The sequence below is a fragment of the Microcaecilia unicolor genome, chromosome 3, assembly GCF_901765095.1.
Source record: "Microcaecilia unicolor chromosome 3, aMicUni1.1, whole genome shotgun sequence".
In the NCBI taxonomy this organism is placed as follows: Eukaryota; Metazoa; Chordata; class Amphibia; order Gymnophiona; family Siphonopidae; genus Microcaecilia; species Microcaecilia unicolor.
The window spans coordinates 108,303,794-108,436,867 of NC_044033.1; the positions used below are offsets into that span (position 1 = coordinate 108,303,794).

At 45.2% G+C, this 133,074-nt stretch overlaps 2 protein-coding genes across 3 annotated transcripts; both read left to right on the top strand.

Annotated features, from left to right (window-relative positions):
- Positions 1–1,440: 1,440 nt before the first annotated feature.
- Positions 1,441–82,177, top strand: LOC115465637 (cystatin-like). Of its 2 annotated transcripts, none has more exons than XM_030196265.1 (4): positions 1,441–1,540; positions 72,650–72,883; positions 74,873–74,989; positions 81,957–82,177. In XM_030196265.1, exons 2-4 carry the CDS (start codon positions 72,677–72,679, stop codon positions 82,050–82,052), a joined length of 420 nt encoding a protein of 139 aa, XP_030052125.1. In that variant the 5' UTR covers positions 1,441–1,540; positions 72,650–72,676; the 3' UTR covers positions 82,053–82,177. The 2 variants fall into 2 exon arrangements, with proteins under 2 accessions (XP_030052125.1, XP_030052126.1); XM_030196266.1 differs by having other exon boundaries at positions 1,445–1,540; positions 72,653–72,883.
- Positions 82,178–104,856: 22,679 nt separating this feature from the next.
- On the top strand, positions 104,857–119,727 carry LOC115465638 (cystatin-like). Its single transcript, XM_030196267.1, has 3 exons — positions 104,857–105,247; positions 110,360–110,473; positions 119,046–119,727. The coding sequence occupies exons 1-3, from the start codon at positions 105,014–105,016 to the stop codon at positions 119,121–119,123; spliced, it is 426 nt and encodes a 141-aa protein (XP_030052127.1). The 5' UTR covers positions 104,857–105,013; the 3' UTR covers positions 119,124–119,727.
- The last annotated feature ends 13,347 nt before the right edge of the window (positions 119,728–133,074 follow it).

Genomic DNA, 133,074 nt, shown 5'->3' on the forward strand with positions numbered 1-133,074 from the left:
TGCTAAAAAAATCATCTCGCACATTCCTTAATCTTCATTTCCCCAACTGTAAAGTTCTAAAATACAAATTAATGCACGCATCAACCTTTTCCTATATGAGTATGCAATTCTGGAACGCGTTGCCACGCAACCTAAAAGCGATCTATGAACTGACCAGCTTCCGCAAACTACAGAAGACCCATCTCTTTGACAAGATATACCACAAAGATCAACACATGTAAAGCTCCACACATATATCCTGAAATGTTTAATAATGCCTTCTGTCATACTACTATCATGTATTCTATTACCATGTAACCCAATATCCTTCTGTAACACCAAATGTCTATTCTCTTCTTATTTCCACTATCCACGATGTATTGTAAGCCACATTGAGCCTGCAAAGAGGTGGGAAATGTGGGGTACAATGCAATAAATAATAAATATGTTTTGAGTACCTTATAGAAAAGTTTATTTGATTATATTTTTTGAATCTGAACTGGATTATTGTTCCACAAATACACAAATATTGATACACAAATGTTCTTTCCCAAATATAGCCACATCTTATATTTTTCATTGATGGATAGTCAAGAGGTAGCGTCTGAGTACTTCTCAACTGTAATCTATTACTAAGGTGGGAAGATAGAGGCAAGGACAGAGGGGTGATGCTGGGTAGGATAGGGATGCAGAGAGAAGATGGATCTGGACATGAAGAGGAAAGAAGTGCCAAATGGACAAGAAGACAGAGAAAAGCAGAAACCAGAGACTGGGACCAAAATAATGACCAGACTACAAAGGTAGAAAAATAATGTTATTTTCTATTTATTAATTAGAATATATCAGTTTTTGGAATGTGTATCTGCCAGAGGCCTGCAAGAAAAACTGCTCAAAACTCCTCCACCCAGCCTTTACTTTCTGGATTTTCCAGTTTAGCAGCTTTCTAAAGCACATTACAAACCTCTCTCTTTTTCTTTAAGCCCTTTCCTATTCCAAAACTTACCTTTGTACTACTTTCTTTCCAGCCTCTCCCGGCTTAAGGCAACCCTTCTTGAACTAATTCAATTTACCTTACTTAGAAATTGGTCTTCCTTGTTTTGAGGCAATCCATGCTTCTTCCCCAGGGCCAGACTTCCCTAACCATTCCCTTCGCCTCTCAAAGGAATTGACCCAGTTATACATACTTTTCTAAAGACCTCTCATTCTTTGTGGCCCAAATGACCTAGCTTCAGAGTCTCTCCCATTTGTTTTAGGACAAACAGCTTCTACTTCAAAGAGAACACAGCCTGTTTTCAGTCTTCCACTTGCAGCCTAAGTAATTTGCCTCACCTCAGCCTCCAGGTTTTTAATATATAGTTTGCTCCCCTGCAATTGCGACAGCTGCCTCAGGAGTTAATCAGCCAAGCTGCTCCCTTCTACAAGTACACCTAGAACTACCTCTCCCAAAGCATCTGACTTTGTCCTTAGGTAAACCATTAGGTTGTGTGTCATCTTTCTCCTCCACAGCTTCTGCTCAGCCTAGTAGCACAGTATTCCAATCCTCAGAGCCTGAAGCTTTAAGGTAAGAAAGCTTTTCTACTTCACTTTCTGCACTTTTCTGGGAAGCTTGGTGTGTACTGGGTCTCCTTCAATGCTAACCCTCATCTTCTTCTGTCCCTGAGCCTTGACTGGCCTTGCTGGTCATAGTATTCATGGTATTAGATACTACTGTTGTTCCGGGATCAGTTTTCAAATTGCACAAAACTTAGTTTTTACACATTAACCCCCTGTTTACAAAGCTGTGCTGCATTGCCTACACAGCCCATTCACTGCCATTCGTTAACGTGGCATTGTAAACAGGGGCCTAACTTTTTAATTATTGTATCAAACCTACTTTCACAAGGTGCTTATTGCAACATGTTGTGCCACAAGTCCTCTGTATCTGTAAAATAAGGGTATTTTTTTTTCTTACTGGGGAAAGCAGATCTTGGGTTAAGCAGCTAATTTGTTCAAGGGTAATCTTATCCAGTCTGAAAGATTATGCAATCTCTTTATTATAAACTATCTATATTCCCTTTCAATTTAAATTTAATGATAATCTTGCTGTACTTAAAAAGTGCTGCAGGTAAAAATTCTGTACCATTTTTTTTCTTGGACTAACAAAATCAGAGAAAATATTTTTGTTAATGAAACATTTAAACTTTATGGAGTCCTTCAAAAATTAATAGAATTGTTACTTTTTTTTCATGTTCAATTTTAAATAACTATTAAGAGACTCTGGAGAGTTTAAAATTGAAAATTCTATATTAATTTCTACTTATGTATCTTATCCACTATATTTACAAGTGTGATACTTATTTTAAATGTATATTCCACCCAACCTACAATTTGTCTCCTAAAGACTCACCAGTTAGTATTCAGCCAGTGGCAGAATTAGGCCCCAATATTTAATGCCAAGCTGTGTCCAGGCACCAGCATTGAATATCAGCGGCTGATCTGAGTGTGTCAGGCTGCCAGCCCTTATGAATATCGACTGGTACATTTAATAAGTATTCAATTATTTATGTTTAAAATTCATCTTGTATAAATGACTTAAGTAAATCTTTATTATTAATACAGTTTGTATCTGTGTCTATACGTTCATATACTTTGTTACATGTTTTGATAATTAAAATGTATACTACAAAAAAATTCTGCTTTCAGGTTGCCTACTGCTTTTCTACTCCCCCTCCCCCCCCTGTTCCAGTGCAACAAATGACTCCTTGAGGCATTCCCTCATCTTGACAAAGTTGTTTTCCTAAAGTCTAGGACCCCGACCCTCATTTTTCAATGAACTATCTCCATCTGTCTTAATATTGAGCTTTTCTGTTGGCCAGTGCCCTGAGTACTGGGTCTGCTTCTGCTTTTCTGTTTCTCAACTTCCCTCTGTATCCAGTTGGCTCTGGTAAAACCTGTGCTTCCTTAGACTGTATGCTAACTCCTTATAACTTTCTCTGTAGCTCCCACAGCAGCACTGTAGAAAGCACCCCATGATTCAAACACTGCATGGATACAAGAGGACGTTAGGAGCAGGGATATAGCCACCAGGGGCCTTGGAGGTGGGTCCCCCAATTTAGGTTGAGTCCCCTGGCTGGCAGGAGTCCCGAAGCCTTGCCAGCAGAAGCACTCTTCTACCCACATCCTGCATATTTCTTTGCCGCCACACCTAGCCTCCACCTCCCTCTCACCTGCATAGGAGAGGCCCATCCCATGCACATGATTGGTTTCATGGAAACCGAGCATGCACTGGGGGCGGGGGGGGGGGGGGGGGAGGCCTAGCACAGCAACTGCTGCCCTGGGAACCAGGGGCGTAGCCACATACCCAATTTTGGGTGGGCCTGGGCCCAAGATGAGTGGGCAGAAGAACTCCACCCTGTCCCACAAGTGATTTGGTCTCTCTCTCTCTCTCGCCTGCATGCCATATGGTCTCTCAAACATCCCCCTCCCCCCATACCTTTTAAATAGCAGATTTTCACTGGCAGCGAGCAGCAACTAATACACACTGCTCATGTTGGCCCCACAGCCTTCCCTCTGATGCAACTTCCTTTTTCCGCATAGGCAGGAATACATTAGAGGGAAGGCTGGTATGCAGGAAGGACAGTTGTTGGGAATTTTCAGCTGGTGGGGCTTCGGGATCCCTGCCAGACACTTCATAGGTGTGCTGCTACTGGGTGGGCCTGAGCCCAAAGTGGGTTGGCCTGGGCCCACCCAGGCCCACCCTTGGCTACGCCACTGCTGGGAACATGTAAGCCATGGGTGGAGGAGTGATTCTGCTGGTGGGACTTGGGGGACCCCACCAGCTCAGGTGGTTGGGGGTGGGGCAAAGAGCATCAGTAGGGTGGAACAAAGTTTTGTGCCCCCCCCTTACCTTGTGATTAGGCCTCCCCAAGACCCAATGTCTGGCTATGCACCTGTTTAGGAGTATTCGGTGTATAGCCAAAAAAAAGCATTGTCTGGATTTTACTAGTACCAAATGGACATGGAGAGCTGAGGCAAAGAATGGTGCTGCCAGAGAGACCCAAACTCCACTGTAGAAACTGCATACCTCACATCTCTGAACCCAAACCTGCCAAATCTCTTGAATTTATGCCACTACTAGCCAACTTTTCTATGCCTGTGCTCTGGACAGCACAAAGAGTGCCTGCAAAATGTAGCTGAACATCCAAAACAAACTCTTCTAGAACTTCTCTGGTCTAAACTCCTCTTACTTCTCTTTCCTGGTTAGGCCAAGTCAGCCTGGGAGATCCTCTTTCTCTTTTTCAAGCCCTAGCTGGCCATGGCAGAAGTTCAGATTAAGAGCTTATAAGATAAATATCAGAAAAGAAGAATCCATGTCAGAAGATGTGGGGGGCATCTACGAGCCAGCCTCATTCTTTCCCAGGTCTCCCTGACCTGCAGGGGCTCATTGGGTTGAATTTATGCCACTACTAGCCAGCCATGCTGAGAGATTACTTACTACTGCTTCTCAGCAACCCCAAACCCCTTTAGCTATGGTTATGTGGCTGGACACTGCTGTTTGTACCATCAGCAGGCTATGCAGCTGTATACTTACTTCTGGAATCACTGGACTTTTGTATCACACCAGGGAGGTCAGGACTTTGCTCCACCACTTCCTCTTTTTCCATGGCTTTGTTGGAGGAGTGAAGTGTTCTTCTTCCTCTTACTTGAAGATCGACCCCCTCAGGTTTTCCAGTGAAATTGGTAAACAGTGTAGGGATATATACTGGGAATAGTTTTGTTAAAATTTTAATTAAAACTCTAGAGAAGAAAGCAAATTTGCGGTGTACAAAAAATCAAGGAAAAGAACTCCATTATAAATAGGACAGAATAAAACATTCGTACCAAGAACACAGAATAGTAACTCAGTTACTGTACTCTGGCCAGCTCTAGGTAGATGAAAATTTTAGCTAAAGGCCTGTTGATAGAATAGGTTTTGAGAAATAATTTAAACTGAGAAAAGATTCTTCACCACAGATGTGGCCTACTAAATACTGGGCTTCCAGGATCGGGATAATCAATGTCCTCCTTTATTAATTGATGACCCGACATGGGCCGTGTTTCGGTGCACAAGTGCCTGCTTCAGGGGTCTAACGTAAAATAACAATCAAATGTAAATTAAAATTGCATATATAAATCACCATACAGTTATAGTTTAGTACTTCAACATGAATAAAACATAAAATAATATATTCACATAAAATCATAAATACACATATATATGTAAAAAACTTAAATGTGCAGTAATATTTGAAAGTTACAAAATAAACAATACGTGTATTTATGTATGTATTATAGTCTTTGTCCGAACCGGTTGTCATTCATGAGTTTATAGTATTCAAATTGCACTCAAGAATCGCATAATCAATGCATTGGACTTTTATCCTAGGTAACTCGTGGGGTGTGGAATGAATCTCGGATTTACTTGGGTCATTAGTTATCAAAGTAGAAGATTTCAGGTTTCTTTTCTGAAAGTGGGCTAAGAGCGTTCCTGGCAGATTATGGTGGGCAGGGAGTTCTATTGAGGAATAACCTGGAACGAAAATAGAGCTGAAGCAGATCTTTTTTGCACTTGGAGAACAGAATATCAGAAGTTGTAATGGAGGGGCATAATCGAAAGGTACGCCCAAGTTTTCCTGAGGATGTCCTCGCAGGACGTCCTGCCAAAGGGGAGGGGAAACCTATATTATCAAAACAAGATGGGCGTCCATCTTTTGTTTCGATAATACGGTCGGGGACGCCCAAATCGCGAAATTTAGGTCAACCTTAGAGATGGTCATCCCCGATTTTCGGCAATAATGGAAACTGAGGACACCCATCTCAGAAACGACCAAATGCAAGGCAACATTCGTAGTGCACTAGTCCCCCTCACATGCCAGGACACCAACCGGGCACCCTAGGGGGCACTGCAGTGGAGTTCAGAAATTGCTCCCAGGTGCATAGCTCCCTTACCTTGTGTGCTGAGCCCCCCCCAAAACCCACTCCCCACAACTGTACACCACTACCATAGCCCTAAGGGGTGAAGGGGGGCATCTACATGTGGGTACAGTGGGTTTCTGGTGGAATTTGAAGGGCTCACATTTACCACCACAAGTGTAACAGGTAAGGGGGGATGGGCCCGGGTCCACCTGCCTGAAGTGCACTGCACCCACTAAAACTGCTCCAGGGACCTGCATACTGCTGTCATGGAGCTGGGTATGACATTTCAGGCTGGCATAGAGGCTGGCAAAATATATTAAACACAATTTTCTTTGAGGGTGGAAGGGGGTTGTGACCACTGGGAGCGTAAGGGGAGATCATCCCCAATTCCCTCCGGTGGTCATCTGGTCAGTTCGGGCACCTTTTTGAGGCTTGGTCGTAACAAAAAATGGACCAAGTAAAGTCGCCCAAGTGCTCGTCAGGGAAGCCCTTCTTTTTTACATTATCGCTCAAGGATGCTCATCTGTTAGGCCCCCCTCCCACCTTTGCTACGCTTCCGACACGCCCCTGTGAACTTTGGTCGTCCCCGAGACAGAAAGCTATTGAGGACGCCCAAAATCGGCTTTCAATTATGCCGATTTGGGCACCCCTGGGAGAAGGACGCCCATCTCCCGATTTGTGTCGAAAGATGGGCGCCCTTCTCTTTCAAAAATAAACCTGTTAGTCTTGTAGATTTACCAAACATGAAGTGTGGGAATATATTAATAAGCATTTGGAGGTTGATCCATATACAATTTGGAAGAGCAAGCAGGAAGTTTTGAATAGCATCCTATTCTGAACGGGAAACCAGTATAGTCATTTCAAGTAGGGGGTGATTCTGTTGAATTTTCGCAGTCTGAAGATCAGATAGGGAGACATGTTCTGTATGAGTTGGAGTTTGGACATAATTTTTATTGATAGGCCTAGATATAAGGAATTACAGTAGTCTGTGTGTGGGAGAGAATGAGAGTTTGGACAAGTAAGGTGAAGGAGGGTTGGTCGAAGTAGGTTCTGATCAGTCTTAGCTGTCTGAGTTTGTAAATTTGTTTTTTTTTTTTTGCCATAGACTGTTGATTTGTGGTTCAAAGGATAATGAGGAATCTAGGATCACTCCCAGTACCTTTCTCTACCATTATGGATAGGTTAGTAGATACAGACAGTGTGTCTGGAACGGAGTCTGAGTTAAGAACCCCAATAGTTTGGTTTTGTTTGTATTCAGCTTGAGATGGTTTTCAGTGGACCAATTTTGGATACATTCCATGCCGTTGGATACCCAATAAGTTATGTCTGATAGATTTCTATCCACCGGTGTCAGCAGAAAAATGTCATCTGAATGCAATAGTAGGAGTTTGTCATTCTGTATCTTGATGTTCTGGAGGGATGCCATGAATACGTTGAACAGGAGTGGAGATAGTGAGGAGCCTTGTGGTACTCCGCAGGGCAGCACCCAGAATTGTGACATTTTGTTTTTTGAAAACGCAGTAGCTCCTATTGATCAAAAAATAGCATATTTAAAACAAATGTGTTTTCCCCTCAACTAAAAATCAAGCTGTAAAATTTGTTGCCAGAGGATATGGTCAAGGAATCTAGCATAGCAGGGTTGAAAAGGGGTTTAGACAAATTCCTAGTGGAAAAATTAATATTCTTACAGAAGTACACCTCAAAGTTACTGTTCATCCCTGGGAAGGAGCTATGAGAAATGGATCTATTGTTTGGGATCCTACTGAGTACTTCCTATTAACCAGAGACAGGATGCCAGGCTTAATCGCCATTTGCAAGGCATTAGCTCTTTTTTGATTCAAAGTTTAGCGTCCAGGATGCGTTTTTGAGCAAGCTGCTATTTTTTTTTCCATTCTGGCCCCTTACTATGGTTATTAATTGAATTTAATAGAATTGGATGGTTTTTATTACTACTCTTTTTCCTTTTCTTCCAGAGTAGTTTTGATTTTATATTGTCTACTTGTGTTGGAGAGAATAGGTGCTGTGTTAGAGCACCCATACATGTGCTGTCCTATTAATAGAGTAACTTCTATAAACAAGTGTGAGCTAATAGAGTATCTCTAAGTCAGTCAACAACAAATCATATATGTAGATCTCTATTTTAAACTAATCAATGTGTTGTAACTAGATGTTCTCAAGTGATTTGGAGGAAAAGCCTCAAACACAGATAAGTACTCCTTTGTTGATACCAACTTAAGGGAGCACCATCCAATCATCACTGGCTGAAAAACCTCCCTTGTTGTGGCTATGACCCTTAACATATTCAAATTCTTGTAATGTTATTATAAGGATCACTTATCTTTTTTGCCCTTTCTTGCCGTTTTATAGTTATTCAGTCTTTTTAACCACGTTCACAGCCCAACTTCGGCCCGAGTTTCGCCTCCTGCATCAGGGTCCGCGGTGTTCTCAGACTGTTATCTGCAAAAAAGTGTTTTAGTTACTTCACAAAGTTTTATCCGATGGACCTTCCCCCTGTGGTCGAACTCTCTCTCACATTTAGCATTTCTTTCTCTTTCCTGCTGTCGTTGTCAAAATGGCGGTGGGTTTTAAAAGCCCTTGACATCAGACGCTGGGATACTAGTCCCTCCTCTTGCATTCAAATTTGGCCTGAATGCAAGAGGAGGGACTAGTATCCCAGCGTCTGACGTCAAGGGCTTTTAAAACCCACCGCCATTTTGACAACGACAGCAGGAAAGAGAAAGAAATGCTAAATGTGAGAGAGAGTTCGACCACAGGGGGAAGGTCCATCGGATAAAACATTGTGAAGTAACTAAAACACTTTTTTGCAGATAACAGTCTGAGAACACCGCGGACCCTGATGCAGGAGGCGAAACTCGGGCCGAAGTTGGGCTGTGAACGGGGTTAAAAAGACTGAATAACTATAAAACGGCAAGAGAGGGCAAAAAAGATAAGTGATCCTTATAATAACATTACATGAATTTGAATGTGTTAAGGGTCATAGCCACAACAAAGGAGGTTTTTCAGCCAGTGATGATTGGATGGTGCTCCCTTAAGTTGGTATCAACAAAGGAGTACTTATCTGTGTTTGAGGCTTTTCCTCCAAATCACTTGAGAACATCTAGTTACAACACATTGATTAGTTTAAAATAGAGATCTACATATATGATTTGTTGTTGACTGTCCTATTAATACACATAAAAGATGTACTTTCTTTGTTATTGTAATTTTAGTTGGTTTATAGCAAATATGTATCGTTCAGCCCCTTTTTTGGGTACTATTTAAAATTTGCAAGTTCTTCTGTGTACTCAAGCAGAAGCAGTCTTTACAGACTTGGGCCCTGTTTACTAAGCCGTGCTAGAGTTTGTAGCGCGCTAAACGCTAGAGACACTCATAGGAATATATGGGAATCTTTAGTGTTTAGAACGTGCTAATGTTTAGTGTTTTTCTAAAAACGCTAGCGTACCCTGTACTGCTATGGATTTACAACCTGTCTCACTGACACAGACTACTCAATTACTGTGGATTCTTTCGGATTCGTATTAGGTAAATGAGACCTTTATTAGAGGTGCTAAAATCTACAATGCTTAGTGTAGATATATACAGTGGGGGAAATAAGTATTTGATCCCTTGCTGATTTTGTAAGTTTGCCCACTGACAAAGACATGAGCAGCCCATAATTGAAGGGTAGGTTATTGGTAACAGTGAGAGATAGCACATCACAAATTAAATCCGGAAAATCACATTGTGGAAAGTATATGAATTTATTTGCATTCTGCAGAGGGAAATAAGTATTTGATCCCCCACCAACCAGTAAGAGATCTGGCCCCTACAGACCAGGTAGATGCTCCAAATCAACTCGTTACCTGCATGACAGACAGCTGTCGGCAATGGTCACCTGTATGAAAGACACCTGTCCACAGACTCAGTGAATCAGTCAGACTCTAACCTCTACAAAATGGCCAAGAGCAAGGAGCTGTCTAAGGATGTCAGGGACAAGATCATACACCTGCACAAGGCTGGAATGGGCTACAAAACCATCAGTAAGACGCTGGGCGAGAAGGAGACAACTGTTGGTGCCATAGTCAGAAAATGGAAGAAGTACAAAATGACTGTCAATCGACAAAGATCTGGGGCTCCACGCAAAATCTCACCTCGTGGGGTATCCTTGATCATGAGGAAGGTTAGAAATCAGCCTACAACTACAAGGGGGGAACTTGTCAATGATCTCAAGGCAGCTGGGACCACTGTCACCACGAAAACCATTGGTAACACATTACGACATAACGGATTGCAATCCTGCAGTGCCCGCAAGGTCCCCCTGCTCCGGAAGGCACATGTGACGGCCCGTCTGAAGTTTGCCAGTGAACACCTGGATGATGCCGAGAGTGATTGGGAGAAGGTGCTGTGGTCAGATGAGACAAAAATTGAGCTCTTTGGCATGAACTCAACTCGCCGTGTTTGGAGGAAGAGAAATGCTGCCTATGACCCAAAGAACACCATCCCCACTGTCAAGCATGGAGGTGGAAATGTTATGTTTTGGGGGTGTTTCTCTGCTAAGGGCACAGGACTACTTCACCGCATCAATGGGAGAATCGATGGGGCCATGTACCGTACAATTCTGAGTGACAACCTCCTTCCCTCCGCCAGGGCCTTAAAAATGGGTCGTGGCTGGGTCTTCCAGCACGACAATGACCCAAAACATACAGCCAAGGCAACAAAGGAGTGGCTCAGGAAGAAGCACATTAGGGTCATGGAGTGGCCTAGCCAGTCACCAGACCTTAATCCCATTGAAAACTTATGGAGGGAGCTGAAGCTGCGAGTTGCCAAGCGACAGCCCAGAACTCTTAATGATTTAGAGATGATCTGCAAAGAGGAGTGGACCAAAATTCCTCCTGACATGTGTGCAAACCTCATCATCAACTACAGAAGACGTCTGACCGCTGTGCTTGCCAACAAGGGTTTTGCCACCAAGTATTAGGTCTTGTTTGCCAGAGGGATTAAATACTTATTTCCCTCTGCAGAATGCAAATAAATTCATATACTTTCCACAATGTGATTTTCCGGATTTAATTTGTGATGTGCTATCTCTCACTGTTACCAATAACCTACCCTTCAATTATGGGCTGCTCATGTCTTTGTCAGTGGGCAAACTTACAAAATCAGAAAGGGATCAAATACTTATTTCCCCCACTGTATAATACAATGATTAAATCATCTAACTAAAAGAAAGCTATAAGACAGATATATACATATTATGCATACAACACTACTTGTCAGGAATTTCAGGCCCTTATCTCATCAGCTGGGAGGCCCGTTGTTGCGAAAGCCCGAAGTCTCCTTATGACCAGGAACAAGTCTTTTGCATGATACGTCTACCCACAGATGAGCCTCAAAACCCTGCTGCAACAAGCCCCTCTTTTTATAAGGCTTAGAACTCATGTTCAGAGCTAAGGAAAATTACAAGAATGTACATGAGGATGCAGTCACATGCTTCTGGCCCAAGTAAACAAACCACTGGCCAGGTGGCTCATCTCCTGAACTCCAAGCATATCCTGTTTCCCTCGGCCCAAGTAAACAAACCATTGGCCAGGTGGCTCATCTCCTGAACTCCAAGCATATTCTGTTTCCCTCCTGCACAAATTGAATTGGTCAGAAATGTGCCTTATTGTCCACGTTCCAACTTGTTTTTGTATTTACAAGGAAAGTTACTTTTGGTCAAAGACAGAAGGTTTCAAAGTGTATTGTCGGTCAAAGCAGGGTTGAGAAGCAATCCTTTACATCTTCCTTTAAACACCCTCAGCATTGCTTAGCAAAGAAGGACCTGAGTGTAGTGCAGTAGTATGTGTGTTGGACTATTTTTTAGTCTTTAGGGAAGTTAAAAAAAAAACATTTTTCAGGATGTCCTAGGGTATTGGTGTTCCACATTGTCATCTATTTAGAATCTATTATGTATTTTCATTTTTAGGATTGTGATTTTTATTAATATATTTGATCCACTTGCTTTTTTATGAAAGATCTTTTGTAGGAAAGTATTGGTAGTGATATTTGTTCATCTATTTTTTATTTATATTTTTATCTGTTATGTATTATTTATTTCTATGTGTATTTGCAGACCACTGATGAAGGCATAAGTGCTGAAACTTGGCCAAGTCGGGTCAATGATTAATACATTTATTTGAGGAGAATCCCGAGTCCCGCTTCTTCTCTGGACTACCTCTGCTTTGTGCTGTTGCTTGTATTGACCTGCAGAGTGTTTTGCTTCTGTTGTGCTGCTCCAGGCTTAATGAACCAAGGCAGCTTGGTATATATCTTATTTGCTTTATTGCACAACCTTTAATTCAGTGTTGAAGTTACAGTACTTTTCTCTGAATAAACAGTACAGTACTGTTCAGAGAGGTAAACAGTACAATATTTGTACTTCTTTCCTGATCTTAAAGTAAAGCAGTTGTTTCTTTCCTCTTAGAACTTCTCTACGCAATCGCAGTCACACTTATCCTCTCTCACACTCTTGGAATTCCTCTTTTTTGCATTTCTAGAAGTTATCATTTTTCCAGAGAGCTAACCTGTGTTAGTTTCCAAATGGGTACCACCTTCAGCTTGGCTCCAGTCTCATACCTCTGGGCTCCTCGTAGTGCTTCACACATCACTTTTTCTCTAACTGTTAAGTAACCCAAAGAACTATCAACATCTACCATATGGTACATAGCTGCCATGGAGACAGTGCTACATAACATGGAGGATTAATTACGTAATGGGGAACAGGTGGTTTGATATCAGCGATGCATCTTTAGCCCAGTGTTGCTATATAATGTGACTAGAATAATAATAATTCTAATAATAATATATAATAATAATAATTATTGTCTTCTTGAGCCAGTTGGTGCATAAAACAGACAGATGCATCTTCCACACTTGTTGGTCTTGTGTTCCAACTGCTTCTGACGAATGGATATCAAGCTCAGTGAAGTCCTCTTCAATTGTGTTTGACATCACATCTGTCTTGGCTTTCCTGGGACTCTTCCCATCTGGTTCATGGCTTGCCTTGGTATACGCTGTACATGCCCACACCATCTAAATATCTTATTAACTTGTAGCTGTTTATTGTCTCTCTTATTGCTTTGGTTTTAATCTTATCTTGCCAAATGAAATGAAGGATTCTTCTAAAGTTTGCACAAATCAAAAACTGTCTAGTGTATTTTGGAAAGTTTCTGTACCATATAATAGAGTGGGTATTGCAGTACTATTATACACTTGCACGTTCATTTGAGTTAGCTTTTTTATTGTCCCAGATCTTACCCAATTTGTTCACAACTGATATCAATTGACTAGTTCTAGGTTTTATTTTTTTTCAGTGTTTTTTGGTTGCCAGACTTCCTAAATAGGTGAATTCTGGGACACTATTTCTAGTTCAACTTTTTTTTCTCTGTCTTAAGTGCAATATACCATAGAAACAGAATTGTAGCCATGGTTTTATGTTTCACCTAGGCAACTACCTAGTATGTGCTTGAGATTAGAGTAACTCCTGTACATAAACTAGTACTTATTGGTTGGGAAGAGGGCCAGGACTGGCAGTTACTACACACTGCACTCCTCTGTCATAATTCAGATCACTCCAGTAGATGTGTTCTGAACCAACTTATTTTCTAAGGGGCCCTTTAACTAAAGTGCAGTAAAATCTGGGCTTAGCACTTTGGGTCCATCTAGAGCAAGCATAGGCCCTCGTCCTCTGGGGTCCTTCATGTGGTTACCTCACAAATATTGTCAGCTGCGTTGTGACCTGTGTCCCTCAACAATACTTTCTACTACTGGTATAGCTTATTTGGTTCTCAGGATCATATTCTGTCCTACCTTTCCCCCATAGCCTTATAATCCTTTGTTCCCCCCTGGGTCTTGCAACAGGTCCATTCACAAGGTGGCTTTCCAAGGGTCTCAAAACGTGGGGTCAACTGTATGATGATGACTCTTTGGTATCATTTCCCACTCTTTGTGAAAACTACAGTATCTCTGGGGGATTATTTTATCTTCAGTTGTCTCATTTCCTTTCCTCACACGCTATTTGTACATGGATTACACTAGATGACTCCCTTTTAGAAGACTTATGCGAGGACTCTAAAAGGGCTGTTCACCTGTGTTTATAAATATCTTTGCTCCCTAACGCCTGCTTATACCCTTCATCGGCTTAATTGGCAACATGAACTGAGGATAATATTGAACGAGAATGACAGGAATTTTCTGGAAAGAGCTCTGCTGGGGATCTTGGTATCTGTGCCACTTAAAGAAAATGTGGTGAAAGTCATGCATCATTGGTATCTCACTCCAGCTCGGTTACAACATATTTTTCCTAGTTCCTCCAACCTGTGCTGGAGAGGATGTGGTGAAGTTGGCAATATGGGCCATATTTGGCGGACACGTGTCAAAGCCCGGGCTTTCTGGAGGGTGATTCAATATAGACTTCAAAAGTGGTTATCGTGCACAATTCAATGGTCCTCGCTATATTGTTTGTTCCTTAAGAAAGTACCTGGACTTAAAAAGCCATAAGCTCTTCTTGTGAGACATGCTGTGTGTGGCAAGAGCCACTCTAACAGCTCACTGGAAGCAGAAAACAGTCCCTTCCTTGGTCAAATGGCTCACTAAATTGTGGTATATATGTGAAATGGAACGTTTATTGGCGATACGTCAACACTTTGCACAAGTGGGAAACCACCTGGGAACCATTTCTAACACATTGCTCAGCATGATTCTTAGCAGGGGTTGATCACTATTCACCTTACCTTTCCTAGACAATTGAATGTAGGGATGGGGGGTTGGTTGGGGGATATGGGATCTTTAGAAATATTATAAAAACTGTTAATGTGATGGAGCAGGGCAGTTCTTTTTCGGATCGAAGATGGCTGCACCCTACTAAGACGCTGTGAGTCTCGATTTTCCTGTGGAGAAAATGCCAAAACGTAGAGGGTGTCACGTATTCAAAGCAGGAACTAGGTCTGTGAGCCCTTGGGCCACTGCCGAGGAGTGGCAGCGGCAGGCAAAACCACCCTACACCCGAGACAGGGCAGAACTCTGACAAACAGGCTTCACCTGCACATGGCCACCTTTCACCGGAGTTGAGCCCCTGGCTGCAGGTGGTCGGCAGGACTTATAGGACAGGTCAGGAACAGGATCCCAACTAGGCTGAACAGGGACTGAGGGTCAGAGGGGAAAGAAATATACAGGGGCAGCAAGGCAGGGAAAGGATAAGCTAAAGGACAGGACTGAAAGCTGCAAGCAGCCACTAACACAGGGAACAAAACACTGATTAACAAGATACAGAACTGAAAGCTGCAGAGCAGCCACTAAGACACAAGCAGACAAGGACTAAACACAAAACTAACCCAGAGACAAGACTAGAAAACAAACCACAACCTAATCTAACTACACACAGACTAACTGAAAACAGACAAGAATTTCAGACAAGAACCCACACAAAGCAGAAGTGCAACAAGCACCAACAAACCAGGGCCTAAAGTGATGCAAAGGCAAAGCAGAAAGGTTTCAAAATGGCTAATAAGCCCAGCAGCAGCTGAGGCTCACTGCAGCAATCACCAGGCAACTACGGGTGCTGTGTAGGTTAAACAAAACAAGCAAGTCTGACAGCCCGGAAGATCCGGACTGGGCTGAAATCTGGAATGGGTGACAATAGCCAGACAGTCCATTGCAGCCACCAGGTCTGGCCACCAGGTGGCGAGAGGAAGAAGAAGAAGAGCATGAAACAAGGGCACAATCATAACAGAGGGAGACTAACGGTCAGAGCCTCCCTGCTACCTCCCTCCTTACCTGGACCTATGGACCGATTTGTGAGACCACAAGGAGCTGGTCAAGAAGGCGGGATGTCTCCAGTAGGGAACGCCGGTGAACGGGAGTTTTCAGCTTCCCCTGACTTGAAACTACCTTGAGTCCTGCAACACGCACTCCACCTCCCCAACCGATAGGCATGAGTTCCTTTCTCTCAGAGTCGACGGGGTCCTCGCCAGAGGGCATGATGGACCCCGAAGTAAGTCGAGGAGAGGCTTCGCTCCAACTTGAGAAGGGACTGGAGGTCTGTTTGCCCTCGGAACCGCTGCGGAATGAGGGGAGAGGAGCAGAGGGACAGAGTGAGATTCGAATGCAGTCTTCTGAAAGGTTCGAAATTCCTAAAGAGCTATTAGTAAAACCGAAAGAAGTAACTTTAGAAGCATTATGGGACTTGGTTTCCAACCTGGGACAAACGTTCTTAAAACAAATAAATGATGATTCACCAAAAATAAAGCTGTTAGAAATGGATTTACAAAAAAAGAAGAAGAGATTAAGGATATAAATGACAAAGTTGGAAAAATGGATCAGAGAATTTTGAAGATTGAAATGATACATCCTACAATGATAAGAGACTTGACAAATCTTAGGCTGAAAATGGAAATGTTCGATAATTATAAAAAAAATTATAACTTGAGATTTGTCAATTTTCCTAGAGTAAAGACTGTTGCTCCTCTTGAAATGTTAAAACGCTATATGCGGGAAGTTTTGGCTATACTTGAGCAGAATTTACCACCATTCACTCAGGCATATTATATCCCAGGAAAGGAACTGAATCAATTAAATGGAAATCCGATAGATGTTTCCCTTTTGCTTGAAACTTCTGATACTGAATTCGCAACAACCGCTACTTTGGTGGCGACTGTTGCATTGTTACCTGACAAACAATGGATTTTCCGTATGTTCTTTAGAAGCAAGGATAAACTTTTTATGGGCTTCAAAATATTGTTATTTCCTGATGCCTCGAAAGAGACACGGCGACGGTGGAAACAATTCTTGCTTCTTAAACCTGAAATTTTGCATTTGGGGGGGTACCTTTTTTTTTTTTAAGATACCCCTGCAAATGCATAATAAGATATAAGGAAAAGAAATATGTATTTACAGATCCTGCACACGTATCAGCACTCATAACCTCAGCGAAAATGGAGAAGCTATAAAGATATATCAACTCCGCTTAGTAGAGTTTTTGTTACCTTAAATTTTCTTTTTCCTTTTTTATTCTCCCTGATTTCTTAAATCTTGGATTCGTATTTATGGACTTGAGTATCATTTTTTCCTTATAGAAAATGTTATGTTTATGTTAGATATTTTGTTAAAGATACTTTGCCAGACAAGATTTGTTTCTTGTAATAAATTGAGTAAATGAATAAATAAAAAACTGTTAATGTGTTGAGGTTACATGTTTAATATTTCCTGTTTGAATAAGATGAGGACAGTTTGTTCTTTAAATATGTACAGAGAAGTTATCTTGGCTGTATTCTCAAAGTGCTAGTTTGGATAATGATAAAGACCTACCGAAAATTAAAAAAAAAAATCTGGGCTTAGCACATTCTAATGCAGGAGTTTCCCATGTGGTTAAGCTTCTAAATATACGCTCCTAAAACTACTTTAGCATACATTTAGGCACATAAATTTTGGAGTGTAAATTTAGGAGCATAACCTTTATAGGATTAGCATGCACTAAAGGCTTTATTGTATTGTGTTAGCTGGATAACATGGGAAGGCTCATTCTCTGCCTATGACACTCCCCTTACTGAAAATATATGTAACACATGGGTTACAGTGCGCTAACAGGCAAAATACTACACATGTTTTAACACATTTTGTGGTAGCCTGTTGGGGCATGCTAACCGTGTGTTTAGGGCTTAAAGACTTTTAGTAAAACGACCTCTAAAAGTCTTTGGGGCCCTTTTACTAGGCCGCGTAGGTGCTTACATGGGCCCAACGTGTGTATATTTTGATTTACCGCCTGGCTACCATGTGGCTCTTGCAGTAATTTCATTTTTTACGCATTTTCACTAGGTGCGCTGAAAAGTATATTTATTTTCTGGCATGCGGGCGGTAATCATTCTATGCACGTAGACCATTACCGCCCGGTTACTGCGTAAGACCTTACCACTAGGTCAATGGCTGGCAATAAGGTCTCAGACCTAAAAATGGATGCGTGGCAATTTTCATTTTGCCGCACATCCATTTATGGCAAAAATTATTTAAAATGGCATTTTTTTACAGGTGCGCTGAAAAATTATTCTGCGGGCACCCAAAACACGCATCTACACTGCCGCAGGGCATTTTTCAGAACGCCTTTGTAAAAGGGCCCCTTTAGTTAGAAAATAAATGGGAGACAACAGCAGTAGCAGTCACTCCGACAGAGGCTAGATGCAAACAGTATTTACAAAGTCCATTATCCCCCTTATGTCTGATACTCCTCCTTGTGAGCATATGTAGATATTGTCAGTAAAACTCTCCATAAAACAGTATATCAGTAGTGTCAAGCAGTATCAAATTGTCACTTATAATCTTTGTTAGCAGGGCTGAGAGACTTGGGGGCTTCTTCAGGTCCTAAAGCATAGTGGTTGGCAAGCTTGGTCCTGAGTGGCAGTGTTATTCTCAGGGCTTTGGAGATGGAGTCGGAAGCAATTTTGGGTGGCGTTGGAGTTGGTAAATATGTACTGACCATAGGCAGTCGGTGGCCCAACTGTTTGGGGAGGCTAAAGGGGGCAGGGTTAGGGGTGGTGCCAGGGGTGGGGTTTGTTGGATTATTTATGGTAAATACTTAGCAGATTTTACACACACACAGCTTCAGCTTTAGAAATGTTAATTTCTTATCTTCATCTCTCTCACACACACCCCAGAATAATCACAGCTCAGTCTCTTTAAAGATGAAGTAACAAAATATCTGTTTACTCACAGTTTGTAGTTAGAATGAAAAATACATCTTGCATGTATATGCAGGCAGGCTTATAACAATATATTTGGTTTATCAGCTCTTTCCATGTGCTCAGATGGTAATGGATTCTATCAAGCATAGATTCTCAGGTTAGGAGAGATCAAGACAGAGAGCTCATGTGTGTGGCAAGGTTGCCAGATTAAAAAAAAAAAACCCACACAAAACCGTCAAAAACCCGCCCAAAAACCACACACACCCCACCCCTTCCGTCATCACCCCCAGCCCAAAATGTCACAAACCCCGCCTCTGATGCCATTAGCCCCACCCCCGCCGGCCGAAAAACCGCCCCAAAACCCGCACAGAAAAAACAAAACGAGCCCAAAAACCGCAACCCGCCGCGGGCAAAAGTTTCCCGCGGCGGGTTGCGGAAAACCGCCCAATTGGGTGGGAAAACCGCCCATCTGGCAACCGTGGTGTGTGGTTAAGGGGTATTGTACTGTCCTTAACCACACCCACAGGAAATGCATGGGTGTGACCTCACCAGGCAATTGACATCAGAGGTCACAGAGTAATCATAGAGAAAATTGCTGGACAGATAATGCATGTAAAATACAAAACATATATTCTAACAGGGTTTACATCCATAATTGTTTGACAACACAGAAAAAAAAGGTAAAAGTAAAGTAGTCACAATACCTTTTTATTAAATTTAGATATTATGTATCGTATGTCACAGAAAACAAGTGGTTGCTTAAAGCATATATTAACCAATGTATACGATTCAAAAATGTTATCAATTATTAAACACTGCTATTTCCATCTATGGAAAATTCCAAAATGAAATGGTCACATTAGTGAAGTAATAACCGGCGACTAGACTTCACATCATAGGTGTGAAAGATTTGCTCAGTGTTAATATCTCCAACAAGATCACTTTCAATGTTCAGTAAACATAAAGCTGTCAGTCTTTCTTGACCCATTGTGGATCTCAGCCAGTTTCATACACATCTCATATGAAGGCAAAATACTGAACTGGAAAGTTACCTCAAGAAGTCAGACTCAGCATGCAGCAATACTAGATAAATTAAAACTTGCATGCAAAATATCACAGATACACATTTCCAAAAGCTGACATATTCCAATTAATAAATTCTGAATAAAATACTTTTTTCTACCTTTGTAGTCTAAGCATTTAATTTTTCTATTTGCTTTGGTCCCAGTGTCTTCTGTTTTATGCAGTGTCTTCTTTCCATTTGATATTTTTTTTTCTCTCACCATGTCCACCATCCTCCTGTGTCCTTATGCATCCTGTCTACCATCTGTAGCCCTATCCTTCAGTGTTCCGATCCAGCTCTTAAATACAGCAGTTTCCCCTCCATCCATGTCCAGCATTTCTCCTCTCTCCCTTCTCCTCCATCCGTGTGCATCTCCTTCCTTTGTCTTTCCTTCCCTCCATCCCTGTCCAACATTTCTCCTTTCTTCCCAGCCCTCCACTCCATCCATGTCCAGCAACTCTCCTCTCCGTTCCTGCCATGGCCGCCCAGTGTTTAAACCTTTTTATTTTAAAGTCGCAGCGACGGCTTACCTCTAACCTTTCCCTTCCCGCTCAATGTCCCGCCTTCCTCTGATGAGGTATTTCCTGTTTCCGCGAGGGCGGGAGACTGAGTGAGAAGGGAAAGACTGGAGGTGAGCTGTCGCTGTGACTTAAAATGAAAAGGTTTAAATGCTGGGCAGTCACAGCAGGAATGGAAAGGAGGGCTATCGAGGAGCTGAGGGGGGGGCTCAGTTGTGGGGGGGGCAGCGGAAGATACAATTTATTTGTTTTGGTGTATCGGGGCTACATTTGGAGGAGGAGGCAGGCGGGGAAGGTCATAGCTGAGCTAGGGAGGCTTAGCTTCCCCAAGCCTCTTATACGGTTCGCCTACATTACTGACTCTGATTCTAACTTCAGAATAAAAACTTACATTATAATATATTGTACATTTTATTTTGTACTTATATGTTTGCTCTGGATCTAAAGTAGTGCTAAATACTTATATTTACCTGTACTTTAGATCCAGAACAAAAAAATTAAACGTGCATATATTTTGATTTACCGCCTGGCTACCATGTGGCCCTTGCGGTAATTTCATTTTTGATGCATGTCCGCTAGGCAAGCCGGAAAATATTTTTAGTTTCTGGAATGCAGGCGGTAATCGTTCTACGCACATAGACCATTACCGCTCGGTTACTTCGTAAGACCTTATTGCTAGGTCAATGGCTGGCGATAAGGTCTCTGACCCAAAAATGGATGGTCGGCAATTTTCATCTTGCCGCAAGTCCATTTTCAGCAAAAAATTTTTAAAAAGGCATTTTTTATAGGTTCACTGAAAAATGGTTCTTTGTGTGCCCAATACACGCGTCTAAACTGCCGCAGGGCATTTTTTAGCACGCCTTTGTAAAACGGCCCCTTTAGTTAGAAAATAAATGGGAGACAATAACAGTAGTAGCAGTCACTCTGACAGTCCATTAAACCCCTTATGTCTGATACTCCTCCTTGTGAGCATATGTAGATATTCTCAGTACAACATTATAATACATTGTAAATGTTATTTTGTACTTGTATGTTTGCTCTGGATCTAAAGTACAGGTAAATATAAGTATTTACCAGTACATTAGATCCAGAGCAAACATATAAGTACATGAAATTTAAACCCTAATATAAGAATTGGAGACAGTCGGAGATTTGGTATACCAACTCCACTCACTGTCCAATTAGCTGAAATTACACAATAAGTCCAACTTCTGCTGTACTCCTTAGTTCAAGCTCTTAAGAGTAGATGTAGCAGGTTCCCCATTCCCACAGCACAGCAAATGTCTGTTTCCTATGCCTGTATGAAGTTGGCATTAGGGGCCATATTTGGTGGACAGGTGTGAAAGCCTGGGCTTTCTGGAGGGCGATTCAATATAGTCTTCAAAAGTGGTTATCGTACACAATTCAACGGTCCACGGTATATTGTTTGTGCTGTAAGAAAGTACCTTGACTTAAAAAGCCACAAGCTCTTCTTATGAGACATGCTATGTGTGCAGCAAGTCCATAGGCGGTCGGTGGCCCAACTGTTTGGGGAGGCTAAAGGGGGTGGGGTTAGGGGTGTGGCCAGGGACGGAGCTTACATCCATAATTGTCTGACAACTCAGAATAAAAAGTAAAAATAAGTCACAATACCTTTTATTAAATGTAGATATTAGATATGTATCTTATGTCAAAGAATAAAGTGGTTGCTCAAAGCATATACTAACCACAATCGCTCAACTGCAAAACATCAAGGTCAGGTATACATATAAAGTAGTGCATATGAGTTTATCTTGTTGGGCAGACTGGATGAACCGTACAGGTCTTTTTCTGCCGTCACCTACTATGTATGTTATGTTACTATGCACAAATTTGTGCAAAAACACACTCGGAACCTTACTGTAACATAAATATTACACTGGGCAGACCCTAATACACCAATATACCACCCATACGGAAAATGCAGACTGTCAACATGTATGTTTACCTGCAAATATATGCAAGAGAAATGAAGGTTTGTAAGGCATTTTTTGTGGATATCATGAAACCCTCTGTCTAGGTCATATTCCAAGACCTGCTTGAGAACCACTGCTATAGAAATATTTCCTCTGTAATTTTAAATAATTACTTTCACTTCCGTGAACATGGGAATGCTTTCAAACATATATATTTGGACATCCTGAACTTAATATTTGACTTGGACATGGCTGCTTTCAAACATATATATTTGGACATCCTGAACTTAATATTTGACTTGGACATGGCTAAGAAGCTAAGACTGCAACAAGGTCTGGAAAAAGTACAAATCCTTTACAAAGAACAATGTCTATGCTGAATCATTTATCTGTATGAACCTAAAGCAGGGTTCAGGGACAACATTGTGAAATGGTCGCGTCCATTCACAGAGGAGGCAATCCAAGGAAGAGAGAATAACTGAGTAGCTAAAATTTTCTCAACACGTTTCACTCAGTTCCTTCATGCAGTGACCTCGTTGCATAAAATCCAGACCAAACCTCTGCAGGAACCCCACAAAGTGTAAAAAAGAACACAAAAAGAGAAATTCATTGTGTGTGCCATCACCCAGGTCATTATCTGCTGCCTGGCACTGCAGCCAAGAAGCTCTCGGAAGTTTCCTCCGATCCTTCCCGCCCTCAGCTGAGCTTCCTGATGACAGCCCTCCTCTCTCTGTTCCCCCCCCCACCCCGGCGCGTGTTTACCTGTTTTACTTTTAGTGGCAGCGAGTGGTGACGGCAGTGATGAAAAAGAAAGCACTGCGGGCTCCTCCAGCTTCTCCCTTCCCTTACATGTCCCGCCTGGCTGCAGTGCCAGGCAGCCCCGCGTTTGGGGGGCGGGGGGGGGGGGGGGGGTAGCAGCAAGGGAAAGGTTACGGTTGGGCTAAGCCTCCCCAAGTCTCTTATACGGGGCGCCTATGAGCAAGTCACTCTCTGACAGCTCACTGAAAGCAGAAAACAGTGCCTTCTTTGGTTAAATGGCTCACTAAGTTGTGGTATGTGTGTGACATGGAATGTTTGTTGACAAACTTTGCACAAGACCAACTGGGTTACAGTGCGCTACCAGGGAAAATACTACAAATGTTTTAACACATTTTGTGGTAGCCTGTTGGCGCACGCTAACCGTGTGTTTAGGGCTTAAAGCCCTTCAGTAAAAGGGCCTCTGAAAGTCTTTGGGGCCCTTTTACTAGGCCGCATAGGCGCTTACATGTGCCCAACGTGCGTCAATTTTGAGTTACTGCCCAGCTACCGCGTGGCCCTTGCGGTAATTTCATTTTTGACGCTTCTGTGCTAGGTGAGCTGGAAAGTGTTTTTATTTTCTGGCGCGCGAGCGGTAATCATCATTCTACATGCGTAGACCATTACCATGCGAGACCTTCTTTTAGGAGACCGACCTTGACACAGCCTATGGCGAAACATGGATTCATGTCGGCGTAATATGTCTCCTGAGTGATTATGGAGTATATTATGTACAAACTCCTGCTGACAGTTAATGAAAGAAGAAAGTTACACTAAGCTAAGTACTCTATATATTCTTTTTTTCAAATAACTGATTTGCAATATAGATGAATTGAAATTAAAAAATAGCATAATGAAAAAATGTTACTGGGATCAATGATGATTACATGCCCACCCTGATCAATCTTTGGCTTAAGTGAATTTGCCAGTGTGGTGGTTGCATGCGCATCTGACAGATCCAATAGTAAAATTTACTTTGCATTTTGAAGTTTTTTGCAATTAAGAGAATGTGATAGGCGCTGTGCGTTATTATTTGAATACATTTTGCCTCCTTCTCTAAGAGTGTTTGTGGTGCCAAAGATATTGAGCATTTCTGGATTAGACCACATTCATTCTCTACCTGTTTTCTGGGTCACCTTTGTGAGCCTGAGGCCTAACTTTTATGATTTGAACCATGCTCTTAGCCATACTGTCAAGGCTTCTGCAAAATTCCCTGCCTTGAAGTTTTATGGATTATATGTTGTGCCATTAAGGACACTGCTTGCCTGAATACCGTCTTTGTCTATTGTTCACTGTGTGGATCTGGGGCGAGTGAGGTTCCCAGTAGTATATAGCTTGAAAAACCTTGGGAGCTAACATTGTATCTGTTCCAGTTAGAAACAATTCTGTCCAGAAGAAAGGAAGCAGTTGGACCCCAGAACAGGCTGGATGGATGGATTCGGACTCCGGAACGGGGAAGTGAATATTCAGAGTCACAGCTGGTCAGGGAAGCTGTTTCTGTCCCATTTATCATCAGATAGGTAATCTGAAGAGAAGCAAGAAGGAATTAGTGAATTTGCACCTGATGGACTCACTGGACTCTGTGCCCCATCAAGATAACTATGTTCTGAGCCTCTCTGAAAGACTTGTATGTACAGCCTCAGTGAAGATGCTGTAGGCACAAGAAGAGGAAATTTTTGGTGCTTGGGACCCCATATACCGATGAATTCTGACCTTCCTGGCTGAGAGGAGAAGCTTATCTTCCATTACTAGACCATCTTGTTTAGGCAGACTTGGCTTTCTGTTGAAAATCAGTTAGAGCTGAGAGAAGAGTGACCCACAGGGTGAATTGGGAACTCTTGTATGGTTTGGGTTATCTAGAAATATCTCTAAACAGGAAAAGGGAAGTTTAGTCCTGATTGGCATTGTGGGCTGTGTATTTTCACTTGTGCTGATATTTTGTGATTAAATGTTTCTTATGAAATACAATCATTGTATCTTTCAGGCGTTATTAGTGCATTTTACCAGATCAGATCTATATAGTGATTTATTTGTTGCCGGAGAAATGTTTTTGCACTACTCCTTATCAATAATAAAACAGATTTATTATCAGAGCTTGCACAGTCCAGTTATTGCATCCCAAATCCAGAAGCAGTAGAGAGAGCACACCCTAGACATTAGTGTGCTAATTGCTCTTGCAAAGTAATTATGCCACTCCTTTTTGTTATTCCTACACACCTGCAGCAATAAAGGCTAATCCATACAATAAACCCATGGGCTGCCCCAGATAATGCAAAGCCATGCAATTTGAGTTCCAAGAATCATGAGTTCCAGGAAATATGGGTTAAATTGCCAATCAATAGAGGAGGGTGAATAGTGGAGTGCCTCAAGGATCTGCACTGGGACTGGTGCTATTTAACATATTAATTAATGATCTGGGAACGAAACGAAGCAGTAGAGAGAGCACACCTTAGACATTAGTGTGCTAATTGCTCCTGCAAAGTAATTATGCCACTCCTTTGTGTTATTCCTACACACCTGCAGCATTAAAGGTAATCCATACAATAAACCCATGGCCTGCCCCCAGATAATGCAAAGCCATGCAATTTGAGTTCCTGGAAATATGGGTTAAATGGCCAATCAGTGGAGGAGGGTGAATAGTAGAGTGCCTCGAGGATCTGGAAATGGGAACGCCAAGTGAGGTGATAAACACAACACAAAACAATTCAGTTATCAGTTATTAGAACGATGTAGATTGTGAAAAATTGCAGGAAAACCTTAGGAATTTGGAAGACTGGGCATCCAAATGGCAGATGAAATTTAATGTGGACAAATGCAAAGTGATGCATTTGGAAGAATAATCCAAATCATGGTTACTTGATGCTAAGTTCCACCCTTGGAGTCAGCACCCAAGAAGAAGAGTGGCCTAGTGGTTAGTGTGGTGGACTTTGGTCCTGGGGAACTGGGTTCGATTCCCACTGCAGGCACAGGCAACTCCTTGTGACTCTGGGCAAGTCACTTAACCCTCCATTGCCCCAGGTACAAATAAGTACCTGTATATAATATGTAAGCCGTATTGAACCTGGTATGAATGGGAAAGCGCCGGGTACAAATGTAACAAAAATTTTAAAAAAATCTAGGTGTTATTATAGACAATATGCTGAAATCTTCTGCCCAGTATGTGGTGGTGGCCAAAACGGCAAACAGAATGCTAGGAATTATTTGGAAAAGGATAGAAAATAAGACAATATTATAAAACCTCTATATTGCTCCATGGTGTAACCACAGCTTGAGTATTGTGTGCAGTTCTGGTCACCGTATCTTAAAGAAGATGTAGCATAATTAGAAAAGGTTCAAAATAGGGTGACTAAAATGATTAAAGGGATGGATCTCTCATATGAGGAAACACTTAAGAGGTTAGGACTCTTCAGCTTGGAAAAGACATGGCTGAGAGGGAATGTGATAGAGGTCTACAACTTAGTGGTATAGAATGTGTAAATGTACTTTTTTATGCTTTCAAGAAGTACAAAGATGATCAAGGAAGTTGCATGATACTAGTTTTAAAATGAAGAGGAGGAAATGAGCTGTGGAACTCGTTGCCAGCAGATGTGGTATAAGTGGTTAGTGTATCTAGGTTTAAAAAAGGTTTGGACAAGCTCCTGGAGGAAAGGTCCATAGTCTGCTGTTGAGATGGGGAAAACCATTGCTTGTCCCTGGGATCAGTAGCATGAATCTTGCTACTATTTAGGATTCTGTCAGGTACCAGTGACCTGAATTGGCCACTGTTGGAAGGACTAGATGGACCATTGATTTGACCCAGTATGGCTATTCTTATGACAATGAGCGGCAGATGAAGAAGTCCTCTTACCCCCTTCCCCCCACCCACACACAAACAGGAGCCATTGGATCAGCAAGAGGTGTGCCTTTTCAATGAACACATAACGAAGGTCCCAAAAAATAAAGAGGCAAATGATCTGCAAGATCCAGAACAGAAAAAAAAAAGCGCAGACCACGTAAAAAGTAAAACAACAAACAATTTCTTTTAATCACCCAACATGGCCATGTTTCACCCTACAATGGCTGCATCAGGGGCTAAATAAATAAATACATAAAAGGCCAATAGATAATGTCATTTATCAAAACACCTACAATTTAAAAAGAAACTAAATATAAGACATATCTCATACAAATAAAGGAAGAACTACATACCCAGCAGGAGCAGTCAAATGTTGTCCCTGTCTGGTTAGTGCTAATAAATATATATATATATATATATGAATTAATTAAACAAAAAAACAGTCTCAAAATAGCTCAGATGCATAAGGAGAATGCCACCTCGGAAGAAAGGGCCAGGGGCCAGCACTTTGGACGGAAGTGTGTGTGTGTATGTGACACAGAGATAGTGTGAAACTCTCTCTCTCTCTCTCTCTCTCACACTCACTGTGTCTCACACACACACACACACACACACTCTCTCTCTCTCACAGACACACTCGCACCCAGTCTCACTCTCTTTCTGTCACACACACACACTCGCACAGTCACTCTCTCTCTCACACACAGTCACACACACACTCTCTAAAACATACACACTCTGAGGAAAACCTTGCTAGCGCCCGTTTCATTTGTGTCAGAAACGGGCCTTTTTTTACTAGTTATGTGTATAAACTGTAAGGCGATCAAGCAGATAACTCATAAAAAACACAGGGAATGCTAAAGAAATATAAAAAAATTACAATAAAATATGAATCAATTCAAAAACAGAACACCATAAGGATAAATACAAGATGCGAATACATTTGCCATAAGGACTAAACTATAAGTCACCATTTTGTAAAATAATACGTACTCAAAACATATGATAGAAATAGCATAAGATCATTTATAATAATCTTAAAGCCATAAATACATACATATTTCAAAAGTAAACTAATGCATTTAAATAAAAACCTATACTTTAACAGAAAGCAAATCTTATTCATAATAAAAATCATAGAAATGCAATAAAATAAATTAAAGGAACACAGAGTAATCACTCTCAAGATTCAATCCATGAGGAGTCATAGAATTAAACTACTACTACTACTATTACCATTTAGCATTTCTATAGCGCTACAAGGCGTACGCAGCGCTAAGATAAGTCTCTGCTCAGTACATAGTAAAAGTTAATTCACATCACCACCCCTCCAAGAGGTTGTGGTTTAACCAGAACACAGAACCTATGGTCTTGAAATGAATGGCATGTATTTATCCTTATGATCTGTTTTTAATTGATTCACATTTTTATGGTATTTTTAATAGGTTCTTTTGCTTTCCCTGTGTTTTTTAAAATGAGTTTCTGCTTCTTCTCTTTATAGTCCCTATGTTAATACACATAATGCTGTCATTGGAATGCATTATTTTTCATATGCCACCTTCGGTTTTTAAATCAGAGCACTTTTGCTTTTTAGCATTTTTTTTTTTTTTTAACTTTTCAAAGCTGTTTTTAAGGCTGAAAATAGAAAAGCAGCTTTTCAGATTATTGGAAGGTGAGCCCGTGAGAGCCTGCTCCAGCACACCACTGCCCCCCCTCCAAAAACGCCAAACCACTCCCATCTCTCTCTCACACATGCCTCCACCCGCGCAACCCCCTCTACTACCCTCCCCTCCTCTTACCGGAGTCTCAGCCACAGAAGCGAAGGGCAAGGTAGTTTGGAGATTCTGCTGCCTTCCGTTCTGTTCGCTATGAGCTCTGTGCCCTGATTGTCGGGTCCCGCCCTTGCAGAAACAGGAAATGAGGGCGGGACCCGACAATCAGGGCACAGAGCTCATAGCGAACAGAACGGATTAAGGCACCAGAATCTCCGAACTACCTTGCCCTTCACTTCTGCGGCTGGGACTCCGGTAAGAGGAGGGGAGGGTAGTAGAGGGGGGTGGGGGTGCGACGTGCACGTACCGGGGATGGGCGGGGCCTATGTCGGGGAGCGGAGGACCTTGCTAGCACCCGTTTCATTTGTGCCAGAAACGGGCCTTCATTACTAGTATTTTGTGGACCAGGGTGCAAACTTTGAACGCAATTCGTTCTTTTAGCGGGAGCCAGTGTAGCTTTCTCTTAGGGGTTTGGCGCTTTCGTATTTCGCTTTCCCAATATGAGTCTGGCTGCTGTGTTTTGAGCGGTTTGAAGTTTCTTAATGATTTGTTCTTTGCGTCCGGCGTATATGGCATTGCAGTAGTCTAGATGACTTAGCACCATTGATTGTACTAGGCTGCAGAATACTTCTCTTGGGAAGAAAGGTTTGATTCTTTTAAGTTTCCACATTGAGTAGAACATTTTCTTTGCTGTATTTTTCGCATGGTCTTCGAATGTGAGATTTCGGTCGATTGTGACTCCCAGTGTTTTCAGGCTGTCTGAGACCGGAAGGATGTAATCTGGGGTGTTTATGGTATTGGGTTTGTTTGTGTTGTATTGTGAGGACAGGATGAGACATTGTGTTTTTTCTGCGTTTAGCTTTAGTTGGAATGCGTCCGCCCATGAGTTCATTATTTGGAGGCTGTTTGTGATTTCATTTGTAATTTCGGTTATGTCTTGTTTGAACGGGATGTATATCGTGACATCATCTGCATAGATGTGTGGGTTGAGTCCTTGGTTGGATAGCGATTTGGCTAAAGGTGTCATCATTAGGTTAAAAAGGGTTGGTGATAGCGGTGATCCTTATGGTACTCCGCATTCAGGTTTCTATGGTGTTGATGTTTTTGAGTTTGAAATCACTTGATAGGTTCTTGCTGTTAAGAAGCCTTTAACCATCTTAGTATGTTTCCTCTGATCCCGAAGTAGTCTAGGATGTTCGAGAGTATTTGGTGGCTGACCATGTCGAACGCGCTGGAGACATATCGAATTGTAGGAGTAGTACATTGTTTCCAGTTGCAATTAGTTGTTTAAATTTGGTTATGAGAGTGGTTAGCACTGTTTCAGTGCTATGGTTGGATTGGAATCCTGACTGTGACATGTAGTATTGTGAATTTGTTTAGGTAATTGGTGAGTTGTTTGGTTACCATACTTTCCATTAGTTTTACTATCAGCCTTTTATGTATTTATTTATTTATTTATTTATTTACAGTTATTTGTTTTGCTCCTGATACAGCCATTATAGGGCAAAACATGGGCATTTTTGGGTGATTAAAAGGAAATTGTTTTTGTTTTGATGACTTGGAAATAAATATCTTTTTTTCTGTTGTCATATATAATGAATTCCTGCCAGCCACACCCTTGCTGGTTCCACAGTTTTTAATGGGTTTGCCCTGTGTTTACTGCCATCTCTGTTCCTTGAACTACTTCAGTACAAGTTCAATTCCACCTGCTCCATGTTTGTGTAATCGGAGGTTACACTTTGGTTTGGTACCTGGGGGGAAGGCTGAGCACTGGTGCCTAAGGAGATTGGCACTGACACCAGCTTTAAATGTAAAATAAAAGGGACATATTTTAAGGTTCTGGCCAGTTAAAGATGTATATGTTGGGGTGAAAAGAGGTGGCAGTGGTGGGCTGTGATCTTTTTGTACTGTTTTTATGTTGTGAATTTTAAATATAGTTCACATAAGAACGTCCTTGCAACTTGATATCAGGGGTTAACAGTGAAAAATGAGGTTAGATAGGTATAAAAATTGTGCTTTTATGAATGTTTGAACTTTGCAATTACAGAATACTGAGAGCAGGAATCGGACTGTGCAGGTCACATGGGGATCTGTTTTCTGGAAAAAATTCTGGGGACCGGGAAAAGAAGAAAGTTGGGCTGAAGAGAGGCAGTTTGGATGTGTGTGTGTGTGTGAGAGAGAGACTATTAAGAATTGAAAATAGTTTTAAAATTGTCATATTTGGTTAACATTTGAAAAACTGTAAGATTAAAGGAGGACTGCTACTAGTTTTGTGTGAGAAATATTTTCTAAGCTGAGTGTAGAAACTGCAATTTGAGCCAGGGCTTGTGAATGTTCTGAGGGACAGGAAAACTTGATTTTGTTTAACATTGAGAGCCCTTTTACAAGCTCAATGTGGACTTACCACTTGCTAAAAAGGAAGTACCACTGGGCTACAAGAATTTTTTATTTTTGTAGTAGTGGTGTCTACCCAGCGGTAATCAGGCAGTGGGTGGCAGAAAGGGCTCCCCCCCCCCCCCGAAATGGCCATGTGACAAGTGCTTCCAGTGCTCCCTATTCCTTGCCAAACAGGACTATTACACCCAATTGACTAACTCTCTTGGCTCCAACCCTCGTCGTCTCTTCGCCAGCCTTAACTCCCTCCGCAAAGTGCCCTCCGCTCCCCCCCCTCACTTTCTCCTCAATCACTGGCTGACTACTTCCCGCGACAAGGTGCAGAAGATCAACCTTGAATTCACTGCCAAGCCACCTCTTCCTCTTCACCCTTTAACCCACTCCCTCAACCAACCAACCCAGGCCTCCTTCTCCTCGAAATGCACCACCTGTTCCTCTGATCCCATCCCACTAACTTACTAAACACCATCTCTCCTACTGTCCACCCCCCCACCATCTGTCATATCCTCAACCTCTTTCTCTCCAATGCAACTGTCCCTGACTCCTTCAAGCATGCTGTAGTCACACCACTCCTCAAAAACCATCACTAGACCCTACCTGCCCTTCCAAATACTGCCCCATCTCCCTCCTACCCTTCCTCTCCAATGTAACCTATGGGTTAAATTTTAAAAGATCTCCTGGCTCATTCTAGACCTGGTGTAGAGACAGTGAGCAGTGCAGTGAAACTGAGTGGTCTGTGTGCATGCGCTGAGTGTTCCGCATGCTGATGGAACTCTCAGGAGAGTGACAACAGCTCAGGCTGCAGTTGGGAGAGAGCTGTATTGATGAGAACATGTTACTAGGAAAAGACTGGAAGAAAGTTGATGCTGGAGATCATCACCTGAAAGAAAAGGCGCCCACTGTTCAAGAGAGCCAGAGAGAGAAACAAAGAGACCCAGCTAAGTGACTGAAACTATTTAAAAAAGTGCACATAAGAGAAATAGTAAAGGAAACCTGAACAATAACTGAGAGATAACTGAAAGAAGAAAAAAAAGAGTAGAGGAAAACTTACATGTTGAGATCCTTGGGGGTCTCCAGGGGTCTGAGGGACAGGAGAGGGGAGACTTTGAAGAGTCTGGTGTTTTGTGAAATTGAATGTACTTAAATGATTTATGTAACTAATATTTATTACTTATCTGAAAATGCTCTCAATGTTTCTAGAGACTAAACTGATTCGTGTTGCAAACCTTTAATTAAAATACATATGTAAATTTGCAAGTTGGTAAGATTTCATTAGCATTTAAATATAATTCAATATATAAAAAAAAATTTCATTTTATTGTTAAACTCCCTGGTTGGTGTTGAGTCATTTTGGGGAAACACTGTGACATATTTGGTACCATCATTGTAATACCTTGCTCTGCCACCAGGGGGTTTACACCAAGAGACTTGAATGCGCTGTTCACAGCCGCTGCCTTGATTTTTCTCTCCTCTCATGCCATCCTCGATCCGCTTCAATCCAGGTTCGCCCTCTACACTCAACAGAAACGGCACTCATTAAAGTCTGTAATGGCCTGTTCCTTGCCAAATCCAAAGATCAGTACTCCATCCTCATCCCTCTCCACCTATCCGCTGCTTTTGACACTGTCAATCATAATTTACTTCTTGCTACACTATCCTCATTTGGGTTCCAGGGCTCTGTCCTCTCCTGGTTCTCCTCTTATCTCTCCACCGTACCTTCAGAGTACATTCTCATGGATTCTCCTCCACCCCCATCCCACTCTCTGTTGGAGTTCCTCAGGATCTGTCCTTGGATCCCTTCTTTTTTCAATCTACAACCTCTTCCCTGGGCTTGCTGATCTCATCTCATGGTTTCCAATATCATCTTTATGCTGACGACACCCAGCTTTATCTCTCCACACCAGACATCACTGCGGAAACCCAGGCCAGAGTATCGGCCTGCTTATCTGACATTGCTGCCTGGATTGTCCAACCGCCACCTGAAACTGAACATGGCCAAGACCGAGCTCATTGTCTTTCCACCCAAACCCACTTCTCTCCCTCCACTCTCTATTTCAGTCGATAAACACCCTCGTCCTCTCCGTCTCATCTGCCCGCAACCTCGGAGTCATCTTGACTCCTCCCTCTCCTTCTCTGCCCATATCCAGCAGACAGCCAAAACCTGTCGCTTCTTTCTCTATAACATCAGCAAAATTCGCCCTTTCCTCTCTGAGCACACCACCTGAACTCTCATCCACTCTCTCGTTACCTCTCGCCTTGACTACTGCAACTTACTCCTCCTGGCCTCCCACTTAACCATCTATCCCCCCTTCAATCTGTTCAGAACTCTGCTGCGCGTCTTATCTTCCGCCTAGACCGATATGCTCATATCACCCCTCTCCTCAAGTCACTTCACTGGCTTCCGATCAGGTACCGCATATAGTTCAAGCTTCTCCTACTAACCTACAATGCACTGAATCTGCAGCCCCTCACTACCTCTCTACCCTCATCTCCCCTTTCGCTCCTACCCGTACCTCCGCTCACAGGACAAATCCCTCCTCTCAGTACCCTTCTCCACCACCACCAACTCCAGACTCCACCCTTTCTGCCTCGCCTCACCCTATGCTTGGAATAAACTCCCTGAGTCCATACGCCAAGCCCCCCTCCCTACCCATCTTCAAATCCTTGCTTAAAGCCCACCTCTCAATGTCGCTTTGGCACCTAACCATTGTACCTCTAATCCAGGAAATCTAGACTGCCTCAATCTTGATTGACTGCACTTTTTGTCCTTTAGATTGTAAGCTCCTTTGAGCGGGACTGTCTTTCTTTGTTAATTGTACAGCGCTGCGCAACCCTGGTAGCGCTTTAGAAATATTAAATAGTAGTAGTAGTAGTAGTAGTCACATGCACGGTCAAAAACACGCACCGATGCCAGCGCAGGCCCCTTTTTGCCACAGCTTCGTAAAAGGGGGCCCTGAGTGCCTTGAAGAAAGCTGATTTTTTTTTTTTTTTTTTGCCAGAGTTCAACTGAGTGAAGCTGTGTAATTTTGGAACTTTTCCTGAGTTCTGATTCTTATATTTAAATGTGATTTAAGAGATTCTGTGCTGTGAACTTAACCCGGGTCCCATGGCCTAGGGTTACCATATTTTGTCCTCTGAAAAAGACACATGTCATGCCCCCTGCCCCGCCCACACCACATCCCTTTCAGATCCACGCCCTTTCTCGCTCTCACCCCACCCCGTCACATATTTCCCTCCCCCTTGTCACATATTCCCCTCCCCTTACTATCTACTGCCCTGGTGGTCTAGTGACCTCTTCGGGCAGGAAAGAGCGCCCTCTTTCCTGCCTGGAGTGCTGCCTTGCCCTGCATCCTTCTCAGTCTCGGCTGAGGATTCAAAACGGCCGCCGAGAGTCGAAGTCTCTTGAGGCTGCTTCAACTCTCAGCGGCCATTTTGAATCCCGATCCGAGACAGAGAAGGATGCAGGGCAAGGGCAGGCAGTGCTCTGGGCAGAAAGAGGGGGCTCTTTCCTGCCCCAAAGAGGTCACTAGACCACCAGGGCAGATAGTAAGGGGAGGGAGACCCACGGCGCCGCTCGCCTGCCTAGCTGCCCGTTTGTCCAGAAATCCGGACAAACAGGCGGCGGGCGGGCAAAACCCGCCGGATTCCCCAGACATGTCCTCAAAAAGAAGACATGTCCGGGGAAATCCGGATATATGGTAACCCTACCATGGCCCTGCTAGCTCAAGGCCGATTTAGGCCACAAGCTCAGTCACTACCAGGTGTGTCAGGGGAGGCCACACATACCATACTCACAGGTCAGTTTGCCTGCAGTTGATCTTGGGAGTGGGTCGGTGGCCTGGAATAGAGATCCAGCCGGGGCTTTGTGAGCTCACGAGGAATTCTACAGTGCTACTTCTCGCTCAGTCTGGGAACACTCTCACCAAAAATCACACTGCACTCTAAAAGTTTGAAAAAGTGTAAACCAACTTTACTGGAATTTCTGCAACTAGCAGGTAAACTCTTCAGAAACTCTTTATGTACATTGTTTATCTAAGACTATTCGTGATAATCTTAGTCACTCCACTTCATCTTTGGAACTTTTCCAAGCCTGTACATATTTACGCAGTCTCCTGTCCTTTACTCATCCTGTTGTGCCAGCAATAACCCCAAGGCTGTTTCTGCTACTCCTGATACCAGTCCAACTCTTTCGGGCTGTCCTTCTTCCATGGATGTACCTGTCCTGTTTCTGTTTCTGTTGGTGAGCTCTCAGGTTCCCTAAGGCCCCACAAGGCCCCAGAGGACAGCCGAGCACCCCGAATCTTCACCCGCGGCGACCGCCGTTCACCGAGGGTTGAGCCCTCAGCTGCAGGCGGCCAGCAGGACTGCCGGAACCGCGGGGTGAGGGCTGACCCGGATGGTAGTCAGACGCAGTCTTTAAGGGAGGACTAGCAGAGGCGGCTAGTTCTCCGAGAGGGAACCGTCACTGGAGGATAGCTGGCGAGGGCGGCCAGCACGTAGCACAGACTATGGCGCGGACCAGCCGGACGGCTGGAAAAGTCACAGTCTCTGGAAGAGGGCTAGCACGAACAGCTAGCTGAGGAGGAACACAGTCTCTGGAGGTGGCTAGCAGGACGGCTAGCTGAAGAGGAGCACAGTCTCTGGAGATGGCTAGCGGGACGGCTAGCAGAAGGTACACACTGTCTCTGAAGGTGGCTAGCAGGACGGCTAGCTGAAGATACAACACTGTCTCTGAAGGCGGCTAGCAGGACGGCTAGCAGAGGATACCACAGTGTATCTGAAGGAGGCTAGCAGGACGGCTAGCTGAAGATACAACACTGTCTCTGAAGGCGGCTAGCAGGACGGCTAGCAGAGGATACCACAATGTATCTGAAGGAGGCTAGCAGGACGGCTAGCTGAGATACAACACTGTCTCTGAAGGCGGCTAGCAGGACGGCTAGCTAAAGAATACAACACTGTCTGAAGGGGCTAGCAGGACGGCTAGCTAAGATACAACACTGTCTCTGAAGGCGGCTAGCAGGACGGCTAGCTAAAGATACAACACTGTCTCTGAAGGCGGCTAGCAGGACGGCTAGCAGAGGATACCACATGTATCTGAAGGAGGCTAGCAGGACGGCTAGCTGAAGATAACACTGTCTCTGAAGGTGGCTAGCAGGACGGCTAGCAGGGATACCACAGGTAGCTGAAGGAGGCTAGCAGGACGGCTAGCTGAAGATACAACACTGTCTGAAGGGGCTAGCAGGACGGCTAGCAAAGGATACAACACTGTCTCAGGAAGTGGCAACACTCCGGGATCCACTGTCGGCTTCTGACGAACGAAACGGAAGCATTGATCCCCTTCCGTTTCGTCGTTTAAATCTCCCGCCCGCCGGCCCCTGGGATCAGCTGGAACCAATCCCACCGGCCTAGCCAGGCAAGGGAGGCCGGAATTGGCCAGCTACCCGGCGGGCGGGGTCTCTTGTTGTGCGCCAATCCGGCGCGAGGAGGCGGGCGCTGGCTCCGTCGAGGGAGACGCCGGCGCCGCCATCTTGGCCGGCGCATCCCCTCTCCGAGACCGGCGCTTGCTCCAGCCGGTCTCAGAGCGACCCGCGGCAGCGCCGGCCCCGTCGGCGGCTGGTCTTCGCCGCTCTGGATCCCGCGGCCTCCGTCGGTCTTCGCCCCCCGCTGGGGGCCTCCCGGTAAGGGCCCGGAACGGGACAGTATCCTCCCGGATGCCCCCTTTTCTCTGGGCCCGGGTCTGGAAGGATATCGGGCATGGAAGGCTTTGACCAATTCTGGAGCATGTACATTCGCAGCGGGCTCCCAGGAGTTGTCTTCGGGACCAAAATATTTCCAGGATAACAAGTAATACAACCTTCCCCGCCGCTTCTTTGAATCTAGCACCTCCTCTACTTCATACTCCGGATCGGGAGTAACCTCGAGAGCTTCATCGTTGGATTGGTGAGGTGCCATCTGGACCCACGAAATGTCTTCAGTAAGGAGATGTGGAAGGCGTTGTGCACCGTAGGGTTCTCGGTACCGCAAGCGGTACGTTACTGTTCCAATTCGTTCTTGGATAGCAAAAGGTCCAATGTACCGGGTCCCAGCTTCCGGGAGGGCACCCGGAGTCTCAGGTACTTTGTGCTTAACCATACCTTCTGCCCGGTTGAAGCACTGGGGCGGGTCGCCGGTGGCGATCGGCAAAGACTTTATCTTTGGCAGCGGTTTTTCTGTAGTTGTTCCCGAGCCATCTCCCAGACCTTCTGCAGATCCGCAAGGGTTTGGTCCCCCATGGGGGTTAATGCTGGAGAAGGGAACGGCCCTGGAAGCCGAGGATGTCGTCCGTATACTAAGAACGGAGAATGTCCTGAGGATGAATGGTCACTTTGGTTATATGCAACCTCAGCCCATGGAAGCAGAGAGGCCCAGTTATCTTGACGTTTGTTGACAAAGGCCCGCAAGAATCCTTTCAATGTTTGGTTAATCCTCTCGACCATGCCGTTGGTTTGGGGGTGGTAGGCGGATGAAAAGTGAGTCTCTACCCCCAAAGCCGTGCACAAGGCTCTCCAGAAGCGTGAGGTGAATTGGGGTCCTCTGTCACTGACGATCCGACTGGGCAGCCCATGCAACCGAAAAATGTGCTGAATGAAGGACTGTGCTAGAGAGGCCGCCGATGGAAGGCTCGGTAATTGGACAAAATGAGCCATTTTAGAGAAACGGTCTACCACCACCCAAATCACGGTGTGACCCCGGGAGCGGGGGAGGTCGGTGATGAAATCCATGGATAACTCCGTCCAGGGAGCGGTGGGTACAGGCAGTGGTTGCAGGTCCCCCACGGGGGCCCAACCAGTGGTTAGTCCGTGCACACACAGGGCACGAAGTAACAAATTGGAGAATATCCCGCCTCATATGCGGCCAGTGATACTGTCTAGCAATGAACCGGAGGGTCTTCTGATATCCGAAATGCCCGGCCATCTAGATGAGTGCCCCCATTGCATTATTCTTTCTCGGTCGGCGGCCGGCACTAATTCCTTAGTCAGCGTGACTTCTCCTGTAGCCGCACTGAGACAGGCTGGGTTTAACATAGGGTGGATCTCCTTGGTTTCCTCCGGAACTTCAAATGCTCGGGAGAGCGAGTCCGCCGGGGTATTCTGAGAAGCCGCCCGAAACACTAACTGAAAGTGAAACCGGGCAAAGAATAACGACCATCGGGCCTGACGGGGATTTAACCGCTGAGCCTCTGAAGATACAGGAGATTCTTGTGATCAGTGATCACCGTAAATCGGTGTTCCGCTCCCTCCAGCAGGTGCCTCCACTCCTGCAGGGCTAATTTCAAGGCCAAGAGTTCTCTATCCCCTACCGTATAATTCCGTTCTGCCGGGGAAAACTTACGCGAGAAGAATGAGCAAGGTTGACGCCGGCCTTCGGGGTTGACTTGCGAGATGACTGCCCCGGCCCCCAAGGCGGACGCGTCCACTTCACAATAAAGGTTTCTCGGGTCTGGAGCCAACAGGATGGACGCTGAATTGAACGCCTCTTTTACCTGACGAAAGGCCGCTTGCGCCTCTGGCGGCCAATCCCGGACCTTCGCGTTCTTTTGGGTGAGCGCCGTCAGCGGAGCTGTCAGTTGGGAATACTGAGGGATAAACTGGCGATAATAATTCGCGAACCCCAGGAAACGTTGCAGTGCCTTCAGTCCCAGAGGTTGTGGCCACTCTCGAATCGCCCGGAGTTTGTCCGGCTCCATCTGTAGGCCCCCGGGTAACAGAATATGTCCTAAAAAGGGTAGTGATCGCTGATGAAAGGCGCACTTACTGAGTTTAGCGAATAAGGGCTTGTCGTAACCGAACCAGCACAGCGCGGACATGGCCCGTATGCTCAGCGGGGTCTTTGGAATAACCAGGATATCTAGGTATACAATCACCGTGGAGTTCAGCAAATCCTCAAGCAATAGTTGATAAGTCGCTGAAACACCGCAGGGGGTTACATAGGCAAACGGCATCACCTTGTACTCGAAATGTCCCTCGTGAGTGTTGAAAGCCGTTTTCCATTCGTCCCCTGCCCGGATTCGGACTAAATTGTAGGCCCCCCGCAAATCCAATTTCGTAAACATCTGCGCTCCTTGTAGCCTGTCAAAGAGCTCGGGAATGAGCGGTAGAGGAAAGCGATCCTTCACTGTGATGGCATTTAACCCTCGATAATCAATACAGGGCCTCAAGGATCCATCCTTCTTAGTGACAAAAAAGAATCCCGCCCCAGCTGGGGACGTGGAGGGCCGGATGAACCCTCTCCGCAGGTTCTCCCGGATGTATTCTTGCATTACCTTGGACTCCCCTCGGGACAGGGTATACAGTCGGCCCCGAGGTGGCATGGTATCTGTCTTCAAATTAATGGCACAGTCGAAAGACCGATGAGGCGGTAGCACCTCCGCTTCCTTGGGATTAAACACATCTGCGAAGTCTCTATAGTCTATAGGCAGAGAGCCCAGCTCTACCCGTCCCCCACCGGGCACCATATTTAATGCCGGGCAGCTGCCGGTCCTGCCCTTACAGCAGTTCTTCTGACAGGAGCTACCCCAAGCCTGGATATTTCCCCCGGCCCAGTCGATAACAGGACTGTGACACCGTAGCCACGGCAATCCTAGGACCACTGGGTGAATGGTCCGGGATAGCACCAAGAATTGGACTTCCTCCCGGTGATCCTCCCCCACCTGCAATCCCAACACGGGGGTGATCTCCGTGACCGGTTGGGGTAGAGTAGTTCCTTGGATGGAGGTTATTTGCAGCGCTGGCCTCCGCGGGAGTGTAGGCCAGCCCATTTGCTGCAGCAGTTCGAGCCCGATGAAGTTACCCCCGGATCCAGAGTCCACCAGGGCCCGGGTCTGGATCGTGGCCTCTTGCCAACGTAACATTACTGGCAGTGTTATCAAGGAGTCCGGTAGGGGAGCGGAGTGCCCCAAGAACCCTCCCCTCAGGGTGCCTTGGGGAAGCGTTTCCCGGCCGGGCGGGACATGTCCGGATGAAATGTCCGCCTCACCACAGTAGAGGCACAATCCGTTCGCCAAGCGCTTCTGCCTGTCGGCGGGAGCCACCGTTGACGGCCCATTACCATTGGCTCTTCACCATCCTCCTTGGTGTCCCGGTTCCCATGGCGAGGGGACGGCCCTTTGCCCATCCGGGACGTCCCCCGCGCCCATTTCTGCCGCTCCGCCCGGGCTCTAGCCCGCTCCTGGAACCGGGTGTCCACTCGTATACAGAGCGAAATCAGGGCATCCAATTGTCCCTGGGACCTCCCGTCCAGCCAATTCGTCCTTGATCCGCTCTTGTAAGCCTTCCATAAAGATGGCCATCAAGGACTCCGGATTCCAACGCAGCTCTGTGGCTAAGGTCCGGAACCGAATGGCATAATCGGGCCACCGTCCCTTCTCCCTGATGGATCCGCAGCAGTTCCGACGCCACGGAGGATGGTCTGCCAGGCAGTTCGAACACCATCCGGAACCGGCGCTGAAATTCGCTGTAGTCATCCAGAGGGGATCCTGTTGTTCGTTTAGTGGGGCCACCCATGCCTGGGCTTTCCCTTCACACAGGCCATAATGTAGCCCACTTTACTTTGGTCCGAAGCAAATGCCTCGGTTGCATCCGGAAGGCCAGGTTGCACTGGTTGAGGAACCCCCGACACCCTCCGGGGGTTCCATCGTATCGTGCTGGTTCAGGGAACCGAGGTCCCGTGCGGAACCCTCCCAAAACGGGGAGCTGCTGCGGCCCCCTGGACCGCAGCGGCCTGGTTCTATACCTGAAGCGTAGAAAGTTGAGAGCAAAACGTTCTGGAGCGCCCCAGACAGGGCGTTCAGCTGCTCCTGCTGCTGCTGAAGTACCTTGGCCAGGTCCCGCAGGTCCGGGTTGCGTCGGCGAGCTCATGGCTTCCTGTTTCTGTTTCTGTTGGTGAGCTCTCAGGTTCCCTAAGGCCCCACAAGGCCCCAGAGGACAGCCGAGCACCCCGAATCTTCACCCGCGGCGACCGCCGTTCACCGAGGGTTGAGCCCTCAGCTGCAGGCGGCCAGCAGGACTGCCGGAACCGGGGGTGAGGGCTGACCGGATGGTATCAGACGCAGTCTTTAAGGGAGGACTAGCAGAGGCGGCTAGTTCTCTGAGAGGGAACCGTCACTGGAGGATAGCTGGCGAGGGCGGCCAGCACGTAGCACAGACTATGGGCGCGGACCAGCCGGACGGCTGGAAAAGTCACAGTCTCTGGAAGAGGGCTAGCACGAACAGCTAGCTGAGGAGGAACACAGTCTCTGGAGGTGGCTAGCAGGACGGCTAGCTGAAGGGAGCACAGTCTCGGAGTGGCTAGGGACGGCTAGCAGAGGTACACACTGTCTCTGAAGGCGGCTAGCAGGACGGCTAGCTGAAGATACAACACTGTCTCTGAAGGCGGCTAGCAGGACGGCTAGCAGAGGATACCACAGTGTATCTGAAGGAGGCTAGCAGGACGGCTAGCAAGATACAACACTGTCTCTGAAGGCGGCTAGCAGGACGGCTAGCAGAGGATACCACAGTGTATCTGAAGGAGGCTAGCAGGACGGCTAGCTGAAGATACAACACTGTCTCTGAAGGCGGCTAGCAGGACGGCTAGCAAAGGATACAACACTGTCTCAGGAAGTGGCAACACTCCGGGATCCACTGTCTTGGCTTCTGACGAACGAAACGGAAGCATTGATCCCCTTCCATTTCGTCGTTTAAATCTCCCGCCCGCCGGCCCCTGGGATCAGCTGGAACCAATCCCACCGGCCTAGCCAGGCAAGGGAGGCCGGGATTGGCCAGCTTACCCGGCGGGCGGGGTCTCCTTGTTCGTGCGCCAATCCGGCGCGAGGAGGCGGGGCTGGCTCCGTCGAGGGAGACGCCGGCGCCGCCATCTTGGCCGGCGCATCCCCTCTTCCGAGACCGGCGCTTGCTCCAGCGGATCGCCGGTCTCAGAGCGACCCGTGGCAGCGCCGGCCCGTCGGCGGCTGGTCTTCGCCGCTCTGGATCCCGCGGCCTCCGTCGGTCTTCGCCCCCGCTGGGGGCCTCCGGTAAGGGCCCGGAACGGGACAGTACCTTACATGACTGCAACCTGACCTTCAACAGACTTCCTCTGCTCTGGTTCCTGCTTCCAGTTTAGTTTCCCCTTATCCACCTGAAGCTCTAGCTCCTTCTCGGTTGCCACTTTGAGGGTCAGTAACTACTCCTTTATTCAGCCTGCATTTATTTCTTTTACTCCAGGATCCCCCAATGCTCCCAAGGGTCTGGTGGGAGTACAGGCCCCAAAGACCTTGTATATCTCCTTGCAATCCCTTTTACTATTTCTCCAACTTCACCCCTGCTGTCACTTACCACAGAGAACCACTTTATCTCTGCAACTTCTCTGCCAATCCCTCCCCTGGGTAGGCCTCCAACTTTCTCTCCAGCGTACTGGCAGAGACCTCTCTCCCGCCAGGGCCTCTGGAAAAATGTATCACTGCTGACTTAGTAATACCCATATCATAGGGCATTACATTTTATATAATAAAATTTGTCAAAAGGTTAAAGATTTCCTTTTATTTTTTGTGAATCCTAATAATTAAGTCTGAAAAAATTTAGCAGGATTATTAAGCAAATCTGCCAAGTCCTTTGCTCTTGCCACTCAGATGAGTTTAAGCTTCTAGATTTTGACTTCTGTCTATTGAAAGATACTATTGAAGAAAGTGAGACTTTAATTTGACCTTTTTGAGTTACAGCTTTCTGAGTGCTCTCCTCTCGGAGGAAAGAAGTTTTTGGGCACTAGTAATTAACTTATACACTTGTAAGAGAGCTTTTTAAAGATTTATGTGAAATCTAAGGAACTGTTTTTGCTATACAAAGAGCTTTTTCTAACCTTTGCATGGATATAAGAAATTAAAAATGGAATTTCCTGCCAGAGTGAAAAGGGCACCTTAGAGTACAGCTTAGAGGTTCTGATCTGGATTCTTTAGCATCTGGAAAAGAAGTGTGGGGGGGGGGGGGGGGCAATGTTATACTCAAATAAGGAGAAGAAATGACGTTTAAAGACTGCTGGAGCAGAGAAGAAGTGAACTTTAAAGGGAGTTGGAAGCAGGTAAGTGGTGTATGTACATTGACAAAACTGGAGGACTGTTTGGAAATACACTTTTGATACTTTCTAACTACTAAGATAAGGAAAAAAGTAATATTAAAGTTCTTAAGGTTATACTTACCTGAGAAGCAGTGCAATTCAATAGAGAATTCAGGCACCTACAGTAACAAAAAGCAAAACTAAGGAAAATTAGGCCTTTAAGGTTAATGATATTGTAAAAAAGACCAGAGTATAAATAGAACTGTTGGTTTGAGATGCTTATCCTTATTTGATGTTGGTATAAAGGGTTTCCCGAGTGAAAGTTCTTAAAACCCATATTAATTGTAAGAAAGAAAGAGAGAACATACACACACTGTAAAAATTCAGGTGAATTTATTTGAAAGAAATTTAACACTCATGCAAAGTTTTATGATCTAATTTGAGTTCTGAATCTTTACTGTATTTTGAGCAATTTCAGAGGGTTCCAACAGCTAATTGAAACTTATATTTTCATAACATCGTATTAAAATATATTTTTTAAGTAAAATCCATTAAAAAATCTGTTGACTTTATTTAGCATATCATCTTTTCCAGATATCTGTATTTAGCAGAGTGCAACACCTATTCTCTGCACTAAATTCACTTGCAGCCACAAACTGCAAAATGTCCTCCTCCTTTCTTTGAGAGGGAAGGGTGAAGTTCTCTTTTTATGGGGCAGAATCTCCAATGCCAGGGCACCTTATCTGAGGTAGATCTTTGCCTCCATCAGGCTTATTTTCGAAAGAGAAGGACGCCCATCTTTCGACACAAATCGCAAGATGGGCATCCTTCTCACAGGGCATAATTGAAAGCCGATTTTGGGCATCCAACTGCTTTCCGTCGTGGGGATGACCAAAGTTCACGGGGGCGTGTCGGAGGCGTAGCGAAGGCAAAACTGGGGCATGCCTAAACATGGGCGTCCTCGACCAATAATGGAAAAAAGAAGGGCGTCCCTGATGAACACTTGGACGACTTTACCTGGTCCTTTTTTTTTCTTACGACCAAGCCACAAAAATGTGCCCTAAATGACCAGATGACCTCCCCTTACTCCCCCAGTGGTCACTAACCCCATCCCACCCTCAAAAAAAAATTTTAATATTTTTTCCAGCCTCCAATATCATACCCAGCTCCATGACAGCAGTATGCAGGTCCCTGGAGTAGTTTTTAATGGGTGCAGTGCACTTCAGGCAGGCGGACCCAGGCCCATCCCCCCTAGCTGTTACACTTGTGGTGGTAAATTTGAGCCCTTCAAAACCCACCACAAACCCACTGTAACCACATGTAGGTGCCCCCCTTCACCCCTTAGAGCTATGGTAGTGGTGTACAGTTGTGGGGGTTGGGGGGCTCAGCACACAAGGTAAGGGAACTATGCACCTGGGAGCAATTTGTGAAGTTCACTGCAGTGCCCCCTAGGGTGCCCGGTTGGTGTCTTGGCAAGTGAGGGGGACCAGTGCACTACGAATGCTGGCTCCTCCCACGACCAAATGGCTTGGATTTGGTCGTTTCTGAGATGGGCATCCTCGGTTTCCATTATTGCTGAAAATCGGGGACGACCATCTCTAAGGTAGACCTAAATTTCACTATTTGGGCGTCCCCAACCATATTATCGAAACGAAAGATGGTCGCCCATCTTGTTTCGATAATTTAGGTTTCCCCGCCCCTTCGCCAACTTGGGCACCCCTTTCGATTATGCCCCTCCATGACTTTCATTATTCCAGATCTGGAAAATTATAGGGTAAGGCCAGCTCTTGGTCACCTCTTAGGTTCCTGCTTTACCATTTGTTTCTGGCCAATGCCAGATTCCTGCTCAGTGTTTGGTTCATGGATTATTGTTTGGTTTTTGTTCCACAATTGCTTCTTGCTCCATTCTCAGTTCTTGATCATGCCTATTTTTGCCCTGCTTGATCCTGTCTAGGGCTCAACTTCTCCATCTACACTTGCCCAGGGCAGACCCTCACACCACCTTAACAACAGCCTGTATGTGACCCTTAAATGACAAGTTAGAATGTAGAAGAATCGCACAAGAATCATAGGGGTATCAGATCTGTTTCAGTGCAATGTCGAGCATTAAAACACAGCTTGTCCACATCCATTCTTACACTCTGTGAAATAACCCTCAACATATCATGCTGCACCGGTATCAATAATTGGCAAAAATTGTTCACTGGTAAACATATCATCATTTGTTTTAAATACTGAACCTTCATATCTACCTGTACAGACTACTACTACTACTACTTGACATTTCTAAAGCACTACTAGGGTTACGCAGCGCTGTACAATTTAACATAGAAGGACAGTCCCTGCTCAAAGGAGCTTACAATCTAAAGGACAAATGTACAGTCAGTCAAATAGGGGCAGTCAAATTGGGGCACCAGACACCAGTGGCATAGCCAGAAATGATTTTTTGGGCGGCTCACTATGAAAGTATACACCATTCTTACAATGTAGGCACTTTTACACTGGTCTGCATTTTATAAGAGGGCATTAATGCCCATAAATGGCTATTTAGAGGCATAAATGATTGAAACACCACCATTTCTATGTGTTCTTGGTACTTAAAATTATGCAGCTTCTTATAAAATTACCCCCTGTGAGGTAACACTGCCAATTCCTCTTCTTGTCCTGCATGGGAATTCTATGAGATACTGACAGACCAAGGTACCGCTGTTATGTCCCGAGTCACGAACCAAGTGTGTGCCCTGCTAAAAGTAAAGACCTTGCAGACATTGGTATATCATCCACAGACAGAGGATCTGGTGGATTGCTTTACTAAGACTCTCAAGTCTTTTGCCTTTTGCCCTTCAGAAAAGCACTGAAGACCCATCTCTTCAAGATAGCCTACCCTAACGATTCAACCTAACCAAAGCTTGCCCACATAATTCTTATTGACGATTGTTTATACATTGACCTTGTTTCCCATTATCCTTATTGCTACCCCATATTTATTATTTATTATTGCATTTGTATCCCACATTTTCCCACCTTTTGCGGGCTCAGTGTGGCTTACAATAGGATATGATAATAGAAATACATTTGTTACAATTTGGTTATGGATTACATTGTGCAAAGATATACGAGACATCAAATATCAAATTAGGATATGACAATGGGACATCAACATAGAAATAATTGGAAGGGGACAATGGGAAGCTAAAGGGTAGTGTTAGACAAAGACATATCCATTCCTCTCCATCTTCCTACGCCTACCTCCCAACGCTCATTTCCTTCTGCACCAATTCCTCCTATGTTCAATTTACTTATCCGTTAACCCCATTAATATTGCATTTACTACAAACTGTATATTCTTCTTCGACTTTATAATTCTTTATGTTGTTACTATGTAAGCCGCATTGAGCCTGCCATGTGTGGGAAAGCGTGGGGTACAAATGTAATAAATAAAATAAATGATGAAGTTTGTGGCTGAAGACAGGAAGAACTGGGACACCTTGCTGTCTGGGAGGTGTTCTAGAATTTGACAGGATTCTTTCTGTTTGAATTGCTATATGGACAGAGGAATTCTGGATGTTTTTCAGAGAAGCCTGGGGAAGGAACTTGGCAGAGTATGTGCTCACCATGCAGGAAAGACTGAAGAAAGCTAGTGAGGACTCGGCTCAGATTGGACAAAACCATGCAGATAAGTAGAAGGCTGTCCAGCAGACCTAGCTGGGGGGTGGGGTGGGGGAGAGTCTTAGTCCTTCTGCCTCATCAGAAAGTAAATGGTTATGTAAATGGCAAGGGCCTTATGAGATAGTACAGAAGACAGGCCCCTGTCTGTGCCAAGGTGGCCCAATCAGACAGGAAAGACAAAACAAAGATTTTCCACATCAATTTGTTGAAATGGATCCCAATGGACTGCAACCTGTGTCCAGGAGTACGATTTCGTTCCAGAGTTCCGACACAGCCTGCGTTCTTGAAGTCCTGTTTGGCAAGCAGCCTTCAGCATCACAGAAAGCTAACTTGCAAGTTGGAGAAGATATCCTGATTCTGACAGAACAACTGTTCCAAGTCGGATCAACCTTACAACCCATGATGTCATCACTGAGACAGGAGTGGTGGTCCAGCAGTACCCATACTAGATCCCAGAAGCCCGTCAGCAGGCAGTGGTGAAGGAGATAGCTGAGATGCTAGACCTAGGGGTTATTGAAGAATCCATCAGTAATTGGTCATCACCCATTATGCTAGTGCCTAAACAGCTGGGAGCTTCCGGTTCTGCATCAACTTCCGGAAAGTGCACTCTCCAAGTTGGAGGCCTATCTGATGATGTGGGTCTATGAATTCATCAAGTCTAGGAGGAGCCTGGTTCATATCAACACTGGATTTGACCAAGGGGGTACTGGCAAACAGGAGGCAAGGCAGACCACAGACAGACGGGCACAGGCCGGACTGGAGCTGAAGCAATAAGCAGTAGGCAGGAGAATAGTCCACAAATCAAGCAGTGTCTACTGGCAGGCAGCAAAGCAGCAGGGAAACCAGGAACCACACAGAGTCTATAGGCTGGTGACAAGCAATAGTAAACCTGGAATCAAGCAGAGTCTGGGCAGGCAGCAATCAGTAGAACAAACTAGGAAACAAGCAGAGTCTTGGGCAGGCAGCAGACAGTAGAACAAACCAGGAAACAAGCAGAGTCTAGGCAGGCAGCAATCAATAGAATAATCCAGGAAAACAGCAGGGTCAAAGACAGGCAAAGCAAGCTTTCAGGACAGGAACCGCAACAGACCAACAAGGACAAGAACACAACTGGAGACCTTTGTTGCGAAGGCAAAGACTGAAAGTTCCCAGGTGCTTAATAAAGGCAACATACAAGGGAGTTCACCAGCTAAGGGTGCTGCTAAATTCCAAAAATCCCAAGACAGTCTGGAAGGCTGGAAGATCCGGACCGGACTGGCATGACTTCTGGAACATGGGAAACAGCAGACAGTCCATCGCAGCCACCAGGTCTGACCACCAGGTGGTGAGATGAGTGAGAGCATGAAACAGGGGCACAACTGTGACACTTATTGTAGAAAGGAATGACATGGTTCTCAACTGTGTTAGATACAGATGTCCCAAAGTCAGGCTGTCCCAACAATTACAGGTCTGTCACAGTGAGGCACATATCTGTATTTGTTTGTGTGGCCTGGAATAGAAATGTCTCCAGTAAGGAGGGCATATCAGTGATGGGCAATGGTACATCAATAAGGATCCACACCTACTTTGAAAGCATTGTCCTCACCATAGGTAGGAGGAATAGTGGAGACAGGGGTGCAGACAACCTATGTGGAGAGGATCTGTTGGGGAATAGATAGAGAAGGTCCATGGGCTTGCTGAAACTCTTTATAGGGAAATGGGTGGGCCAATGTGAATAAGAATCAATCAGAGACTATCTGTATGCGTAAAACTTGCATCCACCCTTTTGCCTGGTTGCATGACTCATCAGAGGAGCACAGTGGAGGGGAAGACATTATAAACATGCTGGTACCAGAAGTTATGCAGTTGACAGCCAATATTCAGCACTGGCACCAACATAGCTAGTGGGCCAAGTTAGGACTAATTTTTATAGCATCCTATATGCCTGGTTAGCTATGTGGATGTTGGCAATGAATATTGCCGGCACCCACATAATTCCCAGCTCCTCCTCGGCTCTGCTCCCTTTTATTCCCATGACACTTAGGACATGGTGGGTGAGTGCCGATATTCAGTGGCACTGTCTGGTTCAGTGCCACTGAACATTGGTTAGGGTAGACACAAGTGATTTTAAACAAGTAGGAGACTCTCCTGCCCATTTAAATTGCTTTGAATATCAACCGGGGCAATTGTAATGAGCACGCTCTGTTTCAGAAATGGAACATGATCGTTTAAAAGGCAATTTTATAATGCACATATAACATAAGGCATCGCGTTTATAGAATAGCTGCCTTTGTGCATGTGATTGGCACCATAAATTGGTAGTCACATGCAGAAGTGCTAGGCACTATTCTATAAACTTAGCATATATGTCACTTAGCACATAACTGCAAGTAGGCCATACTTGTGGGTGGAGCATGGGTGCGTTGTGGACTTTCCACTTTGCAATGCACCAGCTTCTGGAATATTATCAGTTGTAAACATTGCAAGGCACACAAGTGTGACAACTTATGCCAGCCATTGACATGGCATAAGCAGCCCTGCCTTAAATTGGGCATGCCAAATCAGATTTGTGCTAGTATTTTATAATGGGGTATGCGCGCACTAACACTATTATAGAATTGGTACCGTGTGCCCCCTTTCTGGCATCATAATTTAATTGTCGCCAAACTGCTTTTTACCACCTCGACATTTGATCGATCAAAAGTTGAAAAGTTTCAGTTAGTGCAGATACTGACTGATAAACACTTAACATACAGTACCTGGATTGAAATGCCCTGAACCCCCCCCCCCCCCCATTAATAATAAAATTTGCAAAAACAATAAAATTCAACAAATTGCAACTGTAGTAAAATATAATATCCAAAGGACATGGCTGTGAGAAGACACTTCTGTAAACTTAGGTCTCTCACTAAATTAGATATTTATTTTGGAGCCATAACTTTGTTCCCAAAAATTACTACTACTACTACTTAGCATTTCTATAGCGCTGCCAGGGTTACGCAGCGCTGTACAAGTTTAACACGGGGAAGGACCGTCCCTGCTCAAAAGAGCTTACAATCTAAAGGTTACAAACTATGTAGTCAGTGTAGGTATCAACAGTGGGGAAGGTGGTTATGTGCCAAAAGCAAGGGAGAAGAGATGGGTTTGAGTAAGGACTTGAAGATGGGCAGGGAGGGCGCATGACGTATGGGCTCGGGAAGGCTGTTCCAGGCATTTGGAGATGCGAGGCAGAATGGGCGAAGTCTGGAGAGCGGTGGTGGAGAAGGGTACAGATAGGAGTGATTTGACCTGAGAGCGGAGGTTACGGGTGGGAACATACGGGGAGAGGAGGGTAGAGAGGTAATGGGGGGCTGCAGATTGAGTGCCTTTGAAGGTTAAAAGGAGAAGCTTGAACTGTATATGGTAGCGGATCGGGAGCCAGTGAAGTGACTTGAGGAGAGGGGTGATATGAGAGTATCGGTTCACGCGGTAGATAAGACGTGCGGCAGAATTTTGGACAGATTGAAGGGGGGATAGATGGTTAAGTGGGATGCCAGTGAGAAGAAGGTTGCAATAGTCAAGACGAGAGGTGACGAGCGAGTGGACGAGGGTTCGGGTGGTCTGTTCAGAGAGGAATGGGCGAATTTTGCTAATATTATAGAGGAAGAAGCGACAGGTCTTAGCTGTCTGCAGGATATGGGCAGAGAAGGAGAGGGAGGAGTCGAAGATGACTCCGAGATTGCGGGCTGAAGCGACGGGGAGGATGAGGGTGTTCTCAACAGAGACGGAAAGTGGGGGAAGAGGAGAATAGGGTTTGGGTGGAAAGACAAGGAGCTCAGTCTTTGCCATGTTCAGTTTCAGATGCCAGTTGGACATCCAGGCAGCGATGTCTGAAAGGCAGGCCAAAACTTTGGCCTGGGTTTCGACCGTGATGTCGGGAGTGGAGAGATAAAGCTGGGTGTCATCAGCATAGAGATGGTACTGGAAACCATGTGATGAGATCAGCGAGCCCAGGGAAGAGGTGTAGATTGAGAAAAGAAGCGGTCCAAGATCAGAACCTTGAGGAACCCCAACAGAGAGCGGGATGGGGGTGGAAGAAGAGCCATTAGAATATACTCTGAAGGTGCGATGGGAAAGATACGAAGAGAACCAGGAGAGGACGGAGCCCTGGAACCCGTATGAGGACAGTGTGTCAAGAAGTAAATTATGATTGACGGTGTCAAAGGCGGCAGATAGGTCGAGGAGGATGAGGATGGAATAGTGACCTTTGGATTTGGTGAGGAACAAGTCATTACAGACTTTAGACAGTGCTGTTTCTGTCGAGTGCAGTGGGCGAAAGCCAGATTGGAGGGGATCGAGGACGACCTGCGAGGAGAGGAAATCAAGGCAGTGGCTGTGGACAGCGCGTTCAAGTAATTTGGAGAGGAAGGGTAGAAGAGAGATGGGGCGGTAGTTGGAGGGACAGGTGGGGTCAAGTGATGGTTTTTTTGAGAAGTGGTGTGACTACAGCGTGCTTGAAGGTGTCGGGGACAGTAGCAGTGGAGAGAGAGAGGTTGAGGATGTGACAGATTGAGGGGTTGACTGTAGGAGAGATGTTGTTAAGCAGATTGGTGGGAATGGGATCAGAGGAACAGGCGGTGCACTTAGAGGAAGAGAGAAGGCGAGCAGTTTCTTCTTCGGTGATCTTAGGGAAGGAGGAGGAGGAGGCCAGGCTAGGTTGGTTGGGGGAGTGGGTTAAGAAGTCACAGGGAGGAGAAGACTTGGAAGTGAATTCAAGGTTTATCTTCTGCACCTTATCGCGGAAGTAGTCAGCTAGTGTTTGAGGAGAGAGTGAGGGGGTGGGGTGGGAGCGGAGGGCACTTTAAGTAGGGAGTTGAGGGTGGCGAAGAGGCGACGAGGGTTGGAGCCGAGAGAATTAGTAAATTGAGAATAGTATTCCTGTTTGGCAAGGAATAGGGAGGACTGTAAGGAGGATAGCATGAATTTGTAATGGGTGAAGTCTGACAGGGTGCGAGATTTCCTCCAGAGTCGTTCAGCAGATCGGGTGCAGGAGCGAAGGTAACGGATGCAAGGGGTTAACCAGGGCTGAGGATTAATGCACTTAGTGGGTCGAGAGACAGATGGTGCTAGGGTATCCAGAGCAGTGGAGAGAATTTCATTGTAGGCAGAGACAGCCTTGTCGACAGATTCGGAAGACGAGATGGAAGGGAAGAGATTGGAGATGTGAGAGGATAGGGTAGGGGGGTCGACGGCCTGGAGATTCCTGAAGGCAGTGGCTATAGTTGGGCGAGGTTGAGGGGGAGGGTGATGAAGTGTGAGGGTGATTAGGTGATGATCTGAGATAGGAAGGACTGAGGTGCAGAAATTGGAAGGTGAGCAGGAAGAGAAGAGAACGAGGTCGAGACAATGGCCATTACGGTGAGTAGGGGTGGTAGAGCATAGTCGGAGGTTAAAGGAGGATGTCAGAGTGAGGAATTTAGAAGCGTAGGAGTTGGATGGGTCGTCAACGTGAATATTAAAATCACCAAGAATGAGGGATGGAGATGAGGGGTCAAGAAAGACGGTGAGCCAAGCGTCAAAGTCAGTAAGGAAGGAAGGAAGAGAGGGGCTTATCAGGGGGGCGGTAGATGACTGCAACTCTGAGTGGTGTCGGGTAGAATAGCCGGATGGCATGAGTTTCGAAGGATGAGAAGCAGTGAGACTGTGGCAGGGGGAGGGGTTGGAAACTACAAGTGGGTGAGAGAAGAAACCCAACGCCTCCACCGCGTGCATCTGGGTGGGGAGTGTGGGAGAAAAGATATCCTCCATGGCATAGGGCTGCGATTGAGGCAGTGTCGTTAGGGGTTATCCAAGTTTCAGTTAAAGCGAGCAGTTGAAGGGAATGGGAGATGAACAAATCGTGGGTGAAGGAGAGTTTGTTGCATACTGAGTGGGCATTCCATAGGGCACACGGGAAGGGGAGGGAAGCGGGGGGGGGGGGGGGAGAAGGGGAATAGAGATGAGATTGGAGGCATTCTGGGACCAGTTACGTGGATATTGAGAGGAGAGGTGGGGGGACCTGGATTGGGATTGATGTCACCTGCAGAAAGTAGGAGAAGGAGTAAGAGAGTGCGGAGGAGGGTGGGGGAGGAGGGTCGTCGAAGATGACGAAGACGGGATGGGTTAAGGAGGAATGGGGATGGGTTAATGGTGGGGAGGAAGTGTAGAAGGTTGAGAGCTAGGAATGACGAGGGGGGCAGGAGAGCTGGGGGGTGGGGGGAGGTAGGGTAGGGGAGTAATGAGCAGGACGGGAGGGGACAAGGGTGGGCAGTGAATTCCTGAGGTAGACAGTGGAAGGGAGGGGGGAAGAGGTTAGGAAGGGACAGGGCGATGAAGAGAATGTGTATAGGGGCCATATATAGGCGCTAAGGTGGATGCGGGTAGATGTGAAGTGTTAAGGTGATAGGAGTAGAGGAGGAAGGCAGGAAGGCTAGGACTGGGACAGCAGGCAGCAGGCAGTAGGCAGCATGCAGCAGCTAAGGCATAGGGAGTGATAGTGTTTAACGGAATTCAATCAGCAGTTAAAGTCAACAGTTAAAGTAGGTTTTCAGTATGCATCAGCAGTCAAGGTAACAACATGAGGATTTAAACATTAGCATTAAAGCAGTTCAATCAACAATTAAAGTAGATTACAGTGAGGTGCAGCTAAGCCTAAATGCTAACAATATTGCAGATTGTAGCGGCAATTAATAAAGCAAATAAGTGAGGATTTGCAGTGAGGTGCAGCTTAAGCCTCGCTGTCTACAATATTGCAGAATTAAGCCTCACTGTCTATAATATTGCAGAATTTAAAACAGCAATTAGTTAGAATATCAGCATGATACAGAGCAGTAGGATTTTAGGTAGCGACTTGAGACAATGAAACATATAGAATTAAGGAGATCAAACAGTCTAATGTAAGTTTCCAGAGTGCTACAGAGTAGCAGTAAAGGGTATAGCCTTGGTGGAATGGCGGCAGTAATATAAACAGGTAGAGTGGGATCAAAACGTTGCAGGGGAGACTGGTAACAGCAAGAGTTAATGCCAGGCAGTTTCGACTAAGTGTGATGGAAACCGGGTTGCAGGGGACTCTTCGGTGGAGATTCCGTGGTGCTAGGCACGTCACAGTCAGTGTTCCCTCCAATGAAGAAGGAGATATTCCACCTCCTTGACTGTGAGTGGACCAGTTCGTGGATGAGGAGACTCCGCGCGGGCCACGGTGCGATCGGTGTTCCACTCTTAGGACACAGAAGGGGGCAACGGGCAACAGGCAAGCCTCCCAACGTGGCTTACCATTTCGATGGCGTCTCAGTCACCGCTCCTTCCGGAGGAGGTATTCCACCTCCCCGTGAGTGGTGAGTGGATGTCGGTCGTCACTCTCAGGACACAGAAGGGGGGCACAGGCAGGCCTCCCATGTGGACTTCCAACAGGCTGCATGAACATTAAGCAGTGGAAAATATAGTAATAGCAGCAACAAGTATTAGGCAGTGATTAAATATAATAACAAGCAGTGTCAGATCTAGATAGTATCAGCAGCAGGCTGCATGAACATTAAGCGGTGGAAAATATAGTAATAGCAGCAACAAGCAGTATGAACATTATTTAAAGGAGATACAAAGTGATCAAAGAGTTGGGAAGTGATCAAATACTTGCAGGCCGTAGCTAAGTCTGGATTGCCGTGTGGGTCGTCTGCAAGTTTCATATGTAATGATAGTGGAGCAGAATCTTTGGTTGGGCTTTTTCTGGGCAGGTCCCAGCTGAATAGTACATGTTAGGGACGATGTTCGTGGGGTTTGAGCTCCTAGTGTTCTTCGGTGCGGCGTCCTGTGAGTGGGTCTGATCCTCCTCTGTCCCGCCCGATGGCCCGGTGCCTCTAGCGCAGCCACCACAGGATTTGCTTGTGGCTTAGGAGTCGCCGCCGCTCTGCCGCACCTCAAGCTGATCAACTCCTCTCTCTCGGCGCTCCGACGCGTGGAGCAGTCGGGTGCGGGGTGCGCCCGCTTCCCTCAATCCGCTCGTGGCTTCCTGGGCAGCAGTCGGACGATTCAGGAGCGCGCCACATAGGGGATAGGCCGCTCCTGCTTTCCGCTCCTCAGGTCCTCAGGCCGACCAGGCCGGTCGGCGCTCCACTCATTCCGCGGCCTTTCGGGCAACGAACCACTGCCCGGCCGACTCACCACCAGTCGCGTGGTCGGCTGGATCGTCCCCGGTGCCGCGCTCACGGCTCCCCGAGCTCACTGGGTGGCCGCACGGAGTTGCAAGATGTGGTCGCGGCTCACCTCTGGGCTCTCCGTCTCCACACCGCGTGGCCAGGTCGCCTGCAGCGTTGCACCATGGCGGGTCTCCGGGCCTGCTAGGGTGGGCGCACGAAGCCCGAAAGTGTGGCCACGGCTCACCCCTTATCTCTCCCCGTCTTCGGATGCACGGGCCACCCTCCGGTTCGCGGCCCAGGCGGCCAGGGCTGTCCGTGATCAGTCCTGTTGCGGGAGCTCAGCGATAGAGCTCCTGACCTTCGGCCATCTTCCACGCCGAAGATATGAAAAATTAATGGACTGTTGGTAAAATAAAGAAGCAGATACAAATTAGAAGCCCATCTCCACTGTTTTTTTCTTTTTTTAATATGATTTTACCCACTTCCTCCCAGCTTACTGAACAACCACTTTTGCTTTCCCAATTCCTCTGTAAACCACACTCTTTGAGATGGAGGATGTACTTTTAACCTTCAAAGGGGCTATTTTATCAAGCATGCCTGATACAACACTATAGGGGCTCTGCTCATTTTCAATGCACTTAGACTTACAAAGTCTAAGTGCTCTGAAAATTCACCTCATTATACTACTCATCTACCTATTGTTCAATAGGGAAGGATCTTATACATGCTCTCTTCTGCAAAGATAGAAGCTCCCACTTATCCTTTTCACTTTTGCCCTTAACTACTACTACTATTACTACTACTATTTAGCATTTCTATAGCTCTACAAGGCCTTTTATTAAGCAGCGCTAAAAACTGGCCTGTGCTAGCCTCAGCGTAGGTCTTTCCAACACACTAAGGCCACTTTTATAACACTGCAGAAAAATGACCGATTTTTCTATTATGGCAATAAAGGCCATACATAATTTTTCCATTAGCACGTGAGCACTTACTGACACCTATTTAGATGAAGGGAAGGGCTCATGTGTTAACCACACTAATGTTAGTATGTGGCAATGTAGATGTACTAACTGATTAGTGCAGAACACACCCACTCTCCACCCCAGACATGCCCCAGCTCTAAAAAAATAAAAACGATTTTTTAGCATGTAGGTAGTGGGCACACGTGCAAAAACTACCATGGGACACCTGAGTGTGCCTCGTGGTAGTGCATTTTAACCTGCATTAAGCACACATTAGTGCTTACTGTAGCTTAATAAAAGGACTCCTTAGTTTGAACTAAAGAAGGCTGGGTCTGTTTCTGAGGAATTAATTTGCCAAGCATTACTAGAATAAGATGATCATCAGTTTAGGGAATAGGCCTCACTGTATTGAGCCTAATTGAGGCCCTTTTACTAAGCCGCATATGTGCCTATGCATTCCCAACGTGCATCAATTTTGAGTTACCGCATGGCCCTTGCGATAATTTCATTTTTGCCGTGCATCTGCTACACACACCAGAAATTATTTTTATTTTCTGGCGCGTGGACCATTACTGCCTGGTTACTGCATGAGACCTTACCACTAGGTCAATGGCTGGTGGTAAGGTCTCAGACCCAAAATGCATAGCTCCCTTACCTTGGGTGCTGAGCCCCACAAAACCCACAACTGTACACCACTACCATAGCCCTTAGGGATGAAGGGGGGCACCTATATGCGGGTACAGTAGGTTTCTGGTGGGTGTTGGAGGGCTCACATTTACCACCACAAGTGTAACAGGTAGGGGGGGGGGGTGGGCCTGGGTCCGCCTGCCTGAAGTACAGTGCACCCACTACAACTACTCCAGGTACCTGCATACTGCTGCGATGGACCTGAGTATGGCATTTGAGGCTGGCATAGAGGCTGGCAAAAAAGTATTTTTAAAGATTTTTTTGAGGGTGGGAGGGGGTTAGTGACCACTGGGGGAGTAAGGGGAGGTGATCCCTGATTCCCTCCGGTGGTCATCTGGTCAGTTCGGGCACTTTTTTGAAGCTTGGTCTTGAGAAAAATGGACCAAGTAAAGTCGCCCAAGTGTTCGTCAGGGACGCCCTTCTTTTTTCCATTATCGGCCGAGGACGCCCATCTGTTAAGCATGCCCCAGTTCCTCCTTCGCTACACTGCCGACACACCCTCATGAACTTTGGTCGGCCCCGCGACGGAAAGCAGTTGAGGGCGCCCCAAATTGGCTTTCGATTATGCCAATTTGGGCGACCTTGCGAGAAAGATGCCCATCTCCCGATTTGTGTCGGAAGATGGGCGCCTTTCTCTTTTGAAAATTCACCTGATAATGTATTTTTGGGAGAGGATGAGGAAAGGGAAGGAGGCTGTAATAGCATGCAATACCATGAATTAAAATCTCTCTTTTAAAATTCTTTTCTCTTGGCAGCTATCCTTAGGGATTGAACTGAGAGGAAATGATGAGTACCACTGTTCCCATTCTTCATGAAAAATAAAAAATATTGATCCCCTTTTATATTCCACAGGAGGTAGAAATGGTGGGCCTAGTGAAGGTACTGGGATATGTGAGTCTAAAGAAAGTAGTACAGCAGTAGCAGCAGCAATAGGAAGAGGTGACAGGAGACTACTGGCAGGGTTTCTGGGGGGAGCAAGGGATAGATTGCCTTGAAGATACTGCGTGTTTTCTGGTTTGGCTCCCTGGTTTTTCTCCTACTGTAATTGCTGAATCCCTGCTCCCCTCTTTGTTCTTGGTAAAACTGTACAGCTACCTCCAAGATCTCAACTTGGCTCCCTGAGCTGGATACTTAGTCTTTGGCCATTGTAGTAGTGTCATGCAGGCAGACCAGAACACAGTGGCTTAGTTGAGTGCATGTTCCCATGCCCTGGACTGCTGGAACATGTTTTGCCACTCGACCTGTAATCCCTGAGGTTTCAAGCTATGATCCTTGCTGGGCTTCCAGGGCTCTGGTTAGACATGTGGCAGATAATCTCATGTGGACTCAGCACATTGGGAAAGTGCTGCAGTGCAGGGGATGGGGAACCAGTCCCAGAAAACAGGAAAGTGCTTGGAGCCAGGGAGGACATAAAATTATAAAACCCAGCACCCATCTATCATCTCTATTCAAATGTACATAAATATGGTACGATAGAATTAAATCTCAAGGTCAAGTCCTCAGTAGCAACTTGTTTCACGTAGGACCTCTGTTCTATGGCTTGTCTACATTATCATTGGTCTCAAAACAGGGCTGTGAAAATGCTTTATGTATAAATCTGTTTATTGACGAATTTTGATAAATATACATGCACAATATTTCAACACATAACATTACTAATACAACCGACAACAGTCAGTGCGTCCCCTAACGTCAAGTCGTTTTCTGCTTTTTATCCCCGAATAACCCATCCCTCCCCCCTTGCCCTCCCTTCCTTTTTATTGTTCAACAAATTTTGTTGTTTTGATGGAGCAATTCACAATACATAGCCAATAACCAGACTGTACATCATAATAAAAATAAAATCTCAAGAATTCATAAATACACAAAAAGATTCAAAAAGAGAATGTGTTCCATCAATTATCTTTCATAAGTCCCCCCTCTCCCCCTATTCTTAACCCTCCCCAACCCTTACTATTCCCCCCAATTTGAAATTTGGTATACCTTAAGACAGCGGAAAAGGAACCCTTGTTCTTGCGGCTCCTCCCCCAACCGGCAGCCTCTATATAAACCATATTCGTGGTGATAAGCATATAAAAGGGGAGGGGGGGTCAAACTGTACAACATTAACCACTGTTAACTATTAACAATGTTTTATAACTGGCATAGCAGAAAATACCTATGCCCTAATGAAGAACCCCTTTCTCAACTATACAGCTAATCCCCAAAGTTGAAGAAGAGAATCCTGCTTCAGCAAAATTTACCCCTTGGAGTCCCCAATATAGCCAGCTGTTATTAATCTAAATCCCCTAGCAAAAACCTCAAATAGCTAACCCCCCCTTCCTTAACCTCCCTCCCCCCACCATAAGAGCCACTCCTCCTCATAAAAGGGGAAGTCGACGGTTGCCTACTTTGGTATCTGCCTTTCTCCTATATGTAGCCGGGGATCCCCCAGTTGATTAAGAATAGTACTACGGGCACGGGGCGCAAGAGCATATATGTAGCTTTTCCAGATTAGGTAGAACTCTCGTCTCTTAATGTTGAGACGATCATCTCTCAATTCTAATAATAATAACGCATGCAGCCTGTTACGCCATTGCCAGTGTGTTGGAGCTACTTGTGCAACCCAGTTGGCTAAAATGCACTTTTCCTTGTCATCAAGCAGATGAAGCCATTACGTATGGGTTGTGTCCATCAACCAGCAGGGAGAGATAGAGAGCACTCAAATTTCACAGTGCCACATGGTCAGCTAGCTCCACTGCCTCTTCAGTATTCTCTATCTCCCCAAGCAGGGTGGCTGCAGCTTGATCAAGCTCCTTAAAAAATCTGCCTGGGGGTGGCTCCTGGCTTGCCAGTTGTTAGCCGGGGTGTTAGAGGCTATAGCAGCTTCACTTTAAAGGCACATAGGTTAGCCCTTTCCCTGCCTTACCCATCCCCCCCAGTGGATGTGAGCACATTAGTTTCACTTTTCCCTGCTCTTTCCCACTCTATACTTGGTGGATGCAGGCACATTGGTTCGCCTTTCCCTGCCTTTCCCACTGTTCTGTACCTCCGGAGTTGATTTGATTGCCTCTTTTGCTGTTTTCTCTACTTTCTTCACAGCGTTAAAAAAAAAAAAAAAGCCAAGAGGTTTTCTTCAGTTTCTTCAGCGTGACCAGAGCTTGTAAACTCGGTCCAGTGAGGTAAGAGTGTTTTCTGACTCCTCCGGGGAGGGCCCGCGATCGGGACGTTTTTGGCGCGAAGCCGCCATTTTGAATTTTCCGCCGTTTTTTTTTTCGGCGATGGCTGCAGAGAGTGTTAAGCGCTGTTCCAAGTGTGGCAAGCGCAGATCAGCAGCGGGGCTCTGTAAAACGTGCTGTTCAGGCGTAAGAGCTGGCCCGAGCATGGCAAGCGATGATTCTTCCCGCTCGGTGGAGCTGGCAGCGGGCGCCATTTTGAAAGCACCACATGGCGCGACCCCCGCTGAGGCGGAGGGTCTGGAGACCGGAGGGGGCCCTCGAATTGAGGCTGGCCAAAGAGTTACTAGCCCTGGACTGAAACCGGGTGCCCAGGGCGAGTTTTTTATTTATTTTGTTGCATTTGTATCCCACATTTTCCCACCTATTTGCGGGCTCAGTGTGGCTTACAATACATTGTAAATGATGGAAATACGATTTGTTACAACTCAGTTATGGATTACATTATGAGAAGTTATGCGGAGACAAAGTCAAAGTATCATTAAGGGAATAGGACAGAGGAAAAGAACAATGGAACAGTGGAAAGAGACAGCGGGAAACTGATAGGGTAATAGAACATTGGCAAAAGAACATTTGGTATAACATTTTCTGTGAGTAACGGTATAAATGTGATAAAATTATGGGGAATGAGAATTCAGAAGAGAATGTATTGGTGTATTTCTGAAACAGTGAGTGTGGACTTCATGTGTTTTAATCCTTACAATAAATTTTGTCAAAGAGATGGGTCTTCAATAGTTTGCGGAAGTTGGTTAGTTCGTGGATCGTTTTCAAGTTGCGTGGTAGTATATTCCAGAATTGCATGCTTATGTAGGAAAAGGTTGATGCGTGCAGCGCCTTGTATTTTATGCCTTTGCAATTAGGGAAGTGGAGGTTGAGGAAAGTTCGAGATGATCTTTTAGCGTTTCTGGGTGGTAGGTCTATTAAGTCAGACATGTAGGCTGGGGCTTCACCGTGAATAATTTTGTGGACTAGTGTGCATACTTTAAAAGTGATGCGTTCCTTAAGTGGGAGCCAGTGTAGCTTCTCTCGTAAGGGTTTTGCACTTTTGTATTTTGGTTTTCCGAAGATGAGTCTGGGTGCTGTGTTCTGGGCTGTTTGAAGTTTCCTCAGTATTTGCTCTTTACAACCTGGCTGAGTACGAGGGATTGCACTAGGTTGCGAAAGACGGATCTTGGAAAGAATGGTCTTATTCTTTTCAGTTTCCACATGCAGTAGAACATCTTTTTGGTTGTGTTGATTGCATGGGTTTCAAGTGTTAGATGGCGATCAATAGTGACTCCAAGGATTTTTAAAGTTTCTGAGATTGGAAGGTTTAGTTTTGGTGTGTTTAAGGCGGTAAATTCATTCGTGTTGTATTGTATTGTATTGTATTGTATTTTCTCCCCTGTCTTTGTATTATTGCTTCATAATGCATATATGTTTAAAAGAGCTCAGCCATAGGGGTTTTCTACGGTCCCCCTTACTGCCCCTCCGGTGGATGCAGGCCTGGGATTGCCCTTTGAGGCATTTTTCCCTGATAGCTGGCTGCAAGGGAAGCGCAGAAGGGTAAATTCCCCTTCAGAGAGTGGCACACCCCCCTTTCCCCCCCCCTGTGGTCAGGATGTGGTGACTCTGAGGGGTCTGGCAGGCCCTCGTGGCCAGAGGAACCAGAGGAAGGTGCAGAAGGGCCACTGGAACCAGATGATCCGTCCATGGTGAGGATTTTCCACCGCGAGGAGCTGCCAGCGCTTATTTCAGATTGTCTTACAGGTCCTCTCCTCTCTATTGAAGATCCTGGGAGTGGCGTGGCCTCCTCTGGAAATCCGAGGATGGCAAGTACCAAAAAGCCTGCTCGAGCCTTTCCTTTGCATGACTCCATCCAAGAGCTTATTTCAGCTCAATGGGCTGACCCCGAAGGACCTTTTGAAAGTTTCCAGGGCTATGGGGCAATTATACCCTCTGAGTGAGGAGCATTTGGCTCGCTTTGCAATGCCTAAGGTGGATGCCCTATTCACAGCTGTGACAAAGAGAACTACCCTCCCGGTTGAAGGAGGTGTTGCCCTGAAGGACATGCAAGACCGTAGACTGGAATCAGCACTTAAACGGTCCTTTGAAATTACTGGTCTTACTATTCGGGCATCTGCATGCAGTTGTTATGCTGCTGGAGCCTGCCTGGCATGGTTGCAACATGCAGTGGAACAGCCCGGTGATGGAGCAGAGCCCTTGTCTGAAGTGGCTCCGCGAATGGAGTCGGCCTTGTCCTTTTTGGCTGACGCTCTTTCTGATATTGTCAGAGCTTTGGCTAAACAGATGGCTGTAGCAGTGGCGGATCACCCTCTTCTGTGGCTACGGCTTTGGGCAGCGGACATGGCCTCTAAGCAAAGCTGGGTGAAGTTGCCCTTTCAAGGCCTTCTCCTGTTGGGTGAGGAGTTGGAGAAAATTGTGAAAGGCCTAGGAGATGCTTAAACCCCAGCGCTTACCTGAGGATAGGCCGCAGCCTCCCTCCAAGGGTCAGGTGGTTCACTCCTCTTATAGACCTCGCTTCCGTGAAGATAGAAGGTACCGCCCGGGGCATTCTGCTGGGTCCACTTCTCGTGGCCAGTTTTCAGCAGAGGAACTCCTTTCGCTCGGACAAACGTTCCGCAGCAGCAAGCTCAAGACCTGGAGTTCAAGGGCGACCCTCTCCTCGATTCCTGTTATAGGAGGACGTCTTTCCCTCTTTCTCGAGGAGTGGGCCAAGATTACCTCAGATCAGTGGGTCTTGGACCTGATCAGAGAAGGATACCGAATAGAATTCGATGCCCCGATAAGAGACGTGTTTGTGGAGTCCCGATGCGGTTCTGCCGCCAAACGGGCGGCGGTAGAGGAGACCTTACAAGGCTTGATTCACATTGGGGTGGTTTCCCCCGCTGCCTCCCGCCAATTTCGGCTGCGGCCGCTACTCCATTTACTTTGTGGTGCCGCGAAAAGGTGGGTCTTTTCGCCCTATTCTGGACTTAAAAGAATTAAACAAGTCCCTAAGAGTGCAGCATTTTCACATGGAAACCCTGCGCTCCGTCAGTGCGGCGGTACAGCCAGGAGAGTTTCTCATGTCTCTGGATCTGAAAGAAGCTTACTTGCACATTCCAATTTGGTCCCCGCACCAGAATTTTCTGCGGTTTGCGGTGATGGGAAAACATTTCCAGTTTCGGGCCTTGCCTTTTGGCCTCGCCACAGCTCCCCGAACCTTTTCCAAGGTAATGGTGGTAGTAGCTGCTTTTCTCAGGTGAGAAGGTATCCGGGTTCATCCGTACCTAGACTGGCTCATCAGAGCGGACTCCGCAACAGAGAGCCATCAAGCTACAGCCAGAGTGGTCTCAGTACTGCAATCTCTGGGCTGGGTCGTCAATATAGCCAAAAGTCACCTGACCCCCTCACAATCTCTAGAATATTTGGGGGCAATGGTGGTGCAAGCTTCAGAATCAGGTCCGTCTGCTCCTGAGGATGCCCCGCCCGGGAGCTTGGGACATTGTCCAGCTGTTGGGATCGATGACGGCCACCTTGGATTTGGTGCCCTGGGCGAGAGCGCACCTGAGACCTCTGCAGTATTCCCTGCTTCAACGATGGTCTCCAGTATCTCAGGATTATCAATGCAGACTCTCTTGGCTCCCTGCGGCCCTACTCAACATGGAGTGGTGGCTCTCAGACAGCATGCTGCGGCGAGGAATGCCGCTGGCGCTCCCCGATTGGTGCCTAGTGGTGACAGATGCCAGCCTGAAGGGCTGGGGCGCACATTGCAAGGGGAAGCATGCCCAGGGTGTTTGGATACCCGACGAGTCGGAGTGGTCCGTCAATCGCCTAGAGTTGAAAGCGGTGTTTCAGGCGCTTCTGGCCTTTCAAGTGTCCCTGGAAGGATTGGCCATCAGAGTGATGTCGGACAACCTGACAACAGTGGCCTACATAAACCGACAAGGCGGCACTCAGTGCAGAGCGCTGGCCGCGCAGGCTGAACAGATTTGCCACTGGGCCGAGCTGCATCTACAGTTTCTGTCTGCAGCTCACATTGCAGGTCAGAGCAACGTGCAAGCTGATTATCTAAGCAGGCATCAAATCGATCCAGCGGAATGGGAACTGGCAGACAAAGTATTCCAAAAAAAGCAAACACTGGGCCTTCAGGATTGAGAAAAGATGGAGTCCTTTAATATTACAGATACCCGACACGGGCCGTGTTTCGGCGTGCAACCGCCTGCATCAGGGGTCTGACATAGAAATACATAAAAAAAATTTTTAAAAACCATAAATTGATTCAACAATATCAGTACATCAAAATTACACATCATTGTCACACCTTAAGAACATATACATATACATATATATTCTCATGATACTGCATACACACCACGCACAAATTTATGTATACATATAAGAGAACATTTAAAAACATTTAAAAAACTTTCAAATAAAATTATTGTTTAGAAAACATATACACTACAATATGATGCCTATATATGCCCACCTGTACACACATCTCTATAAGCTCACATATCCAAGCACACATATGTATACATACATACATACATATACATCTATACATATATACACCTACACAAATGTAAATTACATATATACACCTACACAAATGTATAATTAAGAGAATATACATTTGTGTAGGTGTATATATGTATAGATGTATATGTATGTATGTATGTATACATATGTGTGCTTGGATATGTGAGCTTATAGAGATGTGTGTACAGGTGGGCATATATAGGCATCATATTGTAGTGTATATGTTTTCTAAACAATAATTTTATTTGAAAGTTTTTTAAATGTTTTTAAATGTTCTCTTATATGTATACATAAATTTGTGCGTGGTGTGTATGCAGTATCATGAGAATATATATGTATATGTATATGTTCTTAAGGTGTGACAATGATGTGTAATTTTGATGTACTGATATTGTTGAATCAATTTATGGTTTTTAAAATTTTTTTTTATGTATTTCTATGTCAGACCCCTGATGCAGGCGGTTGCACGCCGAAACACGGCCCGTGTCGGGTATCTGTAATATTAAAGGACTCCATCTTTTCTCAATCCTGAAGGCCCAGTGTTTGCTTTTTTTGTTTACCTTGTTGTATTTGTATACTGTTTTCCCTCTCTTTTGTACTTGACTAGACAAAGTATTCCTGCAGATATGTGCCAAATGGGGCAAGCCCGTAATGGATCTTATGGCGACAAGCTCAAATGCCAAAGTCCCGTGCTTTTCAGCAGACGGAGAGATCCTCACTCATCCGGGTTGGATGCCTTGGCTCAACCCTGGCCTCTGGGCCTCTGGTATGTGTTCCTTCTGTGGCCCTTGATAGGGCGTGTGCTCCTGCGGATTTGGCTTCACCCAGGAGAAGTGGTTCTCATCACCCCGGATTGGCCCAGGGGGCCTTGGTATGCGGACCTCCGACAGATGCTAGTGGAGGCTCCCCTTCCTTTACCTCTGGTACCGAACCTGTTGTCGCAGGGACCGGTGGCCATGGAGGACGCCTGCCGTTTTGGTCTTACGGCATGGCTATTGAGAGGGCGCAATTGAGAGGCAAAGGCTATTCCAATAATGTTATTTCCATTCTCCTGCAGGCCCGCAAGCGGTCCACTTCCGTGGCTTATGCCAGGATCTGGCGCCAGTTTGAGGCTTGGTGTGTTTCAAAAGTGATCACACCCATGCGGGCTCCTGTCTCGCCGATTCTGGACTTTTTGCAGGATGGTGTACAAAAAGGCTTGGCCTATAATTCCCTGCGGGTGCAAGTGGCAGCATTGGCCTCCCTTCATGGTAAGGTTGCAGGCATGTCTTTAGCTGCTCATCCAGATGTGGCACGGTTACTTAGAGGGGTGCTTCGGCTCCGTCCTCCCGTGCGGGCACCTTGTCCAGCTTGGAACCTGGGGCTAGTTTTGAAGGCTCTGCAAGGTTCTCCTTTTGAGCCGCTACGGCGAGCTTCAGAGAAAGATTTGACACTAAAGGCCGTTTTTCTGGTGGCCATTACTTCGGCGAGATGGGTGTCCAGAACTCCAGGCACTGTCCTGTCGAGACCCATTTCTGCAGTTTTCAGATTCCGGGGTCACGGTTCGTACCGTGCCTTCCTTCATGCCTAAGGTGGTTTCAGCATTTCACCTAAACCAGCCTATTTTTCTACCCTCTTTTGTTAAGGAGGAGTTTCCAGAATCCTTTGGGCAGTTGCACCTGTTGGATGTGCGCAGGACTCTGTTGCAGTATCTGCAAGTTACTAATTCTTTCAGGACCTCTGATCATTTGTTTGTTTTACTATCAGGTTCTCGCAGAGTGTCTCCAGCGTCTAAAGCCACTATTGCCTGCTGGCTCAAAGAAGCTATCTCTTCAGCTTATCTGCTTGCCGGCCGGCCTCCGCCTGTAGCCTTTAAGGCACATTCTACAAGAGTGATTTCTTGGGCTGAAACTGGAGCACTCTCTTCATGAGATTTGCAGTGCAGCAACATGGGCTTCGAAGCTCTCATTTGCCCGACATTACAGGCTGGATGTGGCTGCTAGGAGGGACGCGCGTTTTGGAGCACAAGTGCTAGCGCGTGGTGTGACTTGTTCCCACCCTATAAAGGAATTGCTTTGATACATCCCATACGTACTGGCTTCATCTGCTTGATGACAAGGAAGGGAAAATTAGGGTCTTACCTTGGTAATTTTCTTTCCTTTAGTCATAGCAGATGAAGCCATGAGCCCTCCCTGTATGATTGTCTGTATGATGTGAATCTGTTTCAGGTTCTGTTCTTGTTTCCTGAAGTTCTAATCCTTCCTTGGAAGAAAGTTGGAAAACAGTCTTCAGGACTCTTGTTCAGTTATAGGAGGATGAGTTCATTCCCTCCAGTTCATGTGTAGGAGGTTGAGTTCATTCCCTCCAGGAGGATGTGTGTATTCCCTCCATAAATACAAAGAGGAGGACGAGTTTATTCCCTCCAGGAGGATGTGTTCATTCTCTCCTTTTGAGTTCATGCCCTTGTTATGGGGCTGTGAGGAAAGTTCATGTTATTTCCATTGCGGTTTGTTATACTGCTTTGGAAGCTTCAAATACTGAAGAGGCAGTGGAACTAGCTGACCATGTGGCACTGTGAAATTTGAGTGCTCTCTATCTCCCCCTGCTGGTTGATGGACACAATCCATACGTAATGGCTTCATCTGCTATGACTAAAGGAAAGAACATTACCAAGGTAAGAACCTAATTTTCCCTTTACCTACGAGAAACGCTTTATATAATAAGGAGTTCTGATGGACAGCACCAGCCCCCCCCCCCAAAGCTCGTACCCCCAACAGGATGTTCTCAGGCCCTAGTGATATGTGGGTATTCATTATACGTTTCATAAAGTTATATACCTTTATCCAAAAAGTCTGTATCTCAGGACATTCCGACATAGCATGGTAGTAAGTACCCTCGAGATCCCCGCACTTACTACAATTAGGCGAGTCCACCCCTCTCATTTTATAGAGTCTCGACTTGGAAGTATATGCTCTAAATATCACTCTACCCTGACATTCCCTAAGTTCGGCATTAGTTGTGCCTTTTGGGATTTGTCTGATGCTTCTCAGCAGAGTTTGTGATGTTATGCAAATCGGCAGACCACTTTACTGTGAGGTGTTTCAAATCTCTACAAGCAATACTCTGCAATATCCATTTATGAAGCAACGATATCGATATGGCCTCTTCATTAGGCATGTCAAAAATTTTTTCTATAATGCCGGGCACATCAACGGCAAGGGATTGACGAGGGATAGTTGCAATATAGTGAGAGATCTTCTGATATGCAAAATTATCCATCCAAGTCAGTTCCCCAAGTCCCAACGATTCCAATTTTCTTAAGGGTGCCCTTAGAATCCACCAAATCGTTTATAAGAGTAATCCCCTTTTGCTGCCAAAGTTGAAATCTTAGGCTATCTATACTAGGAAGAAAATTTCCATTTTCTGTGATAGGCAGCAGCCCACTGTGGTGTGCATCAAATTTCCAAGTGCGACTTAAATCATGCCACACCAAGCGCAGGGGCCGAATCACTACGCTTCTTTGTAGATGCACCGGCAGTGCAGTGTGAGTTGCCTGTAGCACATATTGTAATCGCAGCGGGCGAGCCCATGCCTCTTCTACCTCTCTCGGGGTGTAATGTGTGGTACCCATCAACCAATCTGCTATATGCCTCAACAAACACGCCCTATTATATTTGTGAAGGTCCAAGACCCCAAATCCCCACTTATCCCAAGTATCAAGCAAACTTTGCCAGCGGATCTGAGGGTATTTCTTATTCCAAAAAAATTTTGAAAGCATGCCCATCAAACGTCTCCAATCTTGTTTAGTGAGATAGAGTGGCAGGATCTGAAAACAGTATAACCACTTGGGAAAAAGTACCATGTTGAGCAAAGAAATCCTTCCTGACAGTGATATAGGTAAGTTAGACCATCTCTCCAAAAGCTGTTTAGTAAAGTCGAACAACTTGTTCACATTTATCCGATACAGCTGTGTTGGATCTCCTGGCAACTGTATACCAAGATAGGTAAACGAGTTGTCAGTTCTCCTAAAAGGACATGCTAAACGGCCCCATGCCACGCCCGTCATATTCAATGGCTGAACCTCGGACTTGTCTACATTGAGGCTAAACCCCGAAAAATCACCAAATTCTCTAAAGGTCTCCATCAATGCTGTCAAGGATGTCTGTGGTTCTCAGAGAAGAACCAATAAGTCATCCGCAAAAGCAGATATTTTAAACTGTTCCGGTCCCAGGAGGATGCCCTGTATATCCAGTGTTTTCATGATATCCCTAATGAGTGGGTCCAACGCTAACACAAACAGAAGTGGGGACAGCGGGCAACCCTGCCGCGTGCCTCTGGCAATTTTAAATTGTCGGGAAATCACCCCATTTACTGACACCTCCGCTACCGGACCGTGGTATAGTGTTTTGACAGCTGCCTTAAAAAAGTCACTTATGCCATAGGCATCCAGCACCCCAAACATAAAATCCCACCTCACTCTGTCAAAAGCTTTATGTGCATCAAAGCTGACTAGTATAGAGGGGGTGCGTTCTTTATGTATCTGTTCTAATGCCAGCAAAATTTTACGCAAATTCTTTGCCACTGGCCTTGCCCGAACAAACCCCACCTGAGGAGCCAACACTAAATGAGGCAGAAATCTCGCCCAAATCTTGGCAAATAATTTTGCTTCAAAAGATAGCAGGGATATAGGTCTGTAGGATTCTGCTCGAGTCGGATCTTTCCCTGGCTTTAGTAATACAATTATCTGCGCTGTACGCAGTGAACTCGGCAGCACCCCTCTTTCAACATGTAGATTAAATACCTTAGCCAGGCATGGTGCAACCTCCTCAACTAGCAACTTATACAACTCCGATGAAAACCCATCTACCCCTGGCATTTTATATAGAGGGCTAGTCCTTATATTCAAAGTCACCTCATCCTCAGAAATTTCCGCATTGAGTATATCCTGTTGATTTCTGGTAAGCTGTGGAAGATCCTGCCCCTCTAAATATGATGCCGCCTCTAAGCCCTCATCAACCGGTGAAGAATATAATTGAGTATAAAAAGTTTCGAAGGTTTTATTAATATCTGCGTTTGTATGATGACTGACTCCCTGGGCATCTCGAATCTGCGAAACCCATCTTCTCCCCCCTACCTGGTGTACCAGTCTCGCCAAAAGCCTCCCTTGTTTGTTGGCATGTTTATACATCTGATATCTATAATACTGGGCTATGAAAATGCTTTAATATTTTAACTTTAATTATTTTTATTTTATTTATTTATTTATTTAATTTTCTACATTTTCTTTTAAAAAAACTAACAGAAGGATTTTGGATGCTTGAATGAAGGGAAGCTAGAGGACCAAATTCTAAAGCAGCCACGAGGCGAAACATGTCATGTTAGTTGCAGGTCCTTCTGTTAGTTTGTTGAAGCAGCGATATGAGCTAAGTGTTGCCAAAAATTGGTCGTTTATATATATGAAAATAATAAAATGAAAATAATTAAGCTAAAATATTAAAGCATTTTCACAGCCCTGTTTTGAGACCAAGGACTGAGTTCTTGCGTGAAATTAGTAGCTACTGAGGTCTTGGGCTTGAGCTTTAATTCTATCGTACCATATTTATGCACATTTGAATGGAGATGATAGGTGGGCACTGAGTTTTATACTTTTATATTTGATTTCATTAACCCCCACCGTTCAGAAATTTTTGGAGTCGGGGAGAAGCCACGGGAAAATAATCCAAGCTTGGGAAAGACAGGGAGTCACAAATTGAGGGATGAATTAATTCTGCCAATGAAAGGAAGTCTCACCTGCAGAGGAGAGTGGGAAGCAGTGAAGGGGTAGGTGAGTCAAACCTGCATGGAAGGGCAGCTGGCTATGGAGAGGTGCACTGGAGTTTTCTAGGGAGTGGAGGGGAAAAGAAGGCTGGATCAAGGGGAAGTGAGAAGCAGAATAGGCTAAAAAGATGTAGGGAGTGGATGAGGCAGAGAGCTTTTAAACTCCTTGCCCTGTAGGGCTATTTCTACAATTACCTAACCTAGGTGGAGGCAGGCAATTAAGGGAGAAATACTCTTAGTACAAAAGATGCAAAAATATGAAAGATAGCACTCTGGTATTTAGATTAGGTATAATAAGATGTCCCACTAAAGTATAGACCCAAATTCTTATGGTCTAAAAATACTAATAAAGACTAACATAAGGCTTAGATATTATGAAAAATATAAAAGCTAAGTATTTTGGCAGCAGTGGAAACAGTGTAAATCAGAGATAACGCACTTACGCTGAATTACCCAAAATGATGGTAAAGCAATGAGTATTTATGTACCTGTCAAGCAGTGGTGTGCTGGTAAATTTTTAACAGGCTCTCTCCCCGGTCCACCTCTGCGCCCCCCCCAAAATTGCAGAGCTGGCCATAGCCGGGGGGAGGGGGCAATGCATTACTCTCTCCAGGAAAAAAAATTAAATGATCCCGGGTTCCAATCTAATTCATGTTTAATATGGGATAAAATGCCATAAATAGGTAAATAAATATAAACTTTTAACGTTCAGCACCTGATTCTCAAAGTGGACATATTCCAAACACTATAATGAAAATAAAATTATTTTTTTCTACCTTTGTTGTCTGGTGACTTTGTTTCTCTGATCATGCTGGTCCAGTATCTGATTCTGCTGCTCTCTATCTGTTCCCTTGACTCCGTTTCCAGGGCTTCCTTTCCATTTATTTCTTTTCTTTCCTCCTTTCTTCTTCATTTCTGGTCCTCCGCAGACTTGACTGTCCAGTGGATCTAGCTTCTTCCTATTTTCTCCATCCATGTGCAGTTTCTCTCCTCAATTCCTTTTCCCTCATCTAATCTCCTTCCTCTATCTTCCCTCCATGTCCAGCATTTCTTCTCTCTCCCTTCCCTCCCCTCCATCCATGTCCAGAATTTCTCTTGCTCTCCCCTCCATCCATGTCCTGAAACTCTCCTCTCTCCCCTGCCCTCCTCTCCCCATCCATGCCCAGCAAATCTCTCCCCTGCCCCTCTCCCCACCCATGCTCAGCAAGTCTCTCCCTTGCCCCCCTCTCCCCATCCATGCCAAGCAAATCTCTCCCCTGCACCCCTTTCCCCATCCATGCTCAGCAAGTCTCTCCCCTGCACCCCTCTCCCCATCCATGCCCAGCAAATCTCTCCCCTGCCCCCCCTCTCCCCATCCATGCTCAGCAAGTCTCTCCACATCCATACCAGGTGATTCTCCTCCCTCCCCTGCCCTTCCCTCCTGCTCCCAAACATGTCCAGCGAACGATGTCCTTCGCCCCCACCCTCCCCTCCCGCTCCCATCTGTCTTTTTAAATTACCTCCGTCAAAGCCCGCGCTATTTAAAGCCCTGCTGCGTGCAGGCCGTCTCTCCAGGCTTCCCCTGCTTGCTTCAGTGATGTTCGTGCCCTTATTCCCGCCTTCGCGGAGAAAGGAAATGACGTCAGAATGACATCAGAAGGCGGGACTAAGGGCGCGAACGTCACCGAAGCAAGCAGGGGAAGCCAGGAGAGACGGCCTGCATGCAGCAGGGCTTTAAATAGCGCGGGCTTCAACGGAGGTAATTTAAAAAGACAGATGGGAGCGGGAGCGGGAGGGTGGGGGCGAAGGACATCGTTTGACATGTTTTGGAGCGGCAGGGGAGGTAAGCATGGCCTGTGATGGCGCCCTCCTGCCATGCTTACCTCCCCTAATGGAGCCGGCTCGCCCCCAACAACATCTGGCTCGCAAGAGCTGTCAAAATTTAACAAGCGGCTCTTGCGAGCCAGACAGAGCCGGCTCCAGCACACCACTGCTGTCAAGGCAAAGTGAAGATAACACACACCCTTGTACCCTAGTCCTGAACTGATTAGGACCCCTAACTCCCCAGGTTCTATATAAAAGACAAGTTAGAACTTGACTGTAGATGAAAGGCTCTCCCATTGTCACGGACACCAGAGGTAGGGGCAGTCAGGAATCTGTAGATTTGTATCTTCCAGGAGACCAGCAAGAATGGACAAACAGCAGGGGGCAGTCTCTCTCTCTCTCTCTCTCTGCCTCTGCCTCACAGTATAGAACAACATGTTTGGTTTGTGATTTGAAGAACCAAAGCGCTGGGAGCACAGTTGTTCTGTCCACAGGCGCTGGGAGCAGAGTTGTTCTGACCAATAATATTAAAATAAGACTTTTCATCATCAAATGAATGAAACAATATACCCTGCCTGACAGCTTATGCTCATAAATTTATTTTTGATTTTGTTGCATCTTTTGATGTATTTTTCATAAAGAATGTTCATGATTAAAAAAAACATTCCATAATTATTACAGTACTTTCTACAAACATACTATCTTAGCAGTGTGCAATACTCAGTTCTCTAATCAGATTTCAGTTTAGTTATTCAACTGTTACTATATTACTATATGATGTTTGCTTTGGCTTCTAAACATTCTCATACAGTATTTAATCCACACAATAATCCATGTTCTGTCTCCTCATCTTTTCTCTCACAGTAGCACAGTGCATTTACTACTGAAGTCATGGCAAATTTCTGGCTGTGTCTCGGTGTCATACTCTCTTCCTCTGTTCTCCTCTCTTCTGCTGGTTTACCGGGCGGTCCAATTAAAATTGATCCAAGCCGCTCTGATGTGCAGGATGCTGCCAGTTATGCAATGACTGCATTCAATGGGAAGTCGGAGAATGAATATCTATACAAACTCCTGAAAGTTGAATCAGCAGAATCACAGGTACAGTAACATTGCCACTGAAGTACTGTTGTGTCTCATTTTTGCTTCTGTTTCCTGTCTAAACAATGACTTTTCTCTGCAGACAAGCAGGAGAGATTCATGCACACTAGTTGGTGACATCATCCAATGGAGCCAACATGCTGGAGTTCTCCCCTAGCTGAATTCAAATTTTGTGGAGTAGGCATGCGCAAGTGCTTCCACATGAACAGAGCTCACGGGCATGGATTGAGGGCAGTTTACCTCATCTGCGCTACGTGCCAGACACCGCTTTCTTCTCTCCATCAGCGGGGCCTTGCATAACCAGCTGAAACAAACAAACAAAAAAAAAACCCTGCATTTTTCACACAGACATCCAACCTTCAACTCTCTCCAACCACCCCCCGACAGGCATGGTGACCAGGGGCGTAGCTATGTGGGGCCATGGGGGCCTGGGCCCCCGTAGATTTGGTCCTGGACCCTCTGCTGACGACCCTCTCGACCCCCCCCCCCCCGCCGCCATCCCGCCGTCTCCGTGGGCTACCTTTGCTGGCGGGGGACCCAAACCCCCACCAGCTGAGGTCCTCTTGCTTCCCACGCAAGGCTTCGTTCTGTTTCTGATTTCCTGCACGTCAGACTCACAGAAACAGAACAAAGCCTTTCTGTGAGTCTGACGTCCTGCACTAACAATGTGCAGGACGTCAGAAACAGAACGAAGCCTTGTTCTAGAAGCAAGAGGACCTCGGCTGGCGGGGATTGGGGTCCCCTGCTAGCAAAGGTAGGCGGCGGGGGAGGGTTGGTGGCAGGAGGGGGGTCGAGAGGATCAGCGGTGGGGGGGGGGGGCAAAGTTGGTGGTGGTGGCGCCAGGGGGGGGAGCTAAAATGTGCCCCCTCACCTGGGCTCTGGACCCCCCTCCCGCCGAAGTCTGGCTACGCCCCTGATGGTGACCACTGTCCAGAAGCCTTTTGAAAGGGAAAGGTGATGGGATTTGATGTAGCGCCTTTCTGTGGTTACAATCAAAGCGGTTTACATATTATATACCGGTACCTTGTGATAACAAGGGGGCCTTTTTACTAAACCACACTGAACACTTAACACACAGTTGACTGTGCAGTAACTGCTAGCACAGGACCGCGTTAAGGGGCTTTGCATTAATTTAGCAGTTACTGCTCAGTATAACACACTAAGTGTTTTTTGTGTCAGGGTGATGTTGCATGGGTGGAAAGTGGGTGTGGAAGGTATTTGGAAGTTAACGCACTGCACTTGCTGTATGTTAACACCTGGATTGTGTAAATGGTGTCTAAAGTTTGCGTGCGCAAATCAGCACATATAGCTGATTTGTGCGTGCAATTTAATTGCTTTCCAGGCTAATTGACACTAATTAGAATTTATGCATGATGCATGCAACTTTCCAAGCGTATTCTGTAAAATGGTGCAGTAATTTCTAATGTGCGGATCACAAAAGGGGCATGTCATGGGCATTCCTATAAATTACATGCAGTGCTATAGATTATGCCCGATCTGCGCCTAAATTAGGCATGGGCATTAACACCTGGTTTTAGTTGGTCATGCCTAAATTTTAGTTATGGGGACGGGCACTATGCATATTCTATAAACTGCACCTAACTTTAGGTGAGGTTTATAGCATAGCGCTAAGCACGTTCTTTCAGCGCCAATTTTTTAGGCATCATTTATAGAATTTGGCCTTAACTGACTAATGCAGAGTTTATACAGGACCACTTACTGCCTCATAAATAGGAACTGCTGTGCTTCCGCGTTAACTGGGAGCAGGTACTGTGCATTAAAGTGAATGTTAATGCACCACCTGCAATTGAAAATACTGGGAACACCCCCAATAGGTGTCATGTAAAATTTGCAGCTACTGAGCCATAAAGCTCTGTGTTAAGACGCTGTAACTGCAAATTTTACTGTGATTTAGTAAAAGAGCCCGCCCCATGGTTGCCTGAAATACCCATTTTATATTTGTTGCTATGAAATATATCTTTTCACTAGGTTGTTGCTGGAATAAAATACAAACTGAAAGTAAAAGTGGGACTGACACAGTGCAAGAAAGGGTCCACTGACAATGCAGCATCCTGCCGCTTACAGAACACTTCAGGACAGCCACGGGTAAATCAGAATTTGTTTTCTTTATTAATGAACTAGATTGTACTGTATATAGAAATAGAATATGAAGAAGACATGTATCTATGCATCTGTTCAACACTTACTAATCTAGGTTTGCTTTTATATAGCTGTATTCTAACAATTTTAAGGTAGAAAAGTTATCACCACTAATACTGTGCTTAGGGCTTCAAGTTTCACTGTTTAAAATGTAAATTTCCTAATATCCTACAAGTGATTATTTATTGTAACAATACTGAATATGCAAAGGAACAGAATGTCCTCATTCCCATTTAGACATAAATCCTGCTTTGAATTTATTCAACCAATGCGTTGATGTTCTAGAATCATTCCACAGTTCGGAAGACATGAAGACTGTGATTTGAGGAATTATCACCATCCAACTAAGAAGGGTACATCCCTGCAAATACATCACAAATGAATGGGTACTGGTAACTTGAGAGACGCCACAGACAAAGTAATATTAGTTTAGCAGAGCATCTGACTTTGTGATATAAATAACAATGGAAATATTATTTCTGTATAAGATTAAAAGGTCCATTTTATAGCTGAAGTCAGAAATGAATATCCAGGTGAGGACATTCACACTTAGCAGTCAAGTGAGTGAGAAACCCTTAGTAAGAAAGAGAACTAAAAATTTTTGTAAATAATTTTTATTAATTGAAATCCAATAGCCATCAACTACAAACTACAAGCCATCAACCATGAAATATAGTAACAAGCAAGAGCACTTTTCATAGGGGCCTTTTTACTAAAGGGTTCCTGCATGCCAACCTGGAACTGTTTTTTTTTTCAGGCTTTTTATCTGCTGCGGCAAAAACAGCCACTACCACATGGCCCTTTTTATTGCAACTTGGTAAAAGGGCCCCATAGTGCTTCCAAATTTTAACAAGTAAGAAAACAGGAGAATTTGTTTTTATATTTTATTGTATCTCCCCCCATTAGATCCCACACAAAGGCTTCCGCTATTGTCTAGTTTGAACTCTGGCCAATTTTCAAAGCGATTTAGTTGGTGGCTAACTGGATAAATTGTTTGGTCAGGGCTAGCCGTTAATTTTCAGTAGCACCTAACCAGCTAAGTGAAATTCGTGGTTAGCGCCCAACTGAAAACTGGCTATTTTGAGAGTGTTGTGGGGATGGAATGGTAAGTCCTGCTATTCAGGCTTTAGTGCATAAATGGGACTGTATAAAAGTCTGTCCTATCTTTCTGTGCTAAACCATGGCTTCTTAAGTGCTGAATTCATCTTAAGCATCTATGTGTTAGCCAGCTCAAAAATTGGATACTCAAAGCCAAAGCCCAGATAGAGCCTGGCTTTTAATATCCTGGAATAATTCTGTTTGTGGTGACCAAAATGCTCACTGCTGACGGCTGAATATTGACCTCTGTATATTTAGGCCTCGCTTAAGGATGAATCATGTGAACCATTAATTTACCTGACCTATTTTCAAATGTGGCATACAGTAAGTTGTGGTTCTAACGGATTTTCTTTTTTAAGATTTGTGGGGTTGGCCAAAAAACATCCATGCTCTCTGACAAGATCTTTTTCTAATTTATCGCTTTATTTTTCCTTACCATATAAGTGACAGTATCTCCATGGATCACTGCTTTAGCTGCCTGATAAAACAATGCAGGTTTTCATTATGAATTCTATTTTGTGTACAGTACACCTCCCCATCTACCCACTAAACATGGCTGAAGCTGTGGATCATAATATACATTTATTGGGAAGGCCTATTTTGCAGTACTTAATCTTAATCAGGACCTATAGAGTAATTCTACCATACCATAAGCAGTAATTTCTACGAGTCACAGAAGGAAAAGGAAAGCATCTTAAACACTACAGTGAGCACTAGAACATCAATTCACCTATTGTAAAACGAAACCAGCCAGAATAGTGCAGATTGTTGATCCTGCACAGTCAATGCCAACTGAAAGCCATGTCTTTTTCACAAACACAGATACACTCTAATCCACTATAGAATAAGTAATCATAAACTTTCTATTTAGACAAAAATTAAACTGAACCCCCAAGATGCCAGATTCTGCATACAATGCAACACCACAGAAACAGAAAATGTCCCCTAGTACTGTGCAAAATATAAAGCCAGCAGATGTAAATTTGGAAAAAAAAAACTAAGAAATACCAATCACCACTTTACAAATTAACAAATAGAAATAAAACAAATATCAAACATATAAACGGCAAGTGACCGACTCACCTGCAAATGCGCAGTAGAGACTTCCCTATCTGTCCCGCCCTCGCGTCGACGTGATGACGTCAGAGGGCGGAACAGAGAGGGAAACTGAGTCGGATGCTGCCATTGCCGCTGGAGCCTGGAAAGTTAAAAAGAACCAACATCGCCGGCGCACCAACCTCCAACCCACCCATCCTGGACGTCGTTGTTGCCACCGCTGCTTCCGCCCCCCTCCGTATTGGGCCCCCTGCACTGACCTGACAGTGCCGTGTGGAAGTGCTGCAGGCAGCAGCAGAGCGATCTGCTGCTGCCTGCAGCGCTTTCACATGGAGGTGAGAGGTGCTGTCAGGTCAGTGCAGGGGGCCTGGCACGGAGGGGGGGGAGGGAGCGGCGGCGAGGAGGGTAGCTGGACATGGGGGAGAGGGCATGGTTGCTGGACATGGGGTGACAGCAGGGCAGAGAGGAGGGTTGCTGGACATGGGGGGAGGGGGTGAGGCCAAGGGAAAGAGAAGGATTGCTGGATATGGGGGGGAGGATCGGTGGACGGGGTGAGGCCAGGGGAGAGAGGAGGGCTGCAATACTCGCCCGTTTTTACAGGCTTAACGGCTAGTAGAAAATAAAATACCATTTTATTGGACTAATACATTTAGCTTTCAGAGGCCAAAACCTCCTTCCTCAGGTCAATACAGTATAGTGCTGTTACAGTATCCTATCCTGACCTGAGGAATGGGGTTTTGTTCTCCGAAAGTTAGTCAAAATGTATTAAAATTAGTCCAAAAAAAAGATTACCTTATTTCCGTGTTCTATTTATAAACATTTATTAGCACAGCTACAATATTACTTTATCCTAAAGCAAAAAAAGAGAAAAAATATTTTATTTATAGTTTGTTGTCTCTGGTTTCAGCTGTCCTTATCTTCTTTTCACTGTCTCCCTTCCATCCAGCATCTGTCTTCGCTCTCTCTCCTGTCCCCTCCATCCACTGTCTGCCCTCTGTCTCCCTTCCATCCGCCCCTGTCTTCCCTCTCTCTCTCCCCCCTTCCATCCACTGTCTGCCCTTTGTCTCTGCCCCTTCCATCATTTGCCCTCCCTCTCCCATCCATCCAGGGACTTCCCTCTCCCCTTTTTAGCCCCCAGTACCAGTCCCCTTCATCCACCTGCCTTGCATTAGGGTCCCCCCCTTTTCAGCTCCAGCCCCCTTCTCCCATCTGAGCCCCCCCCCCCACCGACTCATTCCCCACCTGCCTACCCTCAGCTCCCTCTTCTCTCTGCCATCTGGCACCCTGCATTAAAAAAAAAATCCCTGAATCAGCAGTGCATCGCGTCTGCCTGTAAAAGAAGCAGATCACCTCGGGCCTTCCCTCACTGTGTCCCACCCTCACGGAAATAGGAAGTTACATCAGAGGAGGGCGGGACACAGTGAGGGAAGGCCCGACGAAGCGATCCGCTTTTTTTACAGGCAGACGCGAGGTGCTGCACCGCAGATTCAGAGATTTTTTTTTAAATGCAGGGTGCTGGGTGACAGAGAGAAGAGGGCTGTCAAGTGAGCTTGAGGGTAGGCAGGTGGGGACTGGGACTGTGGTGCCAGTGGTCTTTGGGTGGGAGCAATGGGAGCAGAGCACCCCCTGCTCGTGCTTACACCTGGGGCGGACCGCCCCACCCTTGGTACGCCACTGGCTTGATGGACCATCGATCTGTCCCAGTGTGGCAACACTTATGTTCTCTTCATCACTTTCAATAACGCTGCTAAATCAAAATGGAGTGGCCTAGTGGTTAGAGCACTGGTCTTGCAATCCAGAGGTGGCCAGTTCAAATCCCACTGCTGCTCCTTGTGATCTTGGGCAAGTCACTTAACCCTCCATTGCCTCAGGTACAAACTTAGATTGTGAGCCCTCCTGGGACAGAGAAATATCCAGAGTACCTGAATGTAACTCACCTTGAGCTACTACTGAAAAAGGTGTGAGCAAAGTATAAATAAATAATATTCATTGCCATCACCTGCACACCTCACTGGACAGAGACTGCCTGCTCCAATGCAACTCTGCCTCTTCTCCAACCATGACACTGCTATCCATTATATCAGTTCAAATCTTTTCGAATAACCTGCCTTTTTTGGGGCTTCTTTTAGAAAGCCATGCTAGCGATTCCTGTACAGCAAATGGGAGGAAGCCCATAGGAACTGAATGAGCTTCCTCTCATTTGCCACATCGAGAATCGGTAGTGTGGCTTTGTAAAAGAGGTCCTTTATTAGGAATCAGACCTCTCTCCAAAGCTGTAAACAGGGTCTTCCCATCTCTTTTCTACATACTTTTCCTCTCTTACCTAATTTTTTTTGTTACTATTTTCCTTCTATCAATCTGTATCTTTTCTGTCTTTTTTTAAGACCATTTGCTTTTAAACTGCAGATTTTTTTTAATTGTGCTGCCTAGCTGCTTGTTGTGCATGCTTTTGTTTTTCTTTATTTTTAATTTAGCTTTTATTGTAAACCACCTAGTTACCTTTCTAGACCTTTGTGTGGTATATCAAATTTCTACAATAAATAAATAAGGCTGCTTTTTGTGTAGTCGTATCTGGTTGGGGATGTGGACACTGGCACTGAGAGGCCCTTTTACTAAGCTGCGTAGGCGCATATTCGCATCCTACACACGTCAGTTTTGAATTACTGGCTGGTTACTGTGAGGACCAGGCGGTAATTTCATTTTCTACGCGCGCCCACTATGCATCCTGGAAATTTCTGGCACGCTGCACTAACCGGGCGGTAATCATTATTGTACCGTGCTCATGATTACTGCCCAGTTAATGCGTGAGACTTTATGGCTAGGTCAATGGGTGGCGGTAAGGTCTCAGGCCCAAAATGGATGCGCACCAATTTTTATTTGCCGCATGTCCATTTTCGGCTAAAAAAAAAAAAGAGGCCTTGGGGTCGAGCTAGACAGCCACCTGATTATGGACAATCAAGTGAAGGTGGTTGTGAAGAGAATGTTTTTTGCAATGTGGCGGCTGAAGAGTATTAGAAATTGCCTGCCTAGAGACCTCTTCCGTACTCTTGTTTACTGGCTGGTCCTTTCTCACCTGGACTACTGCAGCGGGATATATGCTGGCTGCCATGACTACTTACTAAGAAAGCTCCACACAGCCCAGAACACAGCTGCCAGATTAATTCTAGGCAAATCGCGTTTTGCCCATGCACAACCATTGCGTTTCGCTCTGCACTGGCTCCTTGTCAAAGATCGCATCAAGTTCAAGATCTGTTCTGTAACGCACAAGATCGTATTCGGAGAGGCTCCAGAGTACATGCTCAACCTAGTTGATCTACCCCCTAGAAATGCTATGTTGTCATCGCGCAACTTCCTCTGTCTGCACTATCCCAGTAGTAGGAAAGTCAGATACAAGCGTATGCTTGCTTCGACTTTGCCGTATACCAGTGCAAAAACTTGGAATGAACTGCCGAAGCAATTAAAAGGGATATCCGACCATCAACTATTCAAAAAGTTTTTAAAGACCTTCCTATTTTCTAAAGCCTACTCCCTACCTTGCCCGGCCATTTGACTCTCCCGCTGTTGGTTGGCGGGGGACTCTGATCCATTGGCTTCTGCTGAACAGTTTACCCTTTCCATGTTTTCTCTGTCTATTCTGTCATCCTATGGTTTACCTTTCCTATTGTACTGTTTCATGCATGTTGTAAGCCACATTGTGCCTGCGCTTGTGGGAAAATGTGGGATAGAAATGCACTAAAAATAATTAAATGAATAATACACATGTCTACAACAGCGCAGGCCATGTTTTGGTGCACCTTTAGTAAAAGGACCCCTAAATATCTTACAGCTGTGCCCTAACCACCCCCAGACCACCCTGGCACTAACCAGACAGTGCCGCGGTGGTCATACTGGATATTCAGCAGTACTGTGCGGTTAAGTGCCATTGAATGTCTGGGGATAGCCTGCTACAAGTGGTTTGATAGAGCAGAAGCCACTTACACCATGCTGAAGGTTGCCTCTTTTTAAAAAAAAATGGATACTTTTAGCTATGTTTAAGGGAAGCATTTCCAGACAGCTATTTTAGGTTGAATTAGGGGGAAAAAAAGTAATCTATATCGTATCTTTGAAATCTATGTATCATATTTTCTAGAAAAATTTCACCTACTCAAAAAAAAAAAAAAAGAATCAAAACAAAAAAACAGTTGCAAAGTCCTTGGTTATTTAATATCCATGGCAAGTGTGTGCATATATTCTGTTTGAAAATTAGGCGCAAAGGGGCCCTTTTCCTAAGCTGCAGTAGACCTACTGCACCGTAAAAGAATACCACTGTGAAATGTACTGTGGTGTCATATACTACTCCCACGGTAAAAAAATATTTTTTTATTTTGTGCCATGAAAGGCTGTCTGGGGGCGGAGAGTAGGTGTGCCTGCACTAATTGTGCAGTGTGGGCACATTACTGGGTGCTACCAGATTAGTGCAGGAGTAGTGTGGGAGCCCTTACTGCCTCCTAAATAGGTGGCAATATGGGCTTCTGGAGGTAATGGCCACATGCTAATAGGGAAAATAGTGCATAGCCATTAAAAAAAAAAAAACTGACCATGGCTATTTTTCTGTTGCACTACAAAGTAGCCGGAGCACATGGCAAACCCACGCACTAGCTTCAGCGCTGGCTGCTTTCTAGCTTACCTTAGTAAAAGGACCCCAAAGTCTAAGGAGTGCAAAGTAACCGTGAGCTCAGTACCATGTCTCACCTACTCTATTTTTTTGTTCCTCTTACAGATATTCCTGTGCAAGTTCGTTGTACTGGATCAGTCGTGGGTTCAAGAAAAATCTCTTTTGGAGAGTTTATGCGAACCAGCTGGACAATCCTTCTAAATCTAGAATCACAATTTGTATTCACTGCTAGCAAAAATAATCTGTATTTCTGTTTGAAAGAAGGGTTGGTGGATGTGGCATGCCTAACAGAAGTTTTCTTGCATTAAAAAGCTTTACAGCATTTATGTGACGCTGTTTTTGTTATACTTTTGTATTATGATTATTATTTTACATTCATAAACCATATAGATCATACAAAAAATTGATCATCTAAAAAACAAAATTGATGTGGGAGAACTTACCGACTCCTATTTAGGAAGTGGTAAGGACTCCTGTTTTATGGACATGCTAACCAGTTAGCATTCACAAGTGTCCTCCCTGACATACCCCCTACAAAAGATAAATATAAAAATATAAATAATGTATGCCTAGCATGTACAAAACATTTGCACTTTAATGTGCTTTGTGGTGTTTTCACACACACTGTGAGTTAGGGCTTAATGCCCTTTGGAAGACATATCTCCTTGTTGGCAAGACAGCATGCACTATTCACATGATAGCAGCATATTGTGTTCTGGGATGGGAAACGGCCAAGTTATGAGGGGGTTACAGTTGTGCACCATGCATTTTAGTTATGGAACAGTATTTTAGCACATGTCAGCAGCACTTGTTTGGTTAGTGCGGATGTGTTTACTGTGCCCTAAATAGGGAGACAGTAAGTACATACAGGCTAATTGATAAAGTAGTTCTCTGGACAGTGACTGTATGGCTTTGCACTTGCTACACATTCATGTTTGCATTTAATGCATGGTAAGGGCCCTTAGATTATTTCCCATAATTTCCTCTTACCTCAGTCTCTAGGAGAAACTACTGACACCAGACCCTTCCCCAAATTATCATAAACCCTCCTATTGTTCCATCAATTTCCAGAGGCCTCGATCTTCTCTGGAAACTTCTAGTGTGAACATGTGACTTCCTGAAGGGTGCCGGATCAGGAAAAAACAACAGGTTTACAGAAAGGCCATGACTGAAGCTAGCTCCAAGCTGTCTATCTGCTGAGTGGATAGAAGCCTAGAGATGAGAAATGGGATAAAATGCAAGTAGTTTCTTTCTATTAGCTATTAGGGCTGCCATAGGCCAGGAATGTAAGCACTAACCTATTGAACTGACTAGAATTTGCACAGCATAGAGAATTTAAAAAAATCACAAATAGGTGTTAAAATTCTCATGATGTTACAGTTGCATTACATTCATGATGTATTGTAAGCCACATTGAGCCTGCAAAGAGGTGGGAAAATGTGGGATACAAATGCAATAAATAAATAACTAAATCTCCCTCCCCCACCAATCCAACGAGAATGAACGTGTAGATTAGTTTCCCCCACCCCTTAAGTAGAGAACAGCCAGCTAGTCCACTTCCCTAGAAGAGGCTGATCTCTCACTGTGGCCATGAAGGGAGAGAAGAAAAGTTGCAGAAGAGGGTACATTTCAATGGAGGAGTAGTAATAATCCTCAGTGAAGGGACTAGAGGGCCACTATGAACTAGGTGGTGAAATTTCAAGACTCTGTGGCTACTAGGGTGTAAATGAGGACCACTGTGAAAATCAAGCAGAACTAGGAATGGGGGACCAGGACTACAAGGATAGACAAGAAGAGAAGAGCAAAAGATAACCATTCTCTGTACCCTTTTCTTTACCTCAGTGGGGCTTCATCCCTAGTCCCCCAATGCTCAGCCCTCAGCCATTCTGTGCCTTCCAGTGCTAATCAGTAAGGAGGGGTGGAAGTGATCCATGTTGCTGCTGACTCTGCTCTGCTTCTTTGTGGGCAGGGGTGAAATTCATCAATGCTTCCACTACATCCGTGACAGAGCTGGAACTGATCTACATTAGTAGCTCTCCTTTGATTCCTTGGGACCCTGAAATTGGGGAGGATGCTGTTCTTGAACCTTTCTTCCAGAAATAAAGCCCTTGCTATGTGAACTTCCTAATGTGTGAACCCAAAATAATTTTGGACATAATTAATTACATTGACTGGGACAATATATTAATATTTATCTGTTCCCTTCTCCACTACTGCCAACTCCAGACTTCGCTCCTTCTGTCTCGCTGCACCCTACGCCTGGAATAGACTTCCTGAGACCCTACATCTTGCCCCATCCTTGACCATCTTTAAATCTAGATTGAAAGCCCACCTCTTTAACATTGCTTTTGACTCGTAACCACTCCCCCACATTAATTGATTTGCTTGCTTTATTTTTGTCTATTAGATTGTAAGCTCTTTGAGCAGGGACTGTCTTTCTTCTATGTTTGTGCAGCGCTGCGTACGCTTTGTAGCGCTATAGAAATGCTAAATAGTAGTAGTAGTAATGAGCACTGGTGGGCAATAACTGGGAGTTAACGAAAAGTGAGGGTTGGGGATAGAGGATCACCGGAATAAGGAACAGGGTAAAGAGTGAGAGAGTGTATTGGTAGTGATAGTTCACAGCTGTCCCTGACTGCCCCTTTTTCGCTCCACAATTCCACTTCCTCTGGGACTTGGCAAAGGAAGATGAAACTGAAAATTTCTCTTGGCTGAAGATGAAGTTGAAATGTTCCACATGTTGACTCTTCAGTTTTCTTGCTTCTCACAAGTGCTGCCTCCTTAACTGGAAATAAAATTTTAAAATTCTTTGTACACATGCAAGCACAATTAACTTCCATATAACTGCCACGAATGTATGACTATGAATGTGTGGATTTATCTATGACTGCTGAACTAAAAATGAATGAATTAGATATACGTTCCCTATTTAATGCTGAAGAGTCTTTCTCTCTCTCATTTTATAGTCCTGTTTATTCTGTCCTAGTTTCTTTATTGCCAATCTAGCCTCAGATATATGTATCCTTGCTTGCACGGTGTTGCCAGTCCACTGCATGAATAACTGATCTGTTGTAAGGACTAGCAGTACAGAAGAAACAAATGCTCTGCCTTTCCTTCATAACATTGGCTAGCACCAAAGTATGTGTGACTGCTTTGAAATGAATGGAAAAGTATGACTACTACTACTTAACATTTCTAGAGCGCTACTAGGGTTACGCAGCGCTGTACAAGTTAACAAAGAAGGACGGTCCCTGCTCAAAGGAGTTTACAATCTAAAAGAACGAAATGTCAAGTTGGGGCAGTCTAGATTTCCTGAGTAGAGGTGAAATGAATGGAAAAGTATGACACACGAGTTTATATTCAGTTCATTTCCTGTTAAACGAACTGAATAGGCACAGGTCCAAAATGGCCTGAAAAATACATTTCCATTAATTTTGGCACCATTATAGTCTGTTCTGTCACCAACAGAGTGTCTTCCAGTCACAATGTTCTGACATGCAGCTAAATCCAGTATTTAACATCACCAGTGAAGCCTCAGACTCTAAATCCAATTATTCTTTAATGCAATGAAAGGCAAAGGAATAAAACCCTGTTACTATAAAAATATAGTAGAATGGGAGTCTGCTCTTGCAATTCTGAGTCTGTACTTTATCCAGCCCCTGAAACATGGTGGGGGGGGGGGGGGGGAGCGGGCAGTCTGGGAATACTGTAAATATTATTATGTGGTAAAAACACCATGAAATCACATGGGGGCTTGTGGTTACAAGCAGCAGGATCACAGTGAGAGCATGGAGCACTTCTGTTTCTCTCAACACATTGTAGTGCCAATAGATAAAAGGAATGAAGATGGAATATCAGTCACAGTATTATAAAACTATATAATATTGGTTTTATCTGCGTTCAATTTAAGTAATTGACTATGAGCCCAAGCCTTAACCCTTGTAATACATAAGTCTATATCAGCAAGGGTTAATGCCTGGTCACAATGAACTGGTAATAAAATGAAAATATCATCAGCACATGATACCCGATAGGAAACTTCTGCTAATAGAACTGCTCCCAAGTTGTACATAAACAGGTTAAATAATAAGTGTGAAAGGGGTGATTCCCTGAGGGACATCACATAATGACTTCCAGACACTGGAGCGAATCCCATTATTTAAGATACAGTAGCTTTGATTTTTCAAAAATCCTTTAAACCAATTGAACACTGAGCCTACTATGCCTAATTCACTTGATTTTTCTAGTAATTTATCATGATCTACTGAATCAAATGCTCCAGAAATGTCAAATTGCATAAGCACTAACCACTTAAAAATAAAATATAATTAATGATTGCTATCTATTTCTGCCCACAAATTATTTTATTTCCTCTCAATTACATTATGGTGCTCATTTTCAAAGCACATAGACTTACAAAGTTACGTGGAGGGGTATTTTCGTTATGACGTTTAAATCCGACTTTGGACATATTGCTCAAAACATTCCAAATTCAAGTAGTGAAAATAGTGATTTTCAAAAATGGCCATTTGCTAGGTGTTTTTGTGCTCAGTGCATTTATCTTTTTTGGACCACTTTCGAAAAAACCCAAAAAAAAACATTCAATGAAAAATGCCCAAAATCAAGCCATTAGAATTATAGGAGCCAGCATTCTTAATAGACAGGCCACACAGACACCCTAGCAGAGCAGTGGGACAACCTAGGGGGGCAGTGCAGTAGACTTCACATAAAAGGTCCCAGGTACACATCTCACCATTACTCTCTGATCTTGTATGGTGAGCCCTCCAAAACCCCATTGTACCCAACTGTATACCACAATAGCCCTTACGGCTGCAAGTGTCACCTATATGTGGGTACAGTGAGAGTTTTGAAGGGCTCACACTTTCCACCAGAAGTATAACAGGTAGAGTGGGATATGAGCCTGGGTCCCCCTTTCTACAGTACACTGCACTGATCACTAGGCTACTCCAGGGACCTGCTTACTGCTCAATAGGACTGGCTATAATATCTGAAGCTGTCATAGAGGCTGGTACATACTGTTTCTTTCACATCTTTGGGGGTGGAAAGGGGTTAATGACCACTGGGGAAGTAATCTTAATCCCGCCAGTGGTCATCTGGCCATTTAGAGCACCTTTTTCTGACTTAACTGCGATAAAACCAGATCTAGACCAAAATGTCTAAATTGTAGCCCTAGACCTTTGTGCTCCACTATGGCAGAAAAATATCCAAGTTGTTTGGGTGTTCCTAAGTTGTTAGGAACACCCGAATGCCAACCCTCAACACGCCCCTTGTGATTTGAATGCACTGCTGAAGAGCAATAGGAAAACATTTAAAAATGGATTTCGAAAATAGTGATTTGAACATTTTGGCAAGCAAAACGTCCAAATGCCTCTGTGTGCCACTTTTTCAATGTTTTTCTGATTCAAAAATGAGCCCCGTAGTAACCCACGTCACTTTGTAAGTCTATGTGCTTTGAAAATGAGCCTCTTAACTTCCATGTTTTCACTTACTTTTCTGTTTTTCTAAATAACAATACGGAGGCTGAGCTTATTTCAGTGTTCCATTTTACTTTTCCAGGCACTTTACCAGCTCTAACTCATTAAAAAAAATACCCCTGTCTCACTATTTTATTCACTCTCTCAGTCTTTCCTACCTTAAACTCAACCTATCTGAACTTTTTCACAACTTTTATCTACTCAGGAATGGACAATAGTTTCATGTGTCCTTTCTTTCAGATGGTTCCCTCCCATCTGCCTAAAACTGTCAGTAGAATCCTGTTTCAAGATGTTCCTGTTTGGACTTGTGCAGCCAATCAGAACACATTTAGCTGTTCCTTCCAGCACAAGCAGTCTTAAGCACTGTTAATGACCACTTTTACTGCTGTGGCACACTACCCTGTTTTAATAAATATACTGTTGTTTCTTTTAATCATTCACTCTCTATTTTCACATTATTTTTAAAATTCATATACAAACCCATACATATAAAGCTTGTCAGATACAGAACTCCAAACACAACACATTCCTCAAATCAGATCAGTTCCTCCTAAATTGTTTGTGTAATGCCCCTGACCCGGGTGTTCCTGGATTTGGGGTCCAACCGGTTGGAACCTCCTGAAGGCAGTCTCCATCGGTCCCTTACTCACTTGGCGTTCAGTGCCTCCAGTTCAGAGAAGAAGTGCCAGTGGGTAGAATTACCCTCTTATCTCCCAGGAAACCCCAAAACAAGTCCAAATAAAACTGTGGGACATAAGTCTGACTGATAGTTTGGCAGGCTCGGGAGACACTTACACTCTCTCAAGCCTAATGAACACTCTAGAGTCAGCAGTTCATGCAAACTCAAAACTGTTTATTCTTCAAATTTTCAATATCAAGAACATCCAAGCACTTCAACTTTTCAACAATGATTGCAACTCCTTTAAAACCACATTCCTTCTGTTGTTCTGCAAGGGAACTCCTGTATTATCCTTCCTTGTGCTTATTTACAGATATTTTCAAGCAGGCCTATTACACTTTTTACATCTCCTGTCTATGCCTATCCCAGAGAATAGTGTCCCAAAGGGTGTGCTCCACCCTTCTATACAGGTCCAGACCCCCTGTGGCCTGACTTACTTCCCTTCAAGGTGACCTTTGCATTGGATACACCCTGCTCTTGGGATGGGCACTCCCTGGCATGAATCCCACACTCCCGGGCTGGGTCTCTCTTTTACAATCAATGATTATTTCTTCTAATTGGGATTCCCTTTTCTCCTCCAGGTCACTGGCAAGGGGCCATCAGGCAACCAAAGATCCTCCCTAAAGGACAAACTATCAGTTTTATCTCCTTCCAAACTCCTCCCCTCCTTCAGTCTCATGGCAGTATCTCTCTGCATTTTATTTCAAAACTACTCCCCTTGGGATGGGCGTCCTCTCACCCAGGGATCTCCCAGTCACTCCCCTCAATGACTCTCTAAAGGGACTTTCTCTCCTAGTAATTCCTAACCTAAAAGGGAATTACATTCTCCCCACAGCCACCAATCTCTTGCCCTCAAAGGATACTCTAAGTCTTGTTCTCTCTTCCCTTTGGAGCAACACAAACTTCACACAACATTTCAACTTTAACACACAGTATCACTTCCACATCTTCTCCTTGATCACTCCCCTGTGATTTGTACCTTCACATAACTTTTGTTATGTAACCACACTATCCACATCAAACCTTTCCACATTTTGTAAGTAAATACTCATCTTTTTTTTCCTTTTCTATCTCAATCTCATACTCCTAGAGGATTTCTCTTTACCATGGGTCAAGTAGTTCCAACCCTTTTACTTTTAAACAGAGTCCCCAAACAACCACGGAGGGGGGGGGGGGGGGGGGGATCCTGCTAAGGCAAAATACTTCACCCCTTTCCCAGCTTGAGTCAGGACACCCAGGTACTGCAAGGGTGGCAGCCTGCTCAGCCTCAACCCATGTGTTCCAATTTACCAAATTTCTCTCTCTCAAGTTTAAGCAGGGCACCCATCTAACCACAGGGTGGCAGCTTGTTTAAACTAGATTCTGTTTACCGTTTTACTCTTTTTTCAAGCAGCATGAGTCAGGGCACTCTGGGTCTGTCAAGAGTGGAACCAGCTCAGCCATACTCTTTACCCTAGACACATTTGTGGACTCCAGCATTTTTGTCAAATCTCCAACCCTTTCCCCTACAATTGAGGCATTTTACTCAAAAACAATGTAAACTTTTATCTAACATCACACATTATATTTTATTTATTTACATTTGTACCCTGTGCTTTCCCACTCATGGCAGGCTCAATGTAGCTTACATATATAGGTACTTATTTGTACCTGGGGCAATGGAGGGTTAAGTGACTTGCCCACAGTCACAAGGAGCTGCCTGTGCCTGAAGTGGGAATTGAACTCAGTTCCCCAGGACAAGAGTCCACCACCCTAACCACTAGGCCACTCCTCCACTATATGTAAAATCAACTACCCATTCATTTCCATTTAAACACTTTTTACAACACTACAACCTGGTTGTGACTCCCCTCCCACACCTCGTACCTGAGTCCAACCCTTTATTTAACTTCCACACATTTTTCCCAACCTGCATTGTAACATTTTTTCTTTAACCAGGGCCTATGCCCAACCATTTTCTTTCACTGCTCCCTTTAGTAACTTAATTCAAAATTGGTCACATCCACAAATGTATAGGACTGCTGCATGTATCTTCCCTTCTCAGCTTTTCACTCGCCCATCCGTACTTTAAAATAGCCATTTTACATGTTGCATTTCAATAAAACAATTTTTCCCTGTATCCCAATCAGTTTCTTATCAAACTGTCTCCACTCTCATGCAGTTTAAAAAGTGTTGTTACTTTTACATGTTTCCATTTGTGTGTGTGCCTTTATTGTAAAAACAACTATAATTGTGCTATAGTTCATTATTTTTTTCCACAGGGTTGTATCCATACTCTTGTGCTGATGACATACAGTGTCTTTACATCCTCCCCTTTTCCTCTTCTGACACCTGTCTTCAAGCAGTTTCCTCTGAAAGAGAATCTTTTATTTGTTAATATCAGTAAGTGTGAAGCTATTCATTTCCCTGGTCCTTGAACTCCTATCCCCTCATTACCCCTTATTGATGATGATCCCATTTCCCTCTGTTCATATCCTGGGTGTTCAATTTGATGCTAAGTTATCATTCAAACACCAAATTCATACAGTGGCTTTTTTGCCGTACACCAAATTCACTCTTTGAAGTATCTTTTACCTCAATCCCTTGTCCATATTTTAATTATTTCAATAGTTTTTTCTCGTTTTGATTACTGCAATTCTTTCTACTGTGCTCTACCATTAATTTCACTGAAACATCTTCAACTTATACAATCTTCTGCTTTCGCTTGCTTCATAATACCTACAGCTATGACCATGTCACTTCTTGGTTGCCTATTACAGCTCAGCTTAAATACAAAATCAGTTTATAAGGGCTTAGCTCCTCATGCTCCAGACTACCTGGTGCATACACACACAATCATTGTAATAAATAAATAAATAATAAATGCATTGTATTTGTTTTCAAATCAAAGCTAAATTAAAGCATACCCATAGGCGTGAGTTATAAAGGAACAATATCAATGAACTGGGAAAAAGTGAAGATGGATACAGATGTTTTCCCAATCTGCTCAAACCATGGAGCATAAATCAAGTTTCATGTTTATTTAAATTTACAATCTAGAATATAATTTTAAAAGGGGGGGGGGGGAGTAACATACTCAGGACGGGATACAAGACAGAAGGAAGGGTAGAACTACAATTGTGATAGTATAGAGGGTGGGATAAGACAGCAGGAGAGCTCTGTACTATACAGGCAACCAGAGCTGCAACCCTTAAAGGAGAGGAGATTTATTGATAAGCATCTGCAAAAAGATGGGTTTTAAGATCAGTTTTGAATTGTAGCACTGAGGATTGCAATTTCAGCGAGCTGGGGAGAACGTTCCATAATCGAGGGCCTTGCACCAAGCTTCTCTGATATGTTCATGGACAATTATGCGGTAACTAGGAACAATGAGTTGGTGCTGTTGAGCAGATCTAAGGGTTCTAGTTGGACAGTAAGGGATGAGAAGTTGAGAAAGGTAAGATGGTTCATTTGAAGACAGAGTCTTAAAGACAAGCAACAGGATTTTATAGGTAATTTGATGAGTTAAAGGTAACCAGTGTGCATTCTTTAGATAAGATTTGACATGATTATATTTCTTAATCTTTGCTATGAGTCTGATGGCTGTGTTTTGAATGATTTGTAATCGACGTAGATCTTTGACTCTAATTCCTCGATAAAGAGAGTTACAGTAATCAAGTTGGGTTATAACTAAAGAATGAATCAATACATTGAGCGCAGAAGATAAACAGATAAATCTCTCCTATCTGTCCCTTTCTCCTCTACTGCTAATTCAAGACTCCGTTCCTTTTATCTCGCTGCACCTCATGCCTGGAATAGACTTCCTGAGCCTGTATGTCTTGCCCCGTCTTTAGCTGTTTTCAAGTCCAAACTCAAAAGCCACCTCTTTACCACTGCTTTTGCCTCCTAACTCACTTGCCCTGTCCTTTATCCTCACCTCTTTATTCCCTTACTCTTAATTGTTCTGTCTGTATTCCCTTACCCTTAATTGTTCTGTCTGTTTACCTGTCTTATCTAGAGTGTAAGCTCTTTGAGCAGGGACTGTCTTTTGTGTATGGTGTACAGCGCTGCGTATGCCTTGTAGCACTATAAAAATGATAAGCAGTAGTAGTAGAAGGTGAGATCAATGATTGTATAGAATGGATTAATCAGAGCTTATAAAAGCAGTTATGAACTACCTTGGAAATTTTTGGACGGAAAGAAAGTTCTGAGTCAAGTAACACTCCTAGGATACATAGAGGGGCATAATCGAATGAAAACATCTATCTCCATGGGCGTTTATCTCCGAGAACGGGTCCGTGAAGGGGCGGACCGAACCGTATTTTCGCAAAAAATAGACGTCCATGTTTTATTCGGCAATTTGTGAGCTGGGTGTTTTTGTTTTTCAGCGATAATGGAAAATGAAAGCGCCCAGCTCAAAAACGAATAAATCCAAGGCATTTGTTCGTCGGAGGGGCCAGGATTCGTAGTGCACTGGTCCCCCTCGCATGCCAGGACACCAACCAGGCACCCTGGGGGGCACTTTTACAAAAACAAAAAAAAAGGTAAAAGAGCTCCCAGGTGCATAGCACCCTTCCCTTGTGTGTTGAGCCCCCCAAATCCCCCTCAAAACCCACTGCCCACAATTCTACACCATTACTATAGCCCTAAGGGGTGAAGGGGGGCACCTACATGTGGGTACAGTGGGTTTGGGGGGGGGGTTGGACGACTAAGCATTAAGCAGCACAATTGTAACAGGTAGGGGGGGATGGGCCTAGGTCCACCTGCCTGAAGTCCACTGCACCCCCTAACAACTGCTCCAGGGCCCTGCATACTGCTGCCAGGGAGGTGGGTATGACATTTGAGGGTGAAAAGAACAAGTTGTGAAACATCATTTTTTGTGGTGGGAGGGGGTTAGTGACCACTGGGGGAGTCAGGGGAGGTCATCCCCGATTCCCTCTGGGGGTAATCTGGTCATTTAGGGCACTTTTTGGGGCCTTATTCGTGAAAAAAACAGGGTCCAGGAAAAGTGCCCTAAATTCTAGCTACAAACGAATACTTTTTTTCCATTATCGGCGAAAGGCGCCCATCTCTGTTCAGGTGATAACCATGCCCCAGTCCCGCCTTCACCACGGCTCCGACACACCCCCGTCAACTTTGTACGCTTCTGCGATGGAGTGCAGTTGAAAACGTCCAAGTTCGGCTTTCGATTATACCGCATAATTCGTTTTTGTGAGATAAACGTCCATCTCCCAATTTAGGTCGGAACTTGGGCGTTTTTCTCGTTCGATTATAAGCAGGATAGTGTATCCATCTGAGGAATCGGAATTCCTGAAAGAATTATAGGTGATGGCAGGAGGTAGTTATTGTGGAAGAGAAAAAGACAACCTTGGATTTTAAAGGGTTTAGAACCAGGTTATGTTTTTGAAGCTAATCTGTGATTGGTGTGAGTTTTTGATTGAAAATAGAGAGTTCAGGGTAATGTTAGAGTCTATAGTATAAAATATTTCGATATCATCCGCATAAACATACGCTGTAAGTTCAAGTGTCTGAGCTAGTGTTAGAAGAAGAGCTATAAAAATATTGAAAACTGTTGGTGATAGGATAGATCCCTGAGGTACACCTACATTGGGTGTACATGGTGTTGACATGGAATCCTGGAAAGTAACAGTATAGGTCCGGTCTGACAGGTAAGAGGTAAGCCAGTCAAGGACAGTGCCAGAAATACATAGCCAGTAGATTCTACTAGAGTTGTGGAGGATATAGGGGTGAACAAAATATGGCAAACCAAGGAGCAATTAATAGATTTTAAGAACATCAATTTTCTGCCTATGTAACTTCACACCTTTAAAATTTCATGCAAATTTCCTGGTATTGAGTTTTGTTACTGAGTATGCCTGGAAGTTCATAATTTCTCCTTTCAAGGATCTGTTCATATGTTTTTATATCAGCTAGTTAAGTTACTGGCATTACAGTGCAGTTCAAGGCAATAATCCATTTCATGGGGAAAAAAAACAGAGATAAACAAAACACTCCTAGGAAAATTCTGCTGTGTACTGATCACATCTGGTCGAAGCACAAACATGTAATTCTAAACAGCTGCACATACCACAGGGAAAACATTAAATAAACAACAAAAAATAATGATAGCAGGGACAGTTTAAATGGGAATCCAGTGAGGCCTTAGCTTAGGGCACCTAAGCATAAGGACACTGAAGTCTGCTTCACCAGCACACTCCACTAGCTGCCTACACCAGGGCTAGTTTGAAATGTTAGGTCTAGAGCTGGGGTTAAGGCTGGGGGGGGGGGGGGGGGGGGTGGAATAATGCTGATATTGGGACTGGCAGGGGGATTATGCTGATATTGGGAATGGAGCTAAAAGTGGACAAGTGTTGGCAGAGTGGGTAAAAAGGCAGATGCTGGGGGGGGGGGGAGGGAGAGGATGAAGATACTATGGGGAGGGGAAGAAGCAAGGGCAGATGCAGGAGTTTAAGTGGAGAGGCAAAGACAGATGCTGGGTTAAGGAGGAGAAAAGGCAGGGTCAATGAATAATGGAAAAGAAAGTAGACAGGTAGATGCTGGGCAAGGGGAAAAAGAAGTATGGGGAAAGGAAGAAGCAGTAGGTGCTGGGGAGAGGGGATAAAGAGGCAAGAGGGCAGATTCTGGGGATATGAGAATGTTGGTAGCATGGGCTCATACTTACGCAAACACTCTGAGACTGGATGGAAGACCAGAAGACAAGAGACTAAGGTTGTCAGGGTATTGAGAGTGCAAGCAGATATTTAGAGATTAGAGGGTGGAAAAGTGGGGACTTTGAGATTAGGTTGAAGATAGTGTGGACTAAGAAACTGAGCAAATATTAGGAGGACAACAGGGACTAAATGACTAGATGAGGGGGTATGAGTGGGAATGTAAGACTAAGTGTAGAAAGATGATTTCAAGGACTTAAAAATTGGAAGGCAGTTGAAGGAGCCATAGATCTATGGAGAGGATGCTATACCAAAAAAAAAAAAGGATGAGTCTTTGAAGAAAGTGACAGAGGGTGGAAATGGGAGAGGCAAGAGGAGGAACAGGAGGCAGGATATAGAGGATAACAAATAAGAAAGAGATTGGAGGTAGAGAGGGGGGTGAGTGAAAGGGAAAGAGTTGGGGTTGGTGAGGGGGTAAGAGGGCAAGGAAGGTAGATGAGGCTGGGGAACAAAGTATAGAGGGTGGGAATGGGGGCTAGAACATGGGTGAAAGACAGGGGGAAGAGGCTGGTAAAGGAATGGGACAGAGATGGGGAATGTAAAGACAAGTGAGGGAATGGAAAGATGGTAATTAACTGAAAGGTGAAATGGGGGAGACTAAAGACTGGAGGCTGAGAAGGAGAAATGAAAGAAAGGAAGGACAGGGTAGGAAGAAAGGGAGAAGAAGTGGTATTATACATTAAAAATGATATTAAAGCAACAAAATTGCAGGACGTACAGAGTAAGAAGGATGCACTGTGGGTTAATCTGGAAAGAGGGAATGGAACACCTATTTACATTGGTGTGATATACAGACTTCCTTCACAGGCATTGATGTGGGATAAGGGCTCCCACGCTAACCCAGTGGTATCCAGGCAGCGTGCAGCGATGGGTTATCGCCGCACAAGCCATTTCCAGGAGTTTTCTTTTTTCCCCGGAAATGGCGAACGCTCGAGGTGGGATTGCCGCTGGCAGCCATGTTGGGCCGGCGGAGGTTGGGCTTACCGACGCTCTGTAAAAGGGCCCCTTAGCCAAGTAGTGAGTGGTTCCCAGTTATGAAGACCTTAGCATAGGAGTGGAGACATACTAATAATATCTCTATCATTTGTACCCATGTGCTTCCATCACAAATTTGATGACCTTCACCCCATTAGTAATATGGAACTTACTGCCTCCACATGAGTATGTGTAGATAAGGGTCATAGTATCAATCTTTGGGGTGTTTGAGAACAGAGTAGATAGAGGAGATGGAGAGTTCCCCATATGGATATTTTCCAGCAAATACAAACTGCACAACAATTACATCATCTCAGGAAATAGGCACTGCCGCAAACCTAGATGCCAACTCTATCACCCTATCTACTTAGGACACACTATTACGAGACTCAACTACATCAAGTACAACATCTGGGGCTTAATCATTTGCTTTTCCTCTAATGTAATATGTCATTTTTTTAAAGCAATGTCCCTCTGCTGTTTACATAGGACAAAAGTCACTCCTAGAAAAAAAAACAATAAATGAACACAGATTTGTGATCAGTAATGGCAGCACCCCAAAACCAGTAGGAGAACATTCAACCTTCCAAGTCACTCTGTCTGAAGTTGATTGCCATACCCTTACAAAGAAACTTGAAAGAGACACTCCATCCTGAAACTGCTGAATTAGAATTCATCAATAAACTTGACACCATCATCCTAATCTCAATAGAGACAATGGCTTCATGATCCACTACAGGTGAGAATATATTTAAACATGCTCAGATCATCCTATTATTGATTTCTCTCATATACCATAGTAGTCAATTAATTTACATAAGTACATAAGTATTGTCATACTGGGACAGACCAAAGGTCCATCAAGCCCAGCATCCTGTTTCCAACAGTGGCAAATCCAGGTCACAAATACCTGGCAAGATCCCAAAAAAAGTGCAAAACATTTTCTACTGCTTATCTCAGAAATAGTGGATTTTCCCCAAGTCCATTTAATAATGGTCTATAGACTTTTCCTTTAGGAAGCCGTCCAAACCTTTTTTAAACACCGCTAACAACCTTTACCAACTATGCTGATGTCACCACTCCCTTTTCACACTTTGCTCTGCATTCCTCAATATCTTCTCTGAACTTTGTATCCTTTCCCTCTCACATCCACTCCATTTTCATGTATTTTTTACCTATTTTCTTAACTGCACTTCATGTATCTATGGAGGAGAGCTTGTGTCTTCAAAAGCTCACATCTGAATAAAATGTTTTTACTAGCGTCTATTGCTTTTGATGTATATGTTTATGCCTAACAGTTAACTTTCTCTGAGCACTGCAGCTCCTGAAAAATATTTGCACATTTTGCTACTCATTTACATGACATGAAATACATGATATGATTTACTTGTGAAAACCATATCAAAATACACTTCACTAGAATCCTGTTTAGTTATTGAGAAAATTATCTCTAAAAAGGAAGAAAAAAGCCTAGAAATTGCAAGGTACTTTTTCTTTGTGTCACTCCTGCTATATCAATTATCGGCTAAAAAAAACCTTCCAGAAAACCATCCATTAGGATCTGGCGGTAAGTGCTATACTATAAAGGGCGCTCAGCCCAGAGTGCCCTTTATGAAATAGCGCTTAGCACAGATTTTTTGCGGTGCTTAAATTTGAGCGTCATACTGAATCTGGCCCTTTGATATCTGATTGCTTAAATTTTGCACGCTGAAAATTTACTAAGGCCCTTGATACTGCTACTACTACTACTACTACTGCTTATCATTTCTATAGCGTTACTAGACGTACACAGCGCTGTAAAATGGACATGAAGAGACAGTCCCTGCTCTACAGAGATTACAATCTAATTAGGACAGACAAACAGGACAAATAAGGGATGAGAATTACTAAGGTGGGGATGATAAAACATGGGTACTGAATAAGTGAGTATGGGTTAGGAATTAAAAGCAGCATCAAAAAGGTGAGCTTTTGGCCTAGATTTGAAGATGGCCAGAGGTGGAGCTTGATGTACCAGCTCAGGAAGTTTATTCTAGGCATATGGTGCAGCAAGATAAAAGGAATGGAGTCTGGAGATAAGAGAGATTTACCCAGTGAACGGAGTTCCTGGGGAGGAGTGTAGGGAGAGATAAGAGTGGAGAGGTACTGAGGAGCTGCAGAGTGAATGCACTTATAGGTCAATAAGAGGAGTTTGAACTGTATGCGGAAACGGACAGGGAGCCAAGGAAGTGACTTGAGGAGAGGGCTAATATGAGCATAGCGACACTGGCAGAATATAAATCATGCAGCAGAATTTTGAACAGATTGAAGGGGAGAGAGATGGCTTAGTGGGAGACCTGTGAGAAGCAAGTTACAATAGTCTAAGCGAGAGCTGATAAGAGTGTGGATAAGGGTTCTGGTAGTGTGCTCAGAAAGGAAAGAATGAATTTTGGTGATATTATAGAGAAAGAAATGACAGGTTTTAGCAGTCTGTTGAATATGTGCAGAGAAGGAGAGGGAGGAGTTGAAGATGACCCCAAGGTTACGAACTGATGAGACAGGGAGGATGAGAGTGTTATCCACAGAAATAGAGAATGGGGGACGAGGAGAGGTTGGTTTTGGGGAAAAATGAGAAGCTCAGTCTTGAACATGTTTAGTTTCAGATGGTGGTGAGACATCCAGGCAGGCTGATACTTTGGCCTGGATTCCTGCTGAAATTTCTGGTGTGGAGAGGTAGATCTGGGAGTCATCAGCGTAAAGGTGATACTGAAAACCATGGGATGAGATCAGAGTACCAAGGGAAGAAGTATAGATGGAGAAAAGAAGAGGTCCCAGGACAGATCCCTGAGGTACACCAACTGATAGTGGGATTGAAGTGGAGGAGGATCCAGCAGAGTATTCACTAAAAGTACGATGGGAGAGATAAGAAGAAAACCAGGAAAGAACAGAGCCCTGAAATCCAAGTGAAGACAGTGTATCAAGAAGTAGGCGGTGATCAACAGTGTCAAAAGCAGCAGATAGATCGAGAAGGATGAGGATAGAATAGAGACCTTTGAATCTGGCCAGGAACAGGTCATTGGAGACTTTAGCGAGCACTGTTTCAGTTGAATGAAGAGAGCGAAAGCCAGATTAAAGTGGATCTGCCCGCAACCTCGGAGTCATCTTCGACTCCTCCCTCTCCTTCTCTGCGCATATCCAACAGACTGCCAAGACCTGTCGCTTCTTCCTCTTCAACATCAGCAAAATTCGCCCTTTCCTTTCTGAGCACACCACATGAACTCTCGTCCAGGCTCTCATTACCTCTCGCCTTGACTACTGCAACTTACTCCTCACCGGCCTCCCCCTTAGCCATCTACCCCCCTTCAATCCGTTCAGAACGCTGCCGCACGTCTTATATTCCGCCAGAACCGATATACTCATATCACCCCTCTCCTCAAGTCATTTCACTGGCTTCCAATCAGATACCGCATACAATTCAAGCTTTTCCTCCTTACCTACAAATGCACCCGGTCTGCGGCTCCTCACTACCTCTCTACCCTCATCTCCCCCTATGTTCCCGCCCGTAACCTCCGCTCACAGGACAAATCCCTCCTTTCAGTACCCTTCTCCACCACTGCCAACTCCAGGCTCCGCTCGTTCTGCCTTGCCTCACCCTATGCCTGGAACAATCTTCCTCAACCCCTACGCCAAGCTCCCTCCCTACCCATCTTCAAATCTCTGCTTAAAACTCACCTCTTCAATGCTGCTTTCGGCACCTAACCTTTCGAGAAATATAGTATGCCCTATCAGATTGACTCTACACTTGTCTTTTAGATTGTACACTTGTCTCTAGATTGTACACCTGTCTTTTAGATTGTACACTTGTCTTTAGATTGTACACCTGTCTTTTAGATTGTAAGCTCCTTGAGCAGGGACTGTCCTTCCATGTTAAATTGTACAGCGCTGTGTAACCCTAGTAGCATTTTAGAAATGTTAAGTAGTAGTAGTAGTAATATCTTGAGATGAAAGAAAGTCAACAGTATGGCGGTGGACAGCACATTGAAGCAGGGGCGTAGCTACGGGTGGGCCTGGCTGGGCCCAGGCCCACCCAATTTCAGCCCAGGCCCGCCCAGCGCCAGCCCCAGCCCCAGCTCCCATTGCCAGCCACTGCTGCTTTTCCTGTTGAGCAGCAGGGCCGGCGCTACAATAAGAAGAAGCGCTAACGCTAAGGACAAAAAATGTAAAAAAAAAAAAAAAAGCGTGGCACCGGCAGGCACTGTCTAGGCAGCCTTGAGGCATTGGCTGCTGGCTCGCAGGCTCCTCCCGTCTCCTACGTCACTGCCCCTGGAGCGACGCAGGGGCAGTAACGTAAGAGACGGGAGGAGCCTGCGAGCCAGCAGCCAATGCCTCAAGGCTGCCTAGACAGTGCCTGCCGGTGCCGCGCTTTTTTTTTTTAAACATTTTTTGTCCTTAGCGTTAGCGTTTCTTCTTTTTGTAGCGCCGGCCCTGCTGCTCAACAACAACAACAACAACCATTTCTAAAGCGCTACTAGGGTTACGCAGCGCTGTACAATTCAAACATAGAAGGACAGTCCCTGCTCAAAGAGCTTACAATCTAAAAGACAAGAGAACAATCTAAAGACAAGTGAACAATCTAGAGGATGAGTGAACAGTTAATCTGATAGGGTGGATGGATTGGGGTATTTTATATTTCTCGAGCGGTTAGGCGCCGAAGGCAGCATTGAAGAGGTAAGTTTTAAGCAGAGATTTGAAGATGGGTAGGGAGGGGGCATGGCATATGGGTAAAGGAAGATTATTCCAGGCATAAGGTGAGGCAAGGCAGAATGAGCGGAGCCTGGAGTTGGCAGTGGTGGAGAAGGGTACTGAGAGAAGGGCTTTGTCCTGTGAGCGGAGGTTGCAGGCGGGAACATAGGGGGAGATGAGGGTGGAGAGGTAGTGAGGAGCCGCAGACTGGGTGCATTTGTAGGTAAGGAGGAGGAGCTTGAATTGTATGCGATATCTGATCGGAAGCCAATGAAGTGATTTAAGGAGAGGGGTGATATGAGTATATCGGTTTTGGCGGAGTATAAGACGTGCAGCAGCGTTCTGAACGGATTGAAGGGGGGATAGATGGCCGAGTGGGAGGCCGGTGAGGAGTAGGTTGCAGTAATCAAGGCGAGAGGTAATGAGAGCATGGACGAGAGTTCTGGTGGTATGCTCAGAGAGGAAAGGGCGAATTTTGCTGATGTTGAGGAGGAAGAAGCGACAGGTCTTGGCAGTCTGTTGGATATGCGCAGAGAAGGAGAGGGAGGAGTCGAAGATGACTCCGAGGTTGCGGGCAGATGGGACGGGGAGAATGAGGGTGTTATCAACAGAGATAGAGAGTGGAGGAAGAGGAGAAGTGGGTTTAGGAGGAAAGACGAGGAGCTCGGTCTTGGACATGTTCAGCTTCAGGTGGCGGTTGGACATCCATGCCGCAATGTCGGATAAACAGGCCGATACCTTGGCTTGAGTCTCCGCAGTGATGTCAGGTGTGGAGAGGTATAGCTGGGTGTCATCAGCATAAAGATGATACTGAAAACCATGAGACGAGATCAGCGAGCCCAGGGAAGAGGTGTAGATTGAGAAGAGAAGGGGTCCAAGGTCAGATCCCTGGGGAGCTCCAACAGATAATGGGATGGGAGTGGAGGAAGATCCATGGGAGTGTACCCTGAAGGTGCGGTGGGAGAGATAAGAGGAGAACCAGGAGAGGACAGGGCCTTGGAACCCAAAAGAGGACAGCGTGGCAAGAAGTAAATCATGATTGACAGTGTCAAACGCGGCGGAAAGATCGAGGAGGATGAGGATGGAGTAGTGACCTCTGGATTTGGCCAGGAGCAGGTCATTGCAGACTTTAGAGAGTGCCGTTTCAGTCGAGTGCAGAGGGCGAAAACCGGATTGAAGTGGATCGAGGATGGCGTGAGAGGAGAGAAAATCAAGGCAGCGGCTATGAACGGCGCGCTCAAGGATTTTGGAAAGGAAGGGTAAAAGAGAAATGGGGCGGTAGTTGGAGGGGCAGGTAGGGTCAAGTGAAGGTTTTTTGAGGAGAGGTGTGACAACGGCGTGCTTGAAGGTGTCAGGGACAGTTGCAGTGGAGAGAGAGAGGTTGAGGATGCGACAGATGGCGGGGGTGACAGTATGGGAGATGGTGTTGAGTAGGTTGGTGGGGATGGGATCAGAGGAACAGGTAGTGCATTTCGAGGAGGAAAGAAGGCGGGAAGTTTCATCCTCGGTGATCTCAGGGAAGGAGGAGAAAGAGACCTGGGTAGGTTGGATGAGGGAGAGGGTTAAATGGTGAAGAGGAGGTGGTGGCTTGGTCGTGAACTCGAGGTTGATCTTTTGCACTTTGTCGTGGAAGTAGTCGGCCAGTGATTGAGGAGAGAGAGAAGGGGGAGTAGGAGCGGGGAGCACTTTTAGGAGGGAGTTAAGGGTGGTGAAGAGACGACGAGGGTTGGAGCTGAGAGAATTGGTCAATTGGGTGTAATAGTCCTGTTTTGCATGGAATAGGGAGGAGTGGAGGGAGGATAGCATGAAAAGCAGCAGTGGCCGGCAATGGGAGCTGGGGCTGGCGCTGGCATGCAGGGCGGGCCTCGAGGAAAAGAGAAAAGAGGGAAAACATGGAAGGATGGGGAGAAAGAGGGAAAACAGATGGAAGGATGGGGAGAAAAGAGGGAAAACAGATGGAAGGGTGGCAGAGAAAGAGGGAAAACATGGAAGGATGGGGAGAAAGAAGGAAAACATGGAAGGATGGGGAGAAAGAGGGAAAACAGATGGAAGGATGGGGAGAAAAGAGGGAAAACAGATGGAAGGATGGCAGAGAAAGGGAAAACAGATGGAAGGATGGCAGAGAATGAGGGAAAACATGGAAGGATGGGGAGAAAGAGGGAAAACATGGAAGGATGGGGAGAAAGAGGGAAAACAGATGGAAGGATGGGGAGAAAAGAGGGAAAACAGATGGAAGGATGGCAGAGAATGAGGGAAAACATGGAAGGATGGGGAGAAAGAGGGAAAACAGATGGAAGGATGGGGAGAAAAGAGGGAAAACAGATGGAAGGATGGCAGAGAATGAGGGAAAACATGGAAGGATGGGGAGAAAGAGGGAAAACATGGAAGGATGGGGAGAAAAGAGGGAAAACAGATGGAAGGATGGCAGAGAAAGAGGAAAAACAGATGGAAGGATGGGGAGAGAAAGAGGGAAAATGGATGGATGGGGAGAGAGACTCTGGATGGAAGGATGGGGAGAGAAAGAGGGGAGATGGATGAAAGGATGCAGAGAGAAAGGGGAAAGACTGGAAGGATGTGGAGAGAAAAGGGACACTGAACAGAAAAGGGTACAGAGATACAGAGACACTGGTTAGAAAGAGGGAGAGAGAGACATTAGATGGAAGGATCAGGAGAGAGGGTAGATGGATGGAAGGATGGGGAGAGAAAGAGGGAAGACGCTGGATGGAAGGGTAGGGAGAAAGAGGTGACACTGGACGGAAGGATGCAGAAAGAAAGAGGGGAGACTACTGGAAGGATGGGGAGAGAGAGGGGAGACTGGAAGGATGGGGAGAGAAAGAGGAGAGCTGCTGGATGGAAAAGGGGAGTAGTGAAAGACTGGAGAATAAGAGGAAGGGGCATGGGGAGAACAAGGGTGAGAAAAAGATGACAAGCCATAAGTAGATGAAGGAAATTAAAGAATGGATAGTATGAATGAATTAAATCAGGACAGAGAGAGAGAGAGGCAGAAAAATATTGAAGAAAGCAAAGAAAAAGGAGAGAAAAATGACAAATAGCCAGGAAAACCTGGCAGAAGAGTTAAGCGAATATGAAGGAAAGCAGAATCTAGAGACTGGGAGCGACACAATGAGAAAAAGTAAATGGCCATACAAGAAAGGTAAAGAAAATAATTTTATTTTTAATTTAGGATAAAGTAATATGGTACCTGTGTTAATGAAGTTTCAGAGACCAATACTTCCTTCCTTAGGTCAGGCGAGGATACCGTAACAGCATTATACTGACCTGAGGCAGGAGGTTTTGGCCTCTGAAAGCTCACTGAAAAGGGTGTTAGGCTATTAAATAAATTTTCTGAAATCTGATGCACTGAAAAGCAGCACTTTACCCTGTGTGACAAATGCATCTGATTAGCGTGACTAAATTTTGCTGGGGGAGGGGGGTAGAGAGAAAATTTTGTGCCCACCCACTTTGGGTTCAGGCCCATCCAAAATTGGCAGTCTGGCTACGCCACTGCATTCAAGTATCTTGGATAGGAAAGGGAGGAGGGAGATGGGGCAATAGTTGGAAGGACAGGTAGGGTCCAATGAAGGTTTTTTGAGGAGTGCTGTGACTACGGCATGTTTGACAGCATCAGGAACAGTTGCAGTGGAAAGTGAAAGACTGAGGATATGACAGACAGGAGATGACAGTAGGAGAGATAGTGCTAAGTAGATGGGTGGGAATAGGATCAGAGGAACAGGTATTTCGTTTCGCGGAGGAAGGAAAATGTGCAGTTTCTTCTTCAGTGATTTCAGAAAAGGAAGAAAAGGAGGCAGGGGTTGAAGGAGGGTTGAGAGAATGTACTAAGGGAAGGAGAAGTGGAGGTGACTTGGTTGAGAATTCAAGTTTAATCCTGTGAACCTTATCATGAAAGTACTCAGCCAGAGTCTGGGGAGAAAGTGAAGGGGGAGTTGGAGGTGAAGGCACTTTGAGAAGAGAGTTCAGTGTGGCAAAGAGGCATCGAGACATTGATAAACTACTTCCATATTGTGCTTGCTAATGGTTCTGCAGGAGCCAGTGTCCAGATCTACCCAGAATCTGGAAACTGTATTAGAGCTGTTGGATTCTAGTAATGGGTTCTGTTGTCAGCGAGGGACAGAGTTCCTCATAACAGTCCTGTTTTCGTGTTTTTATCTGATTTGTTAGTCTTCGTATATACTACATAAAAATACGTTTTGTAATATTACAGCTCCTCAAATGCATGTTTAGTATAAGCAGATTATAAAAGTTGATCTGAATAGCTAATTGGCACCTTTTAGCAAACTGGAAAAACAGTGGATATAAAGATGAGTCATAATCATGCAATGCTAGCAGGAATATTGGAAATAACAGCAGACAGCAATTTCCAGTATTTCCCTTTAACTGTTCCTCTTTTCTTTTGAAACTTTCAAGCTGCTGTCATGAACTGGGAAGAGGGTGGGAGAGATACTGGCACAGCTTGTGATTCCTCAAGCATAAATACTGGAGCAGCTGCTAGCTTATTTTATTCTCAGAGCTGAACCAGACTGTGAAAGAGAGCAAAGATCGAGAAGACAAAGTAAAAATTGGGCAAAGATGTTCAGTGTTTGGAAAATCTCCTTGCTCTTCATGGCCTCCCTGGCCCTCACAGCTGCAACAATTCCTGGAAAAAAGGACCGACGACCACTTGGAGGATGGACAGACGTGAACGTGACTGAGAATGACAGTGGACTTCAGAAGGCATTGGAAGTCGCCATTAGAGAGCACAATAAAGCCAGCAATGACCAATTCATCAATGTGGTCACTAATGTGATCCGGGCCAGAAGGCAGGTCAGTACGTATGTACTATTTAAGTCAAGTGATGTAAAAACTGGATTATAGCAGAGAAATGCAATGAGAAAGGGAGAAATGAAACATCCAGGCTTAATAGGCTCATAAGCATGTCCTGAGTCTCTGTGTTCTAAACATCTTTCTCATAGACTCAAAATAGGACGAAGTCTTTAGTGCACCAGTCCTTATTACTTAGTCTCAATTTTTCCCCTTCAGATGGATAAAATACTTTGTAGAACGATGAAATGCTAACATAGGGGCATATTTAGTAAAGTGAGCTGAGCAGTTAGCACGTGTATTAGCGCATGAGTGTGGAATCCATTCCTCTGCCAGCAGGACAGTGCAGGCTAAGTCATATGCTAACTGCATAATATATAATGGGGCAAGAAATGATTGAGTTATTGGTAATGAATGGGCATGAACAGCACATTGCTGTTAGCACATGGTATTTTACTACAGGCTGACACTTGTGTAGTTAGCATGGGTGCATTTACTACCTTCTAAATAGGAGATGGTAATGGCACCCATGCAATTTGCAAACATACTTAATACCGTATGGGGACATGATGAGACAGAAAAATACCAACAGGAGTAAAGCAACTAGCTGTGTTCGTAGCAAGCTGTGTTATTCAATTTACATATTAATAAGCTGTTCTCCATGCATTTGATGTTTTGCATCTCATTACTATGTAACTATGTAACATGTACTACTATAATATGATGCACATTAGGGTCCTTTATTTATTTATTTTATTAGGATTTATTTAAAACCTTTTTGAAGGAATTCACTCAAGGCGGTGCACAATAAGAATAAATCAAACATGAGCAATAGACAATTACAGCACTACAAATATTCAAATAACAATAAAAAGTAGTATAGCACTTACAATGTCAACACAATACATAATAAAACATTTTAATTGACAGTGGGGTATAAGCAAAGATAGAACATATAGATAGGTAAGGGAGTAAGAGGAGTTAGAAAGTAAGGTGACTAATTTAAAGAAAGTTCTACATGAGGTCAGAGAGATGGCTAAATATTATCTCAACTAGGGTAGAAGTGGATAAACATGCCCATTTGCAGTATGTGCAGCCTGTGTCACTCCTTGTGTGTGTGAGTGGGACTAACAAGTTAGTCACTTCTTCAATTAAAGGCCTGGTTGAAAAGCCAAGCTTTCACCTATATTAGCTTTAACAGGGCCACAACGCACTTAGGGGTCCATTTACCAAGCTGCTCTCTAGGTGCAGACAGAGCTCTTCATTAGACCTACAGCGACGATACAGAGACATTCAGAGATGCAGATGCGCTCTACATGCAGAAATGGAGCAGTAGTCTTCATTCAGTGATGGAGCTGTCCTCAACATGCAGAGATTGAGTTGTGCTCACCAGGCAAAAATGGATCCACGCCCAACCAGCATTGATGGAGCTGTGCTCACCAGGCATAGAAGGCTCAGCACATAAAGCTGTAACTGAGACCTTTAGGCAGAGATGGAGCTGTGTCCCGTCATCAGAAATGGAACTGTGCCCCACAAGGGAGCCTTGCCATTTGTGTTCAGAGTTAGGACACAGAAAAAAGGAGGGGTTTGCTCCTCATTCAGATATGGAGCCATTCCAATCTACAGAGAGGAAACTGGGAACAGCATCCTGAGATGGAACCGAACTGAGACTGGGACCAGTGAAGCATTAGTGGACTATACTAGATATGGTGATGTGGCCACCGGGTATAGCCAGAACCATGCTTGACAGTCAAATACCGAGCAGCGCATATGTGAAAAGGGGAAGACATGCTGTAAAGACAGTGATGGAGCTGCACTCCACGTGTACCAATGGAAAAAGCTCAACAGTCATGAAAGAGACAAATTCTGCTGATACCATAGAGCCACGAGCTAGCTAAGTAGCCATAGCTGTGTGCTGAGCTAAAGCTGTCACTGTGAGGCAAAGGCCAACAACAGACACAGGAACTGCCAGAGTCTGACACAACTGGAGTTGCTAACAGTGAAGGAATGCCTGTTGATGGAAAAAGACATAACCGCACTACCTGCCCAGCGGAGAGAGGGCACTCAAGACAGCAAAAATCTGACAGTATGCAGGTGCAGTAAGGCCAGGCAACCTGCTTAGCCCCCAACAGGAGGGTCCCAGAACAGTGGCCATGAAGAGGCCAGTGAAGGCGCCACAAACTGTCTTTTGCCGATCAGCAGCAAAAAACAGATGGCTGCAACTTGCCTGTTGCCCATGGGGCAACCCACCTGACACCTACTCCAAGCTGCAAGGGTACATCAGCATGAAGGCCAATAGTGTAAGCACTAAATAATCTGAAGGGAAATAGTCCATGCCAGAATGGTCCCAAGGAGGTTAATGGTGCAGAGAGCTGCGAGTTGGAAATGCCGCCATATGCTGAAGACAAAGTCCACGAATGCAGTAGAGAGCTGAAGGCTGACAATGCCACAAGGGACTGAAGAACAGGTCAAACAACCAGGTGTCTAAGGCTTTTGACACTCAAGAAGGAGAAAAAACAGTCCAAGTGGCATAGAGCCACAGCTACCACAACAAGGAACCTCACAATCCAGTACCTGGAGTAAATGCATCAAAGGGCAGCAAACATCCCTGCAAGCATGAGCACAAGCCAAAGTCTGCCTATGCAGCCAGGAAAGAGCAGCCCAGGTACGGAGTGGAGGAGTGGCCTAGTGGTTAGAGCACCGGTCTTATAATCCAGAGGTGGCTGGTTCAAATCCCACTGCTGCTCCTTGTGATCTTGGGCAAGTCACTTAACCCTCCATTGCCTCAGGTACAAACTTACATTGTGAGTCCTCCTGGGACAAAGAAATATCCAGAGTACCTGAATGTAACTCACTTTGAGCACAGGTACAAATCAAAGTAGGGTATACACAAAAAGTAGCACATATGAGTTGTCTTTTTCTGCCAAGTCATTTACTATGTTACCTTGAGCTACTACTGAAAAAGGTGTGAGCAAAATCTAAATAAATAAATAAATCATGAGGAGATGTTGCCCCTTAGCTAGAGGTGTGAAGGAAATACACTCTCCCCAGGAAAAGAAGACAGCCCATGCCAGCATAGCCAAGGTCTCAGAAAGAGAAGTGAACTGCAGAGTGAAAATACAGCCAGGAGGAATAGCCTGCAGAAGGCTGCTGAAAAGAAAGCTGCAAGGGCAGCTGAGAAGCTAAGAGAGACCGGGGAGCAGCAAGGTCCAGGCTTCCTCTGTGCGGGAATTCACCATGCAAGAAGGACCGCAAAGGCATACAAAAAACTTCCGCCAATCAAGGGAACCAGCACCATCCACACCACAACAGCCTGAAAGCCATTTGCTGTGACCAAAATGGCTGCCACCAACTGAAGAGAGGTACTGTAAAAATGTGTGCCAAAATCGCTCTCATACAGGCCCAATGGTACTGTCCAAAAACATAGGCAAACATTCACACAGGCTGCTCAAAAAGAAATAGTGTACTGCCGCAGTTGAACTAACCCGAACAGCACAAACCTGACAGAGGTGAAGAATGAAAGTTCACAGGCCTTTTGACTCCAATCAGGTGGCTGAATCCAGACAGCTGCAGGAGCACAGAGACACCCCTCTTATTCAGAATGTCACATAAGCAGAAATCTGCTCTCTTCCAGCATTATTTTTCCAAAGTTTTGTGAGGAGGAGGAGGAGGAAGGAAGTAGCAGGAAAAGGGGGAAGGGAGAGATCTGGCACCACCAGGTGTACCCCAGTCAGGCACCTCTACCGGCCTAGAAATCCCCAAGTTCATCTGAACCAGGGAACCTGGAACAGGAGCCACAGAAGCAGGAGAAACCAAGAGCTTGTGAGAGACCAACCATCGCCTGCTGGAGATAGAGAAGAATACTGATCAACCAAGGAGCATACTGGATTCATCTTCTGCTGCCGATAACAAGGAAGGACCCCTTAACAAACACCCTGTTTGAAAGCTGAGAAATAGAAAATAAATATAAAACCCCCCAAGAGTTATAAAAGCATTAAAACAGTGCGCCAACCATAAAACTGCAGGATGCCTGAGCACATCCCGCATTAGTTCTTAACGCAGCTTAGTAAAAGTGCTCCAATGTGAGTGTAACCCCTCTGTTTACTAAGCCACGCTAGCGGCTGCTGTGCACTAATACCGAAACAGCCCATTCACTTTGAATGGGTTGTGTCGGCATTGCCGCATGGCTTAGTAAACAGGGGGGTAAATTATTTGCAATCATTAAAATGTTAGTGTACAATAACATTTTTTATTCAACTGAAGTGGTGAAAGAAACAAAAAAAAAAATTAAAAAAACTCAGAAAATTTACAAAAAGTCTGTTACTGAACCTTTTTTTTGCCTGTGCACATCCCTGTTGCTAATCTAGGTTTTCTTTTTTTCTTTTTTTTTTTTAACATTATTATGGTCTACTTGGTAGGCATATGCATAAGATTTCACATTCCTAATATAAAAGGGAATAATATTTATTTTTGTATTTTTCTTTGAGAGCTGAAATAAGGGTAAGAGACTCCTGCTGAAATATATTCAGTGCTGAAGTGGTTATCAATTTTTAAGTAGTCCTATCTAACCCATTAGGTATACAAACGCTGGCACTTAATATGGCCAATACCTCCATATTTGCCAGATTTGCCCCAACGTCTCTCACGGATTACTCTAGCATTAACCGAACAGTGCCATGGTAGTCAAAGGACATAATCAGCAGCACTTCCTGGTTAAGTGCCGCTGAATATTCCCTCCGACCCTCTGATCAGGGTTTAGGCAGGCAGAAGCCTCTCTTGCCCACTTAAACCCCTTTGAATTTCTACTGCTTAGTTTCTGGCTTTTATTGTTCCTTTCTTGCCTGAAACACAAGATATACAAACCAAGGGGTCCTGTTAGTAAGGTGTGCTAACGGATTTAGTGCACATTAAGTGCCATGCAGCCCATAGGTATACAATGGGCTGCACGGCATTTAGCGTGCACTAATCATTAGTGTGTGCTAAATCCATTAGCATACCTTAGTTCAAGGACCCCTAAATGTGTTAGGTATAAGAAAATTTGTGTATTACAGATAGCTTCAATTGGCCAACATAAGACATTTTGCCTCGTTTATAACAATTTCCCTGTTTTTGCAGATTGTCGCAGGAATGAAATACTCTCTCAATGTTCAGATTGCTAAAACAGACTGCAGAAAGTCAGATTCTACACCTGAAAATTGTACCGAGAGTGAATTGTCAAGATTGTCTCAGGTATGTAAAATAACTATAAAGATGTGGTAAGAAGACCTTATTCCAACCATCAGGCTGCTGGTGGCCTTGTATGTATGTATCTTGGTCACAACAGCAGTGCAGAAGGCCCACTCCTTCTATAGGAATTGTGCAGAAAATGAATTTATCAACATTGCCCCAGGTATTAAAGGAAAGTTACTCATCTGTAGCAGATGTTCTCCAAGGATAGCAGGGCAAATATTCTCACAGATGGGTGACATCATCCAACAGAGCCCGGTGCAGACACTGACCAGAGAGATTATTGTAGAACTTTCTATCAGTGTCCCACTGCACATGCACTGGTGCATTCCAGGCAAGCGTAGGTCCCTCAGTCATATAAGAATACAACTCCAAGGGGAGGTGAGAATACTTTGCTTTCTGCGAGGACAAGCAGGCCATCCATATTCTCACAGCTGGGAATCCCTTGCTACCAGGCTCACTGAAAACAGCAATGCTAGGATGATATGGACTGAAACTCAATTAACCTGAGACTATTTATATACTAATTATGAAGGTGCAGCCTGGAACCAAAGAAAACTGGGCCTAGGGGGTGAGTTGGATTCTAGAGAGTGAACAAATTCTTCAGGACTGCCTGCCTGAACCTGCTGTCATGTCGGGTATCCTGCTCAAGGCAGTAATGAGATGTGAATGTATGGACAGATGACTACATCGCAGCTTTACAAATCTCCTCTCTGGAGGCTGACCTCGTGGGCTACCAACATAGACATGACTTTAACATTATGAACCTTAACATGAACCTCTAGAGTCAGCCCAGCCTGAGCATAAGTAAAGGAGATGCAATCTGCTATCCAGTTAGAAAGTGTGTGTTTGCCGATGGCTGCCCCAATCCGGTTTGGATCAAAAGAAACAAAAAGCTGGGTGGACTATCTATGGGCTTTGGTTCACTCCAGATAAAAGGCTAAGGCTCATTTGCAATCCAATGTATTCAGTACACTCTCACCAGGATAGGCATGTGGTTTTGGGAAAAATATTGGCAGAATGATTGGTTAAGATGGAACTCTGACACTACCTTAGGAAGGAACTTAGGATGTGTGCAGAGAACTACTCTATTATGGTGAAACAGTGTAAGGTGGATCAGGGACTAGGGCCTGAAGATGACAGGAATCAAGTGGCTCGAAAGGAGCTTTCATCAGCTGAGTGAGTACAACATTGAGATCCCATGACACAGTTGGAGGTTTGATAGGGAGTTTTGTCAATATCAAACCTCTGATGAAGCGAACAACTAGAGGCTGTACAGAGAGGGGCTTACCTCCTGCACTAATTGCACTGAGATGAACCCTTACAGAGTTGGTTTTCAAACTAGACTCAGAGAGGAGCAGGAGGTATTCAAGCAGTTTTTGTGTAGGGCAAGTGAGGGGATCAAAGGCCTTGCCCTCAAACCAGATGGCAAACCTCCTCCACTTAAATGAGTAACATCTCTTAGTGGAGTCTTTCCTAGAATCCAGCAAGATGTGAGAGACACCCTCCAGCAAATCTAAAGATTAGAATTCTATGCTTTCAACATCCAAGCTGTGAGGGCTAGGAATTGGAGGTTGGGGTGCAGAAGGGATCTCACATTCTGCTTAATGAGGGTTGGAAAATACTCCAATCTCCACTGATCTTGGAAGAGGAAGAAGAGGAATCCAGATCTGCCTCAGCCAGTATGGGTTCCCTGGTCTTGCTTGAGTTTCAGCAAAGTCTTTTCTATGAGAGGTATTAGAGGATATGTATACAGAAGACCCCCCCCCCCCCACCCCTCCAATGGAGGTGAAAGGCATCTGACACTAGTTTGCCATGTGATCTGAGCCTGGAATGGAACTGGCAGACTTTGTAGTTAAAATGAGTGCTAGGAATTGGAGGTTGGGGTGCAGAAGGGATCTCGCATTCTGCGTAATGAGGATCGGAAAATACTCTAATCTCCACTGATCTTTGGAAGACAACTCCAAAAGAAGAGGAAACCAGATCTGCCTCAGCCAGTATGGGTTCCCTGGTCTTGCTTGAGTTTCAGCAAAGTGTTCTCTATGAGAAGTATTGGAGGATATGCATATAGAAGACCCCCCCCCCCTTCAATGTAGGTGAAAGGCATCTGACACTAGTCTGCCATGTGATCTGAGCCTGGAATGGAACTGGCTAAAAGATCCACTGAGGAAGTGCCCCTCTCTCGGAAGATCTTGCAAGCTATGCCTATGATGAGAGACCACTCATTTGATCACAAAACCCTGCTCAACCTGCCAGGCATCTGTCCTTTCCTAGTAGGTATGTGGCTCGGAGGACCATTCCGTGAATAAGAGCATACTTCCACATCCTCACTGCTTCCTCACACAAGAGGTAGGATCCTTTACCCCATTCACATAGAACATTGCAATCTGGTTGTCCATTTGAGTAATAATAATTTGATTCTGTAGCCATTCTCTAAAAGCCTTTAGAGCGTGCCAAATGGCCCTCAGCTTGAGGAGGCTGATATGGAAACCTGTTTACTGAGCAGATCAATTCCCTTGGGTGTGAAGCCCATCTATATGAGCTTCCCATCCCAGGAGAAGGTAGTGACGGCAACTGGCCTTGCTGAGTTTAAAGGGGGTCTGGATAGATTCCTGAAGGAAAAGTCCATTGATCATTATTAAGTTTTGGGTTTTTGCCAGGTTCTTGGGGCCTGGATTGGCTGCTGTCGGAGACAGAGTGCTGGGCTTGATGGACCTTGGGTCTTTTCCCAGCGTGGTGGTGCTTATGTGCTTATGTTGGATGCATCCGTTGTTAGCAACTTCTGAGGTGGTGGAATTTGGAATGGTAGTCCCATGGTCAAATCTGATCAAATTGTACACCAGAGAAGGGCATCAATCAGCTCTTGTGGAATCCGGACTGAATCCGCTAGAGTCTCAGCTGCCTGAGACCACTGGGAAGCTAGAGTCCATTGGACTGCTCTCAAATGGACCATGCTGTGGGAGTGACATATACTGTTGAGACCATGTGGCCCATCAATCTCAACATTTGTCGAGCTGTGACCTGCTTGCTGCTTCGGACCTGCGAGGCCAGTGCTGTTAAGGTCTCTGCTCTCACTTGTGGGAGAAATTCCCGAGCCTGCAATGTAATATGCAGGGTTCCTATGTACTCCAATCATGTAAGCGGGAGAAGGTGGAACTTGGGGTAGTTTATGATGAACCCTAGTAACTTTAACACCTGAATAGTTAGGCGCATTGACTCTGTTGCTCCATCTTGCGATATGCTCTTGACCAGCCAATCGTCCAGATAGGGAAACACATACACTCCCAATCTGCAAAAAAATGCTGAAACTCCCACTAGACACTTGGTGAATACCCTGGGATCTGACGCAAGGCCAAAAGGCAGAAACATGATTCTGGTGGTGGTGTTTTCCTATTTGGAATCTGAGATAATTCCTGAGACTGGGAAGTATCAAAATGTGGGTATAGGCTAAGTCCAGAGAGCATAATTAATCTTTTTCCTGAATCTTGGGAAGAAGGGTGCCTAGGGACATCATCCTGAACTTTTCTTTGACCAGGAATTTGTTCTGGCCCCTTAGGTTTAGGATGGCACGAATTTTCCCCATCTTTTTGGGCACAAGGAAGTATATGGAATGGAATCCCTTCTCTTCCCCTGGTGGCATGGGTTTGACTGCATTGGCCTATAGAAGGGTGGAGATTTTATCTACAAGTACCTGCTTGTGCCAATAACTGATGAACGATGCTCTTGGTGTGCAATTTGGTGGTCTTTGATGCCAATGCCAGTTGTAACCAAGACGGACTATTTGAGGAACCCACTACCAGTAGGCCGACCAGAATGGTTACTTTGAGTATAGCTATGCTCTCCTGAAGCCAGCCAATAGCTTGTCCCTTGCTTTGACTGTGGAGATGGCTGAGACTTCTGAGGTCAGGGCTGGTAAGGCTGAGAAAGCTGGGCCTTAGGGTGAGAAGGCAGTGGAAACCTTCGCCTTTGAGAGTAGTAGGGCCGCCACCTAGGCCCACTTGAAAACCTTCGAGATGAAGAGGTTGCAGCTGGAGGGTGCCAAGATAGGGTTTGGATGGTATCAGTATATTTCTTTATCAGGTCAGTGACCTCCTCCACCTTATCCCCAAATAGATTGTCTCCTTGGCAAGGCACATCCGCCAACCTCTCTTGAGCTGCTGACCCATGAGATTCTGTGTATCTCCACAACCATGGTGGAAAGTCTGGATGCAATGTGAAAAGAATTGTTCATTCCCCTGCCCCTGGCCAGATACTTCCTACACTCCAGCTGCTTACTGGCTAACTGGCGAAGCTCTGTGGCCCACTCATGTGGGAGAGAATCAGCAAGATTTAGTGTACTACATAGCAAAAACTGCAAGTGAAGGCTAGTGCAGAGCTGGTAGGACTGGATGCAGGCATTAAGCTTCAAGCCCTGAAAAGCTTTCCTCTCAAATGAGTAGTATCTGAGCCTCTCTACATGGGGGAGCTGAGGCATGAGTCCTGGAGCTCCTAGCTCATTTGAGTGTGGATTTGACAAGCAAAGAGTGGTGAGGCAGTTGAGCCCTCTCGTATCCGGGAGCCTTCTGGATATGACAGTGAGTATTCACCTTCTTAGGTGTGATCTGCACTGAGAGGCGAGATTCTCAGTTCTTTATCAGTGCATCTTTAAGGATAGGGTGCAATGGTACCATGACCCCTTCCTTAGGAGGTGACTCATAGTCCAGAACAGATAACATCTCTGCCCTCGGCTCTTCCTCCATCTCCAACTTAAATGGGATGGCAGAAGCCACCTCCTAGATGAAACTAGTGAAAGAGAGACCCTCATGTGGAGATTTACATCTCTCTTGAGGTGGAGAGGGATCAAAAGATACCTCATAAGGTTCCTCCTCTGAGAAGTAATGAGGATCTGCTTATGAGTTCCATAAGTCATGTAAGGGGGTGGGATGGGGAGTGGTCCATAGCCCTGTTCACATCCAGGGTCCCCACTGAACATGTGTTTCTCCTGGTACTCCCTTCCCCCTCTTCGCTCAATGCATGCACACTTGTATCCATGGGAGCAGATTCCTCTGAGGTCCTGGTGTAGAGATCCTTTCAAACTATCACTCAGATAGATATGGCATCTCAAATTCTCTTAACTAACAATACAGGCAAAACAATTACTGATTTGGAAATGTACAGCATTGAAAAACCACCATAATATTTTTCCTTTTCCTTTGTCTGATCCCTTTCAATAATAACCAGTCCGTTTGGGCAAAGGGTTTCCAAGTGTACGACAAACTTATTCCCATCTAACTTATAGTCTCTCTCCTCGGGGATTCCTTTCCACATATCTCCAAACCAGAATTATCTAGCACACAGTACTTATTGAGTAGGGCTCTTCTCTCATTGTCCTTTCAGCTTTAATGGTCAAGCTGATGCTCCACTCCTTAATTCCTTAGCAGAGGGGTGGGTAAAAGCTCTGCCTAGTACATTCACTTTACAAGTGTTGATGCCCATCTACAAGTCGTTGGTGAGGCCCCACTTGGAGTATTGTGTTCAGTTTTGGAGGCCGTATCTGGATAAAGATGTAAAAAGACTGGAAGCGGTGCAAAGAAAAGCTACGAAAATGGTATGGGATTTGTGTTGCAAACCGTACGAGGAGAGACTTGCTGACCTGAACATGTGTACCTTGAAAGAAAGGAGAAACAGGGGTGACATGAGACAGACGTTCAAATATTTGAAAGGTATTAATGTACAAACAAACCTTTTCCGGAGACGGGAAGGTGGTAGAACTAGAAGACATGAATTGAGGTTGAAGGGGGGCAGACTCAGGAGTAAAGTCAGGAAGTATTTTTTCACAGAGAGGGTGGTGGATTCGTGGAACGCCCTCCTGCGGGAGGTGGTGGAGATGAAAATGGTAATGGAATTTAAACACAAAGAAATCCTGTTTAGAAGGAATGGATCTATGGAATCTTAGTGGACATTGGGTGGTGACACAGGTATTTAGAGAATAAAACTGGTGCAGGGCGGACTTCTACAGTCTGTGCCCTGAGAAAGGCAGGGACAAAACAAACTCGGATATACATATAAAGTATTACATACCATGTAAAATGAGTTTGTCTTGTTGCGCACACTGGATGGACCATTCAGGTCTTTATCTGCCGTCATTTACTATGTTACTATGAGCATTCCCATTCAAACTCCTCACTGTACTCTGATTGGACTAAGCGGGTCTGTGCCTGTCTCGGCTTAGTGGAACTACATCCATGCCCTGATGAGTGCCGAGGTATAGCCCTACACTACTCCAAGGAAGCTTCCTCCCCTGACATCGACAGTGGTACTGCCTGTGTTGATGTTCACATCCTTTGAGATGCTGGCATCAAGGTTTTTCCCACAGGCATGGATGGAGCCTCAGGAAGAATCTGGGGCTGATCAGCAGTTATCGCAAGCACCTCAATGCCTGATTGGATTGCAACTGCATCATCTGTGCCAGCTCCTGAGTATGGTTCGGAACCGCTCATCAAAGGTAGGCATTGGCAGAGGCAGGGGAGCTGGAAGGGAGGCAGCCTGAGAAGGCATCAGTGCCGAACCGGAAGCGGGAATCTGGCTGCTTGGAGACTTGCACACCTGCACCTCTTCCAAAGTTGGGGAGTGCTTCTCTCAGTGCCGACTCTTCTCAGATATCGGTGGTCCCAATGCCCCAGAGTTCCCCGCACCATGCATCAATGAGGGCCAATGCTTATTCTTCTTGGGCTTTCCCTGATGCTCAGCACTGTGGTCCTTCAGTGCCGACAAAGACTACATCGAACCTGTATGTGCCCTCAGTGTCAGGTCTGATGCTGACTGGTCCTGGGGCCTACTCTCAGTGCCTGATGTCGAGAGAGATGGAGACCTTCTTGATGCCAGTGCACTCCTAGTGGTAGAAGAAGTCTTAGCAGCAATCAAGGTCTATGCTACTGGTGCTGATATCGATGTATTTACCTTCAAGGAGCCAAAAAGTCTCTCCTGTCGAACCTGGTGTGCCCTTTGTGTCCTCAACTGCATTTGCAGAGAGAACAAGAATTAGGCTCATGGTCAGGCCCAAGGCACCCGATGTACCAATTGTGCAGGTCCATCATGGAAATCACCTTTTGACCCACTGGGGTCTTCCTGGACATTGAGAAAAGAATCCCGGCCAAATTAAACTCCTCAATTGTGAACAGTAAAAAGGGTCTGCATTCATATTGAGGCCGGTGCTCTGGCCTAAAAGGGCCTAGCAACCGGCAAAACAGAAAGGAAACTTTAAGAGCTGAAAACACTACAAAAAAATAAAAGGGAAAATAATAAAATTATGAGTTAGGACAAGAACTACCGAAAGGGACAAAAAATACCCACATGGGAAAGCACAAAAGATTAGAAAAAAATCTTGCACTGAAGAACCCAGAGTGGAGGGGTAGCCTAATGGTCAGTGTAGTGGGGTTGCAGACCTGGGGAACTGGGTTTGATTCCTCCTGCTGCTGCTTGATGATCAGCAATGGGTTGAGATCCTGGGGAACCAGGTTCAATTCCCTCTGCAGCTCCATGGGCAAGTCACTTAACCCTCCATTGCTCCAGGTACAACAGTAGTATAATGTACTACTTAGACTGTGAGTCCACTAGACACAGACCCAGTACCTGTAAAATGAAACTTCCTTAGGGGCTGTGTGCTTACTCCAAATAATCCATCACAATTGGTTTTCACATACTAGCAGAACTTGACATGTCCCAACCTGGATGTCTCAGTTCCAAATGAAGCTCTACATCTTTTAGGCCTCCATTTGTTGGCACTTGGATCAATCACTGCTGCCCTTCTTAACAATTTTGTTGTTTGGTCTTATCCCAGTACAAGCAACATTAAGTCAGTATAATTAGGTTTTAACTGATAAACACCAATAAAGCACCCCCATAAGCAAAAGAATTAAAAACTGTGTTTATTTGATAAACACGGTAAAAACATCACTTCCTTTAGTACTCGCTCAGCCCTCTCCTGCTTGTTTTGTGTCTGTCAGATAGGGGCCAGTCTAGTAAAATGTGTTAAGTTTTGGGATTAATGAGCTATAATGCAGACTTTTAATGCACCTCAAGCTCAAAATGAATGCTGCATCAAGAAGGGTCATTCCCACAATTTTTTATTGAACGATGTGTGTTAATATTTGGATTAATGTGTGGTACCTACTCCTGGTTAACGCAAGCGCACTGTATAAAGTGCTCCCATGTTAACAGTGCATTAGTCAGTTAGTGCATGGTAGGTATAACGCACTACCTGGTTAAAGCTTCCATACCCACTCTCCGCCTATGCCATGCCCCCTGAGTGAAAAATGTACTAAAGTACGGTTTAACGAATAGAAACAGGTAAAATACCACAAAGCTCTTTAATGGCTGTCTTCTTGTGTTAACTGAGTAAGACCCATAGTAGAAAGTAGAAAGGGCCCATAGTTTTCATGCCTTTTCTACATTAATGCTATAACAAAATATGCATATTTGATGTCACTAGAAAGGTACCCACATCCCTACTGACTGCAGCTGATGTTATTTCAGACTTCACTTGTGGATGTTTTCTTGGAATGTAATCAACTGTTTTTCTTATTTTGTCCAACAGCATAAAAGGTGCAGGTTTGTTGTGTACCTTGTCCCTTGGCTGAAGAAAGAAGAACTTAAACAAAACAACTGTGACTAAGATATCACAGCAGGAGCTTCAAACCAGATGGCTTTTGGCTATTGTTTATAAGAAAACAACAGCATCTCCATTCCTTCACTCTCATTTTTGCTTGTAGCAGTGGTGTAGCCATGGGGGGCCTCGGGGGCCTGGGCCTTCCCACTTTGGGCTCAGGCCCCCTTCAAAACTGTGGCGCCAGATGCATGGCTGGTGGGGATGCCCAAGCCCCGCCAGTGAAATAGATGCGCCCATACTGTTGAAGCAGCGAGGAAGCTGGCAAAGTGCTCCAGCTGACTGTGTCAGCACTTCCGTGTATGCTCAGTTTATGCATTGAACTAAGCATGTGCGGAAGTGCTGGTGTCAGAAGCGGGAGCACCCTGCCAGTCTCCTCGCTGTTTAAGTAGTACAGGTGCAGCTCTGGCAGAGAATCTCTTGAGCATATCCGCCAACAAAGGTATGATTCAGGGGCAGGGGGTGGTAAAGACTTGCCCCCCCAACCCCCCCCCCCCCCCCCGAGTTCTGGCTGTACCCCTGGATTGTAGTGCTTTCACTATGATGCTGACATTTGCAAGGAGAATTTTTGTATTCATTTTCCTTTTATACAATAATAAAATCCCAAAAGATATGGTCTTTTTAAACATTTATTTTCAGTATCTGTAAATATGTGCCAAAAACTGTTAATATTATTATTTGCAAAAGAAAAAAAATCCACCAAAAATAGGGGGGAAAAGTTCAAAGAGGTGGCAAGTTAATAGGATTGTACAGGTCTGAAATAGTGTCCCCTATGTCCAGAGGTTTCATTCTCTGAAACATAAGGAAGGGGAATAAAAACCTACAGAACAATTTGCAGAACCTAAAACTTCTTGTAAATAAGGAAAAGTTCCATAATGCTTCTCATTTGAGTTTTCGGATGATTTTTCCCATTCACTTTTTTCATTACAATATTGAGGAGGGAAGTTATCAAAGTGTGGTAATAGGAGAGCTTTAACCACACTTTGATTTACCACAGGAATCAGCAACCTAGGGTATAACAGTCCCACAGGTTGCTGACTCCCGTAGTAAATGAATAATGCTGCTTGTGAGCCATCTCACAAGCAGCGCTATTCCAGTAGCCATCAGAGCTTCCTCTACCCATCCAACTCCCCCCTCCCCCGATCAAGCCCCCAACCCTCCTATCAAAGCCCCATAACTTCCATAGGGCTCCCTCGCCTCCTGAAAGTATTTACCATTAACTTTTCTGATACTCCAGCGGTCTTTGGGCAGGAGTGATCCCCACTTCCTCTTGTTCTGGCCGGTGCCATATCCAAAATGGCACCCCTAGCAGTAGTCTTGTGTTACTACTGCTAGGAGTGATGTTTCTGTGTAAGGGGAGTGGGTGCTTTGATCAGAGGAGGCTAGAGGTCTTGGATCGTGGGTGAGAGTTGGATTGGAGGGGTTTGGGTCCTTGATTGGGAGGGTGGGAATTGGATTGGGAGGTTTGTGGGTCTGGAATTGGCACTGCAGCTCCTTGAAGCTCCAGCTAGGAGCATTGGGCTGTAGTTTTGGGCCATGTCTGGCCACTGGCACTGAATATCCAGGGCTAAATTAATTTAGGAAAGCTGCCTGGGCTCATGCAGGTTCTGGTTGACAAGACACTTATGTGGACCCTGGCTAAATATCGGTTAGGACCCTCATGTGCTACCCTTTCCTACTAGGAATCTCTCCCCCCCTCCCCTGCAACCATGATCTCTCCTCCCTCCCACCCCGCAGGTACTTAAGGGCCAACCAAAGCCCCCTGCCCACTTCTACCCCAGTAGGCCCCCCAAGCCTACATGCAAACACCTGGGGGGTAATATTCAGCCAGCATCAGTGAGCATTTTGCTGACTGCCATCAACGTTATTCCCAGATATTCAATGCCGGGCTATGTCCGGGCTTCAGTATTGAATATCTAGTTTAAGCAGAGTCAGCTAACACATAAAGGGGAATTTTCGAACGGGGACGCCCATCTCTAAGGGCATCCATCTCTGAGGACATCCCTGCAAAGGGCATCCATCTTTCGTTTCGATAATACGGTCAGGGATGCCCAAATCTCAACATTTAGGTCGACGTAAGAGATGGTCGACCTAAATGTTGAGATGGTCGACCTTAGAGATGGATGACCTCGGTTTTCGCCGATAATGGAAACCGAGCACGCCCATCTCAAAAACATCCAAATGCAAGCCCTCTGGTCATGGGAGGAGCCAGCATTCGCACACAGGAATATAGATAAGACAGTGCAACAGGGCTTATGAATATCCTGGGAAAGCTAGTTTAAATAGATGTGTCTTCAGCACTGCTCTACATCTGATATATGAAGGCTCTATACACAAGTCTCTGTTCCACAGAGTTACAATTTAGTGAAAACAAACATACAACACAAGTCCTTGGATTTAAAAAGCTGGCCTTGAATAAATCACTCCTCACTTGCAGATTGGTTTTCAAACAATGAACATTTGCTTAAAACCAGGGGCGTAGCCACGGGCGGGCCTGGACGGGCCCAGGCCCAGCCACTTTCCCTCCAAGCCTGCCCATCCAACATCCTTCATCGCTGTCGCTGCCTTTTCTCCCGCAGCTCCGTGTATGGCCGTCCGGGAGGCAGCGATCATCAGCGTTGCCTGCCAGTGCCTGCCCTGAAATTGTGCTTCTCCCCAGGCTCTGCCCCGCTCAGGGCCGTGCCGATGCGGTAAGCGGGGTAAGCGCCGCAGGGGGGCGCCCACCTCTGGAGGGCGCCGCCGCGGTGCTTACTCTCGCCCCGCGCTGCCGAGGCCTTTAAATCTTTTACCTGGTCGCAGCAGCGTCAGTGAAAGCGGAGCGCTGCCGACGTCTCCCTTCCCTTGCACTCATTGGTTCCCTCAGTGTCCCGCCTTCTTCTGACGTCAGAAGAAGGCGGACACTGAGGGAACCAAGAGCGCGAAGGGAAGGTAGACGTCGGCAGCGCTCCGCTTTCACTGACGCTGCTGCGACCTCTTCGTTGTCATCGCGTCGTCCCACCCCCCCACTTCACGCGATTCGCGAACCGCGCTGCCCGCTTAGCACTGCTTAAAAAAAATTTACACGTCAGCAGGAACAGGCTGCTTCAGCCAATCCCAGGAGCCTTCCTTCAGCCCTCAGGGGCGGAACACGCTGAAGGAAGGCCCCTGGGATTGGCTGAAGCAGCCTGTTCCTGCTGACGTGTAATTTTTTTTTTTTTTAAGCAGTGCTAAGCGGTTCACGAATCGCGTGAAGGGAGAAGACAATTTGCTGGAAATGGAGGGGAGGGGAGAGAGAGGAGGATTGCTGGCTATGGATGGAGGAGGGAAGGGCAGAGAGGGACAAGGATGGACATGGGGGCCCAGGGAGAGGACAATTTGCTGGAAATGGAGGGGAGGGGAGAGAGAGGAGGATTGCTGGCTATGGATGGAGGAGGGAAGGGCAGAGAGGGACAAGGATGGACATGGGGGCCCAGGGAGAGGACAATTTGCTGGAAATGGAGGGGAGGGGAGAGAGGAGGATTGCTGGCTATGGATGGAGGAGGGAAGGGCAGAGAGGGACAAGGATGGACATGGGGGCCCAGCGAGAGGACAATTTGCTGGAAATGGAGGGGAGGGGAGAGAGAGGAGGATTGCTGGCTATGGATGGAGGAGGGAAGGGCAGAGAGGGACAAGGATGGACGTGGATGGGAGGACAGGACCCAGGGAGAGAGAAGAAATTGCTGGAAATGGATATAGAGCAAGAAATGAAGAAGAAAGGAGGAAAGTAAAGAAATAAATGGAAAGGAAGCCCTGGAAATGGAGTTAGAGGACAGATAGCAGCAGACTCAGATACTGGCCAGCATGATCGGAAAAAGAAAGTCACCAGACAACAAAGGTAGAAAAAAATCATTTTATTTTCATTTTAGCGTTTGGAATATGTCTACTTTGAGAATTTACATCTGCTATCTTATTTTGCAATGTATAGCAATTTGTTTCTAAGAATATTGCTGACAATTCCTATCAGTGTAGCAAGTGGTGAGCGATCATTTTCACCGGGGGGGGGGGGGGGTGCCAACTGATAGTCCTGCAGGGGGCGCCAGAGACCCTAGGCACGGCCCTGGCCCCGCTCTTTTTTTCGCTCGTCGCACAGCGCTGCCATTCACACAGGCAGCTCCGGTCCCCTCTACTGCATCCATCTGGCCCTAGAGGGGAGCGGAAAATCAGGAAGTGCATCAGAGAGGGCTAGATGGACGCGGCAGAGGGGCACGGAGCTGCCTGTGTGAATGGTAGTGCTGCGCGACGAGCGAAAAAAAGAGTAGGGAGGAGCCTGGGGAGAAGCACAATTTCAGGGCAGGCACTGGCAGGCAACACTGATGATCACTGCCTCCCGGACGGCCGTACACGGAGCCACGGGAGAAAAGGCAGCGACAGCGATGAAGGATGTTGGATGGGCGGGTCTGGAAGACAGAACTAAAAAGTAAGTGCTAGACTTGGGGGGGGGGGGGGCTGGAGGGAAGGGATTAGAGGGAACTGGGAAGGGAGAGAGCTGCTGGAGGTGGAAGGAAAAGGAGGAGGGGATCTGGATAGGAGAGAGCTGCTGGACATGGGAGGAAGAGGAGGAGGGGACTGAATGGAAGGGAGAGAGCTACTGGACATGGGAGGGAGAGGAAGAAGGGACTGGAAGGAAGGGAGAGAACTGCTGGACATGGGAGGAAGAGGAAGGGACTGAATGGAAGGGAGAGAGCTGCTGGACATGGGAGGGAGAGGAGGAAGGGGCTGGAGAGCTGCTGGACAAGGGAGGAAGAGGAAGAAGGGACTGGAGGGAAGGGAGAGAGCTGCTGGACATGGGAGGAAGAGGAGGGGGGGACTGGATGGAAGGGAGAGAGCTGCTGGAGGAAGAGGAGGAGGGGATCTGGGTGGAAGGGAGAGAGCTGTTGGATGTGGGAGGAAGAGGAGGAGGGGACTGAATGGAAGGGAGAGAGCTGCTGGATGTGGGAGGAAGAGGAGGAGGGGACTGGATGGAAGGGAGAGAGCTGCTGGATGTGGGAGGAAGAGGAGGAGGGGACTGAATGGAAGGGAGAGAGCTGCTGGACATGGGAGGGAGAAGAGGAAGGGGCTGGAGAGCTGCTGGACAAGGGAGGAAGAGGAAGAAGGGACTGGAGGGAAGGGAGAGAGCTGCTGGACATGGGAGGAAGAGGAAGGGACTGAATGGAAGGGAGAGAGCTGCTGGACATGGGAGGGAGAGAAGGAAGGGGCTGGAGAGCTGCTGGACAAGGGAGGAAGAGGAAGAAGGAACTGGAGGGAAGGGAGAGAGCTGCTGGACATGGGAGGAAGAGGAAGGGACTGAATGGAAGGGAGAGAGCTGCTGGACATGGGAGGGAGAGAAGGAAGGGGCTGGAGAGCTGCTGGACAAGGGAGGAAGAGGAAGAAGGAACTGGAGGGAAGGGAGAGAGCTGCTGGACATGGGAGGAAGAGGAGGAGGGGACTGGATGGAAGGGATCTGGGTGGAAGGGAGAGAGCTGTTGGATGTGGGAGGAAGAGGAGGAGGGGATCTGGATGGAAGGGAGAGAGCTGCTGGATGTGGGAGGAAGAAGGGGAGGAGAACTGGAGGGAAGGGAGAGAACAGCACAAGGAGGGAGGGAAGGAAAACATAGATACCAGACCAAGGAGATGGAAGGAAAAGGGAACAAATATTAAACCTACAGTGTGAGGGAGGGAGGGTGGGGTGGGCAGGCAGGGAATCAAGCAGCCAAACCAGATGCTGGAAAGGGGAGGGAGTGAGAGGGAGAGAAGCTGGATGGGGTAGGGTCAGAGAGGGTAGAGATATATTGGCACTGGGGACAAAGAGAGGGGAGAAGCTGGACAGAGAAATATAGGGACACAGAGAAAAGGAGATACTAAACATGGAGGAAGATAGAGGTACAGAGATGGAAGAAGATGGATAGTGGACATGGAGAGAGAGTAGAAATATCAAATGTACATGTGATCTTGTTGAGTGAGTTAAGAGAAGACAGAAGGATGTAGAAACCAGAGACTGGGACCAACATGACTTGAAAAATAAAATGAGCAGACAACAAAAGGTAGAAAAAAGAATTTTATTTTTCTATTTTGTGACTAGAATATGTCAGATTTGAAATGTACATCCTGCCAAAGCTGGTGTTAGATATGACTGGGGCCCAAGGCAGATATTTAGGAGAGGACCCCAAAGCTTACTAACAGGCTGCACCTTCTTCAGCTTCCAGCTGGCCTGGGGTTCTCTTTGGCTAGGGGGCCAAATGCAGTTGCCCTAGTTGTACCTCCCCTAACACTATCTCTTGCATGTGTGATCATATTTTGCACAATATAGGAGAAAATACATCACTTTGTATTTCTCTGTGCTGTGCTAAATGCAAGGTCTGGCCTCTTGGGATTTTGATTTAATTTGTTTATGGTTTGTGGTCACTTATTCTGTATTTGGCATTTGTGTTCTGTGTGTGTGACCAAAGTATTCTGTTAGCATCAATTTTCTATGTAGTATTCTATAGTACTTTGGCATGTTCAGTTTTCTTGATGTATTGATATTTTAGGGCCCCACTGTAATATTAAGGGCATATTTGGGGGAAGCATATGTGTGTTGGTGGACCGTGGCTCAGTGGAGGATGAAGAGTGCACCCTCTTATAGTTCCCCTAGCTCTCAATGTGGCCTGCAACCACTGAGGCCAGCACTGCTACTCCCATTGAAGTTATTGGGAGTGGGGTAGGTGTGCGGGCAGTGCATATCAGGTGGCAGGTGTTTCTCTAGTGCCCATCCATCCAACCTGTTGTTGGCCCACCCAAAAATTGCCTTCTGGCTACGCCACTGCTTAAAACTCAACTTCTTTAATAGTATCATTCTGACACAAAATTCATTTACATTAATTTGTTTTTTCTACATGTACATTCACAAATGAAACACACACAATCCCTTTGTTCCATTATTGCAGGATATCCTAAGGGCAGGCTCTCGGTATTTCTTTATCTTCTAGGATATCTCTTGCACTGCTATACTATAGGACAGTTTCTTTGTAGGTTGTGTGCCATGAGGATTCATAGTCCTCTCCTTCCCCGTCACTGCATTTCCTTGACACTGACCTCTTTCTTTCTAATGGTACAATACTTGCTTAGCACCAGGCCACTACTGACTGGAAAGATCTCAACAAAATTGATAATTCCATTGTGGGCAGATGGGTGATTTCCAGATCCCTTTCTGGCAAACAAAACACAAACCTATGAAAGCTGAAAAAAAAAGGATTTTCTCTTCCTTATAGGAAATTTGTATGCACGAAAACTGTGTTCCATTCTAAGGAAACTCTGAATACCTTCTTTCTGTTACCAACTTTGGGACTTGGAGGAAAATAGGAATGGAACATTTCAGACATGTTTCTCCATTTCTCTCCAAAAATAGGGAAAGAACTTGCAAGCACCTTCCTTTGGGGTGGTAGGTAGTTCCTGCCCTGCACACAACAGTTCCTTCACAGGACAAATAGAATATCCCCCTCCCCCCACATGATATCCAAAGCTATGTAACTGGACAGATACAGCCGCTGATCGGTTAAATAGCATATTGGTGCCTAACTGCTAATATTCAGGGGGAGATAACTGAATATTGCAGGTTAGCACCTAGTATTTAACCGCCTATCCTGCTTATTTTCGAAGGAGATGGCTGGCCAACGCCCGACACAAATCGGGAGATGGCCGGCCATCTCCTAAACCCGGCCAAAACGGTATAATCGAAAGCCGATTTTGGCCGGCTTCAACTGCTTTCCGTCGCAGGGCCGGCCAAAGTTCAAGGGGGCGTGTCGACAGTGTACCGAAGGCGGGACGGGGGTGTGGTTGACAGATGACCAGCTTCGGCCGATAATGGAAAACAGGCCGGCTCTGACGGGGGTTTTGAGGGGCTCAGCACACAAGGTAAGAGAGCTATGTACCTGGGAGTTATTTCTGAAGTCCACTGCAGTGCCCCCTAGGGTGCCCGGTTGGTGTCCTGGAATGTGAGGGGGACCAGTGCACTACAAATGCTGGCTCCTCCCATGAGCAAATGCATTGGATTTGGCCGGGTTTGAGATGGCCACCATTAGTTTCCATTATCGCCGGAAACCAATGGCGGCCATCTCTAACGCCGGCCCAAATGTTGAGATTTGGCCAGCCCCGACTGTATTATTGAAACGAAAGATGGACGGCTATCTTGTTTCAATAATGCGGTCGGGTATGCCCCTCCACATCACATAACTTATCTTATCTTACCTAACCGGATAAGTTTAGCGGTCAAATAGGACCACATAAATAGCTGTCCTATTTTTAACCGCTAAAACGTTAACTGGTTAGCACTGAATATTGACATAGCCCGGTGGTTCCCAAACCTGGTACTGGAGGCATCCCAGCCAATCAGGTTTTCAGTATATCCACAATAAATATTCAGGAGAGATGTGCATGCAGTGGTTGCAGTGGGAGGTGAGGGATGCACCAGGTAGACAGGTCTTTTTTTAATTACAGTGCTGTACCCTCTCAGTAGTAAAGTAGAGATGCACCTGGCTATCAGCTCCCTCTTACAACCCTGACTCTGTTCTTTTCTCTTCCTCTTTCCTGAACAGATGGACAGAATAGTTACCTCTGTCCTTGGCATCACAAGTTCTTCTGTTGCTGGTTTCTTTCCTCACAGATCTCCCTTGATCTGTGTTCTCTTTCCTCCCTCATTTCACGATAACGCTGGGTCAAGCCTAGTCAGCATGTGAGTGAATGGGTAGCAAGTGGCCAAGTGGGTCACATAGGAAACAGCACCCAAGCTCTGCCACACCCCAGCAGTGGGCTCAAATGGCCTCTTCTCCTCCCCTGACACCTGGGTGAAAGGAAGACACAGGCGCCTGCTTGCAAGTGCCTTTTACAGTACTTCAAATCTGAACAGAGGACTCCTCCTGCTGATTGACCGACAAGCAAGTTTAGCCTCTATAACATTATATTAGAGAATGACATGGGGATTCGCAGTAATCCATGGTAAAACCATGGTAAATCCTTAGTAACAGTAATATTTTAATAGAATTACCATGGGGATGGGGTGGGGGTGAGGTCAAAGCTTGTGGGGACAATATGGGGATGGGGATGGAGTTTGAGTTTGTGGGGATGGGGACAAACTTTGTCCCCATGCCATTCCCTAGTTCAAATGGAAAAATAAGCAAAAGTACTGGCCAAAAGTAGCAAAACTTGCACAGGGGATTCTATGCAATCCTGCTACCAGCACATCTTATGACATTTTCTTTGTGGAAAGGACATAAGAACATAAGCGTTGCCATACTGGGACAGACCGAAAGTCCATCGAGCCCAGCATCCTCTCTACAACAGTGGCCAATCCAGGTCATAAATACCTTGAAAGATCTCAAAACAGTACAATACATTTTATACTGCTTATCCTAGAAATAAGCAGTGGATTTTCAGCAAGTCCTTCTTAATAATGGTTTATGGACTTTTCTTTTAGAAAGTTATCTAAACCTTTTTTAAAGCCCGCTAACTTAACTACTTTACCACATTCTCTGGCAATGAATTCCAGAGTTTAATTATACGTTGAGAGGAGAAATATTTTCTCCGACTTGTTTTAAATTTACTACTTTTTAGCTTCATTGCTTGCCCCTAGTAATAGTATTTTTGGAAAGAGTAAACAAGCAATTTTCGTCTACCCGTTCCACTCCACTCATTATTTTATAGACCTCCATCATATGTCCCCTCAGCCGTAATTTCTCCAAGCTGAAGAGCCCTAGCCACATTAGCCTTTCCTCGTAGGGAAGTCGTCCCATCCTCTTTATCATTTTTGTTGCCCTTCTCTGTACCTTTTCTAACTCCACTATATCTTTTTTTGAGATGCAGTGACCAGAATTGCACACAGTATTCGAGGTGCAGTCACACTATGGAGCGATACAGAGGCATTATAACATCCTCATTTTTGTTTTCCATTCCTTTCCTAATAATACCTAACATTCTATTTGCTGTCTTAGCCACCGCTGCACACTGAGCAGAGGGTGTCAATGTATCATCAACATGACACCTAGATCCCTTTCTTGGTCAGTGACTCCTACTGTGGAACCTTATATTACTTAGCTATAGTTTGGGTTCCTCCTTCCCACATGCATCACTTTGCACTTGCTCACATTAAACATCATCTGCCATTTGGATGCCCAGTCTTGTAAGGTCCTCTTGCAATTTTTCATAATCCTCTTATGATTTAACAACTTTGAATAACTTTGTGTCATCAGCAAATTTAATTAGCTCACTAGTTACTCCCATCTCTAGATCATTTATAAATATGTTAAAAAGCAGCAATCCCAGTATAGACCCCTACAGAACTCCACTATCTACCCTTCTCCATTGAGAATACTGACCATGTAACCCTACTCTCTGTTTTCAATCTTTCAACCAGTTTTTAATTCACAATAGAACACTACCTCCTATCTCATGACTCTCCAATTTCCTCTGGCATCTTTCATGAAGTACTTTGTCAAATGCCTTTTGAAAATCCAGATACATAATATCAATCAACTCACCTTTATCCAAATGTTTATCCTGAACCCTGAGATTGCTGATGACTTATTATTCATCCACAGATTAAAATCATAACAGTACCTGATATTTAGCCATTGGCGGGCAATGTGCTTGATGCCTGCCACTGGTGTTAAACCCAGAAATTCAATGCTGGGCTGTTTCTGGCAACTGGTATTGAATACCGGAATAGCAAAGAGGCGCTGAGTGTCTTGCAACAGCAGAAAAGATAAACAGAAAGCAGACACTGAAAGTCCAAACAGATTCTTTATTCGTATAGACCCGATGTGGCCATGTTTCACCAATAAGGCTGTATCAGGGGTAGTAATATAAAACAATTAACAAAGAAATAAAAAATATATCACAAAATAATAAAAATTATTTACATAAAAATCAACGATAAGTCAACTTTAAGATATACATAAAACGTGTATACAAAAGGAACATCAATATAAATCTTTAATTAATAAATTCTTTAAAAACACATATAAATAAAAGAAGACAATGATGGCTAATGCACTGAGTTTATTGAACAAATGATAAAATTCACAGCAAACATACCTAACCAGGAACAAGAAAGGCTTAGCCCAGATAGCACAACTGATTATCTAAGATGACCTGGAGGAATAATGTAAAAGCAAACTAGTAAAAATGAAAGGCATCTAGCATACACAAAAGGAAAACAGTTTTAATCTTATCTGTGACAAGGCTGATGTGGTAAATTAAAACTTGTATAGAACAGAAGTGAGCCATAACAGTAAACCTCTCAGTTAGTGCCAGAGCAGTGCTGGAGTAACAATTAAAGAATTAAGGAGTCCTTTCACTAAGGTGAGCTGAAAAATGGCCTGTGGTAGTGTAGATACGTGTTTTGGGCGCGTGCAGAATCATTTTTCAGTGCACTTACAAAAAATGCCTTTTTTTAAAAACCGAAAACGGATGTGTGGCATTTTGGGTCTGAGACCTTACCGCCAGCCATTGACCTAGTGGTAAAGAATCCGGGCGGTAATGACCTATGTGCATCAAATGCCACTTGGCACATATCCATTTCGCGCATATTGGACGCATGCCAAAAATGAAATTATTGCAAGAGCCACACGGTAGTCGGGCGGTAACTCCATTTTGGCACACGTTGGGCATGTGTAGACGCTTATGCATCTTAGTAGAAGGGCCCCTAAAACTTGAAACATTAAAACACCAAAAGGTATAAAAGAAAACCAGTGTGAAAAAGTTGTGAATAAAAAATAAATAGTAAAGAGATAAAACTTAGTTTAGCAGTAGTTTCCTCACAGAAAGTGGAGCAGCAGCTTCAAACCTCTGTATGGGGTTCACAGTCCATTATTTATAGTGCTGAGAATCCTTCTTCTCAAAATTAAAAATTGGAAATACTTAAAAATATAATCATCACTTATGTGGAATCTTTTGAGGAGTCAGAATAAAAGTATAGGAAGAGGCTCCACTAATTAAAAAATGGTGGATTAAAAGCGTTTAAAATCAGCATTTTTGGTGAAAAAATGAAAATAAAAAGTACAGAATATGATTCCTTGAGTGATGCTCTTTATAAAAATGTAATTTTTATTAAAAATCGCCGCTTAAAAACGGTAAAAAATGTTAAAGATGTATGCATTCCAACGGCCCTCTTGGAAGCGTTCCACTGACATCATCGGGCGTCCCTGGAGCTGGGATGCTTGAAAACATGCACAAATTTTAAATCCAAAGCCATTTGAGGTCAAAAACTACTAAAAGCCTAAAAAAATAATCTAAAATGCATCAACTCTTCCTGACTCATACTAAAAACTGTCATTATGGGATTTCCATATGAATTAAAGAAATGTATATAAAAATATGGTGTATGATATGGGAAGTAAATAAACAAATAAATACATGTATATAAAAGCAATCAATCCATAAAGAGTTGTATGTAAACTAAAAGAGTACATGTAAAAAAGAGTAAAAGCTTATATAAAAAAGTATCAATAAATAATGTAAACATACAAAGAATTCTTTAAAGAAAATGTACAGTATGGCACATAGGAACATTATGTGAAGAAACAAATTTTTCATTAAAAAAGTGTGAAGCTCCCACATGCATAGCTCCCTTACCACGGGTGCTGAGCTCCCAACCCAATACCCTACACCCACCACAATGCAATGCTGATGTGACCCTGTACTGCACCCGAGAGCCACATCTGACCCAGGGAAAGGCTGTGACAGGATCGAACACATTCTGCTGTCATGGAGGTGGGTACGGCATTTGAGGCTGGCATACAGGCTGGAAAAAAAGTTTTTAAAGTGGGTTTTTTTTGGTGGGAGGGGGTTAGTGACCACTGGGGGAGTCCGGGGAGGTCATCCCCGATTCCCTCCAGTGGTCATCTGGGCAGTTGGAGCACTTTTTTGGGACTTGTTTGTGAAAAAAAAGGGTCCAAAAAAAGTGACCCAAAATCGCAGTAAAAACGATTTATTCGATTATCAGCTAAAGACTCCCATCTCTCCTCGGCTGATAACCACGCCCCAGTTCCGCCTCTGCCACGCCTCTGCCACGCCCCCCGACACGCCCCATCAACTTTATTCGTTTCCGCGATGGAGTGCAGTTGGAAACGCCCAAAATCGGCTTTCGATTATACCGATTTGGGCGCCTTTGCAAGACAAACGTCTATCTCCCGATTTAGGTCGCACTATAGGTGTTTTTCTCTTTCGAAAATAAGCTGGTTAGTGACTTACAAAAGCAATACGGGATTTCCCCTGGTCATTACTTTGCCTATTATCAATTACAACACTACATCTCCTCCTTATTGTGGACGGATCTGAGAGAAGATGTAATTGATGTCCTGACAGAAAGTTATTCATTAGGGTCACAACAATCAGTCCCACTGAGATTCCATCATCAACAATTGAAGGATACAATGCCTGAAATAAACTATGAACGTTTGAGCAAGAATTGGGGGGCCGACTTAGGTTGTGTAATCACAACTGACTTATGTCGCTCATATATCAAGGGGATATACTCGCTAAGGTTATCTGTGTACCAACGAGAAAAGATGTATCGTTTTATAATGAGACTACATATCTCACCGAAACGGGCAATGTTGGCAAATATAGGTGGGTCAGGGGCATGTCTGAAATGTGGTGCTAGTATGGCCTCTTTGGGGCATATGTTTTGGTCCTGCCCCTTGATAGGTAAATTTTGGCAGAGATTATTAAAAATGGTGCAGAATATGTGGGACTGCTCATTGATATGGGACCCGCTGCTTCTGTTCCATAGCTTCAGGTACACCTCGGAGCCGCCTGCGGGCCTAAACGGATTTCTGGGAATAGCCATATTTTATGGCATTAATAGCATTTTAAGGGTCTGGCTCTCCCCGTCGGGCCCCTCGTTGCAGACATGGAGAACTCAAATGATACAACAAATGAGAGTGGATAGATGTGGGGTTAAAAAATGGGATAGCAATCCTGGTGCTCAATT

Excerpts from the sequence above, each read along its gene's own strand:
- LOC115465637 (XM_030196265.1), top strand. The coding sequence starts at position 72,677 with ATGGCAAATTTCTGGCTGTGTCTCGGTGTCATACTCTCTTCCTCTGTT. Across the intron at positions 72,884-74,872 it reads TTGAATCAGCAGAATCACAG|GTTGTTGCTGGAATAAAATA; the intron begins GTACAGTAACAT and ends TCTTTTCACTAG. Across the intron at positions 74,990-81,956 it reads ACACTTCAGGACAGCCACGG|ATATTCCTGTGCAAGTTCGT; the intron begins GTAAATCAGAAT and ends TTCCTCTTACAG.
- LOC115465638 (XM_030196267.1), top strand. The coding sequence starts at position 105,014 with ATGTTCAGTGTTTGGAAAATCTCCTTGCTCTTCATGGCCTCCCTGGCC. Across the intron at positions 105,248-110,359 it reads TGATCCGGGCCAGAAGGCAG|ATTGTCGCAGGAATGAAATA; the intron begins GTCAGTACGTAT and ends CTGTTTTTGCAG. Across the intron at positions 110,474-119,045 it reads AATTGTCAAGATTGTCTCAG|CATAAAAGGTGCAGGTTTGT; the intron begins GTATGTAAAATA and ends TTTGTCCAACAG.